Consider the following 121,896-nt stretch of genomic DNA (forward strand, 5'->3'; position numbering starts at 1 on the left):
CAATGCAGCTATAAAACCTTAGATTTTTCCTTCATATAATTAGTAATAGTGACAGAAAGGGTGTTTATATTCCTTTGGAAATTAGAATGCACACTAAAGATAAAGAGCAAAGTTATTGCTTTGTTGGATTTCTTTTCTTTCAAAAGCAAGATCCAAATGAACCAGCTAGAATAAACATGTTATTGAAAGTAGATACAACCTAGGCCCTTCGTTGGTGGCCGTCATTGTGTTTCAACACAACTGGAAAGCCCAAAGATGAGATACAGGTGCTTTCAGTCTAATGCGGACATAATCTTCAAAGTCTGGTCCCCTGACCAGCCTCAGCAACACCTGGGAGCTGGTTAAACTGCAGAATTTCAGGCTCCACCCTGGATCTGCCACATCCAAGTCTCCTGTTTAAGCAGATCCCCAGGTGATTCATATGCACATTAAAGCTTGAGAACTGGGAGGCGGACTTGGCCCAGTGGTTAGGGCATCCCCCTAACACATGGGAGGTCCACGGTTCAAACCCCGGGCCTCCTTGACCCGTGTGGAGCTGGCCCATGCACAGTGCTGATGCGCGCAAGGAGTGCCACCCCACTCAGGGGTGTCCCTGGTGTAGGGGAGCCCCACGCACAAGGAGTGCGCCCCATAAGGAGAGCTGCCCAGCGCGAAAGAAAGTGCAGCCTGCCCAGGAATGGTGCCGCACACACGGAGAGCTGACACAGCAAGATGACGCAACAACAAAGAGACACAGATTCCCGTGCCGCTGGCAACAACAGAGGCGGACAAAGAAAGAGCACCCAGCACAGAGAACAGACAACTGGGGGCGCGGGGGGGAGGGGGGGGGGCGGAAGAAGGGGAGAGAAATAAATAAATAAATCTTTAAAAAAATACACACAAAGAAGTGCAAGGACAGGTACCAATGTGTTAACAGTGGTTACAGATTTGTAGTGTTTTTTATTTTGTTTTATTTTCATTGTGCTTTTCGCATTTTCTTCATTAAGCATGCTCTTCTTTTGTACTTAGGAAAAAAAAACATAAAATGATCAAGACACGGCCTTGTATTTTTGGACATACAAAATAGAAATTTTTTTTTCAACTAGAAAACTTAGTTCTAGTCACTCTGATTCAATTATAGCCAATATTCAATAATAACACTAACTTACTTTTGCACTATAGCAACGCTTCTCAATCTTGGCTACACATTAAGATCTCCTGGGGGGAACTTAAATGAATTGGCCACCAACCAAATAACAACACAAAAAAGATGAATGGATTCTACCCCCCACATCCCTGGGCACTGGGATTTGTATAAAGTTCCCTAGGGTTGAGTACCACTGCTCAGGATTGATGGAAGACAAAACCCTGTGGTTAGGTATTTTTTGTTGTCTATAAAGCACAATTTAAAAAGTCCTCCCACCATTATTTACTCAATAACATTCAACATATATTAAGCACCGAGATTATTCCATCTGTCTCACAGTAACCTGAGGAGGTGAGAGGAGAGGTATCATGAAGTCCATTTTACTGAAGAGATAGCCCAGACCCACTGTTCCTTAGGAAAAGATCTCCAACCTGTGTTCCCAGAGCAAAGCGAATGCTGCTTCTGCCCGCCACTGCCGCTAGTGCTCCACGCCTATGTTCAGTTTAGAGAAGGCTTGTTTCTATCGTGGTTCTTTTGCTTTTTATATCTCAGGCATGTTTAGAAGGTTTGTAACTGAGGGATGGGCAAGAGCCTTCTTTTATGTAGAAAATTAGGTAGAATCAACTCAGAAATTTCTGAGGACCCCTATCTAGTGATCCTTTGGGGGAGTTTAGGTGCTCAAGGGCTCAGAGCTTCTGAATCTAGGCATTGTAAGACAGAGCAGGCAAACCAGAGCTTTGATGTGACAGTTCTCAGCTGGATCTGGATGCAGCAATCCTGCTGTAAGAGAAGAGACCCCTGGAACCAAATGCAGATTACTGACTGTCAAATGATTCTGCCCTGTATAAAATGCTTATTGTTTAGAAGACTAATCAGTTTCTCAAGTATTGTGAATACCTGACCTCCACTGTACCTTCACAAGAAAAATAAATGTCCTCTTACTTTAAAATAGTAACATGCCTAGTGCATTCTGGGAAATGGGCCTGTTTTAAAAATAATAAAGTGGGGAATGGATGTGGCTCAAGTGATAAGGCCTCCGGCTACCACATAGGAGGGCCCAGGTTGGATCCCTGGGAAGTCTTGGTGAAAAAGAAGAAGAGAAAGCATGCGTGCGTGGTGAGCCAGTGCCCACGCGGTGAGCCGAGTGCCCGCGCAAGTGCCAGTGTGGTGAGCTAAGTGCCCACGTGAGTGCCTGCACCGTGAGCCAGTGCCCGGCAAATGAGTCAGCAGCAAGATGAGGACACAACAAAAGAGAGAGGAAGGGGAGAGTCAGACTGAAGCACAGCAGAGACCAGGAACTGAGGAGGCGCAATTGACAGGGAACCTCTCTCCACATCAGAGGTCCCCAAGATCGAATCCCTCTGAATCCTAGAGGAGAAAGAGAAGACAAAGAGAAACATATAGAAGATGACACAGACAGAAAAACAGCCGAGGGGGGGAGGGGGAAAATAAATAAATCTTAAAAAAAGATAAAGTGCATCATTAGCTGTACCAAAAAATAACAATAAAATACCAAGAAAAAAAAATGAAGCTGCTTATACTAGATATCAAGTTATTGTTGTACCTTATTTGTGATTAAACGCGAATCATTTTGAACTGAAAGTGATCCCAATGTTTTTCCAAATCCCAGAAGTAAAACAAACCACCAAGTCTGATTTGGAAGCCGGGACCTGCCTGATCCCTGCTGAGGAAGGCCGGGGCGGCCTCCGGCTGCGGTCGTCGCCCTCGCACGGCACTCGCTGGCAGCCGGGCCGTTGCTGCCACCTCGTGGACATTGCAGATAGTGCAACCAGTGCGGCAACCCCAGCCACAACTCGACAACCCAGCTGCCTCCGCTCAGTCACACTTTGATATGGCTTCTGCAGAGCTTGCTTATTACCTGGGAAGACGAAGGGCCTGTGAAGTTTATTATGGGTTTGCGCTGTTTATTAATCCACAACAGTATTGTTTTTGATAGACAACCCAAGATTAAGGCTAATAAAGGACTGGGAATGTGGACTCAATAATTTTGTTGACTTGAGAACAAAGAAGAAAGTCAGTAAATAGTACCTGGATCCTCCAGTAATTACTCCATCTTATAAATTACTGTTTTCTCTTATTCCAGGCCACAGTCTGTCATTCTGGAAAGTATGATATATTCATTTTTACTGAAGCAATACTCACAGGGAGTAATCAGTGTCGGCACTGTACAGGTGTTTTTCCAGAGAGAAAGGTTACTATTGGAATTATTTATAAAGGACATCAGAACACTGAATATATTAACAAAGTGATTTTCATCTGTTTGTTAAGTATCAGGAGATACATATGCACCAAATCAAGTATATGCCATTCTGGTTGGCATTTGAAAGGTCATACATTATCCAAGAAAGATATTTCCCCACCTTCAAGGTGCTATAAACTCTTCCTTCTTGTCTGTTTCCTTTTAAATTTTATTTTAAATTAAACTATTATGAAAGATTTAAGTTCTGAATAAAAGTATAAAAATATGATATTGACCCAACTTGACCCTACCATTCAGCTTAAGAGATACAGTATTATCAACACAGGTGAAGCCCTCTGTGTACCACGGTTGTACCTCTTCTTCCCATCACAGGAGGTTTCCACTCCTCCGAATTGGGTATTTATCATTACCATTTGTTTCCTTATGCTTTGATCAATACATACGTGTTCAGACATAATAGACAGCCTCAGTTTCCATGTTTTGAAAACCTGTTTAAATCATTTCCCCCTGTAACTTGCATTTTTTCATTCAACACCATTATTGTGAGACTCATTGATTGTATTAGCTTCCTGGGGCTGCCGTAACAAATTAACACAAACTTGGTGCTTAACACAACAGAACTTGATCAGCTCACGGCTGGGGAGGCCGGGAGTCTGAAATCAAGGTGCCGGCAGGGCTGCGTTCCCTGCGGGGCTCCTGGGAGGATCCGTCTCCACCTCTCCAGCTTCTGCGGGCTCCAGGCATCCCTTGACTTGGGGAAACCTCACTGCAGTTTTGGCCTCAGTCCTTACCTGGCCTTCTCCTTTCTGTCTGTTTTCTCCTCACCTGTCTCTTAAAAGGATATCTGTCATTGGATTTGGGGCCCATCCTGGTAATTCTGCAAAGACTCTTTGTCCAAATAAGGTCATGTGCACGGGCTCCAGGAGATGGGATACGAGCATATCTTTTTGGGGGGCCACCGTTCAACCCTCTACATCATGTTGGTGCGTATAACCAGTTTATTCCTTTTCATCGCTGTGTAGAGAAAGTCATTGTATGCATCAGCCATCCTTTATTTATTCATTCTTCTCTTGGATATTTAGATTATTGGGCATTTCAGTTTTTTTGTGATTACATATTATGTTGCTATAAATATTCTTATGGATATGTATTCCTTACTGCATATATGTAAGAGTTTCTCTACAAAAACCCTTGGGAGTAGTATTGCTGGATTGTAGAGTATGCAGATTTTAATAATAAAAATTGGGAAGAAAAAAGAACCAACTTAGTAGATATCACTTTGTTAAAATTTGTATTGTTAAAATAATACAATAAAAACATTAAAGGAAATTTTTAAAGAAAATAAATAAAAACTAATGCCACACATCCTTGGCTTTACCTTTCGACCATACCTTCCCGATAAATCTGGATTTGATCTTTCCCGGAGTCCATTTCAATCGCCATATGGAGAGGCTTAGGATGAGAAACGTTTATTTTCAAACCCCCAAATTCCTGGCTCCTATATATTTAACAGTTCTTTCAATAACTTATCTCTCTCCTCTTATATTTTACTATCGTCAGTGAGGAAAAATAACCAGCAACTTCAACACTCTTCCTGAAAAATCTCCTTAGATAGGTTATCCAGTTAGCTTGGTGTTAACTTTTCTATTTTCAATGAAATAGAAAATATAGGTGACAGTGTTGCTAAACTTTCTACCGCTTTATAATGACTTCAAATAACATTTTCCTCACTTTCCTTTAAGCCCTAATAGCTTCTTCAAGAACCCAGGCTCCCACTAATAGTTTCCACAAGACTCTTCCAGATTCTGTCTGCCACCCAGTCCTGAAGCCACTGCCACATGTTTTAGGACTTTTTTTAGTAACAAAATCTGTTCCCACATAACAAATCACCTCCAAAAACTTAATCACTTAACAAAAGTAATGGCATGTATATGCTCACGAATCTGCAATTGGGAAGAACTTGAAGGGTCAGTTTACCTGCGCTCTACTCAGTCTCTCCTGGGGTGGATGGAAGGCAATTGGCTAGAATAACCTGAAAATTCCCTCACGCCTATGTCTGGTGGTAGATGCTGGCTGTCAGCTGGGACCTATACCTGGGACTGTCATTGGAATACCTAACGTCACGTTTCCAGGTGGCTGCTTGACTTCCTCACCAAATGGTGGTTGGATTCCCAGGGCAAAGACCCCAACAGACAGAGCCAGGGGGAAATTAGCCTCAGAAGTTACAGTACTTACTATTTATGCTGAATTACATTCTTTAGAAGTGAGTCACTAAGACGGGCCCATATTCAAGGAGAGAGGAATTAGACTCCACTTTTTTTTTTCTTCTGTTTTTCTTTTTTGAGGTACTGGGGCCAGGGATTGAACCCAAGACCTCGTACGTGGGAAGCTCAGGCTCTCCTGAACTGGACTTTTCATTTGTTTGCTTGTTGTTTGTTGTTTTATTTTTTGTTTATAGGAGGCACCAGGGACTGAACCTGGGACCTCCCACGTGGGAAGCAGGCACTCAACTGCCTGAGCCATGTCTGTCCCCCACTAAACACTTTTTTTTTTTTTTAGATTTATTTTTATTTATTTAATTCCCCCCCTCCCCCAGTTGCCTGTTTTCTGTGTCTATTTGCTGCGTCTTGTTTCTTTGTCCGCTTCTGTTGTCGTCAGCGGCACGGGAAGTGTGGGCGGCGCCATTCCTGGGCAGGCTGCACTTTCCTTCGCGCTGGGCGGCTTTTCCTCACGGGCGCACTCCTTGCGCGTGGGGCTCCCCCACGCGGGGGACACCCCTGCGTGGCAGGGCACTCCTAGCGCGCATCAGCACTGCGCATGGGCCAGCTCCACATGGGTCAAGGAGGCCCGGGGTTTGAACCGCGGACCTCCCATATGGTAGACGGACGCCCGAACCACTGGGCCAAAGTCCGTTTCCCCCTAAACACCTTTTGACGGGAGGAGTGTCAAGGAATTTAAGTATGTGTTTAAAACATCAATAATAGGATTCTTAGCTCCATTTTACAGATGCAGAACCTGTGGTTCAGAGAGTCTGACTTGCTGAAGATCTCACAATGAGTAAATTGAAACTATAAAGTGATTGCATTTTATAAATCTAATTACATAATATGTAATGTACAACCCACAAAGCATTGTAATGCTAAAACATTTTGCTTAGGAAAAGAAAAATGTACAAGTGTGAAGGAGAGAGGGGCAAGGGCAGCTTTTAAATATGTCTTTGCATACACAAAATACTCTCCAATAATGTGAGAATATTTCCAGATCATTTGTCCAGGAGTATAAAATCTGCAAATCCCCAAATGGCACATCTCTGGGTTCTAAAGAGTAATAATTAATATGATTTCAGTTAAACTTTCCTGGCTTCTTAAAGAAAAGAACGTGTCAGTCATATGGGTTATGGACCAAGAAACTTAATTTTTTTTTGGTATAGCAAAACATGAATTTATTTTGCTGTGTTTATTTAAAGAATCAACCTGTCATAATGGCCAGAAACACCTTCAGTCCTAACCTCAGAGCATTTACGTAGGTTCTATATTCCTATCAGCCCCCTCAAGTTTGGCATATAATGCACTTTTACCTCATTAGCCCCATATTTAACGAAGGCAACTGAACTTAGAGGGGCTTTTTGAAATAACATGGAATCTTACTCCCCGTCCTCTCAACAAAGAGGGAATATGTTCAGCAAATGTTGGGCAAGGGTATTTTGGTTTCATGGTTAAATTTCTGATTTTTTCTTATTAAATACCTCTTTTATTTTTAATATCCTTTATCTGTACCTGTGTGTGTATGTATTCTTTTATTTTACATATCTTCATGAAATACCATTTAAAAATTATGGTAATATACATATAAGATAAAATTAGCCATTTAAACCATTTTTAACTGTACAATTTAGTGGCAGTATGCGGTCACCCCTCGGGCTGAAGTGTGGTTTGCTGGCCTGGCGAGGGGAGCGGCCGCGGTAGGTCTAATTCCGCTGCCCCCATAATAGGGTGGTTGGTTGGGCCCACCGCCACCCCTGAAGGAAGCTCGGCATGGGCGCAGAGTGCCCTCGGGTCTCCCCTTCTCGGCAGCCATGCTTCCGCGGCCGCCCCTCCTCCCGGATGGCGCCACACGATGCCTTGTGGGGCGGCACCCTTCTTCTTTCTCCCTGCTCAGGCGCAGGGCGGAAAAATCCAGTCTGCCCTTTTCCCTCCCCCCCGACAGCAGCAACAGCCAGGCATGGGCAGAAAAATCCAGTCTGCCCTTTTCCCTCCCCCCGACAGCAGCAACAGCCAGGCGTGGGCGGGAAACTCAAGTCTACCCTCTACCCCAGCAACAGCAGCCACCAATCACTAAGCCCTGCCACTTCCCCCAGCAACAGCAACAGCCAATCCCTAATCACCACCCCTCCCCCGTCCAGTACCGCCCACTGACCTTTCTCCAGCAACCAATCAGAACAGGGCGTGGCTTCGACCAATCAGCCTTCCCCAGCCCCTATAAAACTGTTGCCTCTCCCTCAATAAAGTGGACTTGCGTGTTTACCTTGTCTCTGCGGTAGTTCTTCTGCCGTGCGCCCTCCAGTCCTGAGAGCCCCCGACAAGGGCCTGGCCTCCCTTGTACCCAGTTCATCGCCTGCTTCTCCGGGCGACCCCCTCGTCGCCGGCTTCGCCGGGCGACCCTGTCAGCCGAACTGCGCAACCCCTGTGAGACCGACCCCTCGTCTGCTGCCGGACCGACCCCTCGTCCCAAGTGGACCAACCCCTCATCCCAAGCAGGACCGACCCCTCGTCCGCAGCCAGACCCCACCTCTACCGACCGAGCAAGCCGTCACAGCAGTAGTTGAATTTATAATGGTGTATTATCATCAAGCAAATTTTTTTCAACACTCCAAACAGGACCTCTCCACCCTCTAAGCAATAACTCTCCCTTTCCCCTCCCCTCTGTCCATGGCAACCTGTAATCTACTTTCTGTCTCTATGAATTTGCTTATTCTAGATATTTCATATAAGTAAAATCATACAATATTTGCTCTTTAGAGTCTGGCATATTTCATTTTGCATACTTTTTTCAAGGTCCATCCATACTGTAGCATGTATCAGAATTTCATTCCTTTTTGTGGCTTAATAATATTCCATTATATGTATATACCACATTTTGTTTACCTATTTATTTATTGATGGTTATTTGGGTTTCTTCCAACTTTTAACTATTGTGAATAATGCTGTTTTGAACATTGGTGTACAAATATCTGTTTGAGTCCTTGCTTTCAATTCTTTTCGGTATATGATAGGAGTAGAATTGCTGAGTCAAATGGTAATTCTACATTTAACTTTTTTGAGAAACCACCAAACTGTTTCCACAGTGGCTGCATCATTTTACATTCCTACCAGCAATATATAAGGGTTCCAATTTCTTCACATCTTTATTATCACTTATTTTCCTTTTTTTAAAAATAATTTTCAACCTCCTGGGTATGACATGGTATCTCATTGTGGTTTTGATTTATACTTTCATAATGACTAATGATGCTGAGCATCTTTTCTTGTGCTTTTTGGCCATTTGGAAATCTTCTTTGGAAAAATATCTATTCCAAGTCTTCTGTCCACTTTTCAATTGGGTTCTTTATGTTTGTGTGTGTGTGAGTTGTAGGAACTCATTATATATCCTGGATATAAAATTTTGATCAGATACATAATTTGCAAATATTTTCTCCCATTCTTTAGGCTGTCTTTTTACTTTATTGATTGCATCCTTTGATTCACATAAGTTTTAAATTTTGATGGAGTCCAATGTATCTATTTTTGTTGTTGTTGCTTTTCACTTTTGATGTCATATCTAAGATGCCCTTGCCTAATACAAGGTCTGAAGTTTTCCCCTATGTGATCTATTAACAGTTTTAATGTTTTAGAGCTTATATTTAGGTCCTTGATCATTTTGAGTGAAAGTTTATATATGGTGTGAGGTAGGGGTTCAATTTCATTCTTTTTCATGTGGATATCTAATTTTCCCAGCACCCTTTGTTGAAGAGACAATCTTTCCCCATTGAATAGTTTTGACATCCTTGTCAAAAATCAATTGATTGTATGGGGGAGTGGATGTTGTTCAGTGGTTAAGCTCCTGCCTCCCATGTATAATAAGGTCCTGGGTTCAATTCCCAGTACCTCCTTAAAAAAAAATCAATTCATTGTAGGTAGGGCTTATCTCTGGACTCCCAATTTTATTCTTTGGTCTAAATGTCTCTCCTTACACCATTACAATACTATTTTGATTACTGTGCATTTGAGGTAAGTTTTGAAATTGGGAAATATAAGTCCTCCAACTTTGTTCTTTTTCAAAGTTGTCTTGATTATTCAGGACCCCCTGCAATTCCATATGAATATGAGGATTGACTTTTCAATTTCTGCAAAAAAAGTCTGCAGGAATTGTGATCAATATTACATTGAATCTGTACATTACTTTGAATAGCATTGATATCTTAATATTAAGTCTATTAGGTTTGTGTTCTTCTTTTAAAAAGTTTATTGAAGTATATGATTTGTACATGAACATATCTAAACCATAAGTGTATACTGGGAAGTGGATGTGACTCAAGTGTTAAGGTCTCCTACCATTTGGGAGGACGTGGGTTTGATCCCTGGGGTCTCCTGGTGAAAAAAAAGAAGAGAAAACATGCCTGTGTGGTGAGCCGAGTGCCCATGAGGCGAACCAAGTGCCTGCATGGTGAGTCAAGTACCCATGCAAGTGCCTTGTGGTGAGCTGAGTGCCCACGTGGTGAGCCAGTGCCCGTGCAGTGAGCCAAGTGCCTGCATGAGTGCCTGTGCAACAAGCTGAGTGCCCACACAACAAGCCTAGTGCTCATGCAGTGAGTCAGTGCCTGCACAAGTGAGTCCCACAGCAAGATGATGACGCAGTGAAAGAGAGAAGGGGAGAGCCAAGGTGAGGCACAACAGAGACCAGGAACTGAGGTGGCGCAATTGACAGGAACCTCTCTCCACATCAGAGGTCCCCTGGACCAAATCTCAGTGAATCCTAGAGGAGAACGACAAGAAAAGAAGACAAAAAAGAGAAATAGATACAGAAGATCACACGGCAAATGGATACAGACAGCAAAAACAGCAAGGTAGAGGAGGGGTGAGGGAAGTGGTGGGGGAGGGGGTGGGGAAGAAAAATAAGTAAAAAGGCATTTTTTAAAAAAGTGTATAGTAAAAGTTGTGAACTTACAGAACAAACATGCATATCATCATACAGGGCTCCCATACATCACTCTACCACCAACACCTTGCATTGCTGTGAAATATTTGTTACATACTATGAAAGAGTATTATCAAAATATTACTATTTACTATAGCCCGTATCTTATATTTGGTGTATTTTTCACCCAACCCACCCAATTATTATTAATACCCTTTATTAGTAATATATATTTGTTATTGTTTATGAGGGAATTTTCTCATACTTATTCTGTTAACTTGTTCTTTTAACCACAATCCATCTCCCTGTGTTGTACAGTCCCATGTTTTGTACAATCCATTCAAAGTGTATGCTCATTGGCTCTCAATTTCATTTTAGAGTTGTGTTGTCATCACCTCAGTCAATTTTAGAATATTTTCATTACTTCAAAAGAAGAAAAAATCCCATACTGCCTTTTATCCCCCTTAGAATTGATATATCTTCTTTGCCATTGCTGCAAAAATATTACCCTATTACTGTTAACTATTATCCATAAGTTATATTAGTTGTAATCTTCCCAAGTATCACAATATTCTTAACACTTTGTAAAAGGAGAACATTCTTACATTTATACTATTAACCACAATCTTCATGAACCACTGGAATCACTAAGTTATAATCCCCAGATTATCCTCTAGCTTCCTTTCAATTGGCATTTACATCCACAGACTACCCTTTTCAGCCACATTTATAAATCAAACTGTTATACTTACTATAATGTGTAACCACCAACTATATTCATTTCCACGCTTTTAAAATAAAATTTATTAAAAATTCTATGTATATTAAGCATCAGCTCCCATTCTCATATTTTCCTAGTAACCTCTACTCTAGAGTTTACTTCTGTGAGTTTATTCATCTTTTTTTTTTCCCGGAGGTACTGGGAACTGCTTGAGCCGTATCTGCTCCCTACTCACCATATTTAGTTCATAATGGTTAGACTATACAATATTTTTCCTTTTGTGCCTGGCTTATTTCACTGAACATAATGTCCTCAAGTTTCATCCATGTTGTCATATGCATCCCAATTTCATTTCTTGTTACAGCTGAATAGTATTCCATTGTATGTATATATGGCATTTTGTTTATCCAATTATTGGTTGATGGATACTTAGGCTAGTTCCAAATTTTAGCAATTGTGAATAATGCTGCTATGAACCTCAGTGTGCAAATAGTTCAAATCCTTGCTTTCAGTTCTTCTGAATTTATTCCTAGTTATGGGATTTCTGGATCATAGAGCAGTTCTATATACAACTTCTTAAAATACAGCTGAACTGCCCTCCACAGAGGCTGCACCATTCTACATTCCCACCAACAATGAAGGAGTGTTCCCATTTGTTCACATCCTCTCCAGCACTTGTAATTTTCTGTTTTTTTTTTTATTTTTAAATAATGGTTATTTTATAAGATGTGAATGGTATCTCATTTTAGTTTTGATCTCCATTTCCCTAATAGCTAGTAATGTTGAACATTTTTTTTTCATGTGTTTTTGGCCATTTGTATTTCTTCTTTGGAAAAATGTCTATTCAAGTCATTTGCCCATTTTTTAGTTGGGTTGCTTGTCATTTTTATCATTAAGCTGTATGATCTCTTTATTTAATATGGATATCAAACCCTTATCAGATATGTGATTTCCAAATATTTTCTCCCATTGAGTAGGCTGCCTTTTCACCTTCTTGACAAAATCCTTTGAATCATAAAAGTATTTAATTTTGAGGAGTCCCCTCTTTCATTGCACGTATTTTGAGTGTGAGGTTTAAGAAACTACCTCCTACCACAAGCTCTTGAAGATGTTTCCCTACATGTTTTTCTAGGAGTATATGGTTGTAGGTTTTATATTTATGTCCTTAATTCATTTTGAGTTAACTTTTGTATAGGGAGTGAGAATGGGGTCTTCTTTCTTAATTTTGGATATGGATATTCAGTTCTCCCAGCACTATTTATTGAACAGACTCTCTGATCCAGCTGGATGGACTTGACAGTCTTGTAAAAAATCACTTGACCAGGGAAGTGGATGCAGCTTAAGTGGCTGCGCAGTTACTTCCCATGTACAAGGTCCTGGGTTCAATCCCTGGTACCTCCTAAAAACAAAACAAACAAATGAAAAAACCAACCCTCATTGGGGAGTGGGTGTAGCTTAGTCGTTGTTCTCCAACTTTGTTAGTCTTTTTAGGACATATTTGACTATTCAGGGTTCCTTACCCTTCCAAATAAATTTGTTAATTGGCTTTTCTGTTACTGCAAAAAAGACTATTGTGATTTTTACTGTGATTACATTGAATCTGTAAATCAGTTTGGGTAAAACTGATGCCTTAACAATATTTAGGGGAAGCAGATGTGGCTCAGGCAATTGGGCTTCCACCTACCACATGGGATGTCCCAGGTTCGGTTTCTGGTGCCTCCTGGAGAAGGGGAGCTGGTGTGACTGGCAGGTGCAGCAAGCAGATGCAACAAGATGATGCGACAAAAGAGACACAAAGAAGAAAGACAATGAGAGACACAACAAACCAGGGAGCTGAGATGGCTTAGGTGACTGAGCGCCTTTCCTTCACATGGAAGTTTCCGGGTTCAGTTCCCAGTGCCTCCTGAAAAGAAGATGAGTACACAACGAATGGGCACAGAGAGGAGACAGCAAGCACAAACAACATGTGTGGGGGGATAAATAAGTAAAATAAATCTAAAAAAAATTCTACATACATTAAGCATCAGCTTCCATTCTCAACTCACGTTCTATCTTCTAGTAACCTCTACTCTAGAGTTTACTTCTGTGAGTTTACTTATCAAGTTTAGTTCACACGTGAGACCATAAAATATTTGTCCTTTTGTGTTTGGTTTATTTCACTAAACATAATATCCTCAAGGTTCATTTATGTTGTCACGTGGATCTCAATTTCATTTCTTTTTACAGCTTAATAGTATTAAGTATTATGCTTAATTGTATACTTAAATATAAGTATTATATGTAGATATGATATTTTGCTTATCCATTTATCCATTGATGGACACGAGCTGGTTCCATATTTTAGCAATTGTGAATAATGCTGCTGCTGCTGTGATCACAGGTGTACAAATATCAGTTTGTGTTCTTGCTTTCAGTTCTTCTGAATATATTCCTAGTAATGGGATTTCTGGATTATATGGCAGTTCTATATTCAGCTTCTTGAGGTTCTGCCAAACTGTCTTCCACAGTGGCTACATCATTCTACAATCCCACCAACATGGATAAAGAATCCTTGGCTTGGGAAGCAGACATGGCTCAACTGATAGAGTGTCCACTTACCATATGGAGGGTCCAGGGTTCGATACCCAGGGCCTTCTGACCCATGTGGTAAACTGGCCCACACGCAATGCTGCTGCATGCAAGAAGTGCTGTACCATGCAGGGGTGCCCCCGTGTAGGGGTGCACCATGCACAAGGAGTGCACCCTGAATGAAAAAAAAAGCACAGCCCACCCAGGAGTGGTGCTGCATGCAGGGAGAGCTGACTCAGCAAGATGATGCAGCAAAAAAAGAGGCGCAGTTTCCCAGTGCCACCTGGCAATGCAAGCAGACTCAGAAGAACACACAGCAAATGGATACAGAGAGCAGACAACAGGGGGGAAGGGGAGAGAAATAAATAAAATAAATCTTAAAAAAAGAAGAATTCTTGGCTGGCAGTTTTTCTTTTTAAGCATCTGACATACAACATACCACTTTCTTCTCACCTCCACGGTTTCTGATGAGAGGTTGGCACTTAATCTTATTGAGATTCCCCTTTATGTGATGCTTTGCTTTTCTCTTGTTGCTTTCAGACTTATCCATCTCTGGTATTTGTCATTCTATATAGCAGGTGTCTTGGAGTAGGTCTCTTTGGATTTATTCTGTTTGGAGTGCATTGTCCTTCTTGGATATTGATGTTTCTGTCTTTAATAAGGGTTGGGAAGTTTTTGGTCATTATTCCTTCAAATATTCTTTCTGCCCCTTTTCTGTTCTCTTCTCTTTCTGGGACACTGATAACACATATGTTTGTGCATTTTCCATTGTCATTCAATTCCCTGAAACCCTGTTCCATTTTTTCCCCTTCTTTTCTTTCTGTTCTCGTCTTTTCAAGTTCATATGGTTGCTCCTCCAATTCACCATTTCTGTCCTCCATCAATTCAAATCTGCTGTTATAAGCCTCTACTGTGTTTTAAAGCTCATTCATAATAGTGAATTCCCATAAGCCCTGTTACTTTTCTTTGCAGGTTTTCAACTTTTTTTTTTTTTATTTTCACCCAGTGTCTTCTTAATATCATTTATTAGTTTAGTCATATTTTCCTTCAACTCCTTGAATTGATTTAGGAGATTTGTGTGATTATCATTGATTCATTGTCTTAAATCCTGTGTCTTGTTGGGATTTTTGGTTTGTTACTTTGACTAGTTCACCTTCTCCAGTTTTTTAGTATTGCTTGTAATTTTTTTCCTGATTTCTAGGCATCTAAGTATATTGATGAATTTACTCTGCCAGTCAATCTCTCTCTCTTGCCTAGTGATTTTGTTTCATAGCTCTTCTTCAACTTTTGGTTCACTATATTCTAAGTATTTAAAATTTCCCAGTTTAAGTTATCAAAGTAGGGCCAAGAATTCACTAACAGGGAGTCTATCTGATCAGGGATCAGGGACAAGAGACCCCCAAAAACATTTTTCCTCCTTGCAGTTTCCCAGCCACCCAGCAGATGGTGCTCATCAGCAATCTTTGACAGAGGTGTCTCTTTGAACCTCTACATGCCCATGATTCTGGTCTGGCTAGAGGTGAGATTCAGAGCAGGCTCTGCTGGTCAAACTCACTGAGGAGAAACCACTCTCTGTCCTCCACCACACCCTCCCTTTTCCCAGGGAGGAAGACTCCTCTGTTCTCTCAGTTGGCTGAAGTGAGCCACAGTTTTTATCCAGGCTATTCGCCTTGAGGGTGGGGGATAGGTGCCATTCTTGGCCATGGGGACTAGAAACTCAAGTTTTTCATTTCAGTTTCTTCGTTTCTCTGTCCCTTGCCCTCCTGGAGGATGTGCAACACTCTCCTGGTCTTCAGATCCCTAAAGCAGCTCCTTCAGGCAGCTTTTTGCCCTTCTTCCATTGTTTCTATGAAAGGAGAGCTCTGCCTACCTACCCTTCCATCTTCCAGCTGTGTATGTGTTCTTTTGTAAGTTCAGGTCCTTATGTGTGTATGTTTCCAATTAGTTTGTTCTCAAATGGTTTATCACTAATAAGAGTCTTGAATTTTATTGGTAAATACTTTGAAAACTACTGTCGTAACTAGAAAAAATAATTAGATTATGATACACACAAAACAAAACCTTAACAACTGCTGAAGGGCAGTGCCTAACAATGTATCTGAGTATCTTCTGAGAAGCATAAAAATAATTTCCTGGCACTATTGTGCCCTTTAAGGTCATGTTTCATATGTGTCCTTTTCCCCATGGAAGAAAACACCAGCCTCTACTGATTTTGGCTCATTATTCCCCATATTTATCAAAACCTATGACCTTAACCATGTTTTATGGTATCAGATTTCCAATGACAAATGGGTTTTTAGCTTAGTTCCTCCCTCTCTTGCAGTAACAACAAATGCATAAACACTGCTGGATTCACATTGTTGTTGCCTGAAAGAATAATGGATTTTACATTGAGTAAAATAACATATTGAGTCTATCATACTTGCGGATTTATCACCATGATCTGTAATTTCCCCCCTTGCTTTTGCTCAGTGTTTCTCCCTCTGCCCCCTCCCAACAAGTTATTCTGGGCCAAATGGATTTTTTTTTTTTTTGGCCATCCTTAAGTTTTTGCTCAATTCATCATTTACCCCAGGATTTTATCTGTTGTCACCTTTACAAAACTCATGGTTTAAACTTCTCTCCTTTCTTGAGACCTTAATAATTAGATAACTAAAGGTTCACTTCACAGTTAAGCCATGAGAATTCTGGACAATTCTGGGCTAAAGATAAGAAAATGATGGTAAGAATTAAATTGGGTGCAATGTTCTATAAATGTTCTATAAAATAATATAATCATAGAGTTCTAGCATAAGCCTAGGACAGTGCCTGTGAACAGTGCCTGTGTACCCAATAGGGCCTCAATAAGTAATTCTAGAGTGAATAAGGAAGGATCTGTGTTTGTAGAGGATGCAGAGATGAAATTACTTGCCCAAGGTTACACTCCTGGACCATGATCAAATTCTTATAAGGACCCAGATCTTCCTGTTCTGTCTAGTGCTTACAATATTATACTGCCCAGCTTCCAGTAATTTGCATTACTTTTGGAAGATTTTTTAATATTTATGTTTCCAGGGATCAACAAGGCTGCAAATGATCCCTCACTTCAGTCTGGCATCTGACCAAATTGGGCTCTTGGCAAATACTTTGGTTCCTCTTTCCTGATATTAAGAAAGTATTTATGAAAGCATTTATTTTGGTTTAAAAAGTGTCTCTTTGATTTCTGACTAAACTAGACCAAACAAAGATTTTAACAATGTCAACCAGGCAAATGTGTTTCTGATAATATACATTTTAAAGTACTTGTAATGTTTTTCTTATTATAAAAGTAATACATGTTTGTTATAGAAAATACAGATAAGGCCAAAAGAGAGAAATTTAAAACACCCATTGTCCTAGCCTCCTCCAAAGATAACCATTATTAACTAATTAACTATTTGGTAATTATTCTTTTAGTTATATTTATAAAATTATAAACTCCCTGTTAAACATGTTTACAAAGACAAGAAGTCTTTAAGGACGATTAATTGGGAAATGGATGTGGCTCAAGCAGTTGGGCTCCCATCTACCAAATAGGAAGTCCAGGGTTTGATGCCCAGGACCTCCTGGTGAGGGCAAGCTGGCCCGCACGGCAAGCTAGGCTGCATGGAGTGCTGCCCCGCACTGGAATGCCACCCCATGCAGGAGTGCTGGCTGATGAGGAGAGCTGGCACAGCAAGATGACACAAGAGACACATTGGAGAGACAATAAGATAATGTAGCAGAACAGGGAGCTGAGGTGGCACAAGAGAATGATCGTCACTCTCCCACTCTGGAAGATCCCAGGATCGGTTCCCAGAGCTATCTAATGAGAATACAAGCAGACACAGAAGAACACACAGCGAATAGATACAGTGAGGAGACAACTGGGGGGTGGGGGGCATAAATAAATATTTTTTTTTAAGATGATTAATCATGCACATACAAATACAAAATCCCCAGGAAAATTAAAAAATGAAAAACCAAAAATAAAAAATTGTATATGTACAATTAACTACTGTAGTAGTGATTCTCAATCTCTACTTGGTGCACCCCAGTTATGAACCAGTGTCCTGGAAAATAAGAGAGAGAGAAGGGGAGAAAGGGAGGGAAGAGAGAGAAGGAAAGAGAGTATTTTAGTTTCCTAGACTGCTCAAGCAAATACCATGAAATGGGTCTTGTTAAACAATGGGAATTTATTTGCTCACAGTTTGAGGCTGAGAAAAGTTCAAATCAATGTCATCACGGCAATGCTCTCTTTCTGAAGACCGTGGTGCTCTGGACTGGCTGCCAGGGATCCTTGGTCCTTAGCGCATCACATGGCAAGGCACACGGTGGTGTCTCCTGGTCTCTCCCTTCTCTCCCAGCTTCCACTGATGTTCAGCTTCTTGCTTCCTATGGCTTTCTCTCTGTGTCTGAATTTCACTCTGCTTCAAAAGCACTCTAGAACGCTCAGAAGTCTGCTTGAAGACCCCTTATCCAGAGGTAAGAGGGAAATGTGAGCTCTGGTAGAAGAGAGGGAACTGGGCCATGCACTGGGGGAGGGACAAGGATGTTTCCTGCTCTCTGCTCTTCCACCCCGGGTGTGCCACAGTAGAGGAGGAAAGCACTGAGTGGCCCCAGGACCAGAAAGGCTCTAGGTGGCGCTGGCTGCATCGCTGGCCCTCTGGAGTTCATCCAGGTCAACTGTAGACTCCCTCCAGCCCTAAGTCACAGAAGAGGTAACAATTCAAGAAATCACATCACAGTCTTACTTTAAGAGAAATCTCAGACCTTATCTGGTTCAGCCTTCGAATGTTTACATTTTCCTCTCCACCTTCACTCTATAAGAGAGTATTTGTGACAAGTCTCAGTCTAGCTCAATGTGATAGATTCATATAAATAGATACATGTACATACATACATTTATTGGACTAAACTTCAAATTAGATTTCTACCTTAACATAAACCAAACTGAGGACTTTCTTATGTATGATTCTGACCCAGAGACTGAGAACCAGATATTCTTCTCTTAGAAACAAGAAAAGCTACATGACCCTATTCAGCCTGGGAGGCTCCCAGTTAAATACCAGAATATAGTGAACCAAAGACTGCCAAATGTACCTGAAGCCAATCAAAAAGTCTCCCCTCCCCCACTTCCAAAACTAATGGAACGCTCTCCAGCCAAATACTACCTTAAGTTTTCCTCCTTACTCTCTGAAACCCCTTTTACTGTTGAGTCTCACACCAGAACAAATAGGATGGTAACTGACTCCCTTCCTGTAGTAAGATCCAAGTAAACAGCCTTTGCGTAATTCTGTAGGTAGTCTTTGTCTTTTGACAAAACAAAAATAAACTGCAATCCAGATCCACAATATAAATTAACATTGTCTAATGGGCTACCTCCAATATAAACAGAGATTGGCTGATTGTGGTTTCTAGTACGTCTCACTTATCCAGCATTCTCTCCACCCAAATGTGTCTGTCCTTATAATGGGTGGCCTTTCAGGTTATGGTTCTTTTCAGCTTGCTCTCCTCTCCTCCTCTTCTCTAGCTCCCTAAAGCCAAACATTCTATAATTAAAGATTTATTCTCTTGGCTCAAAGACTTGGTTCTTCATATAGCTGTTTATCACAGAAATTGGAAGAAATCTCAAGGGAAATAAACAGTTGAGGAGTCATCTCAGATCTTGTCTAAGAGGACTGCCTAAAAGGCAAGCTGACTCTCTTCAGGAGAAAAGCTGGAGGTATTGCATATGTCTAAGTGTTGGCTAAAGACAGGGTAACGGACCAGCTGATTGGAAATGCATCTTCTACCCACTGGTCTCTGGAGCTGCAGGCCTACCCCAGTGAGGCAGCACCCTCTCCTTTGCTCCTGCTCTGTGAGCAGCTAGCTGGCCTGTCTCTACCTTTTACACTTTCCTAGTAGAGGCAGACACTAGTTCACTGTGTTCCCCATGTCCCAGGGAGCACATATCAAGCTCTCCAAATGGTCTCAAGAGGCTTCTCCGCGCTGGAGGTGCCCTCTGCACGCACCATCTTGCCACACACCTTTATATCAATGGCTGTGAAAAATAGGAAAATTAGGGCACTGAGAACCTACATAGAGAAGAGAGGAAGAGAAAAGGCTAGTGAGCATTTAATTCTGCCAAGAGCCAATCTCATAACCCCACTGCCCAGCCACACAAGGCAGCAGCCCCCACCCATTCTGCTGTCCCCATGCTAGTTTCTCTTTCCCACCCACGACCTGTCTCTCAGGTGATCCTATGTAGTCTGCTTATATTGCTGCTTAGCTTCATAATTATTCAACAAGTTTATGTCTCTACCATAAACCTGGGGATACAAATACTAACTCCCCAACACTTGTAAAGATCAATGCAGGACAGACAATAAGCAATAAGTACAGTCTGATAAGAACTAGAGGCAAGAATGGGGTTCTTTAAATACTCTGAAGAGAAACCCTTCACCCAGACCAGGAGTGATGGGAGAAAGAGCAAAGGGAAAAAGTAGGAGCCAGCGAGGGTTTTTCTTAGGTAATGCCTGATCTGAGTTTCAGAGGAGATGCTGTGTTCAGCAAGTAGGAGAAGGTGGGATGGGATATTCAGGCATATTTTATCAGATCCTGATTAACTTGTAAGCTATTTGAGGTCAGTGACTGTTCTCATGCCTAGAAGGGAACCACTGCTTGTAGTAATTAATTTGCTAGAGTAGTGTGCTATACAATAGTACTTTATGTGCTATGTGTACCCCATGGATTAGTAACCAACATTTTGCTTCACAAGATCATCTCCTTCTCCCTGCTTCTTTCTTCTATTTCACCATCTTTTTCTCTGAGCGGGATATGATTTCTATAATAAAGAGGAAAACTAGTATCCCAAAGACATCATCTGGTACATGGAACTCATGCTTCCCTCAACTGGCTATTAGATGATAGTATTCAATTAATTTATTTTAAGTAGATGCATACTGAAGTATCTATGGGTGAGTCATAACATGCCTGCAACTTATTTTAAAAACTAAGTGTGGTGAGGGCAGGGTATAGACAGAGAGAGAGCAATCAAATGTGGCAAGTGCAAAATGTAAACATTTATTGAATTATTGGAGGGTATATGTTTATTTTATTGTTCTTTCAATAGTTCTATAGTTTACATTTTAAAATTAAAAATTGGGGAAATATAAATGGTTGCTCACTTGGAACAAAGTACTGGGAACTGGCCAGTGGTAGTAAATGTAAAAACTGCCTTCATGTGATGCATATTGCATCATGTACCTATCTTAGTACAGATTTGTTCTGTCTTTATTCTCATTTCAGAGCACCAAGCTGTCAGAATACAACCTCATATTCAGAATTTTTCTCTTTTCCAGTGGAGGTCGAAATCATTTAATATTCCTTCACTGTCCTTGCTATATAATGAAGGTAAAATCTTCACCTTTAATTGCAAGGTATTTAAGGTAGGCATGTTTCCTACAGCATTTAATTAGGTGCGCATTAAATCTAAATGGATAATAAGCTAGATCTGTACTTGGCAAGAAGTTGTAAGGTCACCTTCAATAAGACAGTCCTTTGATTGGCTTTTCCCAAAGCAAAACAGTAATTCTGCAGTTGTTTCATTGAAAAAGCAACTCTGTGGTCAAATTAGTTAGTAAATGTTATATATTATATTCCATATCTTGGGGATTCACATTGCATATTAGCAATTAATAGTATTGCAAAGTTCTGACTTCCAGTAATGTAAGTATAGCTTCTATTGGACCAAATTTTCTGCAGATAACTAAAACTTTTGGTCAAAATATTTTTTAAAGACTACCTGAAGGCACTGGAGAGCAGTAAAAAGCAGGCAGGAATTGGAGAGGAGACTATATTTGGAAGAACAGGAAGAGCATAGGGTCAATTTTGTTTTTGTTTTGTTTTGTTTTGTTTTTGGCTAAGGGAAGAAGTCCTAGGTCTCTGTCAGGTAGGAGGAGCTAAAGCTACCAGAAAACTGCTAGTTTTAATGACCTGAACAACTAGAGGACAGAATTCACTGTAACCATAATAGCTGGAAAGTGGGGGACAGAGGCAGAAAAGTGCCACTAAAGGAGAGTGACTCTGCTCAACTCTCTGGCTGACCCTTGAACAGCACATGCGTGGGGCAAATTCCAAGCAACCAGTCAAGGCTAAAAGAACTGAACAGAGATTTCAGTTGCCGCTTGCTACAGGGTAAATAGTTTGCAGTTTGAGTATGGCCAAGTTAACTGCCTATTAAAACAAGAAAGCAATAATATTTAGAGAAACATAAGAGAACCCAGAGTCTTTTCCATATACTGTTCACAGTTCCAGGATATAATAAAAATTGGGAGACATAAGAAGAAATAGACCAATGGGGTCTATATTTAAGAGAAATGGAAGTCAATGGGAACCTATATTAGTCAGCCAAAGAGGTGCTGATGCAAAGTACCAGAAATCTCTTGACTTTTATATAGGGTATTTATTTAGGGGTAACAGCTTACAGCTACAAGGCCCTAAAGAGTCCAACTCAAGGTACCATAGGAGGTACTTCCTCACCCAAAGTCTGTTGCCGCATGTTGAAGCAAGACGGTGAGTAATGTCTGCAAGGGTTCAGCCTAACTCTTCCTTCTTTTTTTTTTCTTCAAAGATTTATTTATTTGTTTCTCTCCCCTCCACCCCCCCACCCCGGTTGTCTGTTTTCTGTGACTACTTGCTGCGTCTTCTTTGTCCGCTTCTGTTGTTGTCGGCGGCATGGGAATCTATGTCTCTTTTCATTGTGTCATCTTGTTGTGTCAGCTCTCCATGTGGGCGGCGCCATTCCTGGGCAGGCTGCACTTTCTTTCGCGCTGGGTGGCTCTCCTTACCGGGCGTACTCCTTGCATGTGGGGCTCCCCTACGCGGGGGACACCGCCTCATGGCACGGCACTCCTTGCGCGCGCATCAGTACTGTGCATGGGCCAGCTGCACACGGGTCAAGGGGGCCCGGGGTTTGAACCGCGGACCTCCCATGTGGTAGACGGACGCCCTAACCGCTGGGCCAAGTCCACCGCCCTAACTTTTCCTTCTTAAGGGTCCATGGGTCTAGCTTCTCATCTCAGCAATAGGCTGGCATAGAGCTTGTTTCTCTTCCCAGGGCTTCTGCCATGTCTATGGAGCTGTCTCTCTCTCTCTACTTCTGTGTGTCTCCTTGATTGTGCACCCCTTTATATAATCCCCAAAAGGGGTGGGGATTCAAACTCAGTTACACTAATGACTAGTCAAATCAAAGCCCTAATCTTAACATAATTTAATTAAAGCATCTCAGCTAAATCTAATACAATCAAAGGGTATCACACCCAGAGGAACAGACCATTTTACAAACATAATCTATATCTCTTTTTGGAATTCATAAATGATATCAAACTGCCACAGAATTAGGTAGACATGGATTATGGAGTAGCTATTATAATTATCCTCAGGAATATAAATGAAGACATGCTTGCAATGAATGAACAAGTAGGAAATTTCAGCAGAAAAATAAAAATGCAAAAAAATAACAAAATGAAAATTCTAGAATTGAAAAACTCCACATCTGAAATAAAAATGTCATTGGAAGGGACTAACAACAGATTGAACATGACAAAAAAAGAGCCAGTGAACTTGGAGATGGATGAATAGAAAGTTACCCAATTTGAAGATCACAGAGGAAAAAAATTGAAAACATGAACCCTCAGTAAACTGTGAGACAATTTCCACTTCTGCAAAGATAAATATACTTTTCGCTATTCATCCTGCTAAGTGCAAATAAAACCCTGGACATTATATGTATAACAAATACAATATTTTGGAAAGGTGGAACAAAAGAAGGCAGGCCAGTTAGGAACCTGGAGACACAAGGAACGACACAGAAGGAGTTCCCAAGAGTTTTCTTTTTGCCTCATGTATCCTGGTTTCTGACAATGCTGGCAACCCAGAAATACATGAGTGAAAAAGACAAAAAGAGCTCCAAGAAAAGCCCAGTCTCTCTAATCAAAGAGTCAGAAAGGGGCAGCCTCGTAAGACAGAAACCTTTTAAACAATAACTGTTTTACTCCACTCAAACCATACAAAAAACTGTAACCTTACTCCAACCCTTCAACCAGTTAACGCCAAGTGGGGAGCAGTGAGGCTACGGCAGTGGAAAAGAAGGCAAAATGGGGAGAAGCAGGGGCCAAATCTTTGCTGGACAGAACAGTTTCCCACACTGTGGTGTCAGTGGAGACCACTATGTAGGGAGACTGGACTCCCATCCCCCTGAGTGGTAAAGAGGTGGCCTTTCCCTCCCCACTGAGGTGGTTTCAGAGAAGGACTAGTGGAAAATCAAGACTTTCACTATTTGTCGGCAGTGTTAAGACCACTCACTCCGTGATGTCAGTGGAGGCCACATGGGATCAATAATGAGACACCCCTGCCCTCCCAGCCATGATGGTGTCTCTGGATGGTGGGCAATGTCTGCGAGGGTTCAGCCTTCCTTCTTCCTTTTAAGGCTCTGTGGGGCCAGCTTCTTCCAATCTCAGTTGTAGGCTGCCATAAGGTTCATCTCTTTCCCCAGGGCTCATTTCTTTCTGGGATCAGCTGCTGTGTTCTCTCACAAGGCCAGCTATAGACTGTCAGGCTCATCTCTCTTCCCGGGGCCACTGGATCCTCTGTGCATCTTCTCTGTGTGTCTACTTCCATATGAGAGTCTGTTTTATCAGGCAAAGAGGATGGAACTCAATGCTGAGTTGCAATCTAATGGCATGGTTGGATCAAAGCCCTAATCTTTTTTTTTTTTAAGATTTATTTATTTTAATTTATTTCTTTCCCCTTCCCCACCTCCCCGGTTGTCTGCTCTCTGTGTCCATTCGCTCTGTGTTCTTCTGTGACCACTCCTATCCTTATCAGCTTATCAGTGGCACCAGGAATCTGTGTTTCTTTTTGTTGCGTCATCTTGCTGTGTCAGCTCTCCGTGTGTGTGGTACCATTCTTGGACAGGCTGCACTTTCTTTTGCACTGGGCAGTTCTCCTTACGGGCGCACTCCTTGCACGTGGGGCTCCCCTACGTGGGGAACACCCCTGCGTGGCACGGCACTCCTTGCGTGCATCAGTACTGCGCATGGGCCAGCTCCACATGGGTCAAGGAGGCCCGGGGTTTGAACTGTGGACCTCCCATGTGACAGGCGGATGCCCTATTCACTGGGCCAAGTCTGCTTCCCAAAGCCCTAATCGTAACATAAGTTAATCAGATGTCTCAGCTGAATCTAATACAATCAAAGGGTATCAAGCCCAGAGAAACAGAGAAGTTTACAAACATAATCAAATATCTTTTTTGGAATTCATAAATATCAAACTGCCACAGGAGGTTTATGGGAATCCTCGATATTTTCTATGTAACTTTTCTGTAATCTAAAACTTCTTTAAAAATAAAGGAAAGAGAGAATTCTGAAAGCAGCAAAAGAAAGAAAGAAAAGTGATCCATCACATACGAGGGACTTTTAATAAGACTTAGTACAAATTTCTCATCAGAAACCATGAAAGTGAGAAGGTAGTGGTATGATATATTTAAGACACTGAAAGAGAAAACTGCCAGCCACAAATTATTTATCTGGAAAAACTGTCCTTCAAAAATGAGGGTGAGTTTAAAATATTCACAGATAAACAGGAACTAGGAGAGTTCATTAAGAAGAGGCCAGCCCTATAAGATGCTGTGACCTGTGCAGCTGAACAGTTTCCTAACGTGGGAGGAGTGTGAGGCTGAGAAATGAAAGACACAAAATAGCGGGGACCAGGTGGGCCATGAGGAGCCCGCAGCTACCTCAGGCACTTGGCTTAATCACACACTTTATTTTATATCAAAAGGGGAAACAGCACATTCAGGGAGGTTTGCGTTTCTAGGTTACTAAAATACAAAAGTTTCTTTTCTATTCATTAGCCCATAGATAACACAGTTTCTACTTATCCACACTCAGCATATTTAGTTCAGCACATGACCTTGCCCAGCGGGCACCTCCTATTTTATCTCCAGACTCTCCAGTTGCACTTTGTCTGCATTCTCACTGTGAACCTTGGAGCCTGCTTTGCAGGGCTCCCCATAACTCCCCCTTTTTTATTATAGAAAAAGGCTGCCAGCTATGACTGTGTCTATCTCAGGTTGGCCCTCTCTGGTACTCTTACCTGTCACTGACTACCAGCCAGCAAGGACAAGAAACTTGTCCTGGCAGCTCTTTTTCTAAGGGGTTGTTCCCATCTATTGTGCCTTAAGGCCTTTTGAGTGAGACATAACTGGGAGTTTTCTGTTTGTATACTATGTATCTGCTGTTGTAAATGTGCATGAATTATGGGTAGTAGGCACCAGAGAAAACAGCAAAAGACAGGCCGGAGTCAACAAATACCATAAATTGTAATGGAGGAAAATTTCACAAACTGGTTAGCAGACTGTTGGTGATAGCTTCAGGATTTAAGGTAGCAAGATGCGCTGATTGGAGGGCCAGGATTTCATCATGTAGGCTCCGTAAATCTAAACTAATATTTTCATGATTCCAAATTCCCTGCAAATGGAGATGGACGACAGTCCAATTCCATTTTGTATTATTGAACAATACGGGGGTAACACAAACAAAGGTATACCGAGGATGGTACTGTAGGCGCATCTGATATTGTAAAGCATCTAGTTGATTACCCAAAGGGATAAGTTTCCTCCAAAGCCTTTAAATTTTGTTCTAATTTGTGATCAATGTGTTCTTGGTCCTTTAGGGCTAGGGAAGTATTTTGTGCTAAAGAATTAACAAAATGTGCAGTTTGAATACTTTGAGAAAGTTCAAGTCAGGCAGTAATAGAGGACATAATGACTGTTATGAGTGTGATAATGTCAGCTACAATTAAACCTAAGGCTTGAGGGCACAGAGGTGGGGGGGGTGGGGGTGGGGGGTTGCTAAATTATTGTTGGATAATTTGCAACGCTCTTTCCCAGGTGTCACTATACCAGCGGGTATCTAAAGGCACTGGAAGCATAACAAAAGTAGGCTGTTGAACTATCAAGAGATCATCCTCCCAATTAGCAGCAGTAACACAGTTAGTTAAATTACAATGCAAACAATATACATAATAATACTCTTCTACCCTTGAAATGTTAATAGTTCCTGCTATGATAGCATAAGGAGAGGGCTCACGCCGGAAGCCCATAAGCAGACAGAAGCTGCAAGTTCACAGTTCGAGGATTTGTAAAGTTAATATGATGTGTGGCAGCTACCAATTGCCACAGGTCTCAGTGAAGTAGTTTAACCTCCAGCCATATCTCCACATTTCCCCCTTTTTGTTTTTGCAAAGTACTGAATGCAGCTTGGGCGGGTTCTTGTATTATTCTCCGGAGGGTTTGTGGCGGGCATCTGAGGGCTCATCCCTCCCAAGAGCAGGAGGGATCTGCTGTCACAGTCATTGGAGTAAGCATGAAGGAACTTAGGGGCATGTCTAATAGCTGCTGGTGAGTAACAGGCAGCCGGAACTGCTGCGCTAGGCACCACAAGGGGGTACTCACGATGTTCACCTTTTCAGTGGAGCCACTTTGCCTTTTCTCAGGTTTCAGTGGTAGGGCTCCGGATCTTCACAAAGGCATCTGCGGCAACAGTCCTAAAAGAGATGTTAGCGGAGTGGGCAGGGACATGACAGTCACCTGTTACGACTAGCAGATATCCCAGATGTTTTTCCATAGATCTGAGGGTGATTTCCATAGACCTGAGGGTCTATATTTCTGTCTTGCTTTTAGTATTTGCAATCCACTCCTGGATAGGGATGGCAGTCTTCAGAGTGACCAGACACTATTGGGTTAAAGCTTCCACTTTCAGCAGGGCCGCCTATGCTGCATACAACTGTTTTTTTATATTGTGCTTTTGGCCTCCTTCCAGAACTGTGATTAAAAGCCAAGGGGTACTTGTTTAGAATGTTTCCTCTGCCATAAACCCTACCCAAAGCCAATATTGGTGCTTGCCACATCCAAGTCACAGGCTCAGTTAATGTCCACAACTTCCCTCCCTTTTATTACTATTTAAAGCAGCTTGCTGAAGGTTCTCCTACTTCCATGAAGGGCCTTTCCTAATTAATACATTCAATGGTTTTAATATTTGAGCTAAATGAGGGATGAAAGATTTTTAGTATTTTAAAAATATTACAAACTCTATTAACATGAGAAAACATTGCACTTTATCAATTACAGCAGAGAGTATGGTTTTTGTCTTACCCAACCAAAAAACATTTAAGAATTTGTTAGAGCAGCAGGACCTTGCAGCCTGTCTCAATTGTTTGCCTATTTTAGGCACTTAAGATAAGATACTGTCGTCTCTGATGTTTTTTTTTAATTTTTGGAAAAAGGATTACTGGTTAAAGTAATGTCATCTGTAGAGTATCAGTCACAGATTTTTTCTATGCAGCCAGATTATTATCAACATGCCAGGACAGATGGCTGGGCTGTGCACATAGCCTCAGGGAAGCACTGCAAAAGTCCATTGTTGGGTTTTCCACAAATAGGGGGATGCAGGCTGGTTTGACAGTTTAAAAAGATACTAAAGAAAGTTTTAGCAAATTTTAAAATGAAGTGATAGTGACACAGTTGGATATTAATTTCTTGCAACAATCTAGCAGTATGTGGGATTGCTGCATACTACAGTGTTGTTACTTTAATTGATGATAAGAGGTTGTTTCTGTGACACACTTTTTTATAATAATTAAAACCATAATTAACCATATTGTACTTTTGTTTAATATTATGCTGAAATATTGGTAAATTTATACACTCTTAAGTTTCCATGTGAACCTTTTACTCATACAACTTTAATTAACAGAGGGTTAAAAAATCCTGTTAATTTTATAACACTTTTAAACACCTTCAACTTATATTAAATGAAATCAACTATTCTATTACTTTAATTTTTCTTTCAAGGTAAAAGAACAAATCTCTTATAACTAGTTTGAAATAAAAAGCTACTTTTCAGGATTTGATTTTGAGAAAGCAGGTTTGAACATTATTTTCCTTTAAAAGAGATAAGACCTTTTCTTCTTTGAACACCAAGGAAATGATAAGGTTAAAGCACAAGAAGCTATTTTGATAAAACAGACTTTCTTTGTATACTGATTATTCAGGATAAAAACCTTTTATAAACTTTTACTAAAACAGACTAATGACTTGAGAAACTTTGAGAAAAAACAAAATTTTAACTTTGCATTAGTATACTACTTGATAATAAATAATTTAAAACTTTATAAATAGACCCATCAAATCTTACTTAACTTTAAACATTAAATTTTCTTTTCCACGAACCTTTTGCACATTCTGTATTTATTCAGGTTTAGTCCCACTTTTTACCTTTCCTTAATAACCAATCATTTTATTTTAGGACAAAATTATTTTGCTTTTTTTTTTTTAATAATAAAAACACATTCTATACATCCCACATACATAAGTTACCAGACAAACGTCTTACAACAGTTAAGTACCATCAACACTAAACAAACCTGTTAAAATAATGAACTTTTCTTCACTTTAAATACTTAGTAGCATGCAATATCAGAAGCAGTCTTTTAGAAACAAGTTGGCAGGGGAGGCTGGCTGCCCACAAGTTTTCCTGTTATAAAATTGCCTTTTATTATTATTATTAATTGAGGTTTATTTAATAATGACTTTTTGGAATTAGCCATTTAAATACCTTAATTTAAACAATGCCTCCATAAACTTCTTATAATTACTTATAACCATATAAACTATAATCATTACTTTAAGACAAATTTCACCTTCACAGAACACATTCCCTTTCTTAAAGTTACCACAATACCTTCTACAACTTGTCATATGCATTTAAGTCTTGACCTGCATATTTCCATTTTGATTTTATGAAAACCAGCTATCTTATTTTAGGACAAAACTCACTTTCTTTTAAACAAACTTATCAAATTTTAGTCAGCACTTTTTAAATTTTTACCTTATTTAATATTTAAGTTTTCCACCCTTCATTTTATCCTTTAAAAAAAAATAAACTATTTGTTTCAATCTAGGCAAGAACTATTCTTTATGAAAAGACTTAGAGTAATATTGTTAATTAAAACCTACAATTTTTATCATTGTAGAGATCTTATTAACATTTAAACTTATATATTAATATGAAACACTTATTTAATTTTTGGCCATTTGAATAGTGCTCCTTTAAAAAAATTTTTATTAATTTATATTATCATCCAGAGGTATCGGCATTGAACAAACAGACAAGCACAAAACACATGCAACACACCAATAGAAACATACAGTTTACAATTGACTCATAATTCTTAATTTCTTACTTTTCTGGTATAGCTGTTTTTAAGTTCTCCATCATTTCACATCTTGGATTTTACTGTTTTTAAGATTTCTTCTGGAATCCATGTGGCCTGTAACATGCAAGCTTGTGCTTGGAAACACTTTTATTAGTTATCAGCAACCAGTTAAGATAACTTGAGCAGCATAAATGTAGTTAAGCTTTTTATTTAGCATTTTAGATGGACTGTTAACACATTTTTTTGATTACCACTCTTTAAGACTACACTGAGACTTGAAGTGCAGGAGTAAACTATTGATTTAAAACTGAAAATTCCTTTTAACACCTTGATAAAAGTTTTGTACTAATTTCATTATTTTGGTTAAATAGGCCCAATCAGAATTAGCATGAAAACTAAACAGAACACCAATTGTGCCATGTTTTTCTTCTTTCCTAGTGGCTTAATTCTGTTAACACTCACTAGCCCACAGCTACATTATCATATAGACAGCAGGGGGGTTACGAGTTGCTGCCAGAATAGTTTTCTTATCTTAGTTAACACTTTAACGGAGAATTTTCTTACAAGCCTGATTTCAGTAACAAGAGCTTTATTTAGCACTTTTGCCTGTACAGGATGTTGTGCTTCTTGCAAAGGCTCGTAGGCTCCAGTGCCCGTAAGCACATCCAAAGTAATAGCGATATTGGGAGCCCAATTACATTCAGCCTGAGCACTGCACTCTTTAAACCAATTACTTTTCCATAACAAATAGTGGCCTCCCATCAAGCAAGCTTTAGCTAAAACCATCCAATCTTTGGGACAAAGAGGATTTTAATTTACTGATTCTATTAAGGAGAAAGTGAATGGGGCAGTGGGCCCATATGTGCTACAAACAGATTTCAATTCTTTTAACAACTTAAAAGGAATGAGTTCAAGCAGACATACAGGCTGGCCAGGATTTCTGGGATCAGGGCGTTCTATGACAGGAAAAAAGGTAAATTCAGAAATATCCTTGCCCTCCCCCCAGGCAGACTGGAGATTGGCTTGCAAAGGAGATAGAACAAGGGAGCCACAGCTACAGGACACACTAAGGAAGGAGAACCACATTAGGTGGAAGGCACTGTTGACTGACAGAGGCGACTTTCTGCGACACTTGTTGATCCATTTAGACGACTGTCACAGCTTCTGTTGAATATCTGTAGGGGAAGACTTGCAGTTGTCTTCCTTACCTTTCTTTTCATTCTCTAGGTCTACTGGAGGAGCAGAAAGCTGTTGTAACAAAGTTTCCTTACCATGCATAGTGGGGGCCAAAGGAGTCAAAAAAGAAAAGTAGCACCTCTTTCACTTTCACAAACTGTATCTAAGCAATCATGAATCAAAGTCCACAAAGTAAAAGTAGTTACTGGAATATTACTCAAATCCTCAGCAGTATAGAGGTCTCTTAAGTCCTGACCCACCTTTTGCCAAATATCCCTATTAACAATACCCTCCTCCGGAAACCAAGGACAAGTCTGCTGGCCAAAATCTAAAAACTGCTTTAACTGTTGGGTGGTGACCTTGGAACCTTGGTCAGACAACAGTGCCTTTGACACTTGAATATACAAATTGTGTTGAGAAGAACTGCGATTCCCCATGCTTTACACCTGGTGCTTCTATCTCCCTTACTGGTTTGATTCCGTGTTGCTCCTTTGTTGCTCCTTGTGTGTATGACGTCGTAAAAAGAGTGCACTCCTTGTATAACCCAAACTCCACAAAATGGGTGCACTCCTTCAGCCATGCCTCAGGTCCCTGTTCGGGAGCCACTTGCTGCGACCCGCGCAGCTGAACAGGTTCCTAAGGTGGGAGGAGTGTGAGGCTGAGAAATGAAAGACACAAAATAGCGGGAGCCAGGTGGGCCATGAGGAGCTTGCAGTTACCTCAGGCACTTGGCTTAATCACACACTTTATTTTATACCATAAGGGGAAACAGCACATTTGGGGAGGTTTGCATTTCTAGGTTACTACAAATACAAAAGTTTCTTTTCTAGTCATTAGCCCATAGATAATACAGTTTCTATTTCTTATCCACACTCAGCATATTTAGTTCAGCACATGACATTGCCCAGCAGGCACCTCCAATTTTATCTCCAGACTTTCCAGGTATTTGTCTGCATTCTTACTGTGAACCTTGGAGCCTGCATTGCAGGGCTCCCCACAATAAGAAATACTAAAGGTAGTTCTGTATCCTGAAAGGAAAAGACAGGAAAGAGTATAGAAATGAAGACTATCAGAAAGGGTAACTACAAGGGTAAAAAGACAAACAAAAATAAGATATGACATATAAAAGCCAAAGAATAAAATGGTTGAAATCAGTAATGTCTTCAGAGTAATAACATTGAATGTTTTTTCAAAAGAGTTTATTATTTATTTCTCTCCCCTTCCCTGCCCCCCCACCCAGTTGTCTGCCCTCTGTGTCCATTTGCTGTGTGTTCTTCTGTGTCTGCCTGTATTTTTATCAGTGGCACCCAGAATCCGTGTCTCAAGATGTTGCTGCATCAGCTCTCTGTGTATGTGGTGCCATTCCTGGGCAGGCTGTACTTTTTTTGCACTGGGCAGCTCTCCTTATGGGGCGCACTCCTTCCACGTGGGGTTCCCCTATGCAGGGGATGCCCCTGCATGGCACGGCACTCCTTGAGCACCTCAGTAGTGTGTGGGCCAGCTCATCACATGGTTCAGGAGGACCTGGGTTTGAACCTTGGACCTTCCATGTGGTAGGCGGATGCCCTATCCGTTGGGCCAAATCTGCTTCCCAACATTGAATGTTAATGACTTAAACTCCCCAAACATAAGGTACAGACTGAGAGAATGGATTAAAAAATATGAGTCATCTATATGCTGTCTCCTTAGACCCAAGGATACAAAAAGACTGAAAGTGACAGGTTGGAAAAAGATATTCCATATAGATAGTAACCAAAGAAAGAGGAGGGGTAGCTATACTAATATTGGCCAAAGCAGACTTTAAATGCAAAAATGTTATGAGATAAAGATGGGCATTATATATTTATACAAGGGGCAATACACCAAGAAGAAATAACAATCATAAATATTTATCCACTTAACTAGGGGCCCCAAAATACATGAGGTAAATGTCAAATGTCAGCAAAACAGAAGGGAAAAAAAGATGTCTCCACAGTAATAGTTGAAGACTTCAATACACCACTCTTATCAATTGATAGAACATCTAGACTGAGAATCAATAAGGAAACAGAGAACTTGAACAATATTATAAACAAATTAGATTTAACAGACATATACCCCAAATCAGCTGGGTATACATTCTTCTCAAGTACTCATGGATCTTTCTCTAGGATAGACCACATCTTGGGTCACAAAACAGGTCTCAATAAATTAAAAAGATTTAAATTATACAAAGCACTTTATCTGATCACACTGGAATGAAGCTGGAAATCAATAACAGGCAGGGATCAGGAAAATTTTCAAACATATGGAGGTTAAACGACACACTTTTAAACTATCAATTGGTCAGTGAAGAAGGAGAAATCAGTAAATATCTCAAGACAAATGAATATGAAAATACAACATATATAAAAATTTATGGGATGAAGCAAAGGCAGTGCTGAAAAGGAAATTCATAGCTCTAAACACCTTTATTAAAAAGGAAGAAAGAACTAAAATCAAAGACTTAACTGAACAACTGAAGAAACTAGAAAAAGAACAGCAAACTAATCCCAAAGCAAGCAGAAGGAAAGAAATAACAAAGATTTGAGTGATGAAATTGAGAATAAAAATACAATAGAGAGAATCAAGAAAAACCAAAAGCTGGTTCTTTGAGAAGATCAATAAAATTGGCAAACCCTTAGCTAGATTAATGTTCTGAGTACTGCAAGGAGCTGTCTAGAATGACTAACTGAGAGATTCATCAGACCAAAGAATGACTCTGACAAGTCCAGCTTGGTAAGTAAATGAGCATTTATCAAGAGGTTTACATAGGGTTCTCATCCTTGATGGTAGGAGGAAGCGGACAGTTCTGAGCTCATTCATCTGTGCCTACCAAAAAGTTGATGGGTCCTTTATCATGGTTGATACATGCAAGTGAGGCATAAGTGTAACTCAAAAAGAATGAAGCACTTTGCTCGAGATTAAAGGTACATGCATTTAAGATGTTTATCAGGGCATACTGGGGTGTGTGTGACTTCTATAGAATGCTTCTACAGATTGTAATTTTTAAAAAGCAGACGCCCATATTGTTTACACAAGGAAGGAAAGGTCAGATAGTTACAATTTTACTGACTAAGATCTCCTTATTCTCAGGCAATTGTTTCCTGAGGCATGTCTTATGATTAGCTGAATCTAGCTTACAGTTTAATTTAAGGAAAGGGCAATAAGAGTTGCGGGATGCTGAGTTACCTAAGTCACACCTAATGAGAGAGAGAGGGAGGGAGGGAGAGAGGATGCAAATAAATAAAATCAGAAATACTGACTCCACAGAAATTAAAGTAATCATAAAAGGATATACTGAAAAATGGTATGCCAACAAATTAGACAACCTAGATGCAATAGATAAATTCCTAGAAACACACAAATATCTTCAAATTAATTTAACCAAGGATGTAAAGAACCTGTACTCAGAAAATGATTAAACATTGCTAAAAGAAGTCAAAGAAAACCTAAACAAATGGAAGGGCATTCCATGTTCATGGATTGGAAGATTAACTATGGTTAAGATGTCAAGTCTACCAAAACTGATGTACACATTCAATGCAATTTCAACCAAAACTCCAACAACCTACTTTACAGAAATGGAAAAACTAATTACCAAATTGGTTTGGAAATGAAAGGGGCTCTGAGTAGCAAAAAAACATCTTTAGAAAGAATGAAGTCTGAGGACTCATATTCCCTGACTTTAAAGCATATTACAAAACTACAGTGGTCAAAACAGCACGGTAATGGGAAGCAGACTTGGCCCAGTGGATAGAGCGTCTGTCTACCACATGGGAGGTCCGCGGTTCAAACCCCGGGCCTCCTTGACCTGTGTGGAGCTGGCCCATGTGCACTGCTGATGTGTGCAAGGAGTGCCCTGCCACACAGGGTGCCCCCCACGTAGGGGAGCCCCACGCGCAAGGAGTGTGCCCCATAAGGAGAGCCGCCCAGTGTGAGAGAAAGTGCAGCCTGCCCAGGAGTGGCACAACACACACGGAGAGTTGACACAGCAAGAAGACGCAACAAAAAGAAACACAGATTCCCGTGCCGCTGACAACAAAAGAAACGGATGGAAAGAAGAACACACAGCAAATAGACACAGAGAACAGACAACTGGGGCGAGGCAGGGGGAGGGGGAGAAAGGAGCGAGAAATAAATAAAAATAAATCTTTAAAAAAATCAAAACAGCATGGTACTGGTATATCAATTCATGGAGTCAAATCAAGAGTTCAAAAATAGACCCTCCCCTCTATGGTCAATTGATTTTTTTTTAGATTTGTTATTTATTTATTTATCCCCCCCACCGCTACCCATTGCTTTTGAACTCGCTGTCTGCTCTCTGTGTGTTCTTCTGTGTCTGCGTGTCCTTAGGCAGTACCAGGAAATGATCCTGGGACCTTCTCGAGTGGGAGAGAGGCACTCAATCTCTTGCACCCCTCAGCTCCCCATTCTGCTGAATCTTTTATTGTCTCCTCTGTGTCTCTTTTTGTTGCATCATCTTGCTGTGCCAGGTCTGCACATGGGCCAGCTCTCCTGTGTGGGCCAGCATGCCACCCAGGCTAGCACTCTGCTTAGGCCAGGTTTCCTTCACCAGGAGGCCCCAGGAATTGAATCTTGGATCTCCCATATGGTAGACAGGAGCCCAATTGCTTAAGTCACATCCACGTCCCTCAATTGATTTGGGGGGGGGGGTTCAACTGATTTTTGACAAGGCTACTAAGTCCACTCAGCTTGGGCAAAACAGTCTCCTCAACAAATGGTTCTGTGAAAGCTGGATATCCATATCTGAAAGAAAAAAAAAGGACCCCTATCACACACCCTATACAAAAGTTAACTAAAAATGGATTAAAGATGTAAATATAAAAGCCAGAACCATAAAACTCTGAGAAGAAAGTATAGGAAAGCATCTTCATGATCTGGTGGTAAGAGGTGGTTTCTTAGACCTTACATTCAAAGGATGAGCAATGAAAGAAAAAAAGAATAGATTAATGGGACCTCCTCAAAACTAAATACTTTTGTGCTTCATAGGACTTTTATCAAGAAGGCAAAAAGGCAGCCTTCTTAATGGGAGAAAATATTTGGGAACCACCTATCTGATAATGGTTTAATATTCATGATATATAAAGAGATCCTAAAATTCAATGATAAAAAGACAAATGAACCAATTAAAAAATGAGCAAATGACTTGAATAAACATCTTTCTGAAGAGAAATTACTAATGACAAAAAAGGCACATGAAAAGATGTTCAACTTCACTAGCTATTAGGGAAATGCAAGTCAAAGCTTCAGTGAGATATCATTTCACACCTATTAGAATGGCCACCATAGTTAGTGTAATATTTTTGACAATGTTCTTGCATAGTTTGTAGCAAATATATCACAACAATGCAAGGTGTTGGTGGAGGGGTGATGTATGGGACCACTATATGATGTATGCATGTTTATTTTGTAAGTTCACAACTGTTACTATACTCTTAATGTTTATGTATGTTCACATATGAATGATACACTTTGTAGCAGTTTGATATAGTTATGAATTCCAAAAATAGATATTGGATTATGTTTGTAAACTGGTCAGTACCTGGGCATGATTAAATTATGATTAGGGCTTTGATTGGGCCACATCAGTAGGGGCCTTGAGTCCCTGCCCCTTGGTAGGTGGGGACTCAGAGATAAAAGACATGGGAAAGGACAGAATTGGAATTTTGATGTTGGAGTTTTGATGCTGGAGTCTTGAACCGGAGCCCCAGGAAGTAAGCACAGAGAGGAGCAAGCCCCAGGAAGAGGGGAACCCTGAGCCCTGAGAGAAGGAAGCCCTGGAAAGAGAGGAACCCAGAGCCCAGAGAGAAGCAAGCTCTGGGAAGAGAGGAAACCAGGAAGCCTGAACCCTGATAGACACTGGCAGCCATCTTGCTCCAACATGTGGCAAAAGACTTCGATGAGGGAAGTAACTTACGATTTATGGCCTGGTAACTGTAAACTTCTACCCCAAATACATACCCTTTATAAAAACCAACTGATTCCTGGTATTTTGCATAGCACTCCTTTGGCCAACTAACATACTTCAATAAAAAATATTTTAGGGAAACGGACTTGGCCCAGTGGTTAGGGCATCCGTCTACCACATGGGAGGTCCACGGTTCAAACCCCGGGCCTCCTTGACCCGTGTGGAGCTGGCCCATGTGCAGTGCTGATGCGCGCAAGGAGTGCCGCACCACGCAGGGGTGCCCCCCCCCCGTAGGGGAGCCCCACGTGCAAGGAGTGCACCCTGTAAGGAGAGCCGCCCAGCGCGAAAGAAAGTGCAGCCTGCCCAGGAATGGAGCCGCCCACACTTCCCGTGCCGCTGACGACAACAGAAGCGGACAAAGAAACAAGACGCAGCAAATAGACACAGAGAACACACAACCGGGGGAGGGGGGGATTAAATAAATAAATAAATCTTTAAAAAAAAAGAAAAAAACATTTTAAAAATACAGAAAACTACAAGTGTTGAAAAGGTGTGGAGAAATAAGAACGCCTATTCACTGTTGGTGGGAAAGTAGAATGGTGCAGCCAATATGGAAGACTGGTGATTCCTCAGGAAGTTAAATACAGAGCTGCTGTATGATCCGGCAGTCCCACTCTTAGGTATATACTCAGAAGAACTGAAAGCAAGGATGAGAACTGACATATGCACACAAATGTTCATAGCAGCATTACTCACAATTGTCAAAATGTGGAACCAGTCGAAGTGTCCGTCTGATGAATGGATAAACAAAATGTGGCATATACATATGATGGAAGATTATTCAGCCGTAAGAAGAAATTTAGTAGTGATACATATGACAACATGGAAAGGAAACTTGAGGACATTATGTTGAGTCAGACACAGAAGGACAAATATTGTATGGCTTCACCAATATGAACTAAATATAGTGAGCAAACTCACAGAGTTAATAACTAGACAATAGATCACCAGATAATAGAATGAGGATAGAAAAGGGGAACTGAGGCTTAATTTGTACAGAATTTGTAATAAGATTGATTGCAATTATTTGGAAATGGATAGAGGTGATGATAGCACATTATAATGAATACAATATAGGGTATGGTATAACACTAATCATATTCAGCATTAATACACGGGTATGACAGTGGTTGAAAGGGAATGTTTCAGGTCATGTTTGTCACTAGAAGGAATGCTAACGGATGAAACATGACACTATAGCATAGTGAATCCTCTTGTGGACAGTGAGTGTGGTTAATAGTACAAATATAAGAATGTTTTTCCGTGAATCAGAACAAATGTCCATTAATATTAAAAGATGTTACTAATAGGATGGTATTTGGGCAAAAATACACCTAAAGCAAACTATGGACTACAGTGATTAGTAATATATTAATATTTTTCTGTCAATCATAAACAAAACAAAATAGAATTATGCTAAGTGAAAGAAACCAGACACAAAGCACTACTGTGACTCCATCTATACAATATGCAAATATAAATAAATTTATAGAGGGATTAAATTAGCAGTTATGTATGGCAGGGGAAGGATAGAGGATTGAGAGGTGATTGCTAAGGGGTAAGGGGCTTTTCTTTTTGGAAAAATGAAAATGCTCTAATATTGATTGCCATGATAAATGCACAATTCTGTGATCATACCAAAAGTCACTGAATATACACTTTAGATGAATTGTATAGTATGTCTCAATAAAATTCCTTTAAAAAAAAAAGGTCACCACTGGCTAAATCCCTTGGTTACATTTCTATCTTCCTATATGCATCTTATTCTCTCATTTATTTTCTAAACCCTTGACTGTCACTTCTCTTTCTTGGCTTGCATCATGCCAAATCATCTGGTTTTCTTCTGCTGCTTTGGGAGTTCCATGTCCTCATTTTCCAAAATTCATCTATTCAAGTTCAGAACTCGCTCCTAAATGTGCCCTAAACTGAACTCTACCATCACTCTCCACCCCGTTGCCCTACCTAATTCAGTCCCTCCTCCATTTTCCCCATCTCAACATATGGAACCACTGTCCACCCATTTATTTAGTCCATAAAACCTGATAAGTAATTGCCTTTGACAGCACCTCTGCTTCATGCACAATTTACTCAAATCCCAAAACCCCATCAATTTTTATCAATTAAGTGTCTTTCAAGTCAGGTCACCTTTTCTTTTTCCATCACCACAACCATTATATCCTATGTAGATGAATGGTCCTCATTCTTGCCACCCTGCTCCACCCCCAAATCTAACTTCCTCTTAGCAATTATTGATCTTACCCTGCACAGCTGTACCTGTCACTCTCCTTCAACAACTGCCCACTACCTTCAGGACCATAGGTCTAAACTTGGCTAACTTCGGGTCTCTGCCCACCTTGCTGTGGTCAAAACTGGTCATCTTTCATTCCTCGTCTGTTTCATAAGCCTTAGGGTTACATATATTAAAGGGAAATAGACTTGGCAAGAAGAATAGAAGCAAATGTAAAGAAGAAAGGAAACGTAAAGAAAGCAATTTTCTGAAGTTAGCTGCTCTAAGAATTTACATACGCAAAACCCAAAAGATGTTAATTTGCCAGATTAAAGAGAACTGGTTATAAAACATTGTGAAGCAAATACCCAATAAGTCGATAACAAAGGTCAGTTAACAGATGTTTTCAAAAAAAATCTTGCAAGAAAACTAATATTCAAGGTAACATATAAAATTTAAAATACTCACTCCTTAAGAACAAGTACAGCGCAAAAGAAATAACGACTCAGATTGCACTCTCTCGCTCTAACTCTCCCGGGAGGAGGAGAACGACCACCAATGGCAAATGGAACGCTGCGCCCCCTGGTGGGTCCCGGTTCCCAGACGTTTAGAAAACCTTCTCGACTAACTGACTGTGGAAACGATCCCGGAAGTACAGTCTTAACGCGCACTCGCAGCCTCTGCTTGGTCTAAGACAGCCGCACACCTTAAACCGATGGCGATACGTTACTAGCTTTTCTGAAATAGCATATAGACGTATTTTTAAAAATACAGTTTTATATAAAACTTTCAAAAAACATTCGGACCACTCTTAAAAGGTTTTTTTTTTCGTTGAGAAACTTAGAGTTCATGTTCTTAATAGAGTACCTGCAGACAGCCAATCAGAAGCTATGCTCTTTCTGTTTCTTAAAACAGTAACATGCCCGGCTAGTTTAAGACCACAGAGGATGTGCTCATGTGCGTCAAATTCAAGTTTCCTAATCTTAAATATGACACGCAGAGTAAAGAGTAAATGAGAATTTAAAAAATTTACCCCCTGGTCTCCTAAAAATTGAAAGTAAAACATGCGTTAATTTGACTCTTTTGAGACCCACCGCCGGTTGCCCATGTGAGTGTGGGGTGATGGGGCATGTGCCACTCTTCTGGGTTGTTTTTCTGAAATAACATTTGGATACCCAGGCCAATTTTAACTGGAGAACGAAAAGGTTTATTTTGAAAAATGCTTCTCTCCTTTTGTTTTTTTAATTCAGAAAAATGTAACAAAACTAAACTGTGGTTTCTTTGTGTTTTTTGGGCTGTGTGTGATCAGTGTGCTTTTATTGGTAATTTTTAATATTTTTGTGCCGTTTGAACGTTTTAACCTTAGACTTTGTCACCTTTATTTTTAAATAACAGCTCGTGTATCTAGACAAATCATTAAAAAAAAAACTTATTAAAAAAAAACTATAGCTAAGTCATATTTAATTATAAAATATTGAATGACTTCCTTATATTATAGTTGGCAAGACAAGAATGTCCACCCATACTAATTTACTGGTGTTTGCAATATTTTGAAATGTATCAAAAGTTTAATATGGACTGTTTGATGAATAAAAGTATAGATAGAAATGTGATAGAGAAAATATGGCAAATCGTTGACTGAAGACTGTAGGTAGTAGGTTTGTGCATATTCACTCTATAACTTTTTCAAATTTTCTGTGTGCTTGAAAGTATTCATAATTAAATAGCAGGGGAAAGGTGCTGCGAAGTCCTACATTAGAGAAACTGGTCTAATTTTGTTTAACACTGTTTCCCAAACTTCTTGATTCAACAAAAACAAAATAAACAAAAACCACTAAAGAAAATTGAATAAACTTTGCGTATCAGCATGGTGCTGGCACAACAACATACTTTGGAAAACACTTATTTAGATATATTCTATACCTATTTAGATTTTTATAATAAGAATGTTTTACTTATCCATTTGCTGTATAACAAACCACCCAAAACAGTGGGTTAAAATAATGACTTATTTTTCATTCTATTAGTTGTCTGAAGCTCCAGTATTTATTTATTTATTAAAGAAGTTGTGGGTTTGCAGAAATACAGGATTCTCATACAACCACCTGCCCCCATTATTAACACCTTTCACTGGTGTGGTACATTTGTTACAACTGATGGAAGCACATTTTTGTAATTATTAACTGTAATCCATGGTTGAACATAGGGTTCACTGTTTGGGTAGTACACAGTTTAATGGACTTTTCCCCCCTAACTTTTTATTCTATTACCATATGTACAACCTAACATTTCCTCTGTTAACCAAATTCAGATATTCAGTGCCATTAATTACTTTCACAATGTTGTACTATCATCACCATCACCCATTACCAAAACATTTCCATCATTCCAAGTCGGAACTCTGTAAAATTTTCGCCTTAACTCACTATTCCCTATCCCTACCCTGTCCCCTGGCAACCTATTCTAAGTTCTAACTCTATGAGGTTGATTATGCTCATTATTTCATACAGTGAGATTATACAATATTCGTCATTTTGTTTCTGGCTTGTGTCACTCAACATGATGTCTTCAAGGTTCACCCTTGTTGTCACATGTATCAGAACTTCATTCCTTTTATGGCTGAATAATATTGCATTGTATGTATACATAGAACATATACCACATTTTGTTTATCCATTCAACGGTATGGATAAACCAGTGGATATCGGTAGACAAACACTTGGGTTGCTACCACCTTTTAGCAATTATGAATAATGCTGCTATGAACGTAGGTATGCAAATGTCTGTTCAAGACCCTGCTTTCAGTTCTTTTAGGTGTATACCTAGGAGTGGGATTGCCAGGCCATATGGTAATTCTCTACTTAACTGTCCAAGGAATTGCAAAACTGTCTTCCACTGTGGCTGCACCATTTTCCAATGCCACCAGCAATAAATGAGTGCTTCTATTTCTCTGCATCCTCTCCAACACTTGTAAATTTCCATTTTTTAATAGCAGTCATTTTTTTTATTGGGTTTGAAATGGGATCTCATTATGGTTTTGATTGTTTTTTTTCCCTGGTGGTTAATGATGTTGAGCATTTTTTCATGTGCTTTCTGGTCATTTATATATCATCTTTGAAGAGATGCCTATACAATCCTTTTGCCCATTTTAAAAATTGGACCATTTGTCTTTTTATTGTTGAGTTGTAGGATTTCTCTCCAATACTTGTAATTTTCTGTTTTTTTAAATAGTAGCCATTCTTTTGGGTTTGAAATGGCATCTCATTGTAGTTTTGATTAGTATTTCCCTGATAGCTAATGATGTTGCACATCTTTTCATGTGCTTTCTGGCCATTTGTAAATTTTATTTGGAAAGATGTCTATTCAAGTCCTTTGCTCATATTTGAATTTAGTTCTTTGTCTTTTTGTTCTTAAGTTGTAGGATTTCTTTATGTATTTTGGATATTAAACCTTCATTGGATATGAGGTTTCCAAATATAGTCTTGCATTGTGTATGCTGTCTTTTTACTTTCTTGACAAAGTCCTCAGCCACAAAGGTTTTTCATTTTGATAAGGTCCTATTTATCTGTTTTTTCTTACATTGCTTGTGCCTTGGGTGTAAAGTCTAAGAAACCATTGCCTAGCACATGTCCTGAAGATGTTTGTTTCCTTTCACTTTCAACCTACTTGTGTCTTTGAATTTAAGGGGTGTCTCTTGCAGAGAAGTGAATAATTGGGTCATGTTTTTTTTTTCAATCCATTCTGCCAATCTCGGCCTTTTACCTGGAGAACTTAATCCATTTGCATTTAACTTCACTACTGATAATATGGATTTTCTTCTGCAATTTTGCTGTTTGGTTTTTGTAGTTCTTATATACTTTTTGCCCCTCAATTTTTCCATTAACGCCTAATTTTATATCTGTTTGATATTTTGTATTGTACCATATTGAATGCCTTCACATATGTATCTGTGTATTTTTCATTCATATTCCTTATGGTTATCATGGGGTTAAAATTTAACATATTAAATATATAACAATCACATTTTAGTTTGATACCAACTTGACTTCAGTAGCAAACACACATAATTTTCTTACCTGTCTGTATTAGTCAGCCAAAGGGGTGCTAATACAAAGTACCAGAAATCTGTTGGATTTTATAAAGGGTATTTATTTGTGGTAAAAGCTTATAGTTACAAGGCCCTAAAGAGTCCAACTCAAGGTTACTTCTTCACCAAACTCTGTTGCTACATGTTGAAGCAAGATGGTTGGCAACATCTGTGAGGGTTCAGCCTTCCTCTTTCCTCTGAAGGCTCTGTGGGCCTAGCTTCTTCTGAGTTCACCTGTAAACTGGCATAGAGCTCAACTGCTCAGTTCTCTTCAGCTGCATACCATCTGGGGCCCCAGGATTAAATTTCTTTCCCCTTCCATGTCTATGGAGCTCTCTCTATTCCCATGTATATCTTCTCCTGTGTGTGTGTCTGTTTATATAGCCCACCAAGGGGATCAAGGACTCCTGAGTTGCCCTAATGACATGGTCAAATCAATGCCCTAATCTTGATTTAATTAAGTAAATGTAAAACCTTTGAATTTAATACAATCAAAGGGTATCATGCCCAGAAGAACAGACCAGTTTACAAAGATAATCTCTCTTTTTGGGGTTCACAAATAATCAAACTGCTACACCATCCATCCTCCCACTTTTTTTTTACTTGTTACCATTTATATCTTTGTATATTATATGTCCAAAACTATAAATTTATGATTAATTTTTATACATTTGCATTTTCATACCTGTAGGAAGCAAGAAGATGATTTATATACCAAAAAATACACTACAATAGTACTGGCATTTGTAGTTACCCAAATGATTACCTTTACCATAAGTCTTTCTTTATGTTGATTTGAACAACTGTCTAGTGCCTTTCCTTTCAGTCTAAAGAACTCCCTTTAGCACTACTTTTAGGGCAGGTCTATTAGTGATGAACTCCCTCAGCTATTGTTTATCTGGGTGTATCTTAATCTCTCCCTCATTTCTGAAAGAAATCCTTGCTGGATATAAAATTCTTGGTTGGTAATTGTTTTCTTTTAGTACTTTAAGTATTTCAACCCACTGTCTCCTTGCTTCCATGGTTTCTGATGAGAATTCAACACTCAATCTAATGGAACTCCTTTCTACATAACATTATTTTTCTCTTGCAACTTCCAGAACTCTCTCCTTATCCTTTGAATTTGAATATTTGATCAATATACAACAGGGTGTTCTAGTTTGCTAAAAACTGCTGGAAGCAATATACCTGAAATGGGTTGGCTTTTACAATGGGGATTTATTAGGTTAAAATTTTACAGTTCTGAGGCCATGAAAGTGTCCAAATTAAGGCCTCATCAGGAGATCCTTTCTCCATGAGCTGCTGCTGTGGGCAATTAAGCACATGGCAGTGTCCACTTGTCTCTCCCCTCTCTTCCTGGTCTCATTGCTTTCAACTTTGGGTTGCTCCATCTGTGGCTTTTCTCTCTCCCAGTTTCCTTGATTTCAACTTCTGGAGGCTTCTTTCTGTCTCTGTGGCTTTTTTCTGTGTTTGTGGCTTTTTATTCTTCCATTTATAAAGGATTCTAGTAGATGATTAAGGCCCAGCCTGGGTCATGCTATCTAATCAAAGGCCCTTAACTGAAGTAATTTAATCAAAAGGTCCTCCCCACAACAGGCTTACATGCACAGGAATGGATTAGCTTTAAGAACATGATTTTCTAAACAGAGGAATAAACAGCCACAGACAAAGAAAAAAGCAGTAGAGACAGAAAGGAAAACTCCAGAAGGTTGGAGGAGCCATTGAAGCCAGAAGCTGAAAGCAAGAAGGCCTGGAGGAGAGAGATGAGATGAAGACATGCTTCCATTGTGCCCTCCCACGTGCCTGATTGTCCACAGTTGCAGCTCAAGGAGAACATATCTCTGATGATGTCTTGATTTGGATACTTTCACAGCTTCAGAACTATAAGCTCATAAATTATAAGTCATAAATAAGAATTATAAGCTCATAAATCATCATTGTAAAACCAATTCATTTCTGATATATTGCTCCCAGTAGGTTTTAGCAAACTAAAACACCCTCCCATAGTTGTTTGGTTCCTTTTTATTTTTTATTTTATTTATTTATTTTTTAAGATTTACTTATTTATTTCTCTCCCTCCCCCCCAATTGTCTGCTCTCTGTGTCCATTCGCCGTGTTCTTCTGTGACCACTTCTATCCTTATTGGCGGCACCAGGAATCTGTGTTTCTTTTTGTTGCATCATCTTGTTGTGTCAGCTCTCCATGTGTGTGGCGCCATTCTTGGGCAGGCTGCACTTTTTTGCTCTGAGTGGCTCTCTTTATGGGGCACACAACTTGCACGTGGGGCTCCCCTACGTGGGGGACACCCCTGCATGGCACAGCACTCCTTGTGTGCACCAGCACTGTGCATGGGCCAGCTCCACACAGGTCAAGGAGGCCTGGGGTTTGAACCACGGACCTCCCATGTGGTAGGCGGATGCCCTAACCATTAGGCCAAGTCCACTTCTGTATCTCCTTTTTAAAATTTCTATTTCTTTACTAAGATTCTCATATTGCTCAATATTGTTTTCCTGATATCCTTTAGTTCTTTCTCTGTATTTTCCTTCATTTCCCTGAGCATTTTTGAGATAATTTTTAGAGTGTTTCTTCAGTGTGTCCACAGTCTGGTTTTCTTCATTTCTGGATTTTTATCCTCTTCCTTTTGATTGACTATCATTTCCTGTTTCTTGATTGTCTTGTACTTTTTCGTTGCACACTGTACATTTTAATGTTTTAAAATGTTAACTCTAGGATTTATTCCCCATGATGTCTGTTTCTTGATTTTGCAACCAGCTAGTTATATGACAGAGTTTTCTTGGATTTCAGCCATCCTATTAAGAAACTTGCCCAAGGCAAATGCAAAGTGCTGTATCCTCCCTGTCTTTTCTGGGCCTGTGTCTTGTCCTTGGCTTGTGCTGGTTTTCTGCTTTCGAATCTCGATTTGCAGGAGTTTGAATGCCCTCTCTGTTTCCCAGGAGACAGATCTCCTTCTTCTGGATGTTTAAAGCAGGCAGTCTGCCTGCTTTGCCCTAGGCCGTCTGCCTCAATAATTTCTGATACTGCTTTCCTGATCATCTCAAGTGGCTTTTGCCTGAGGGAAAATTCTGGGAAGGGATGGTTGCACACAAGAGAGGAGTTTCCCAAAATTTTCTGAACAGGAAGGAGGCACAGACTCTCTCCAGAGTGCCCTGAGGTGGTGATCAGGAATGTACCAAGAGCTTCTTCCATGGCTTCTGAAAGCTATGCTTTTTTTTTTTTAAAGTTAACAAATCTTTAATGAGTATTTTTTAATGTACTTAAAAATTTTTTTAAATATACTTAGATTACATGAATGTTTACCTTTGCACATTTGCTCACATTATGCTTTCTTGACCTCCCCAGCAAATGCATCCCTTGAATGGCCCTCCATAGCTCTGCATACCTTTTTTTTTTTTTTTGGTTCAAATTTTTAAAGAACTCATACATACCATACAGAATTCCCATACATCACCCCATCACAACACCTTACATTATTGTGACACCTTTGTTACAATGAAAGAACATTGTCACAATATTACTGCTGTCTATAATCCATAGTTTATATTTCCCCACAAATCATCCTATTGTTAACACCATGTATTAGTATTATATATTTGTTATAGTTCATGAAAGAATGATCTCATTTTTGTTCTGTTAACCACAGTCCATCTTCCACCACAGGAGTCCCTGTGTTATACAGTCCCATGCCTTGTACAGTCCATCCAAAGTGTATATTCATTGGGTCTCAGTTTCATTACAGAGTCGTGCTGTCATCAGTTCAGCCAGTCCATTTCAGACCATTCTCATTACTTCAAATGGAAAATACCATATCCTTTCATAACCCCCCATTATTGATCCTTAGCATTGGTATAGTACCTTCTTTGCCACTGTAAAGATATTATAGTGTTACTTTTAACTGTTGTCTATACATTACATTAGTTGTATTTTTCCCATGTATTTACATATACTTAACATCTTGTAATAAAGGAACGTTCTTGTATTTGTTCTATTAACCACAATCATCATCCGCCACTGAAATCACTGTTTTACAGTCCTTAAGTCTCCTCAGCTGCCTTTATCAGCAGCTTGTAACAATTGCATCCCTCAGAGCTGCTCCTCCAACCCAGTTCTTGGGGAAGAGGATTTTAATGTCCCTTTCTGTCATCAGTGATCTAACCAGAGGCTGAAACCCACAGTCTTGTGCCCTGACAGTGGGGGATGGTGCTAGTAGCCACCACATGGAGAGAACAGTTTACTAGTTTTTGCCTTAATACATCAGCCTCTTCTTCTCGCTCTTCCCTGGATACTGTAGTGTTCTACTGGACTCTGGGGTTTTGAAATAGTTGTTTCAGACAGTTCCTGCCTGTTTAATAGTTGTTCTGGTGGAGAGGCTTGATCCTGGAGCGTCCTACTCCTTCATCTTCCCATGATCCTCCCTCAGCTGGTAGTTTTTGTGCTGATCACACTTGGAACACCCAAGATGACCTCTTATCCTCCAGAACCTTTCTTCATGTGACCTCTTGTCATTTAGCAGACTAGTCCAGACTTCCTAAACAATATAGTTGCCAGATACCAAGAGGAGGAAGCAGAAGCTACAAGTTCTTTTAAGGCCTGGGCTCAGAATTCCGATGTCTTCTGCACATACTCTTGGTTAAAGGACGTCAAAAGGCCAGCCCACATTCAAGGAAAGAAGTAGACTTCACCACCTGATGTGAGGAGCAGCATATATATACCCGAAAAAGAGGAACTGATGGTAATCATCTTTTGAAATTATCTACCTCAGAAATTTATCAGAATGTTCTTTAAAGCACAGATCTGTGTGCAGTATTTAAGATATTTATAATTTATCTTATAAAAGCAATCTTTGTTTACTAGATCATGGAGCTTTTTTTATTAAGTAGCAGCTTTTGAAGTGCCTGGGAGTGTTGGTTTGGGGGTGAATGGAGGCATTCTGAACTTAAAGTTAGAAGATCCAGGTTCCTATACTGACTGTTACCACATGGGTGACCTGTGCAAATATTTTGTCTCTCTAAACCTAAGGTCCCTCAGTTGTAAAACCAGATTAATGATACCTAATTCACTGAATTTTATTTAGTGTGCACAAGCAGACAGAGATGTCCCATGGTTCCCCAAATGTAGTCCCTTACCCTGGGGACTAAAGAAACTGTAGGATTTTGTATGAAGATCTAGTTCCTGCCATTAACTGAGCTGGCCACGGTGCCAGAGATTGCCCACTTTGGTTTCCTGTCATCAACTACCTATTCTTTCTCTCTACTGTCAGTATTTTTTCTGTACTACATAGCTTATGCTGTCTCATCATTTCAGCATGCCCTGATCTATCATAGCCTAGACCAGGGATGGCCAAATTTTGGCCTTGGGGGTCAGTGCGGTCCTCCACCTGCTTTTCTAAATAAAGTTTTATTGAAATGCAGTTATACTTATTCATTTACCTATTGTCTTGGTCACTTTTGGGTACAATGGCAGAGTTGAGGGGTTGTGGGCTACGAGGCCTATATGTCCCTTTCCAGGCAAAATTTTCTGATCCTTTTAGATTCTTCCACATGACTCCTGTCTCAATGATTCCCTTAGCTTCAGTTATCACTTGTTAATTCTTGAAGTATTTCCCAGTCTAAGATCTTAGAAGAGAGAGAACCAAAATGGCCACCTTCTTTTCATGCCAGGCCACTTCATAGTTTTTTGGCCAGCTATGAAGAAACTGCACATAGGTGACATGTTCTCTCCCACCCTTGTCCAATTAGCTATGGCTAAGATGTAAGTAATATTATAGTCAGTAAAATAAAGCTGCCTAAGAAGGGCTGGGGTACCATGATTGACAAGTCTAGTACAATTGAAAATTAAATTAAATGAATTAGTATGTGTAAAAGTGTATGTATGGGAGGGATCCAAGATGGTGGAATAGGGAATGACAGGCTGCACTCCTCCTCCAGAAACTGTGGGAAGGAAGGCAGACTTGCTTGACAGAAGGGAAGCTGTGAGACCATGGTGGCAATCAGACAGGACAGCTACAGAGAGGGGACCCATATTGGCCAGGAAAGAGGGAAGCCAAGGGATATATCTCCCAGCCTCTCAGAGAGAGAAGGAAGCCAAGGAAGTGATTTGGCTAGAAGACCAGCGCTCAGCAGGCTCCAAGAGTGAGGAAGGCCACTGGGTGACCAGGGGTGCAACCCTGTGTCCAGCAGGCTCTTGAGGTGGAAGGGGGTAGTTGCGGGGCAATCAGGTGTGGGACCAATATCCAGGCAGCTCAGGTTGAGGGAAGAGTAGTGGGGAGGGGAGATAGGCCAGGTGGACAGGATCTCAGCCAGTTCTCAGCAAAAGGAGAGACCCAAGCTGGGCTGAAGTCTCCAGAGAAAGGGGAGGGGGAAGCTGATCAGGTGAACTGTCACACCCATCTGCCCTGGAAGAGAAAGGAACTCAGTCAGCGAGGGAGTGTGCTGACAGATGCCCAACCGCCCAGGTGAGAGGGGAGCCAGTGAGCACTCAGATGCCCAACCAGCATGGAAGAGAAGGGAGCCAGAGAGTGATCCAGTGGGTTGTCAGGCACCCAGAGAGCTCCCTAGGGAGGGTGGAAGCTGTGGGACAAGCAGCCTGATGATGGGGAACTAACAGAGTTTTGTAAAGTTTCTATTTTTAAAAAATTTTTATTCTTTTTCTCTGCATCCAGGTACCTTACCTGCAGAGGGCAGGCCATGGAATGATTGATGGTGAACACTCACAGCCTAGCAGAGCTATAGTGGCCTGAGAGGGAGGCCTGTTTTTTTCCTGACCTTTTTTTTTTTTTCTTATTTTCTTCACTTCTTTTCTTTCTTTCATTTTTCCATCTTTCTTGTCTTTTCTTCCATTCCACCTTCTCCTTTTGGTCTTCATTTTCTTTCTTCTTTCCTCATCTCATCTTTCCAGTCTTTAATTTTTTCCTGTTTTTTTTCCATCTTTTAAAAATTCTTATCCTTTTTATTTTTAATGATTTTTCACTCTCATTACTTATTTTTTCCTGGCTTTTTTATAGTTCCTTTTCCATCTTTTAAAAAATTATTATTCTTTTTCTATTCTTCTTTCTTTCCTTTTTTTATGTACTTAATATTTTTTCAGGGGAACTATATCTACAAAGATATAGAACAAGTGTGACCAAGTGTCAAAGAGAACCCTTAACACAAAACAAAATGAAATAAAACCCTAGACTAGAAAGAGAAACTGGCCAACTGAATAAGTCCATCAAGATAAAGATATGCTTAGACAACAGAAAAAATTACAAGCCATACTAAGAAACAGAAAGACATGGCCTAGTCTAATGAACAAACTAAAAAATGAGAGGATATGCAAAACATGGAACAACTAAAAACAAATATCATGAATCAACTTAATGAAGTCAAGGAAGAGATAAAGTATATTAAGAAGACACTGGAGGAACATACAGAAGAAATTGTAAACATATGTAAAAAGATAACACACCTGATGGTGGTGGAAAGCACAATGAGAGAAATTAAAAATGCACTGCAAACACATAACAGCAGATTTGAACAGGAAGAGAAAAGAATTCATGACATTGAAGATAGAATATTTGAATTTGCACAGATAGTAGAACAGATAGATTTTTTAAAATAGAAAAAATTCAATAGGGACTCAGGGAATTGAATGACAACATGAAATGCACAAGCATATGCATGATAGGCATCCCAGAGGGAGAAGAGAAGGGAAAGGGGGCAGAAGGGTTGTTGGAGGAAATAATGGCCCCAAATTTCACAACTCTTATGAGGGACATGGATGTACATGTCCAGGAAGTGTAGTGCACTCCAAACAGAACAAATCCTAACAGGCTTATCCCAAGACACATACTTATCAGATTATCAAATGCTCAAGACAAAAAGAATTCTGAAAGTAGCAAGAGAAAAGAGATCCATCACATATAAGGGAAGCTTGATAAGATTACGTGCTGATTTCTCATCTGAAACCGTGGAGGTAAGAAGGCAGTGTTATTACACAGTTAAGGTATTAAAAGAAAAAAACCTGCCAGGTAAGAATTCTGTATCCTGCAAAACTGGCGTTTAAAAATGAGGGAGAGGGAAGCAGATGTGATTCAAGTGATAAGGCCTCCACTTACCAAATGGAAGGACCCAGATTTGATCCCTGGGGCCTCCTGGTGAAAAAGAAGAGAAAGCATGCTTGCTGGTGTTAGCCAGTGCCCACACGGTGAGCTGAGTGCCTGCATGAGTGCCCACATGGTGAGCCAAGTGCCCATGCAAGTGAGTCACGCAGCAAGATAATGATGCAACAAAAAGAGAGACTAAGGGGAGAGTCAAAGCGAAGTGCAGCAAAGACCAGGAACTGAGGTGGCACAATTGACAGGGAACCTCTTTCACATCAGAGGTCCCCAGGATTGAATCCCTCTGAGTCCTAGAGGAGAAAGATGAGAAGAGAAGACAGAGAGAGAGAGAGAGAGAGAGAGAGGAGAGAGAGTGAGTGAGAAATAGATACAGAAGATCACATAGTGAATGGATACAGACAGCAAAAAACCCCAGCAGGGTGGGGAAGGGGGAGGGGAGGGGGAGGAGAAGAAAAAATAAACTATTTTTTAAAAAATGAGGGAGAGTGCAAAATATTCACAGATAACCAGAAATCGAGAGAGTGTGTCAACAAGAGTCCTGTCCTTCAAGAGATACTAAAGGGAGTTCTTCAGGTTGAAAGGGAAAAAAAGGAGAGAGAGGGTTGGAGGGGAGTGTAGAAAGGAAGATTATTAGTAAGGATAAAAAGAGAAATAAAAACAAAATATGACATGCATAAACCTAAAGAAAAAATGGCTAATGTATACTGCCTTGACAATAATAACATTGAATACTAATGGATTAAATTCTCCAATCAAACAACACAGTTTGGCAGAATGGATAAAGAAATGTGATCCATCTATATTCTGTCTACAAGACACTCACCTTAGACCCAGACACGCAAGGATGTTGCAATTGAAAGATTGGTAAATGATTTTACATGCAAACAATGACCAAAAAATGGTGGGAATAGCTATACAAATATCAGAAAACATAGACTTTAAATGCAAATGTTATTGCAAGAAACAAAGAAGGATACTATATATAAATAAAATGGTTATCTATCAAGAAGAAAGAACAATCATAAACATTTATGCACCTAACCAGGGTGCCCCAAAACACATGAGGCAAAGGTAGAACTAGGGGGAGAAACAGATGCCTCTACAATCATAACGGGGGACTTTAATACACCATTACCACAATTGACAAAACATCTCAACAGAGAGTTAATGAAGAGACAGAGACCTTCAATAATACATTAGAGGAACTAGACCTAATAGACATGTACAGAGGGAAGCAGACTTGGCCCAATGGATAGGGCATCTGCCTACCACATGGGAGGTCCATGGTTCAAACCCCGGGCCTCCCTGACCTGTGTGGAGCTGGCCCATGCGCAGTGCTGATGCACGCAAGGAGTGCCTAGCCACGCAGGGGTGTCCCCCATGTAGGGAAGCCCCATGTGCAAGGAGTGCACCCCGTAAGGAGAGCCACCCAGTGTGAAAGAAGGTGCAGCCTGTCCAAGAATGGCACCACACACACGGAGAGGTGACACAACAAGATGACGCAACAAAACAAAACACAGATTCCCGGTGCCACTGATAAGGATAGAAGCGGTCACAGAAGAACACGCAGTGAATGGACATAGAGAGCAGACAATTGGGGCGGTGGGTAAGGGGAGAGAAATAAATAAAAAATAAACCTTAAAAAAAAAAAGAAGTGGAATCTTAAAAAAAAAAAATAGACATGTACAGAACATCACACCAAACGCAGCAGGATATATATTCTTCTCAAGTGCAGATGGATCATTCTCCAGGATAAACCAAATGCTAGGTCATGTATTAAGCCTCAACAAATTTAGAAAGATTGAAAATTATATGAAGTAATTTCTCTGACCACAATGGAATGAAGCTGAAAATTAATAAATGACAGAGAATCAGAATACACACAAAGATATGGACATTAAACAATACACTCTTAGGCAATCAGTGAGTCACATGCAGTGAAATGAATGCATATGAGAACACAACCTATCAAAATTTATGGGATGCGGGTAAAGCAGTGCTGAGAAGGAAATTTATATCCATAAATGCCTATATTAAAAAAAAGAAAAGAGCTAAAATCAAAGCCTTAAATGCACACCTGAGGAACTAGAAAAAGAACAATGAACTAATCCCAAAGCAAGCAGAAAGAAGGAGACAACAAAGATTAGAGCAGAACTAAATGAAATTGAGAATTTTTAAAAATAAGAAAAAAATTAACAAAACCAAAAGTTAGTTCTTTCAGAAGATTAATAAAATTGACAAACCATTAGCTATACTAACAAAGAAAAGAAGAGAGAAGATGCAAACACATAAAAAATGAGAGCAGGGATATTACCAATGATTCCACAGAAATAAAGAGTTTAATAAGAAGATACTTTGAAAAATTATATATACTGACAAGGTGGATAACTTAGATGAAATGGACAAATTTCTAGAAGCACACAAGCAACCTACATTGACTAAAGAAGAAATAGAAGAACTCAACAGATCAATCACAAGTAGTAAGATTGAATTAGTCCTCAAACTTCCTAACCAAGAAAAGCCCAGTACCAGATGGCTTCACAGGTGAATTGACCAGTCATTCCAGAAAGAACTAACATCAATCCTGCTTAAATTCTTCCAAAAAAATAGAAGTGTAGTCAACATTGCCTAACTCATTCTATGATGCCAAAATCACCACAATACCAAAGCTACATAAAGAAGCCATAATAAAAGAAAACTACAGACCAATCTCTCTCATGAACTTATATGCAAAAATCCTCAACAACATACTTGCTAATCATATTCAACAATACATCAAATGAATTATACATCATGATCAAGTGGGTTTTATCCCAAGTATGCAAGGATGATTCAACACAAGAAAATCAATCAATGTAATACACCACATTAACAGATCAAAAGAAAAAAAATCAGATGGTCATCTCTATTGAAGTAGAAAAACATTTGCCAAGATACAGCATCCTTTCTTGATAAAAACACTTTAAAAGCTAGAACTAGAAAGAAACTTCCTCAATATGATAAAGGGTATATATAAAAAACCCACAGCTAACATCATAGTCAATGGTGAAATACTAAAGGCTTTCTAAGATATGGAACCAGACAAGCATGCCCACTGTCACTGTTCTTATTTCACACTGTGTTAGAAGTACTTGCTTGAGCTCTTGGGAAAAAAAAAAAAAAAAAGAAATAAAAGGAATCCAAATTGGAAAGAAAGAAAGAAAACTTTCACTATTTGCAGATGACATGATCCTATATGCAGAAAGTCCCCAAAACTCTACAACAAAGCTTCTAGAGGTGATAAATGAGTTCATTAAAGTGTCAGGATATAAGATCAAAAGGTAAAAATCAAAAGCATTTCTGTACACTAAAAATGAGAAATCTGAAGAGGAAAAAAAGAAAAAAATTCCATTTACAATAGTAACTGAAAGAACAATAAACTCAACTAAGGGTGTAAAGGACTTGTATACAGAAAACTATACAACATTTTAAAAGGAAATCAAACAAAGCTTAAATAAATTAAAGAATATTCCATTTTCATGGATTGGAAGACTAAATAACATTAAGATATCTATCCTACCCAAATTGATTTACAGATTTAACACAATCCCAATAAAAACTAAAATAGTTTTTACTGAACTGAAAAAATCAATTATGAAATTTATTTGGAAGGGCAAGGGACCTCAAATAGCCAAAAACATATTTGAAAAAGGAAAACAAAATTGGAGGAATCATGCTACATGACTTTAAAGCATACTATGCCTATCCTTGGGTCAATACCTTGTCAAAACTGCATAGCATTGGCACAAGGATAGGCATACTGACCAATGAACAGAATTGAGAGTTCTGATATAGACCTGTGCATGTATGGCCAACTGATATTTGACAAGGCCACCAAGCCCACTCAACTAGGACAGAATAGCCTCTTCAACGAATGGTACTGGGAGAACTGAATATCCATTTCCATAAAAGAGGATAGCTCTCACATCCCATACAAAAATTAACTCAAGATGGATCAAAGACATAAATATAAGAGCCAAGACCATAGAGCTCCTAGAAGATAATGTAGGGAAGCCTCTATGAGAATTTGTAGTAGGAAATGGTTTTATAAAGTTTACACACAAAGCACAAGCAATAAAAGAAAAAAAAAATAGATAAATGGGACCTTCTCAAAATCAAAAACTTTTGTGTTTCACAGGAGTTTGCCAAGAAATTGAAAAGCAGCCTACTCAATGGGAGAAAATATTTGGGAACCACATATCGAATAAGGGTCTATTATCCAGCATATATAAAGAAATCTTACATCTTGAAAATAAAAAGACAAACAACCCATTTAAAAACTGGGCAAGATTCTATGGAATATGACTGTGTTCATCTTGTCATAGGGTGTTATCTCAGTGAATGGAGACCTACACAATAAATAAGAACATATTAAACCATCCTGGGGAGTCCTGCTACATTCTCAAATACAGGGGCAAGAATCTCTCAAGTACACAGGCAACGCCTAATAAAAGAAAGCCAACCATTATGTCAAGCCCTCAATATTAGTGCCTGTGACTATGAACCTTATTCTTGAACTATTGGAACTTAGTGGTTGCCACAGGTTCCTAGGGAAGAATAAGTAGAATATAGGGCATTTTTAGGGCATTGGAATTGTTCTGTATGATTTTACAATGACAGATACAAGCCATTATGTATTATGTCAAAACCTATAAAAGTATACAGTGCAAAGTGTAAATCATAATGTAAACTATTGACCATAGTTAGTACCAATGCTTCAATTTTTGTTCATCAATTGTAACAAATGTACCATGTACATGTAAGATGATATTAATAGGGGAAAATGTGAGAAGAGGATAAGTGGGGCATATGGAAATCCCTTGTATATATATATATATTTTTTTTCCCTATATTTTTGATGCAACATTTCTGTAACCTAAAGTTTCTTTGAAGATAAAGTAAAAAAAAAAGACACTGGGGGAACATACAGAAGAAATTGTTGGTATACATAAAACATAATCGATCTTATTATATTAATATTAATAATAATATTATTATTACTATATTAAGAAAATTTTTTTTGCCTTTGTTTTTGGGAAGGTTTTGGATTGCAAAAAAGTTACAACTATGGCAGGAGAGAAACCACTGGCACAGAGTACGAGTAGTGTGGGGATGTGTGGGAAAGGATGCACCTGGGGCATGCCTCTATGAGATATGAATGTGTTCATGTGGTCATGGGGTGTTATCTCAGTGGGTGGGTCTCCACCCACTGAGATAAATATTAAACTTCCATCCTAGAAGATATGAGGTGAGCTGTGAAGGAGTACTGATGCTTAATATATGTAGAAGTTTTATAAACTTGACTATAAATGTGTGGAAATGGATAGAGTTGATAGTAACACATTATAGTGTGTAGCAGTTGGTTCATAAATGGGATTGTGGCTAAGAAGGGTAGTCTAAGGATGTAAATGTCAATTGAAAGAAAGCTAGAGTATAATCTAGGGACTGAATAACACAGTGAACCAGAGGCGGATGAGAATTGTGGTTAATTAGTACAAATGCAAGAATGTCCTTCTGTGAACTAGAATGGATGTACGTCACTACTACAGGGTGGTGAGAATGTGGAGAAGCATGGGGAAAATACAATTAATAAAAACTATGAACTGTAGTTAACAGCAATACTGTAATATTCTTGCATCAATGCCAAAGATGTACTGTGTTAATAATGGAGGGAGATATATGGAAAAAATAGGCCAAATGTATGCTATGGGCCACAGGTAGTGTTAATAGTCTGATGATATTATATCATAATCTGTAACAAATGTTCCACAATGGTGTGGTTGTTGGTGAAGGGTTGTGATATGGGAATTCTACACATATGCATGTGGTTTTTTTTTTGTAAATTTACAATATCTGTAACAAAAATCATTTTTAAAAAGTGAACAAAAGCAAAAAACAAACAAAAACTCTCATCCTGAGGAGTCCTGCTACATTCTCTCACACAATGGCAAGAATCTCTAGAGTACATGGGCAGTGCCTAACAAAGGAGGACAGACCAATATGCCAGGTCCTTGATATTAATGCTTGTATTTACGAACCTTATTCTTGTAAAACTGAAACTTAACCTAATAATATATATTGCCTAAGAGTTATCTCCTGAAAACCTCCTTGTTATTCAAATGTGGCCTCTCTCTAAGCCAAACTCAACATGTAAGCTCACTGCTTCCTCCTGGTGTGGGACATGACTCCTGGGGATGAGCCTCCTGGCACCAAGGGATTATTACCAAGTGCCACTAGTGATGCATTTGGAAAAAGATCTTGACCAAAAGGGGAAAATATTAAATATAAATGAGTTTTCAAATGGCTAACAGATTTCAAATGAGTCAGGAGGTAATTCCAGAGGTTATACTTATTCATGTCTCAGGAGACTCTCAAAGACTGCCACACTAAACAGTGCCTCAAGCAAAAGTGCTCCTGGGGGCTCTAGAGACATCTGAACACTATAGGCAGGGAAGGTAACTGCAAGAAATCAGCACCTCATTGATAGGCCTTGCCTCGGAATATATGATAATCTATCTCCCCAATGTATCACGTTAGACTCATTTATAATTGTTTTTTCAAACTAAATAATTTATATGTTCATCTCATTTATAATTTTTCTACAGTTGGTTCTTCTGCCTCTTTTATTTGAACCTATAATTAACACTATATCCATTAAATATATGTCCCAGAAACTTAAATCTCCAGTCTGTCCATATGCTCATTGAGCCCTGAATCTTAGCAGAGTTGCAGGCAACACCTATTCTCCAGTTCATCAGACTTGTCCAGGACAACTAACAAAAAGATGATGAACAAGCCCCATTCCCAAAAACAGAGCTGCAAGCAAGACAGTTCCATCCATCAGCCCCATGGGAACTAAGCCCCATCTTAATCAGGAGGAGAGTGGGCATCACCATCCCCAAATCCTCAAGATAGAGGAGTGAACAAACATAAGGAGGGAATACAACTAGGGACCAAAGCAGACTTACTATTATTCTAGTAATGGAAGAACTTGTTACATTGATACAAAGACAGTGGTCACCAGAGGTTTTGAGGGGAGGGAGAGGGAAGACTAGGTGGAACACGGGGCATTTTTGGGACATTGGAATTGTTCTGCATGACTTTGCAATGAGGGATACAAGCCATTATACATTTTGTCAAAATGTATAAAATTGTGTGATGCGAAGTGTAAACCATAATGTAAACTATAGACCATGTTTAGTAGCAATGCCTCAATATGTGTTCATTAACTATAACAAATGTACCATACTAATGAAAGATCTTATTAATGGGGAAAGTGTGAGAGGGTAGGAGGTGGGGTTATGGGGAATCCCCTGTATTTTCTATGTAAATTTTATGTAATCTAAAACTTGTGTAAAAATAAAGAAAAAATGGGCAAGAATAGACGCTTTTCTAAAGAGGAAATACAAATGGCTAAAAAGCACATGAAAACATGCTCATCAGCACTAGCTATAAGGGAAATGAAAATCAAACAACAATGAGATATCATCTTACATCTATAAGACAGGCTGCTATTTTTTGAATAAAGAGGAGAGTGGGTGTAGCTCAGTGATTGAGTGGTTGAGTGCCTGCTTCCCACATAAGAGGTCCCTGGTTCAATCACTATGGCCTCCTAAAAAACGAAAAACAAAACAAAGAAACTCAGAAAATTACAAGTGTTGGAGAGGATGTGGAAGAATAGGAACAGTCATACACTGCTATTGGGAATGTAAAATAGTGCCGCAACTGTGAAGGACAGTTTGGCAGTTCTTCAGGAAGCTAATTATAGAATTGCCATATGATCCAGCAACCCACTACTAGGTATATGTCCAGAAAAAGTGAAAGCAAGGACACAAACAGATATATGCACACCAATGTTCATAGTAGCATTATTCACTATTGCCAAAAGTTGGAAGCAACCCAAGTTTCCATCAACTGATGAATAGATAAGTAAAATGTGGTATATACATACAATGGAATATTACTCAGCTGTAAGAAGGAATGAAGTTTTGACACATGCAACAACATGGATGAATTTCAAAGACTTTATGTTGAGTGAAGTAAGCCAGTCACTAAAGGACAAATACTGCATGACCTCACTGATATGACCTAAGTAGTTTGAACAGACTCACAGAGATAGAGTCTGGAAGATAAGTTACCAGGAGACAGAAAGGGAATAGAGAGTGGTGAAGCGATGCTCAATCTGGGAGAACCTATGATAAGTTAGAAGGGGAGTGGTTTGGCAGTGGATGGGGGGTGATGGTGGTGCAGGGATTAAGTGGAATTGACAGTGCTGGAATGTGAGGGTGAGAAGGATTGAGTGGGGATTTGGACTATCCATGGAACTGGGGGGTGGGCTGAAGGAAGGAACAGGTGAACTCTGGGGAGGTGGAGGTCTGTGGTTGAAAATACAATTGTGGGAATGTTCTTTTGGCAAATATGGAAGAGGAGGGACACAGGTGCAGGGTGTCAGTGAGGAGGGGATGTGTGGGAAAGGGTGAACCTGGGGCATGCTTCTATGGAATATGAATGTGTTCATCTTGTCATAGGGTGTTATCTCAGGGGGTGGAGACCCACACAATGACCAACAAAATATTAAACTTCCATCCTGGGGAGTCCTGCTATGTTCTGCTGTGTTCTCAAACAAAGGGGCAAGAATCTCTTGAGAACATAAGCAGTGCCTAATAAAATGAAATCGGACCAATATACCAAGTCCTCAATATTAATGCATATGACTATGAACCATATTCTTGTAAAATTGAAATAGCCTAATAATAACTATTCCTTAAGAGTTACCTCCTGAAAACCTCCTTGTTACTCAAATGTGGCCCCTCCCTAAGCCAAACTCAGCAAATAAACATGCTACCTCCCCCACACCCCCGTGTGGGACATGACTCCTGGGGATGAGCCTCCCTGGCACTGAGGGGGTTAATACCAAGCACCAACCAGTGACGCATTTGGAAAAAACGTTGACCAAAAGGGGAAACATCAAATAGAAAAGAATTTTTACAGCTAAGAGATTGCACAATGAGTCAGGTCGTCATTCCAGGGGTTTCACTTAATGCATGTCTTAGGCAGATCTCACTAACTGCCACTGTGAACAAAGCCTCAAATAACAGTGCTCCTGAGGGCTCTAGAGCCATCTAGACAATATACACAAGGCACACAATCCCTTGAAATCAGCATCTTGTCAGTTAGCCTTACCATGAAATATATGACAACCTATTTCCCCAATGTAACAGAGTTAGGTTATTTATAATTTCTCTACACAATTCTTCTATTCCTTTTATTTGAACCTATGTTTAGCATTATAGCCATTAAATGTATGTCTCAGAGACTTAAATCTTCAGTCTATTCATATGCTAGTTAAGCCCTGAATCTCAGAAGAGTTGCAGCCAACACCCACTCTCCAGATCATCAGACTCGCCCAGGACGGCTAACAAATGATAACGATGGACAGCCCCATCCCCAAAAAACAGTATCTTCAACTTCAAGTAAAACAGTACCTTCCATCTGCTCCATAAGACATAAGCCCCTCTCAATCTGAGGCAGAATGAGCATCACCATTCCCAAATCCTCAAGGTTGAGGAATGAACAAACCTAAGGGGGAATGCAACCTTATTAATAATGAATTGGGAAGCAGACTTGGGCCAATGGATAGGGCATCCGCCTACCACATGGGAGGTCCACGATTCAACCCCTGGGCCTCCTTGACCCATGTGGAGCTGATGCGTGCAAGGAGTGCCCTGCCACTCAGGGGTGTCCCCTGTGTAGGGGAGCCCCACGTGCAAGGAGCGTGCCCCGTAAGGAGAGCCACCCAGTGCAAAAAAAAGTGCAGCCTGCCCAAAAATGGAGCCGCACACAGAGAGCTGACACAGCAAGATGATGCAACAAAAAGAAACACAGATTCCTGGTGCCGCTGATAAGGATAGAAGTCGTCACAGAAGAACATGCAGCGAATGGACACAGAGAGCAGACAACTGGGGGAGGCTAAAGGGAGAGAAGTAAAAAATAAATCTTAAAAAAAATAATAATGTCGTAATGGAAAAACATTTAAAATAGTTACAAGATAGTGGTTACCAGAGATTCTGAGGGGAGGGGGAGGGAATAATAGGTGGAACATGGGGCATTTTAGGGCATTGGAATTAAGTGTAAACCACAATGTAAAGTATAGCCCTTGGTTAGTAGCTGTGCTTCAATATTTATTCATCAATTGAACAAATGAAACAATTGTAGGATGTTTTTAATTGGAGAAGATGTGGGAGGGGGGTTGGGGTATATAGGAATCCCTTATACTTTTTTCTTCCCTTCTTGTGTCTCTTATTGCATCACCTTGTTGCGTCAGCTCACTGTCTTGCTTGTCCTCTTTAGGAGGCACCAGGAACCTCTGCTCCCTGTTTTGTTGTATCTCTCATTATGTTTTTCTTCTTGTGTCTCTTGTTGCATCAGTTTGCTGCACCTGTCCATCGCGCCAGCCCACTGTCTTCTTTAGGAGGCATCAGGAACCATGTGGTAGGCAGGAGCTCAATTGCTTGAGCCACATCTGCTTCCCAGGGAATCCCTTTATTTTCAATGTAATTTTTCTGTAATCTAAAACCTCTTTAAAAATAAAATTATATTTAAAAAAAGTATGTATGGTTATGTGCTTGAGCTGTATATATATAAAGTATTAAGAGTACTTGCTAGTGAAGAGTCTTCTAAAATGAAATATGGTAATTCTGAAATTAATATAAATCAGTGACTATGATGTAACATAAAAATTCAACTATATACAATGTAACAGCTCTATTGTGTAGTGGGACATATAGTATTATGACATTGTTAAAAGCTTCATGACATAAAATATCATTAGCATTTCCCAGGAGGCAAAGAGTAGGTGGAAAAAGCCTGAACAAACTGCCATATTAAGATTGTATGAGTATTGGCACTACTTAGATGCTAATGATCTTTCTTATTGAAAAAAATCCCAATTCACCCTTTATGAATTATGTACTTTCTCAACAACAGTTGCTACAAACACCAGGTTCTATAGTAACCAGCACTTTATAATTAGCTCTTCTATGATTTTCCAACTTAAACTGCATCTGCTTTAGTTGCCTACATTAATGTCACACTTCTACACTACAGAGCATGGCTCCAATTCAGATCCTGTATGGAGGGGATACCATGACATTTCAAAACATTTCTCTGATAATCTAGTGATGTAAAAGCTGTGGTACTGGGAAGCGGATGTGGCTCAAGGGATAAGGCCTCTATCTACCATATGACAGGACCCAGGTTTGATCCTTGGGGCCTCCTGGTGAAAAAGAAGATGAGAAAGCATGCCTGTGTGGTGAGTCAAGTGCCCACGTGGTGAGCCAAGTGCCCGCACAGCGAGCCGAGTGCCCTTGGGTGCCTGTGCAGCGAGCCAAGTGCCCACGTGGTGAACTGAGTGCCCGCGTGACTGCCCACATGGCAAGCCAAGTGCCCACGTGAGTGCCCATGTGGTGAGCCAGTGCCCGTGTGGTGAGCCGAATGCCCATGCAGTGGCATGCAAATGAGTCACGCAACAAGAAGGTGACACAACAAGAGACGACGGGAAGAGTCAAGGTGAAGGGCAGTGGAGATCAGGAACTGAGGAGGCACAATTGACAGGGAACTTCTCTCCACATCAGAGGTCCCCAGGATCGAATCCTGGTGAATCCTAGAGGAGAAAGACGAGAAGACAAAAAGAGAAATAGATACAGATGATGACACAGCGAATGGACACAGACAGCAAAAACAGCAGGGTGGGGGAGGAAGAGGGGGAGGTGGAGGGAAAAAACAAATATTAACAAAAAAACTGTGGTGCTGTAAGGTCCTTCAACTGATGAACAGATGGACAAAACATGACATATCCATACAATGGAATATTATTGAACCATAAAAGGAAACGAAGTGCTGATACAAAATGTAAAAGAACCTTGAAGATATTATGCTAAATGAAATTAAATTGAAATCATTTCTTAAATTAAATGACTTAGGATATATGACTAAAGCTAGGTACAAAAGGGTAAATATTATATGATTCCACTTATATGAAATATCTAGAATAAGCACATTCTCAGACACAGGAAGTATTTTAGCAATTAGCAGGACCTGAGGGAGGGGGAATGGGGAATTATTGCTTAAGGGGTATCAAGTTTTGTTTGGGGTGATGAAAAATTTTGTTAATGGATGGGGTTGATGGTAGCACAACACTGAAGAGTAATTAATGCCATTGAATTGTACACTTACAAATGAGTAAAGTAGCAAATTTTATGTTATAAATATGTGTGGCACCAAATAAAACTTTAAAAAGATATGGTACTCAGAGTACACTTCACAGCGAAATCTGACAGCACTACCAACAAAGAAGTTCTTTTTAAAAAACTACCCTCACTAAAAGACAACAAAACCCAACAAAATAAACAAAGGAAAGAAAAACTCCTAATAGTGCCTATACCTTCCAGCCTGAACAAATTGATAACACATACAATGAGCTTCCAAAATAACTTTTAATACTGTATAATAAGTCAAGAAAAAAAGATGCATAAAATTTCCTACGAATTATTGAATATTCAAATTATTCAATATTTTTTTATAAATGTACTGAGAAAAAAACAAATTTAAAGATAGAAATCTTTTACACTTAAAGTTTTCAGGTATGATGTAGGAGATACTGAATAATAGTTGTTTTTCTTCTACACTTCCTAAGTGTAGCTATAAAGCATAGAGATTACAGTTTTCTGTTGGCATAACCTAAAAAAGGACACCTCAAGAAAAAAAAACTCATTATATTGCAAAATCTTCTTCCTTTTTTGCTTCTAGATTTCGCAGCCATTGCAGTCAACTAGGACTACACTGGAATTTACAACTAGAAAAGAGTCTAACTAAAAATGAGACGTATGCTTTTGAAAACAGAAACCACTTGTCAGTGTTTCCTAAAAAGTGCAATTGTCTTCTTTTGTCATTTGATTGTGAGGTGTGAGATTCTGTTTCTAAACAATAGAGCTCAAATGAAACCACACAAGTAAAGGGAAGAAAGTGCCTTGGAGGGAGGGTTCAGTTTGACATAAGGAATACAGGAAATTGTACACTTCTGATGACATTAACTCAAAAAGTATATTCATTTGAGTTTCTCAATAAACCCCTCAAGAGAAAAGGTTTTACTGTTGATTTAGATGAGTATTAAAATAAAGCTTTCTTTCCTGAAATTAGATTATGGGGTATGCCAAGCCAGACCATCTCTGCAGATGATATAAGCTATAATTATTTTGGGAGGTTTCAATCACTGTTTTGGAATTGATACCCAAGGCTTTCTTCTTCTCTTTTCTTTTTGTGGGCTTTTTATGAGGTACTCTGGGAGAGATGGTTTAGTAGGAAATATCAGCTTTTCAAAGATTAAGGTGCAATTATCGTTAAAATAAAAAGCCCATTAGAAGAGTCTCAGAAAGGTTTTCTAGATAAATTTTACTATGCATTGTTTTCACAGGGGCTAAGAAGAAAGAAAAGAAGTTCCTATAATACCTGTAAGATTACCCTCACATTAGCCCACATGAGAAATAAAAGGTTGATGTGAGGGGTTCTCAAATACTAGCTATTCTAGTGCCAAATCCATAAATGAACTTTTCACTAATAACCTCTTTCTTGGCCTATGTAGAATAGAATGGAAGCCTGTATTTTTGGGGCTCAATAACTGTTCTTCCCTGTAAAAGAAAAAAAATCTGGAATTTTGTGCACCTTCATGTAATAAAACATTGGCACATAAAAACATACTTGTCCTTCTACTGACGAACAAGATTTAGTTTGTAGCATGCTCTGTCCATATTGAATTGACTATATGCCAGGCATTGGGCTAGACATTGGGGATCTCTCTGACACTATTTCCAATTTTGGGAATAGAATTAATTAAATAAGAAGAAAACAATATTGCAGTGAGGGAACCTTGAACAGTTATGGTGAAGTTTAAGAGGGATGAAGGAGTGTAGCTCATTCCCAGTCTATGGAAGTAATTACCAGTTACCTAAAGGATAGTCACTAAACACCAAAAATGTTAGGTGCATCTGGTGTGAGCCATAAGGTTTTTATCCACATTAATATTCCCTGCTAGATTGCAGGGAAGCCAAAAATCAACCAAAAAATGAAAAGCACGGTCTCAGCATCAGCACTGCTCTAGGCTTTCGTTTAGGTCAGGCCAGAGCCCAACAGAGGCCTCTACGCACCAAAGTTGTTATCCTAAGCTTCCGTTCACTACAGAGACTTTTAAGCTCAAAATATCCCCTGAAAGCCCGCCCAAACCAGGAAGGACCTTAGTCTTTGCCTTGGAGTGGGAGTTGAGACTTTCTTGTCTCCACAACCAAAGCTATTTAGCAGCTAAAATCCTAAGGAACAGAAACTGCATCTGATGCCTCCTGAAAGCTATGGATGTTCTTGTCCAAACCTTTCTGTCACTGAGACACAATGTTAAGACCAAAGAGACATCAAGGCAAGCCACAGCCTGTTGGCAGTGGCTGGGTGCCTATGACCTATTTCCAGGAGTCCCCCTTTCCTCAGTTATTTGGGGAATCTGCCTTAGAAAAGAGCCAGAAGCGCCTCTTTAACAAGTCCATTCCACTATTAAAATTGACACTGATTTAGGAGTGGGTCTAAGTAGGTGTAAATTAGTACAAAACAGAATAGCATAGTGTCATAGAATCATGGACTCCAGCCAGCTGCCAGGTCACACTTACGAGCTGTATGACCTTGAGGCAAGTTATTAACCTCTCCAGGCTGCAGATCCTTCATTTGTAAAATGGAGATAATAATAGTACTTATCTTAAGGGAATTTTCTTAGGATTAAATCATCAATATTTATAAAGAACTTTGAACACTGTCTGGCACATAGTAAGTGCTATGTAAGTTTTTTTTAGGAGGTACTGGGGATTAAATCTGGGACTTCATACATGGGAAATAGGCACTCAACACTGAGCTACATCTACTCTCTGTATTTTTAAAAATAACAGCAACAGGAAAAAGTGCTCATTGGGGTTTGTAAAGCAATTTATGCTGCTTAGGCATTCAGACATATTCTCATTCTAAGTAGGTTTAGAACCTAGGCTTCCAGTCATAACATACACGAAACCCAGGGGAGCCTTGGGACCAAGTTGAGTTTTGGAAAATCTTCAGGGCCTGAGCAGAGAAGGTCTCTTCAGCTACAGAAGGCCCTGTCCCTTTTCCAAACGACCCTCCTCTAACTCCTGGTCTCCAGGGCTGATCTCAGCTGGGGCAGAGAGCAGGGTCAAGGGTAGGGTGAAGGGAGCCATATTTCCAGTTATTTCCCTAAACTTTTTTCTGTACTCTAGTCATGATACCTGTATAACGTCATTGTCTAAATCTTGTCCCAGAGATTCATGATCTGATGATAAAAGTTCAGGACTTGTTTCACCTTGTTTTGAGATCACTGGGCACCAAATCAATAGGAAATGATGGAAGGACCAGAGGCCAGGAATGCTGCCAAATTAACCAACCAATAGACATTTTGAGCATCTCTGCTGTGTGAGGAGGCACTGTGCTATTAACAAAGCTTTGGCCCTCAACAAGTAGGAGGTAACGTACCACCATTTGTAATTGCTATCATTTATATTGATCACTTCCTGTCCAATTCCGGTAAGTTTGTAGGCCTCAGTCAATATAGACTCTTTCAAGAAATCCTACTTTATGAATAAAAGGAATATTGATACCACATAGCTCAATCATCTTATGGCTAAATAGCAGAAACTAAACTGCAGAGCTGATTTTTACAAGCGAAGGTATACAGCCAAATCGCTACAACACTTTACATGGTGGATCTCTGACCAGCCTCATCAAGGGACACGTTTCTTTTTCTTGCTGCTACTTCACTGTTTAACTCTGAATCAGATTTGTCCTTGCTGTTGCCAATGTCTATTGCCATGGAACCTTCAACTCCCTCTGCAGTGCCACCGTTTGGCTGAAGAAGAATAGAATTTGGTTCTTTAGGACGTTTCCATTGTGGTCTGGTGACTATCCAAAAAATGAGGGCTCCAAACACTAGAATCAGAAGTCCGAGGGTATTTGTAAAAATACCTTCTGGTGGGAATGTACTATATGCAGGATTTTTCCTGTGAAAAAAGAAAGAATGGGTCCAATTACAAATAGGATGATATAGTAACATGCAAAACAGTCTGGTACAGCTGCAATGCAAATTCCCTTAAAGATTTCTATTAAGAAGAAATTTAAATTACGCTGTAATTCAGGCAGTGGAATATTATGAAATTGTTAAAAACTGTAAGTATAAAAATAATATACTACCTGGAATGCCTGCATCATTAAGAGGTGAAAAAGGGAAGAAACAAAAATGTATGTGCAGTTATTACAATTAATATAAAAATGAATCAAAAAGACTGAAAGAAACTGCATAACTTCAATACATATTTTGTAAGGGCGGTAGAATTTGCTGGACTTTTTGGCCCTTCTTCCAAGCTCTTAATTATATTACATTATATCTTAATATAACAAAAAAGTTTTAAACCAACATTTTTTATCTTTTAATTTTAATACAAGTTTTAAAATTACATTTATGTCACATTTTCCAAACCATATTCAAAGATTTAACACATTATAACTTAAGTATTACAATTAGGAACCCTATGTAACTTACAGGGCGAAAAACAGTTTCTCAGTCAATCCCATAAGTGCTGTTGCAATCACTGTTCCAAAGATGAGAAGACCAGAGTAAACGTGTATAGGCATTACAACTGCTCGGAGAGAAAGTGGAGCCCAAGGAAGCAGAAAAATGAAAAAACCTAGGAGAAGCTAAACACAAAAAAAGTATAAAAGTTTATCATTTTATTTTAAATTTTACCTAATCTTAAAATTATTATTATAAAACAATATATGCAAAATAAGAAAAACTTTCATAACCTTTCTTCTAGAACCAAAGGCAAAAAATGAAGTTTCCCCACCTCGGTTCTGCCACCCAAAGATAACACTTATGGTCTCCTTTCCATGTATAGTTAGAGAAAATGTCTATGCCTATACAAGTGTGTGTGCCTATATATGAATCTATGTGTCTATATATGGTTTACAGGTATATGTATATGCTTTAGATGTATATGATTCACATGAAGACTCTTCCTAGCTCTCCTTCATCTGCCTGCTATTTTATATACTCACTCATTCCTTCATTCAACACACATTTATGTTTGCAACCCGGTGTTGTTTTAGATGCTGGGGATGCTGCATAAGACAGACAAGCTCCCCATGCCTGAGGAATTCACATTTATTTATTTATTTATTTATTTATTTATTTATTTAAAACAAATTCTCTCTCTATATATATATATTTTAAGATTTTTAATTTATTTATTTAATTCCCCCACCCCCACCCCCAGTTGTCTGTTCTCTGTGTCTGTTTGCTGCGTCTTGTTTCTTTGTCCGCTTCTGTTATTGTCAGCGGCAAGGGAAGTGTGGGCGGCGCCATTCCTGGGCAGGCTGCACTCTCCTTCGGGCTGGGTGGCTCTCCTTAAGGGTGCACTCCTTGCGCATGGGGATCCCCCACACGGGGGACACCCCTGCATGGCAGGGCACTCCCTACATGCATCAGCACTGCGCGTGGGCCAGCTCCACACGGGTCAAGGAGGCCCGGGTTTGAACCGCAGACCTCCCATGTGGTAGACGGATGCCCTAACCACTGGGCCAAGTCCGTTTCCCCACATTTATTTTTATCAATGTTGCTGTTATATCCTACTTAGGTCAGTGGTTCTCAAATGTCAGCGTTCATCTGAATGTCCTGGAGGACTTGTTGAAGCACATGTTATTTGGCACTATCCCTAGAACGACTGAGTAGGTCCGGAGCCTGAGGACTGCATTTCTAATTTCCCAGATGTTGTGAATGCTGCTGGTCTAGGACCACACTTTGAGAAACACTGTCTTAGGTGATTGCCAAGTTGTGCTCTTCAATGCCACTTCTCTCCTAGGGGGGAAAATCTAGCCAGCACCAATGAGAATATGTCCACTGTTCTACCCAACCCCCCATGGCTCCCTCATCTGTTTGCTTGTTGTTTTTGCTCATCGTCAGCTCACCGGTTTTTTTTTCTTTGCTCATTGTGTGCTCCTTTCTTCTTTAGGAGGCACCAGGAACTGAACCCTGGACCTCCCATATGGAACACCCATCTGTTTGAGTTACATCCGCTCCCTGCTTGGTTTTGTTTTGCTTGCTAACTGCTCATTGTTTGTTCATTGTCTTGATCATTGTATTTTTTTTTTGCTTGTTGTCTGTTCATTGTTTTTTGCTTGAAGTCTGCTCATTGTTTTTGCTTTATGTCTGCTCGTTGTTTGTTTGTCTTTTTTAGGAGCACAGGGAATCAAACCTGGGACCTCCCATGTGGGAGGTGGGCACCCAACTGCCTGACCCACATCAGCTCCCCATAGTTTTTTAATAAAGGAAGATAACAGACACTTGAATTGGCCAGTAAGTCTCCTGCCAGTATCCTATACCTCCTTACTCCAGTGTCTCTTCATCATATCCATCTGGCAATAGCCCAACCCAACTCTAGCTCAGCCATCTTCATGACTATCCTCGGATTTACTGCTGGAGTACATCACACAATCAAGGACACTATCATCACTATAAATCCATGGTTATGATGCCTGTGGTTATGAACAGCCCAACACAGTTCACCAATCCTTCTATTACCAGATTTATTACTGGCTCTACCATTATCCCCATGCTCAAACTTCTGACTCACCTGTGCCTCTTCACAATTGGCAGATGATCTTACTAGCACCTCATGGGAAAAAACAAGGCAACTTCAGAGAAGATCATTGATTTCTTGCCACCAAACCAAACAATCTGTCCCAAGCAATGATTCCTTCCTCTCTTCAATTACAATGGAGTTGGTGTCCTCCAATTTTCCCACTGTGCTCTGCCACCTGCCTTCTGAAGGACCTACCAGTAGATTATTTCCTCTCCCATGCATTCACCTGTCCTTCTTCATGGTGTCTTCCCACCATCATTTCCACATACCCAAACTGCTTGCAGTAAAAATTAGAAGTAAAAACAAACAAACAAACAAAAACGAAACTAAAAAGCAAAAACCTGCCTTCTATCCCTGTCAGTTACCACCCTGGACACTCCTCCTTACCCAAACCTCTTGACTGAGTTGTCTCTCCATTTCTCACCTTCTACTCCCTTTTCAATTCACTGCATTCTGGCTACTGCCTCCAAGGAAACTGCTCTCAAAAGAGAGGGTTACTAAATCCAATGAATGATTTTCAGACCTCATTTTGCTTGACTTCTCAGTAGCATCTGACATTCCTCCAACACCCACTTCCCCCTCCATAGTTCCCCTTCTCATCCACCCACTTGCTCCAAATTGCAAGTCATTCTCATCCCATATGTCTCTTTCCAAATTTCATTAATTCTACCTCCTAAATCATTTGTTTTGTTTTGTTTGTTTGTTTTAAGATTTTTTATTATTTATTTATTTCTCTCCCCTACCCCCCTGCCCTGCCCCGGTTGTCTGTTCTCTGTGTCTATTTGCTGAGATGTCTTCTTTGTCCGCTTCTGTTGTTGTCAGCGGCATGGGAATCTGTGTTGCTTTTTGTTGGGTCATCTTGTGTCAGCTCTCCATGTGGGCGGTGCCACTCTTAGGTAGGCTGCACTTTATTTCACGCTGGGCAGCTCTCCTTATGGGGCACACTCCTTGCGCGTGGGGCTCCCCTACATGGGGGACACCCCTGTGTGGCACGGCACTCCTTGAGCACATCAGCACTGCGCTTGGGCCAGCTCCACACGGGTCAAGGAGGCCCGGGGTTTGAATCGCGGACCTCCCATGTGGTAGATGGACGTCCTAACCACTGGGCCAAGTCCGCTTCCCCTAAATCTTTTGAATCTGTCCACTTTACTGCATTGCTACTGCTACTCCTCCAGGCCACCATCACTTCTCTCCTGAATTTCCATAAATGCCCTCAAGCTAGTCTTCTGACATTTACTCCTGTCCAGACTTCAAGTCATCTTCTACTCAGGAGCCAGAATGATATCTTTAAAATGGCAAATCATCTCATATCATTCATCTACTTAAAATCTTCTAGTCACTTCCCACTGCTTCTAGACTACTAAAGCCTAGATTCCTAAATATGCCCCAGAAGCCTGCTGTTATTTGCACCCCCATCTCTCTAAACTCATCTTGTGCTACTCCCCATTTAATAATAATAACCTTGTGGGAAGTGGATGTGGCTCGAGCAATTGACTCCCACCTACCACATAGGAGGTCCGTGGTTCAATTCCCAGTGCCTTCTGGTGAGGATGAGCAAGACAGCAAGCTGGGGTGATGGGAAAGGCATGGTGAGCTGACGCAACAAGATGACACAACAAAGGAGACACAAGGAGGAATGCCAATGAGAGATACAATGAAAGCAGGGAGCTAAGGTGGCTCAAGTGATTGAGTGCCTCTCTCCCACACGGGAAGTCCCAGGTTGGGTTCCCAATGCCTCCTAAATAGAAGACAAGCAGACACAGAGAGCACACAGCAAATGGACACAGAGAGCAGGTAGCAAGTGTAAACGAGGGGGGGATAAGTAAATGAAATAAATCTTAAAAAAAATGACCTAGTGAAGGATGTATCAAAAACCTTAATTTACAGGCAAACTAAGACCAGAAGTTAATTAACTTGTCACAAGGTCACCAGCTAGCTACCAAATGGATGAACCTGATTCAAACTGAGATCCCTGACTGCTAATCCTGTACTTTGTCTTAAATATTTCTTACACTCTGGATCTGAGCAAGGAAGAAGCCAGGGGCCAAAATTTATCCTGCTAAACAAAAGCTGTGAAATGATATAAAACGATATTTCTGAGAATCTGGATATTTTGAGAGCAAAAGAGAATCCTGAGATAATTTAAAATGTTTTTTCATGCATCCAAGTTTAATATTAGAAGATCTATTGATTCAATAGTCCACAATAATAGATTAAAGGAGAAAAAAACATATTTATCTGAACAGAGTAAAAGCAATAAAATTCCATATCCATTCATGATTTTAAAAAGATAAAATCTTTTCACAAACTGGAATAGGAGGAAACTTGAAGCATCAAGTTTTGCTATACCCCACCAATAACAAAATATTAGAGACATTCTCTTTAAAATAAGAACAAGGCAAGACTTCCTATCTCCACTTCTATATTTCTATTCAATTCTATCCTGCCTTGGCTAAGATACAGAGGAAAAGAGATACGATAGAATTGGCACTGCAGAAAAGTGGCAGGGGCAGGGCCAATTCAATAAATGGTACAGGGACAACAGTTTATCCACATGGAAAAAGAATGAAATTGGGTCACTACCTGTATTAGTCAGTCAAAGGGGGTGCTGATGCAAAATACCAGAAATTGGTTGGTTTTTATAAGGGATATTTATTTGGGGTAGGAACTTACAGATACCAGGCTATAAAGCATAAGTTACTTCCCTCACCAAGGTCTATTTGTCACGTGTTGGAGCAAGATGGCTGTCAGTGTCTGTGAGGGCTCAGGCTTCCTGGGTTTCTACATTCCTGGGGCTTGCTTTTCTCTGGGTTCAAGGTTCCTTTCTTTCTAGGGCTGGCTTCTCTTTCCTCTGTGAGGTTACTTCCTGGGGCTTCCACTTAAGTCTTCAGCATCAAACTCCAACATCAAAACTCCAAAATCAGAAGCCCACAATTCTGTCCTCTGCCATGCCTTTTATCTGTGAGTCCCCACCCACCAATAGGTGGGGACTCAATGCCCTAATAACGTGGCCCAATTAAAGCCCTAATCATAACTCAATCAGGCCTAGGTACAGATCAGATTACAAACATAATCCAGTATCTACTTTTGGAATTCATAACCATATCAAACTGCTTCACTACCTCATATAATATGCTAAAGCTAATTTCAGGGGAACTATGCACTGAGGTTCCCAAGACAGAATTTTAATACTGTTAATAGAAAACATAAGAGAATGTTTTGACCTCAGGGTAGGAAAGGATTTCAGCCACCAAAAACAAAACAAAACAAAACAAGACAAGAACACAAAGCTATAGCCCTAAAAGAAAAGATACTTAATTTGATTACACTGAGTATTTCTCTTAGTCAGGAAACACTAATGAGAGAGAAAATACAGCTTCAAACTGTAAGATTCCTACAATACATAAAAATGAAAAAGAATTTGAAGCAGAACTCCTACAAATATTTAAGGAGAAGAAAACAAACTCATTTTATAAATGGATAAAAGGCAAAAACTGTTACTTCTCAGTAGAAAAAACAGAAGTAACCAGCAAAATGAACACTAAGACCACAAGAAGACATCATTTTATAACCATTACTTTGGCAAGAATTAGAAAATTTGGAGGGACATGTGTTGGCAAGGATGTGGCATATGGGAATTCATATACAATGCTGGTGGGAATATAATCAGGGTATACTATTTTGGAAAACCATTTGGCATTATCTTGCTAGGGTGAACATATAATTCCACTCCTAGGGAAGCAGACATGACTCAACAGAGCCTCCGCCTACCATATGGAGGGTCCGGGGTTGGATACCCAGGACCTCCTGATCCGTGTGGTGAGTTGGCCCACGCACAATGCAGTCGTGCTCAAGGAGTGTTGTGCCATTCAGGGGCGCCCGCGTGTAGGGGAGCCCTATGTGCAAGGACTATGCCCCGCAAGGAGCACTACCCTGCAGGGAAAAAGAGCAGCCCGCCCAGGAGTGACACTGCACACGCGGAGAGCTGACACAGCAAGATGACACAACAAAAAAGAGACATAGTTTCCCAGTGCTGCCAGTTAATGCAAGTGGATGCAGAAGAACACACAGCGAATGGACACAGAGAGCAGACAAAGGGGGAAGGGGAGAGAATTAAATAAAAGAAATCTTTAAAAAATAATAATAATAATAATTCCACTCCTAAACATCTGCCCAGAGAAACTCCTACATATGAGTAGGAGGAGAAATGTATATGAATGTTCATTGTAGCACTGCCTGTAACAGAAAACAAATGAAAGTAGCCCAAATGTTGGGTAGCAGAAGATGGATAAATAAAGTTACAGAATATTTATACAATGGAATAACAAGTAAAAATGGGGAGTGGAAGTGGCCTGCCTCTCCACATAAAAGGTCCCGGGTTCAGGTTCCAGTGCCTCCTAAAGAAGACAAACAAACAATAAGCAGATAAAAGCAGACATTGAGCAAAAACAACAAGCAGACAATAAGCAAAAACAAGCAAGACAACAAACAAACAACGAGCAAACAACAAGCAAAACCAAATGAACAGGGAGTGGATATGGCTCAAGCCGTTGAGTGCCTGCCTCCCACACGGGAGGTCCTGGGTTTGGTTTCAGGTGCCTCCTAAAGAAACAATGAGCAGACAATGAGCAAAAACAACAAGCAGGCAGCCAGCAAAAACAACAAGCAAACAGACAAGGGAGCCATCTCAGGGTGGGGGTGGGGGGAATGAATGACCTATAGCTAGAGGAATCGATATACTTGAATCAGTAGAATGAAAAGTTGCAATAGAACCCACATAGTGTGAGACCATTTATTTTTTTAAGTTCCTTTAAAAAAAAAAGTCAAACTAAACAATATGTTGTTTGGGGATTCATAATATGCAATAAAAGTATAAAGAAAAATAGGAAATCAGGAAAAAACTTCAGGAGAATGATTACCGCAGGGCAGGGGTTCTTAACCCTTTTTGTTCCATGGACTCCTCTGCCAGTCAGGTAAAATGAATACTTCTGTAATTTATTTATTGCAAACATTCATAAGTGAAGGAAATGCTAGATTTCACTTACAGGTCAGAGAAAATATAGAAAATAACTTGATTTTTTTCAATTCAAGCTCACAGAGCCCCTGAAATCTTTCCATGGACCCCTAGTTAAGAACCCCTGCTCTAGGGCTGGGATAGTAGAGAGATGCGGGATGAAGGAGGGTACAGGGGAGGCCTCTATGTGTTCTAAATTAGGTTGGATGGTGGAATATAGGAGTTCATTATGTTATAATTCATAGCTTCATACATTCAATAGTTCTTTAAAAAATGCCCCAAAGACAAAGTTTCATAAATAGTAAAGAAATCTAAGCTAGAAATGCTTTATAATCCACGGAACATGAGAAAAGGATACCTTCCAGTTCTTTTTGGTTGTGTTGATCTGTCGCTTGCTTCCTCTGTTATTTACCGAACTAATCCAGGTAGTGGCTTTATTTGGCAGCTAAAGCCTGATTTTGCACTCATTTTATGCTAAACCAAACTCCTACAGTGTTAAAGTGAGAGAATCTAATCTTGAAAATCTCTCCCACCCTCTTATTCCTCTGCAGTAGTTTTATTCCTTGAGTTGGACTGAGAAGGGAGTGCAAACTAACCGCAAAATTGGATAAATGGTCTTCATGCAACTATACTTTGTGACTGAAACACAAAGCCATTTGGTCGAGAACACCCCTGTGGCTGGTGTAGGGGTAAGCGAGCAACAAGCCAGGCTGCTGCAGCTGTGCCGAGTGGGTGTTTCCTGCTCGCCACCCGAAGCGGCAGCCTTAAGAACAGCCATTCAGAGTGTTTCTGACTCAGAAAGTGAAATTGCTTCCCCTATTTACTTTTAACTTAAAAAATGTGATAGAAAATAATCTCAATCAAGGCATATTTGTCGTGGCTCATGTGTTTTTGCAACTAAGAATATGGAGACAAGAATCTTTGTAAATCACGATGAAGGAGCTTAGCTCCTATCAAGAGTGAAGAAAGAAGAAATGGTTTCTTTCCATTGGGAAAGGAATTGTTCTTTCATTTAATTTCTTCCTTACCGTGCCTGGGAGATCTGTCACTTTTATGGAGAAGCCACACAAATTACTTAAAAACAGCTTTCATACAACAAAGGAAGAAAGCTGGAATACAGTCTTTTCAAGAAAAAGAATAGGAAACTATGGTTACCTGGTTCCTGACTGAACAACCAAAAGGCACAATCTGTGTGTTGGAGGGTGGGGGTGGGGGTTTGCTTAGTTTAAAAATTTTTGAGAGGCAGCAGACTTGGCCCAGTGGTTAGGGCATCCGCCTGCCACATGGGAGGTCCACGGTTCAAACCTCGGGCATCCTTGACCCGTGTGGAGCTGGCCCATGCGCAGTGCTGATGCACGCAAGGAGTGCCATGCAATGCAGGAGTGTCCCCCGCGTAGGGGAGCCCCACACGCAAGGAGTGTGCCCTGTAAGGAGAGCCACCCAGTGCGAAAGAAAGTGCAGCCTGCCCAGGAATGGTGCTGCCACACAGAGAGCTGACACAACAAGATGACGCAACAAAAAGAAGCAAGATGACGCAACAAAAAGAAGATGATGCAACAAAAAGAAACACAGATTCCTGTGCCACTGACAACAACAGAAGCAGACAAAGAAATAAGACGCAGCAAATAAACACAGAGAACAGACAACCGGGGTGGGGTGGGGAAGAGGAGAGAAATAAGTAAATCTTTTAAAAAAATTTTATATACATATATACATATACATATACGTATATATAGAATTTATATATAACATATAAGGTTTTCATATGTTATTTATTTATATTTTAGAACAAAAGAGCCACATTGTTAAGCAAGTCAAACAAGATATACTATAGAAATTAATAGTTCCTTTCTGCCAACACCACCCCACAGTGGTAGCAGTTTGGCATATTTTTCCACATCTTTCTTTACACAGCTACACATATATAGAATTTTTATATTTTATTTCCTTGTTTTTTTCCTTTTTCTTCCCCCAAAATGATATTTTACTATACATATTAGTCCCTGGTAGTAAACTGAAGAACATAGCAGCAGGGGTTTCACTCTGCTGGGATAGCTGCAGTCCTTTTAATGGCTGTATAATATGCAACAATATGGATTTACCACAATTTAACTGTTCCCCTACTGAAGGTTAAGTACTTCCCATTTCCTGCCTGTCCAAACAACACCTTACAGAGTTCCTTACCTGATGGTAATTTATATCTATTCTCCCTATATGTGGGATTGCTAAGTCAAAGGGTAAACATATTTTACAATACATATATATCAATAGATATAAACAAATTGATTCCTAAAAATTTGGTGGAAATTCACTCTCCAGCATTTTAGGAGAGCACCCTTTACCACACATCCATGTCAACAACGAACATAATTGTTTTGTCAATCTTCTGGAGAAAAATAGTATCTTATTACTGTTTTAACTTATATTTCCTGACTTCTTAGTGAGGTTGGATATCTTGTCATATGCTTAGTGGTGAATTAATTATTTTCATCTTTGAACTGCTGTTTAGATCTTTTGCTCATTTTCCTATTGTCTTTTTATTATCAATTTTTAGAAGTTTGTATATTAAGCACATTAACCCTTAACATACCTCATATGTCTTACAAATATTATTCCCTATATCTCTTTGTGAAATTTCTTTTAACTTTGGTATCTTTTGTCATGTATGTTTTTTTAAAAGATTTATTTATTTATTTCTCTCCCCTCCCACCCCACCCCAGTTGTCTGTTCTCTGTGTCCATCTGCTGAGCCCTCTTCCTTGATTGCTTCTGTTGTTGTCAGAGGCACAGGAATCTATGTTTCTTTCTGTTGTGTCATCTTGTTGTGTCAGCTCTCTGTGTGTGCAGCACCATTCCTGGGCAGGCTGCACTCTCCTTCGTGCTGGGCAGGTCTCCCCAGGGGGCGCACTCCCTGTGCGTGGGGCTCCCCTATGCGGTAGACACCCCTGCATGGCAGGGCACTCCTTGCGCGCATCAGCACTGCGCATGGGCCAGCTCCACACCGGTCAAGGAGGCCCGGGGTTTGAACTGCGGACCTCCCATGTGGTAGACGGACGCCCTAACCACTGGACCAAGTCCACTTCCCTGTTTTTTTAAATTACGTACTCAAATACGTCATTTACGGCTTCTGGCTTTCTTCCCATGCTTATGGTCGTCCCTAACTGAGATTATACAGATGCTATATTAATTATTCTTAATTTTCTTTTTTCATTGATATGAATGTTTTCTTACATGTAGACCTTTAATCTATCTGGAATTTTTTTTTTCTGTTGTGTGAGGTGTGGAGTTTGTTTGTTTTCTTCCAAATGGATAGTCAATTATAATGACATCATTTATTAAATAGACATTCTTTCCACAATAAACTGAAATGCAAGGTGTCATAGAAAAGAGTTCTCGTACATATTAGAATCTGTTTTTGCACTTTCTATTCTTTCCATGACTATTTATTTATTCCTGTTTTAATTACATGTTTTGATTAAAGTAGCTTCACATTGTTTGGCTTTTTTAAAAAGATTTATATTTTCTCTCCCCCTGCCACCCCCTCCCCCTCTCCATTGTCTCTGTGTCCATTCGCTGGGTGTTCTTCTGTGTCTGCTTGTATTCTCACTAGGCAGCTCTGGGAACCAATCCTGGGACCTTCCGGAGTGGGAGAGAGGCCATCATTCTCTTGTGCCACCTCAGCTCCCTGTTCTGTAACATCTCTTATTGTCTCTCCTCTGTGTCTCTTGTAGTGTCATCTTGCTGTGCCAGCTCTCCACATCGGCCAGCACTCCTGCATGGGGTGGCACTCCTGTCTGGGCTGGCACTCCGTATAGGCCGGCTCGCCATGCAGGCCAGCTTACCTTCACCAAGAGGCCCTGGGCTTTGAACCCTGGACCTCCTATATGGTAAATGGGAGCCCAACTGCTTAAGCCATTTCTGTTTTCCCCCACAATAAGTTTTAATATCAAAAAAAGCAAGTCTTCCCTCACTTATTTTTCAAAATTTCTTGGTTATTCTTAGATAGTTGCTCTTCTGCATAAAGTTTAAGAGCCCCACTGGGATTAAGATTAGAATTGTGGCAGGGAAGCAGACTTGGCCCAGTGGTTAGGGCATCCGTCTACCACATAGGAGGTCTGTGGTTCAAACCCCAGGCCTCCTTGACCCGTGTGGAGCTGGCCCATGCGCAGTGCTGATGCACGCAAGGAGTGCCTTGCCACGCAGGGGTGTTCCCCACGTAGGGGAGCCCCATGCGCAAGGAGTACACCCTGTAAGGAGAGCCGCCTAGCGCAAAAGAGAGTCCAGCCTGCCCGGGAATGGTGCCGCACACATGGAGAACTGACACAACAAGATGATGCAACAAAAAGTAACACAGATTCCCGTGCTGCTGACAACAACAGAAATGGACAAAGAAGAAGACGCAGCAAATAGACACAGAGAACAGGAGAACAGACAACCGGCGCGGGGGGGGGAGAAATAAATCAATAAATAAATATTTTAAAAAATTGTATTAAACATAAATATTAGTTGAAGAGGGAATGATATGTGTATGATATTAATTTTTCTTTCTTTATCTCTTTAATCATACCACTCATACTATATTTTCTGTATTTCAATAAGATTTTATAGTATTTTACTTAATTTATAGATCTTTATATAGAATTATACTTTCATATTTTATTTATTTTTAGGCATTTTAGAGTTTTTATCTGTATTGTAAATGGACTCCACTTCTTTTTCTAAGTGGTTAGTTCTAGAATAAGCAAAAGTTAATGAATTCTGCATGGCTATCTTATATCCAGTCACCTTTCCAAATTCTCCTATTACTTGTAGTAGTCTCTTGGGTTTCCAGACATACATTACATAATCTGCAAACACAAAAAAATTGTCAAGTATTCTCTATTATTTAGACAGATTTTTAAAATTATCTTGTCTTAGTACATTTGCTAAAACCTCTAGACAAAGTCCATAAAAGTGGGAGCATGTCTTATATCTGATTTTAATGGAAGTGTCCTCAGTGCTTCATGGTTTGATCTGATGTTTGCTCTTGAGTGTTAGTTAAGATCTTTACCATTTGAGTTGTCACCTGTGGAGTGTATGTACGTAGGGCAAGATGGGTTCACATCTAAGAAGGGCCCACCATTACATACACAGATTTAAAATGGCAACTTTCTGGCACACAGTAATAAAGTATCTTGAGCAAAGACTGCCTTTTTCTGTCACATAGGTTTGTAAGATAGACTTTAAAAGGAGTGGTCCCAGAATGATATTAAATGCTTTCTAGGGGGATATTTGTTTATATAATGATCTGTTTTTCTCCTTTAATTTGATTCATCCTCCTATTTTTAGAATAAATCTCATTTGGCCATGGTGTATTACTCCTATAATACTGCATTTGATTTACAAAAACATATTAGTAACTTTTATATTATATTCATATACATGAAAATGGTCTCTAGTTCCCTTTGTGGTATTATTGTTATCAAATTTTGGCATTGAGGCTACGGTAGAGGGGAAGAAGATACAGCTCAATGAATAGAGCATCTGCCTAACATACAGGAGGTCCAGGGTTTGATACCCAGGACCTCTTGGCCCATGTGGTGAGTTGGCCCACGTGGAGTGCTGCCACATGCAAGGAGTGTCGCCCTGCACAGGGGTGCCCCTTGTGCAAGGAGTGACCCCCATGCAATGGAGTGCAGCCCTGCATGGGAAAAAAGCAGCTCGCCCAGGAGTGGTACCGTACACATGGAGAGCCAACGCAGCAAGATGACATGACAAAAAAGAGACACAGAGAAAAGACAAGATGAAATGGAGCGAACTAGGGAGCTGAGGTGGAGCAAGAGAATGATCACCTCTCTCCCACTCCGGAAGGCCCCAGGATGGGTTCCTGGAGCCGCCTAATGAGAATACAACAGACACCGAAGAACACATAGAGAATGGACACAGAGAGCAGCCAAGGAGGGGTGGTAAATAAATAAATAAATAAGTCTTTTTTTTTTAAAAGGCTATGGTAGAGTCTCAAAAAAACACTTGAGACCTTTTAGTTTTTACAGCATTCTAGAACAGTTTGTGTAACATATGAATTATCTAACTTAGAACTGAATACAAAGGTTTTCAGATACTGGCATTAAGGTTTCATTGGCTTTAAAAAATAAACTGAGGAGTATGTATTCCACAGCAGACTGGAGTAGTTTAAATTACCTGTTCCACAAAAGTCAAGGTATAAAACAGTCTAGGCCTGATGCCTTTTTTTAGTGAAAGATTTTAAATTAACCTTTTCTTTAGTGACAGAGAACAGCCAAATGGTATGATACCCCACTAACTTGGGTTTAAATACAATGCTCTCCAGAGTATGTGCTTTTAAAAAGTGAAGGTAGAAGATTCTGCCCACACGGGCATCAGCTCACCACCCTCTACTCCCTTTCTGTAAGAGACAGAACTATTTTCCAGACTATAGCTCTGTGAGTCTGTTCAATTTGCTAAGTCATACCAGTGTGGTCATGTATTATCAATGATGTGAAAGCAGGGCCACCAGAGGTTCTGAGGGGAGGAAGAGGGAGGAATAGGTATATTTATGGGGCAATTTCAGGACACTGGAATTGTCCTGCATGGCACCATGAATGTTCAGAAAACATCTGTAGTATCCAACTTGCTTTACTGTTTATACTTGTTTATAAACACACTGAGACACTGACCTGTAAGATGTAAAGTATGACAGCAGTCAGTCCAACCCAGCTGTGCAGACTATACAGATTGGGGATACGGCTGGCATTGTGGAAATCAAAAACGGCCACCAGAGAAATAATCGCAAGAACAGCAGCAACGGCGTTTAACCCCGCATGGATGGATTTCATCAGGAGCTTGCTGCATTTCCAGGTCCATGGCAGGCGGTACACGATGATGGCTAGGGAGAGACAAAAGGGGACAGAATTCATCTTTTTTAAAATCAACACCAGATGAACAGTTTGACACGCTGGACTCTCCCTTTTGTGAAACCCTATCCTCTTGGATTCTGTTTCTCCCCCATTTCCCTGTGTTACTCCTATCTCTTGTGTCTCCTTCAAGAGCACACTGGCTGCCATTTTCTTCACTCACAACTTGCAAGAACGTTGGCAGTTCTCAGGCTGAGTCCCAAGGTTTTTTCTCCCTCTGCACGCTCTCTGTGGGTGACCTCAAACACTCTCTTGCTGAAATGCTTTCTACATGGCAGGGACTCCAAATTTTTTATTTCCAGCCCAGAACTTTCTTCTGAACTCCAGACCCACAGAGCCAATTGCTTTCTCGATGTCCAAAACTAAATTCTTGAACTTATGATCTGGCTTATGCTTGTCTCCTTTCTTCTTAAGTCTTGGTTTGATAAGAAAAAGACAAACTAATGAACAGAAAATTGAAGATGTGAAGCAATCAGAACTCTCATGTTCTGCTGATGGGAGTGTAAAGGAAAAGAACTGCTTTGGAAAACTGGCAGTATCCACTTAAGCAAAACTTATGCACATCTTATGACCCAGAGATTCCTCCCTAGGTATATGCCCATAAGAAATGCATACATATGTTCACCAAAAGACCTGTACTAGATAATTTTTAGCAGCACTGTTTACACAAGCCCCAAGCTGGAAACTCCCCAAATGTTCATCATCTATTTGGAATGGATAAACAAATCGTGATATATTTACACCATGGGATAATATACAGTAATGAGAATGAATGATCTATAACTATATGTGATAATAGGGATCTACCAATAAACCAGACATAAACAGGTATATACTGTTTGATTCAATTTATGAAAAGTACAAAAACAGGCAAAACTCATCTCTGCAATTAGGAGTTAGATGATAGCTGCTCTTTTGAGGAATAGCAACTGGAAGGGAATCCACAGGGGATTTCTAGTTTGCTACGAACATTCTGTTTTTCTACTTGGGAACTGGTCACACAGGTGAACACTGAGGAAAGCTGCATCAAGTTCTACATTTATATGGACAATTTCTTGTTTGCAGGTTAAACTTCAATAAAAAGGGTTTTTAAAGGTTTGGTTGTTTTTTTCAAGTGGGTTCAACCAGTACATTATATGGCCACCCTAACCAGCATGCAGTTAATTTTTGTTCTGATGATAATATCCTTTCTTTCCTACCTCTCCAGTCTATGTCAGGGAAAATTTAGATACCTGAAAATGTGTGGCAGATTAAAGAATACTTCCTTGGAAGGTGAATTCTTCTATGTCAGCAGTGTATCAGGTATGCTTCTTAATTCCCAGGAAGAAAAAGAAAAAGCAGACGCCTCTATCCACAAAAGACAATTTGAATACATACAACTTCATAGGATCATAAAAATGCAGGAGTTTATGTATTTGTTTTCAGGCACTGTGGCAGTTTGAGATTATTTTATGAACGCCAAAAAGAGAAAGATTATGTTTGTAAATTAATCTATTCCTCTGGGTGTGATCCCCTTTGATTGCATTACATTCAGCAGAGGTGTCTTTGATTAGATTACCTGCTAAGACTGGGACTTTGGATTTGACTATGTCAGTGGGTGTGACTTAGGTTGGGTCTCTGCCCCTTGCTGGGTCTGATATAAACAGACACTCACAGACACAAGAAGACACACAGGAAGAGAGAGCTCTGTCATTTTTTGATCCTGCCATGTGACAGAAAGGAGAGCACGAACAGATAAAGCCCTGGGGACAGATGAGCCATTATGCCTGATAGCTTATAGCCGATATTCAGAAGAAAGCAGAACAACTGAGACTGATAACAAGCCCCATGCCAGGAGAGAGAGGACTTCACTTAAGCACAAAGTCTCCAGAGAAGGGTGCTACACCTTTTTTGTTCCAGGGACCCCTTTGCCAGTCAGGTGAAAACCACAGACCCCTTACTAAGTCCACACTATACTGTGCATTATTTATTAAATATATCACACCCGCACCAACACATCCCCACAAGAATAAAGTTTTTTTGAATTTTCAACTCAAGCTCTCAGACCCTTGTTAAGAACCCTATTCAAGAGGCTGGGCCCACTGATCTCAAGAGGAAGAGGAAGCCCAGAGAGGAAGACAGAGACCAGCCAGAGGCCATGACCATCTTACTTCAACATGTGGCAACTAACTTTGGTACAAAAGTAACCTTGGTTAGGCTTTCTAGGCCTTGTAACTACAAGCTTTTACCCCAAATAAATACCCTTTATAAAGGCCAACAGATTTCTGTTACTTTGCATCGATATCCCTTTGGTGGACTAGTATAGGCACCTACAAAGATGGATATGAATTAAGCCTCTTTAAAGCTTTCAGCACAGGGTGTCAATCTTCCTACTCTTTGGAGTAGGACATACCATGGACACTTTTACCATTAGGACAGCATACTCTTTACCTACTCCAACCCATGAAGGACTGCTATTTGTTCATTTTAGTGTATATACGGGTCTCTGATAAATGTTGACTGATTATCCTGCCTTGAGGATATGAAAACTTTTCGGCTAATCATGTCTATACTCAATGAATCTTTTCCAGCCACTTAATGCAACACCTTTAAGTACACTTTCAAAAGCTAACTCAAGGCTCCTTCTTAAAAGGTAACCAAGAAATGCCAAAGAAGAGCCCAAAGTCAAGTAATCCAAAGCAGAGATCTTTACTTGTAGCTCAGGAAAAGTCTCTGCCCAGGCAGGGCTCAAAATGTCATCTGCCCTGAGTAGGAGGGGAAGTGGCTCTTTTAAGCAATGAGAGGCAGGAATTGGGAAGGGTAGGCAGGGATAGCTTTATCAAGCAGTTCCTTTTTCTTGCAGTGAGGCTTCTGGGAAGGTGAGCAGATGTCAGGGGAAGGGGCAGGGGGTGGGGAGCAGAAAGCAGGCCCTATTAGTCTTATCACTTCTCAATCCTACTTCATGACAGGGATCCTCACTGAGGGCAGGAAATGGATCTTGCTATTTCTCCCTGGTATCCCAAAAGCCTAAGACAGCCTTTAGTTCAGACTAAGTTTATTTTTTTTAACTTATTATTTTGACATAATTGTAGATTCATATGCAGTTGCAAAAAATAACACAGAGCAACCCCATATATTCTTCACCCAGGTTTCCCCTGGGCTCACATCTTTTATAACTATAGTACAATATCACAACCAGAAAATTGATATTGCTACACTCCACTGACCTCATTCAGATTTCACCAATTTTACATGCACTCATTTGTGTGTGACCCATAAATTCTTTTAAAATAAATGAATACAAAGCACTTTCTGCAGACTGATCAAAGTCGAGAAACCGAACTGAAGTCAACTCAGACACTGGTTTCTCCTCCTGCTTTTTCTCTGATGATTCAGCCACACATCCTTATGATTCCTGAGGAGTTTTCAGAGGTAGCAAATGCCTCTTCACCCAGTGACTTGATTTTTTTATCCAAAAAGTAGAGTCTTTTGCAAGCTGTATAATCAGGAAGTAGTAAAAGAAAAAATGCAATATATGAAGACCCAGTAACAACACATTTCCCACTTTCCTTGTTTAGCCTCTCTCTATATATAAATATACACTAACACACACACATACACACAATTGAACCCTTGCTAAGTAGCAGGCACCATGCTGTGTTTTACATGCTTACATTTTATTTATTTACTTATTTTTATATAACTTCTTTTTTTAAATTTAAATATTTGTTTTATTTCTTTCTCTCCCCTTCCCCCCCCCCCACCCCCGCCCCAGTTGTCTGTTCTCTGTGTCCATTTTGCTGCGTGTTCTTCTTTTTGTCCGCTTCTGTTGTTGTCAGCAGCATGGGAATCTGTGTTTCTTTTTGTTGCGTCATCTTGCTGCATCAGCTCTCCATGTGTGTGGCACCATTCCTGGGCAGGCTGCACTTTCTTTTGTGCTGGGTGGCTCTCCTTACGGGGCGCACTCCTTGCGCATGGGACTCTCGTATGTGGGGGGCACCCCTGTGTGGCAGGGCACTCCTTGTGCTCATCAGCACTGTGCATGGGCCAGCTCCACATGGGTCAAGGAGGCCCCGAGTCTGAACTGCGGACCTCCCATATGGTAGACGGACGCCCTATCCACGGGGCCAAGTCTGCTTCCCTATGCTTACATTTTAATTCTTATCTCAACTCTGTGAAGAAGGTACTATTATCAGCATTGTACAGAAGAGGAAGCTAAGGCACAGAGAGGCTACATAACTTGTTCAACCTCAATTAGTGTTTTAAAATGAATATTATTATTGTGTTGTTGTTGTCCTCTTCCTCTCCCTGCTCCTGCAAGCACTGCGGGGTGGGGTAATAAGAAATCTTAGATGAGAGACTTGAACATCTGCATATGAAAAGGAAATACTCCACATGTGTTTGTTTGAAAAGCAAATTAGGAATGATAAATCATAGCAGTTTTTTCTCCCCAATCTGGATCATATTATATCAAAAATTTCCAAAATTCAAAACTAACATCTAATGTTAAAAGTCAGGAGTGGTTATCACGACTGAAAGGGATTATAAGAGATTACAAGAGGGATTCTGTTTCTTGAACTGGGCACTGGCTACAAGGTATGTTCACTTTAAGAAAATGTGCACTTGTGATTCAGGTATTTCTGCATGAATGTTGTTCTTTCAAAGTTTACTTATTAAAAAATGTTGCCAAAATTTCAAAGACAGCTTTGTCCCCAAGGAAGAAATTTACTCTCCCAATACCATAAGCCTTACTGGGGACCACATCAAATTGAAATTGACTCCCATTGAGTGTCAAAACTTGATTTTTAAACCTTTTATGTTTATCCAATCTTTTTTTAAGCTGGTTGCACACTTGCTTTCCTCCTCCAGCAGCAACATGAATGCAACACAATTTAATCTTTTACTGATGATTGGGGTAATAAATAAAACAGTAATTACTGTCCTGTTACATAAGAGGGAAATCCTCAGGAGTTTCTGAATCATGAGAAGTGCTTTCCTCTGATCCAAATGGGCTCAGACAATTACTAGGTCTAATCTAGAATTCTTCTATCTCTTCTTTCAGTTCCTTGCTCATTTTAGGGTGCATACTCCTCTCCATGCAGTCGTTCTTCCCTATGCTTTATTCCCCTCGACCTCTAATTTCTAGCTTACAAATTTTTATGTTGACAAAAATTGTAACATCTGTTTGTTGTGGGTGTTGAGTATGTGGGGATCTAGTATATTATTTTCTGTATGGTTGAAGGAGTTCCTAAGAACATCTTCCCAGACTCCACAGAGGCTGTGCTGCTGAGTTGAATGTTTGCCAGAACACTCTCTGGATTTATCTAGAGAAGGAGGGCTGCAAAATGTTGGCATCTGCATAGGCTGTGCTTAAAAAAAAAAAAAGGATAAAGAACCTGAGGATGGTGGATTTCAGGAGAAAAGGGTAACTTTAACAAGTCAGACCACATTTCTTAAACAAGAAGTTATCCTCAACAGTTATAAAAACTGCCCGGAGAGCAGAATTTTAAATATTTCTCCCTTCTTTGGCTTGGCACTTACCTAGACACCATTCCTGAGGTTCAGTGAGAAGGAAGAAAGGGGCCTCATAAATCCACAAGGAGGGAAAATGATTTAAAACAGCAACTCGTGACTAACACAAGGGTTTTCTGTTAGAGATTCAAGTAGGCAAGACCATTTTTCCCCAGAAAATGAGGTGAAATATGAACACATATATGTGAGAGATACATTTGAAGTCTTTATAAAAGAAAAGTTGTTGGTAGTAGAGTGTGCAAGTATGATTAACAAAAAGAAAAAAAGAAAAAAAAATGCAATTATTCTTTGGACAATGAAAGTAAAACATAATAACTTGAAATTGAATTTAATTGTTAGAAAATTCTCAATTCCTAGCTGCATGACCAAGGGTCAGAAATATGTATAAACATTTATTCTCTAAAATATAACCGGTTTGGCGCCAGCTTTCAACCTATTACAGAAATATTTATATACACAAATTTATCTTATGGCAGACAATGCAACTTTAGAATTTGTCAAAGCGAGTGGCGGGAAGAGGGAACCAGAGGTTGGAAAGAAATGTCCCCAAACATAGAAAATATTTTGACTCTAGTACTTCTGTGTGTAAATCTCATGATTCATGAGTGAAGGAGCATTTATCTTGTTTGCCATCACATTCTCTCCATTTAGGAGAAAGTCTGGCACATAGTAGGAATTCAGTAAGTATGTGTTGAATAAATACATCCTACTAGAGCACAGTAATTTATTCAGTATTCCCCAGGAAAAGAGCAGATCCTCTTTTAAAATGCACAGACACTCAAAAGACAATTTGTACCACTGATCCAAATGTTTGTTAATACAAGACTAGAGAAAAATAGCTAGAGGACAGGCAGAAACAGCCTAGAAAAAGATCTTCTAGGGTTTAGGGCTGGACACCAGCCAGAGGAGAGAGGGAAATTCCGATAACAGAACTGTGAGTTGAAACCAGCAGCTGCTGCCGGCACCATCCCCCACACTAAATACACTTCTTGGGCCTCTGGGCCTGCTGCTACAGACAAAGGGGGATCCAGGGATCTACTACCCCAGGAAAGGGGAGAGAGAGACACACAGCCCAGGGCTGACTCAGCTTCCGACCCACAGATTTGGTCTGCTGTGTCCCACGAGCCCTTCCAGGCCAGGTGGGGTTGTGCGATTGTTTTCCTTGGAGCCCACAAGGGGCTAAAGATATACAACCTCCCAATCTCTTCCTCTACTAACAGGGACTGAATGCTGAGGACTCTGAGGGGAGTGGAAATATTTCCAACCCAGGTAAAGGGAGAGGGCAGACAGAGAAGGCTGGAGAGCTGTCTCAGAGAAAGTATGAATTACAAGGCTCATAGCCTCCAGCCTCTGTCATGTGATCCTCTCTGTATTGCAACAAATACCTCCAATCAGGCATTGAACTGAGAGCTCCCAAAGAGTACCATCTGTTGGCCGACTAAGGAAATGCATGGAAGAAAATTAAAAATAAGTAGGCGAGGCTTTTTCTGGCCTGTATATTCTCCCTCCCCAAGGCCCTAGGAAGTGACTCTACAACCAATTACTGGGTCCAGTGCCCAGTTCTGAGCAATGGTCAAGACAATCCTAACAATCCAGGTCAAGCCAAGAATCAAAGAGCAGTAGTAACACACAGCCTCCTGCCACTAAATCCCTATAATAGAGGAGAAATAGAGCATCTGAGTAAGCTACATCCTAATCAGATGCTTAGATATCAGCAAAAAAAATTACAAGTCATACTAAGAAAATAGAAGACATGGCCCAAGAAAAGGAATATAACAAAGTCCAAGAAGAGATGCAGAATTTGAGAGAACTAATCAGTGAGATGCGCACAAATTTCCAAATCAAATTAATGAATTGAAAGACAGTATGGTCAAAGAGATAAATGACATCAAGAAGACATTGAGTGCAAAGAAGAATTTAAAATCCTGAACAGAAAAGTAACAGAGCTCATGGGAATGAAAGACACAAGAGGTGAGACCAAAAACACATTTGAGGTATACAACAGCAGACTTGAAATAATAGAAGAAAGAATAAGTGATACTAAAGACACAACAGCTAAAACTGAAGAGAGAAAAGACTGGAAAAAATTGATCAGGGGCTCAAAGGGTTGAATGGCAACACAAAATGCAACAGCATATGTGTCATGGGAGTTCCAGAAGGAGAAGGGAAAAGGGGCATAAAGAATATCTGAGGAAATCATAGCTGAAAATTTCCCAACTCTCATGAGAGAAATGAACATATGTGTCCAAGAAGCACACCATACCCCAATCAGAATAAATCTGAAAATATCTGCTCCAAGACACACACTACTCAGAATGTCAAATGTCAAAGATAGAGAGAAAATCTAAGAGCAGCAAGTGAGAAACAAACCATCACATACAAGGGATTTCCAGTAAGACTTAGCAAAGATTTCTCTTCAGAAACCATGGAGGCAAGGAGACAATGGTATGATACACTCAGGATACCAAAAGAGAAAAACTGCCAGTCAAGAATTCTTTACCTGGAAAAATTGTCCTTCAAATATGAAGGTGAGTACAAAATATTCACCAACAAATAGAAACTAAGAGAGTTTGCAAAAAAAAAGACCCCACCTTTGCAGGAAATATTAAAGGAAGGCTTAGAACCATAAAGAAAAAGACAGGACAGATAGGCTTGTAGGAGAGTATAGAAGAAAGAATAACAGAAGGATAACCCAAAGAGTAAAAAGACAGACAAAAATAAGAAATGACATGAAAACCAAAGAATAAAATGGAGTAAGTAAATAGTGCATTTACAATAATATCATTGAATATGAATGGATTAAACTCCCCAATCAAAAGATACAGACTGACAGAATGGATTAAAAAATATGAGCTATCCAAATGCTGCTTACAAGAAACTTACCTTAGACCCAGGGATACAAACCAGCTAAAAGTGAAAGGCTGGAAAAAGATACTACATGTGAATAGTAACCAGAAAAGAGCAGGGGTAGCTATACTAATATCAGATAAAACAGATTTTAAGTGCAAAAAAAGTTATAAGAGCTACAGAAGGCCATTATATATTAATAAAAGGGACAATCCACCAGGAAGATACAACAGTCATAAATATTTTATGCACCTAACCAGGGTGTCCCAAAATACATGAGACAAACTCTGGCATAACCCAAGGGAGAAATAGATATCTCTACAATAATTGTTGAAGACTTCAACACCACACTCATATCATTAGATAGAACAACTGGACAGAAGATCAAGAAGGAAACAGAGAACTTGAACAATAAGATAAATGAGTTAGACCTGGCAGACATATACAGAACACCGCATCCAAACTCAGCAGATTTTACATTCTTATTAAGTCCCATGGATCTTTCTCCAGGATAGACCACATTTTATGGTACAATACAGCTCTCGGTAAATATTAAAAGATTGAAATTATATGAAGCACCTTCCCAGATCATAATGGAATGAAATTGGAAATCAATAATAGGAAAAAAGTAAATTCACAAATGTGTGAAGGCTGAACAACACATTCCTAAGTAATCACTGGGTCAAAGAAGAAATTGCAAGTAAAATCAATAAATATATTGAGAAAAATGAAAATGAAAATATAATGTATCAAAACTTATAGGATACAGTGAAGGCAGTCTTCAGAGGGAAATTTATAGACCTAAATGCATATACTAAAAAAGAAGAAAGAGCTAGACTCAAAGACTTAACTGAACAACTAGAGAAACTAGAAAAAGAACAGCAAACCAATCCCAAAACAAGCAGATGGAAAGAAATAATAAAGATTAGAGCAGAAATAAATGAAATTGAGAAAAACAACAACAAAAAACAAGAGAAAATCAACAAAACCAAAAGTTGGTTCTTTCAGAAGATTAATAAATTGGCAAACCCCTAGTTAGACTAACAAAGGAAAACAGAGAGAAGATGCAAATAAACAGAATCAGAAATGAAAGGAGGGAAGTTACAATTAACCCCACTGAAATAAAAAGAATCATAAGAGGATATTATGAGAAACTGTATGCCAACAAACTAGACAAAAGAAATGGACAATTTCCTAGAAAGGCACAACCAACCTACACTGATGATACAAGAAATACAAGAACATAATAAACCAATCACAGGACCAGAAGGCTTCAGAGGTGAATTCTATCAAGCATTTTAGAAAGAATTAACACCAATCCTGTTTAAACTCTTCCAAAAAATTGAACAGGAGGGAAAATTACCCAACATATTTCATGAAGCCAACATCACCCTAATACCAAAGCCAGATAAAGATACTACAAGAAAAGAAAATTACAGACCAATCTCTCTAATGAACATAGATGCAAAAATTCTCAACAAAATACTTGCAAATTGAATCCAATAGCATATCAAAATACTTATATATCATGACCAAGTGGGATTTACTCCTGGTATGCAAGGCTGGTTCAACACAAGAAAATCAATCAACGTAATACACCACATTAACAAATTGAAGGAAGAAAACACACGATTATCTCAATCAATGCAGAAAAGGCATTTGACAAAATCCAGCATCATTTTTTGATAAAACCCTTCAAAAGATAGGAATAGAAGGAAAATTCTTCAATATGGTAAAAAGGCATATATGAAAAACCCACAGCTGACATCATACTCAATGGGGAAAGGTTGAAAGCTTTCCCTCTAAGATTGGGAACAAGACAAGGATGCCCACTGTCACCACTGTAATTCAATATTGTACTAAAAATTCTAGCTAGGGCAATTAGACAAGAAAAAAAATTAAAGGCATCGAAATAGGAAAAGAGGACGTAAACTCTCACTGTTTGTGGATGACATGATCCTGTACATAGAAAATCCTGAGGTATCCATGACAAAGATACTTAAGCTAATAAATGAGTTCAGCAAAGTGGCAGGATACAAGATCAACCCGCAAAAATCAGTAATGTTTTTGTACAACCAGTACTGAACAATCTGAGGAGGAAATAAGGGGAAAATTCCATTTCCAATAGCAACAAAAAGACTCAAATACCTAGGAATTAATTTAACCAAAGAAGTACAGGACCTATATGCAGAAAACTACAAAACAGTGCTAAAAAGAAATTTTAAAAGACCTAAAAAAATTGAAAGACAGTCCATGTTCACAGATTAGAAGAATAAATATCATGAAGATTTCAATTTTACCCAAACTGATTTATAGATTCAATGTAATACTAATCAAAATCCCAACAGCTTACTTTACGGAATTATAAAAGGCAATTACCAAATTCATTTGGAAGGGAAGTGCACTTGAATAGTCAAAAGCATTCTTAAAAAAAAAGAGTGATAAAAGAAGAATTTCACTGCCTGACCTTGAAACATATTACAAAGCTACAGTGGTCAAAACAGCATGGTACTGGCATAAAGATAGACACACTCATCAGTGGAATTGAATCAAGAATCCAGAAATAAACCCTCACCTATACAGCCAACTGGTTTTTGACAAATCTACCAAGTTAATGTTAACAGGACAAAACAGTCTCTTCAACAAATGGTTCTAGGAGAACTGGATATCTATAATCAAAATAATGAAAGATGACCCTTATCTCACTACCTATAGAAGAATCAACTCAAAATGGATCAAAGACCTAAATATAAAAGCCAGGACCATAAAATTACTAGAAGAAAATGTAGAGACACATCTTCAAGACCTTGTAGTAGGTGGTGGTCTCTTGGACCTTATACCCAAAGCACGTGCAACAAAAGAAAAAGCAGATAGATGACCTCCTCAAAATTAAACACTTTTGCACCTTACAGGACTTTATCAAAAGGATGAAAAGGCAACCAACTCAATGGGAGAAAATATTTGGAAATCATGTCTCTGATAAGCATTTAATATCCAGAATATATAAAAAGATGTTACAACTCACAATAAAAAGACAAACGACCCAATCAAAAAGTGGGCAAAAGACTTGAATAGACATTTGTCCAAAGAAGAAATACAAATGGCAAAAAAACACATGAAGAAATAATCATTAATGATGAGGGAAATGCAAATCAAAACTACAATGAGATATCGTTTCACACCTGTTAGAATAGCCACTATTAAAAAGATAGAGAACTGCAAGTGTTGGCGAGGATGTGGAGAGATAGGAACACTTATTCACTCTTGGTGGGAATGTAGAATGGTATAGCCACTGTGTGGCAGTTCCTAAAGAAGTTGAATATAGAGTCGCCACATGACCCTGTAACACCACTACTGTGTATATACCCAGAAGAACTGAGAGCAGTGACATGAACAGTGTGCAGATGTTCATAGCAACTTATTCACAATTGCCAAAAGTTTGAAACAACTCAGGTATCCATCAATAGATGAATAGATAAACAAACTGTCGTCTATTCACACAATGGAATATTATGCATTTGTAAGAAGAAATGAAGTCATAAACCATAGGACAACATGGATGAACCTGGAGGACATTATGTTGAGCGAAGCAAGCCAAACACAAAAGGACAAATACTGTATGAGTGCATTACTATGAACTAAATATACTGTGTAACATATTGTATGATTTTTTAAAAATGTATAGGTATCCAGTATATTTGAGAAATGTATGTTTTTATTCAACTGTGTTTTCTTTTTAGTCTTTGTTTATATTTTCAATTATTAAATGTACAAAATAAAGTTAAAAAAAAGAAAAAAATAAGACTAAGTGGTCCTTTCAAATAAGCAAAAGCATACTGCACTTGTATCCACTTAACAGCTTTAGGTAATCTTTAAGTGAAACAAAAAATAAAATAAAAGTAAGTTTTTAAGCTTGAAATACATTGGAATTTTGTAAATTCTACTTAAAGGTGGGGATTATTTTGCTCTCTGTGATAGAATATTCAGAACAGAATTATCAATCTTTAAAACTCATTTCCCTGTGCACCTAAGAGTTCACCAGATTCTATCCAAAGGACCTCAAGTTGAAATGAAAAAGGAGAGCCCTCCTTAAATAAACCCCTTGAAAAGATTCCTGCAGTGGTTATCAAAGAAAATCTGAGCTTTGAAACATGCCTGTGCATTCAAACTCACAGTATGAATATCATGAAATGGAAAACCTTTGGGGAATCACAATGAAGGAAGTGATTTGTAAGATTTGTTTCAGCATCTTATCACTAGAACATCTCTCTTTGAAGTGACAACTCCTCACATGCAAAAATAAGACCGAATGGTACCAAATATATGTATGAAAGTGAAAAATTCAATTAATTGGCTAAACATTTGCCAATCCAGAAATTTTGTATTGTCAGAAAGGACAGCTATATTTTCTTGTGCCTTATATAGCTATGAAAGACTAGAAACAGTATTGGCTGTTTTCAACTGTTTATCTAACCCTGACTAAGCATTTGGTCTCTAAAATGAGTTGAACTTAAGGTCTCAATCAGCTCTTAATATTTATGGTACAGGGTAACCTACATTTCTAAAAGAAAATCATAATTCAGCTCTAACCAGCTCAAATGGGAACAGCTTGTAGATAGGGCCGAATTTTACTCATTTGTTTTATACAATGTCTGGCATACAGTAAGTGATTCACAAATGTATGTTAACTAAATGACTAGGATAATATATGTCACTGAAAGAATGAACCAACAAACTTAGAAAAGGGCAACCAAGGTCTGTAGAGTCATTTCAAAGCCTGTTTTGTTCTTTTAAGAGTCTCTATAAAGAGAAAAAAAGTTACAACAAAGATTTCAGGTCTATCTTTCTTAAAAAGGAAGATTGCTCTACTATTTAAGTGAAAATTTTTAAACCCCACAATGTCAAGCCAGAAAACTCTAGCAGTAGCCATTTGCGAACTGGAAGGTTCCCTGGACTGGATTTGCCCCACAGACATGTTTTGTATGATCAGCACAATATTTTGGAGTTTCTGGTGTTTTTCATTTATTTTATTTTTTGTGGCTTCTTTACTTTTAAGTTGAACCAGTTTTTAAAAATCTGGATTCTCTTGGAAAATGGGAAGACTTAGAAATCTTGAGTGGCATCCCCATATAGCTACATCTACTGGAGCTAAGTAGAGGTTTGCTGTTTTGCTAGGATTAAGCACCCCTCATTTCCCTTTTGTTGCATCTTTGAAATAGGGTAGACACCTATACCATATCCTGCTGCATGGGAATTTATCTTTGGTGAACTATCCAGCTCTGATCCCTTGGCAAACTGATAACATGGACTGTCAAGCAATGTTATTAGACACAATTGCTTATGATAAAATGATCTGATTGGTAAATGTGTCTGGACTGGGAAGAGCAATGAAAAATCTATAAATACCTGATATAAATGCCATATTGTGGACTTCCCAGAGTGCTGCGACACTAGTATTATAGTTCTTGCAGGGACCCTGGAAACGAAGTACAGAATATAATAAGATATTGTTTCCTGTGGGGGACGGGGATTTTCAGCCCAGTTCTCATCCTCTAGTGCCTGAGCTGTCACCTGAGGAGAGGGTAGCTTCTGGAGGGCTTTGTGACTGGTGACATGGACCACTACTTCAGGGATGCCCACTGCCTGATGTGTGTCTGACACAGTCCTGCCAGCAAGCTTGGTTCCTGCCCTACATCCTTTGGAGTAGACTGGTACCCAGTGAGGTCTTGATAGCTTTGTGAGTCTGAATGTTTAGTCGAACTCTGATTCAGTGGTGAAGAAAAGTGACAAAATCCCTCCCTCAGGGAGTTTACCTTCTAATAGGAGGAGACAAATAATAAATTAAAACATAATTAGGGAAACGGACTTTGGCCCAGTGGTTAGGGCGTCCGTCTACCATATGGGAGGTCCGCGGTTCAAACCCCGGGCCTCCTCGACCCGTGTGGAGCTGGCCAGGCGCAGTGCTGATGCGCGCAAGGAGTGCCGTGCCACGCAAGGGTGTCCCCCGCGTGGGGGAGCCCCCACGCGGAAGGAGTGCGCCCGTGAGGAAAGCCGCCCAGCGTGAAAAGAAAGTGCAGCCTGCCCAGGAATGGCGCCGCCCACACTTCCTGTGCCGCTGATGACAACAGAAGCGGACAAAGAAACAAAAGCAGACAAAGAAACAAGACGCAACAAATAGACACCAAGAACAGACAACTAGGGGAGGGGGGGAAATTAAATAAATAAATAAATCTTTAAAAAAAAAAAACATAATTAGAACAGTCAGTGATTGGAATTTGTAAGGTCCTGTATTTTAAACTTAGAGTCCATAGGAGTTTCTAATGGATTACATGAGAAGTATGGAAGAAGGAGAGATATCAGGGATGGCTGTATAGTTTCTCCTGAGCAACTAGAAGGATGACATCTCCATTTATGGAGAAGAGAAGTCTGTAAGAGTGGCTTTTCGGGTCAGAGCAAGATCGAGAGCTGTGATCTGGACATGTCTACTTGACATCCACATGGGGAATCTGGGTAGGCAGACAGATATTCCGGTCTGGAGTTCAAGGGAGATGTGTGAGCTGAAGATATAAATGTGGGATGGTTTATAAATGGTATTTAAAGTCAAGAGCCTGGCTGAGATCACCAAGGGAATGAGTGTAAAAAGAAAGGAGAAGTGGTCAGGAGACTGAGCCCTGGGACATTACGCAAGCAGGGAGATAACGAGGCACCAGCAACGGAGACTGAGGAGGAGCAGCCAGTGAAGACAGAACCGTGAGAAGGGTGACCTGAAAGCCGAGTGAAGAAAGTGTCCCAAGGAGGAACAAAGGATCAGTTATGGCAAATGCTTCCTTCTGGTCAAGCAAGATGAGGACTGAGAACTGACCATTGGCACTAGCAGTGTGGAGGCCATTGGTTACTATTGTTAAGTGCAATTATGGTGGTGCAGAGCGAAAGCCTGACTGGAGTGCATTTAAGAGAGAAAAGGAGAGGAATTGGAGGCAACAGGTGTAGACAAAACTTTCAAAAAGTTTTTCTGTTAAGGTGGGCAGTAGCTCAGGGGGGATGCTAGGTTAAGAGTGTATTTTTTTAAAATGAGAGAAATGATAACATGTTGGAAATAACCCAATGGGGAAAGAAACTTAATGATGCAAAAGAAAGAAGAGAGAATTGCTGAAGTGATGGTCTTATGTAGGCAAGAGGGAGCACAGGGAATGTGCCCCTAATGAAGGCCTTAGAATAAAGACGTCTTTCCAGTGGAATATGATATCCATCTTCCCTGAGCTTAACTAAGCCAGTAGTTAGGAATAGTGGCTGATCAGAGGGAGGGAAATGGGATGATGAAGGGTTGGAAGGCTTTCACTTTAGATGCTGTTATTATCTTTACAAATAAGTAGCTGGACAACTGCATTTTGTTACTAATGATTTAAGGATGGTATAGAAATTATACTTCATTCGTTCAACAAACATTTATTGAGACCTACCATCTGCCAGTTCTAGGTGCTATTGTAGGTGCTGGGGATATGGCGTGAGCAAAATAATCATGCCTAAAACATTTTATAAGTTATATTTTTACGAAGAGGTCTGCATTCATTTACTTATAACAAAAAAAAAAAAAAAAGAGTTTGGTTGCCTGAACTATCCCTTTATGATCATTAACAGGTTTATTATCAATGGTGTCCCTAAGGGCTAGTTTTGGAGTAGCATATTTGGGGCACATTCTGAAATGAGTATCTCCATATCTTTGCCAGGTTTTAACCCAAGAGCTTTTCAAATATATTGAAGTGGTCTTGGGAATCTGGTCATTTGGTCATTTTTAGATACATTAATAGGCTATTTCACAACTGCCTTTTAAGAACTGCTCTTAATCTCTTTCTGTTATCCTTTTATTTTGTTAAGATTTTTTATTTTTTTAATTTTATTTTTCTTAAATTTCTCTCCCCTTCCCTCCCACCCCCCGGGTCTGCTCTCTATGTCCATTTGCTGTGTGTTCTGTGTCTGCTTGCATTCTTGTCAGCAGCACCAGGAATCTGTGTCTCTTTTCGTTGCATCATCTTGCCGCATCAGCCCTCCATGTGTGCAGCGCCACTCCTGGGCAGTTTGCGCTTTTTTCGTGTGGGCGGCTCTCCTTACGGGGCGCATTCCTTGTGTGTGGGGCTCTCCTACATGAGGGACACCCCTGCGTGGCATCCTTGCATGCATCAGCACTGCGCGTGGGCCAGCTCACCACACGGGTCAGGAGGCACCAAGTTTGAACCCTGGGCCTCCCATGTGGTAGGCAGATGCTCTATCAGTTGAGCCAAATCCAATTCCTTTGTTATTCTTTTAAATGCTACTCAAATGTAGGCATGTTCTTTCATAAAATCAACTTGAGATCATTATAATATTCAATTTCTTTTCCTTAAGTTTACATAATAGAAGGAGGTATACATGTGGGAGAGTAAGGAGTATAGAATTGCCAAGACTTCTTTTTGCTAAATTTAGACACCTGAATTGTCTACCTTTTACTAAAGAGCACATTCCACCTTGCTGAAACTTTTAAAAGGTTAACTGCCACTTTGAGAGCATTTGTTTCAGTCTTTTCTGTGGCCTTCTTTTCAAAGTTCGTTTCTCTGATTTCCTAGCCATATACTCATTTCATTCCTCTTAGAGAAGCACAAAAAAGCCTCTTTAACACTCTCTTTGAAACTCTTCCTCATTCATGTCAGAGTCTGTTACCTAGATTTCCTACTAGATTTTACACTTTATTTTAGTTTTCTGTTTCCCATGGTCTGTTATACATATATTTCCAAAATATACTTGGTATGGGTATGCATGTGGGTGTAGGAGAGAGTTTTAATTCTGTAATTTTTACCTTAGCCTTGCTTTCCTCAGCTTGAATCTTATAGATGTTTCAAAGGACTTGTGTTTGTCCTTATATATTTTCAAATATTGTTCACTGTTGACATATTGCACTTATAAAGCATTTTAGGCCTAAATTAATAATACTTTATTTAGCCTTCCCTTCCTAATTTCCAAATAGTTTTGCATTTCATAGAAGAGATCAATTCTATATTACATCATGTTCATTATTAGAGAGCATTATTACAGACATAACTAGTCTGTAACACGTGTTTTTCCCTCCTAACCTATAAGGTCAATTATTTACTCCTAGTTCTTCCACTGGAGCCTTCCTGCTGCTTGGGGTGAGGAAGTGCAAGCAGGCCAAGAATTAGGGGGAACTGGGGGGAGCTATGCATGTGTCTGTATATATGAAAAAGTTATGTTCAGGTCAACTCAAGGGATTATGTGATTTAAGTTTTTCTTTTTGCAAATCCAGGATGCAAACAGTAAACGGAATCGGTACTGTTGACAGTACAAACATTCAAACTTTAATTGCAGACAGCGAGTACAAACAATGGGGTGGGGGTGGGGGAATAAATAAATTTTTTAAAATTAAAATTAAAAAACATTAATTACAGGAATCAAACTGAAAGAGAATATGGTTTGCATAAAAGCAGCATTAGAAAATCTCCAAAATAGCCATTTAGATATCCAAAAGTGAGTATAAACAGAGCAAGAAAAGTCCAAAGTTGAGAGAAATTAGAAAATCTCCTAGGAAAACTGTGTATGCACTCTAACGTGAATGAAGAGTTTCAAAGTGTATTTTAGATGAAGATTTTGCTTCCCTTAAAAATAATGCTTAGTAGAAAATAGGTATATTGTCATAAAAGCAGGGGAAATCCTTGAAAATAAGGCCACTGAAAACATGTAAACACTACTTCCTGCGGTAAATTACTAAACTGCTTTGTGCCTCAGTTTACTCTTATGCAGCTGTGAGTTAATACAAAGAGTGTGCAAACAAAAAGCATGACTGTCCCCTCTTTGGTAAGTCAGGCAACAAGTAATATCACCAGAGAAAATATTCCAAAACCTTTGGAAAGTTTCTTGGTGTTAGGAGCTGCTCTGAAAAGTTAATGGAACAGAAGAGAACATTCTTGCCACTTTGAGCAAAAAGAAAAGTGCTGACAGTTCTGGTCAAGTTGTTAATTGCTCCATCTAGAAGGAAAGTCTGCTTCTGGTGACTGCTACTTTGGAACGTGAACATGTTTTTCTCCTTTTCGTTTAGTAGTAAAATAACTGTGGATTACGCAAGGAAATGACTTGAACGGCCAGTGGTACTCATGCCTTCAGGCCAGCCCACACCAGGGAAGCCTTAGTAACACCTTCTACCACATCCCAGAGTTGGCGAGCTGGTCGCACTTGCTCAAGGTGGCTGCACAAGTTTCAAACAGAAACAAAGAAAATCGTTTCTTTAGGAACAGCCAAGCACTTATTTGTTTGTCTTGATGAATTCACTTTGGAGAAAAGGCAGCCTGCTCAGAGAAAAGGTGAGAGGTTCCAGCTGGTAGACACTGAACCCTTTCCACCCCCCTCGGCGCCAAGCAGCCGCCGGCCCTCTCGCGGCTCCCGGGGGCCTGTCCCGCGCGCCGGCCCCACCCCGCCCAGCTCGAGGCCAGCGCCCGAAAGGAAGCCCCGCGGGGGGACCTCGCCAGGCGACAGCCACAAAGAGCAGCAGGGCGCAAAACTGTGCAGTGCCCGAGCAGGGTGGTGAAACACCCTTTCGAGACCAGGCTGCTTCCCGGACTCGGCTTAGCTGAACGCTCTAGGAGTGAAAACCAAAGGCGAGACTTCTCCCGCCCCGGCCACGGCTGTTCAGCCCCTCCGCACAGGGCGTATCTGAGGTTATCACACCAAGCAGACGTCCCTCGCCCTCCATTTCCCCCGCTTCGCCTTCGTTTCCTGTCAGTCTTGAAAGGAATTTCGGCGAAAGGCCCCGCCTCAAGACTATTCCTGCCCTCTCGATCGCGCAGATCGCTCCACAAGGGGCGGTTTTAGGGGGCGAGTGAGCCCGAAGGGCTTAAGCGTCTGGTGTCTCCCCGGCTTCTCAAATGCGTCGCAGGCACTTGTTGCAAAGGGTTAACCGCTCGCGCCGGCCCTGGCCGCCTCCGCGCTCAGGCGACCCCGCAGCGGGTCCCCGCCCCGCGCCCCGCGCCCCGCGCTCCCCGCCCCGCGCCAGGTCGGCTGGAATCCCGACTCCCTCAGGCGCCCGCCCCGGCTCTGCCCGCTCCCCCTCCACCGCCCTCCGGCCCCGCGCCGCCCCCCGCGCCGCCCCCGCCGCTGGCCCGCGTCTACCCCACGCAGTCGCTGCTGTGTCGGGCCCCCGGCCCTTCTCTCCCCGCCGCCTCCCAGGAGGTCCCCGTACCGATGCCCTGGACGAAGACGAAGCCGGTAACCGCGAGCGCCGGGTGCCAGTTAAATTCGAGGGCGGTGCCGTCCCAGCCGAGCCCTTCCCGGTAGTGGAGCACCCAGATGAGGGTGAAGAGCACCGACAGGAAGCCGACGAGCAGCGCCGACACGAGCAGCGCCAAGAAGCCCCTGTAGCCGTCCATGGCCTCAGCGCCCCAGGCTCCGCGCCGCGGCGGCCGCGGGAACTCGGCGCGGCGGCGGGACGGGGCGTCGACTCCTTGGAGCTGTCTCCGCCTGAGGGGAGGGGCCCGGTTCTCACTGGCCCGTCCCGGGAGAAAGGGCCTCCTGGGGGTGGGCAGCTGGCCCTGGCTGAGAAAAGACCCGACGCCCTGGGCGGCAGGGGCCTCCCCCTGCTGAGACTGGTCCTCCGGAGTCCGAGCTCGCGGAGGGCCTGAGTGACCGATCCAGTGAGTTGTTCAGAGTGAGAGCTCTGAGGATTTCATACCCACCGCTTTCCTTTAACTTTTCCCTTGTCTCTTCCTTATTTGGGGGAAGAGTAGGACAGTGGTGCAGCTCTTGCTTAAAAGAAGACAGGAGTCCGTTGGATGGGATTATGTGTGTGATTTTGATTCGTGAAGCCTCCTGAGCCCCAGTCCTAAAGGACTGGCTCCCTTATGCCAAGGAGGAACCTGTAGGATGGTAGGGGTAGCAGTGGGCTTGGCCTTACCTAGCAACAAAACTACAGCCGGTTTGCTGTTTAGAGAGGACATACACGCACTGCCAGGCCTTGGACTTACCTACATACCATGGATCTTAAAAGTGCCCATCGGCCTCAAACAACTGTACCAAACCTACATTAGTGGAATGAAGCCCACGCCCTGCCCTCTTTACATCATCCTTTCTCTTCTAGATTAGACATAAAAAGTGTCGGGGTCATCTAATACCACTAAAAAGAGCTTTAGGTCTGCCATGGCTTCTAGATTCTATTTGGGGACATTCACTTTTAGCCCTTTTAAGGACTAGTTTACCAGATTGTCTTGTTGCCATTTTGAAAGACCTTAGAATGTGCAGAAAGCGTGTGAGGGTGATTGTCAAAGGAAAGGACACGTTTTAGGCCAAGGGAGTCGGAGTGTCAAGTTCTGGTGGTGGGCAAAGGTTAAGAGCTAAGAGAAGAGGCTGTAGACTTCACCTGTGTCACGATTTTATCCTTTGGCAAGAGAGAAAGAGGAGAATAAGCAAGTGGAAGAGAAGGGCCCTTGCCTAGCTCTGCCCTCTAATCCCTTGCTACAACCTGACCTGGCCCCGGATGTGCTTTGCTATAAGTTTCTCTCTAAGCTCCTGACCATTTCCTACCCACATTCTTGCTTCTAAATTTGCCCAGCTTTAAAACTCATCTTCACCAACAGACCTTCCCTGAGTTAGCCCACGCTCCTGATTATTTTACACCCCACCTGCCTCTACATCCAGTGCCTCTCTGTATCACTTACCAATATGTAATGTAATGACCTGCTCCTGAGGCCATCTCAACTCTCCAGACTGCTCATTGAGGGGCATTAACTGTCCCATTTATCATTTTATTCCTCATTGGCATATAGTAGTTAAGCATTTGTTGGGAAATTAATGAGATACTGCGTGTGTCAGAGTGCTGGCAAGAAACAGATGGCCCACTGCATTTGGGTAACTTAATAATGAACAGGACTCCTGACAAAGGTGTGGGCGGGGTGCAAGGAAGCCACAAGGGCTAGTGCAGTGCCCAGACCTGAAGGGGAAAGGGCTGTTGGAATTAGAGAGACTCACCGTGTGGAGAGGGCAGTCTGACAGGGTCGAGGGCCTTAAGGAGAAGGCTGCAACCAACCTTCAGGGAGGAAGAGAGAGAGGTCAGATAAATATTCAAACCTCACTCTCCTCCCGCCTATGATTTCCTGCTCAGGGTCGCTGGATGACTGAATCCAATTAGAAGCCAGAGGACAGCTGATATTGTCAGTACAGCTCAGCCTCCCAGGGCTCAGAGCAAAATGGAAAGGATGAAGGTAGATTTGGAGGAATAAACATAAAATATCTGAATTTCTTATTTTTCAAAAAAATATTTATTAGTTCCTGAGTGCAGCAAACATTCCTGTTTAATTTTATGCTATTTTTCTTCATCTGTGACCTTTGGCTAGTAATACTACGTCAACAATATCATTGTATTCTTATTCTTCCCCCAAAAGTATATAGTCCTTGTCCCCAGTTAACTGCCTCACACCCTTGACCTCCACTCCAGTCTTGAGCTGATTTTGCTCAGCAGCAGCAGCAAATGAGAATCTCCAGGATTTCAGACCCCATCTTAGGAGAATGAAAACGACCAAATGGTATGGATAGTGTTGAAATGGCTTGAAGTTATAAGCTAAACTGAGGGAATTTAAACTTTCATATTGTCCTTTGAGGACTTAATTTTGACAAAACCTGTCCTTTGGAGGAGGAAATTTTCCGATAAATATTTTTGTGACTTTTTAGGAGCAGAATAGCAAACCAGTATCCAACCTATTGAATAGAAAGGTGTTTAGCAGGGAGCTGTGTAAAATGACAGCTTCCCACCAAACTGAGAAGGATATGTCAGACCAAAGAAAGACCTGCACAAGTCCAGCTTGCTCAGCAAGTGAGCATTTATTTGGAGGCTTACATGAGCAAGCTCTTCCACGGTGGAAGATCCAAGCCCGATGGTAGCCTAGAATCCTCATCCTCAGTGGTGGGAGGAGAGCACGGCACTTCCAAGGCTCGACGCCCGCACTTGCCACAAGCCAGGGGGGTCTTTTATGCTGTCTGCAGTGTTTGGAAACAGGCCTTTGCAATGTTTCTCAGCAGGGCAGAAATTCTAGCTTACAGTATCTATGTAGCCAGGCAGCTCACAGAACAGTTAGTTCATCCTTAGAGTTTCTGGGAGAGAAGTCTAAGCAGACAGGATTTACTTATCAGTTATGAGCTTTTACAAACAGCTATTTCCCAAAGCTTGCTGTATAACTATTAAGAAATGAAATGCTGCTGTGACTAGAAGGGAAAAGAACTGGAAGGGTTTTGGGAAGATGTAAAGCCATATATGCTACAAGAGTATTATGTCACTTTTTTATAGTTCAAAAATAAGAAATTTGGTTAAAGATACCAGGAGTATAAATTTAGGAATCATTGCAGAATTTTAACTAATCTTAAAATTATTTGATGTAAAAATATCAAACACAATAATATTTGATCCTTATCAAATATCTTTAAAAAGTATATGGTAAAATTTAATGCTTTCATCTTAAAGATGGGGACAAAGAGACCTAAACGATTTGGTTTAAATTTAATATATCAATTGCAAATTTGAGAAGATGCTTTTCTCAGATCATCAAGCCATTGTCTCTAATTTGGATAAGTTATTTTAAATTAATCACTGCATTTATCACAGTTATAGGTGGCATTAACCGTGGAAGAATGGCAAAATTACTAATGACTATATCAAGACAAAATTATCTTGACAAAATGTAATCTTGAGTTGAAGTGAAGAAAAAAACTCTAATTCAATAATTCAATCAACAAAAATTTACCAAATACCTAATATGTGTCCAGGGCCATGCTAGGTGCTGGGGAAGCAAATATGGAACATTGTTGCCCTGAAAGAGCTCACAATTCAGGCAGGGAGGTAGAAAATCACAGGAGACATAATGCTTGCAAATAGATTTTTTTAAAAAAATCGCCAAAGTACTGCAGAGGGGATGCTTGACTAGATAGCAGTTCCTATGAAAAGTCCTTGGGAATTTGGTGCACCAAAACCAAGTGTGCACCAACAGTGCAATTCTTTCTAGATAAGTGAACACACTCCTGGATTGCATTCATAAAAGTGCAGATTTCAAATCAAGGAAAGTAACCAGAACTACTGTCCTCTGCTGGGCAGAAGAAAGGTGGAGCATGCTGCAGTTTAGAAGAGGTATTGGCAAGTTAGTGCAGAGTCTGGAAAACACGACAAAATCCTGGATTCAGTTCTCTTGCTAGGTGTGGGAGTTGTAGCAGGAGTTTCATAACCTCAAGAATCTTTTGCCTAGATGTCTAGCTATAGATCAGTCTTGGCTTTGCTGTTTGCTTTTTCCTCCTTATTGTGACGTGAGTGGGCGAGGTACCTTCCCATCATCGTTTCAGTCTCTCTTTCTCTTTTCTTAGTACACTGTCTCCCTCGAACAAGGAAAAGTGGGAGGAAGTAGAAATGTTCAATCTAAGGAAAACAGAAGAGTCTCTGTCTTCCATATTTAAAGGGATGTCAGGTAGAAGAAGTAGGCTTGCTCTACTCTAGAGGAGAGATCTAGAAATAGTAGCAGCAGATTAATAGGGAAGCAAATTTGGCTTAGTATTAAGAACTTATTAACAGTTGTTCAATAGTAGAAGTTTCCCTCAGGCAATGGCAAGCAATTTTCACCAAGTATTTAACTCAACTAGAGAAGCTGTTAGCAAAGCTATCTAAGGAATTCCTGATGTGTTTCTGTGAATAGGTGTTGGGGTGGGGAGGTATTGAATAAGATGGTCTTCTTAAAACCTGTAATTTTAGAAATATGGACAGTTGAACAGGTTTTTTACTGTCCATGACATACACACAGAATGCAGAGTAAGGAGATGGGGTGTGAAGGGGTGGGGAAAGAAAATTCAAACCTGAGCTATCATGAGACAAGGAACCAGATACCCTGTGTGTCTTCTATTTGTTGAAATTCCAGAAGGTAGTGCTGTAGTCTTTAGATGCATATAGAAGTCCAGTATTCTATTGTTCAGTAGTAATAAGTTGTTCATAGTTGTTTGCTTTGTAGTATAAGTGGACTGTTTTTAAAAAACTTTCAGATGTTGACTGTGTTGGCTACTCTTTCTTTGCCTCTTCATTCTCCACCCTTTGCCTTGCTTCTGCCCTGGGGGGGCTGATGTCTGCAGACTGCATCACCTGGGCTTCCTTGCTCTCTGGCTTCCAATTGGGTTTGACTGATGTGTGGCACAGGCAGGAGATTAGAGGGCAGAAGGAGAGAGAGTTAGAGCTATTTATTGCCAGGTCGTGGGTTTTTTAGTGGTTTCATTCTTCTTTGCCACAGTTATTTTCAAGTGGCCCTTTTCCATGGCTGCAGCTCTCCTGAGGGTCCAGTAACACCACCCTTGCTTCTACAGGCCTGGCTTAGTACCAGCTTCCTGCTCTTGTTTGTCCCCAGTCTTCACCATTCTTTGATGCGTTCCCCTAAGTTTGTTTGCACCTCTGTAAAGCTTCCCTTCATAAAACTCTCTTCAGTTAAATCCTATGTGAACTAGCTGTTTTCAGCAGGACCCTGAGAGATACAAGTGGGAAAATACTCTTGCCTTCTTTGGTTTCTGTAGCCCTGCCCAATTGCCTGTGCCTTCTTACAACATATAATGAATGGAAAAATATGTGAAGTGAGAGAAAATAAAAAACAGTAGGGTGTGACACCCTTCTTTCCTCCCCTCTACTAGATGAGAGATTTGGGAAGCAGAAAGCTGTCCCAGGTGATAAGATAAAGTGATTCACAACTGACACTGTTGACTAGATGTAAACCAAACCCAGGTAGTGGTGAAATGTTCCTTAGTGAAATAAAGCTAGGGATATGGTTTTGAAAAAAACATAGTCAAACTTACGTTAACCACAAGAATATGCTTCTGTCATCTGAGACTGATATGCTGTCATGGGGGAAAAAATAACACTGGCTTTGCTGAGGTGTTTTTCCTCTGAGGGAGCTAGTGAAGAGATTAGCCCTCATACTTACTTCTGTGGGGAGACTGGCTGAGGAACCATCCTCGACCTTGTACCTCACTCGAGAGGCTCTAAGAATCTACCCACTGCAGATTGGAAGGACTTGAACAGAGAAGAGATTTCACTGGCATCTGGCCACAGTCTAAGGAACCCCAGTAGGAAAGAGATGGGAGGTAACTCTCTTCTAAGGGAGTTACCTCCCGGACACCAGCATGGAAGCAGAAATGAGGATAAGAGAAAGGTGTCTGGGGAGACTAGGGAGTGAGTAGAGCACCTTGAGAGGTGCTCCAGCCAAAGACCCGAATAAACAGAGTCTCCTCTCTGTGCTACGTGGGAAAAAGTAGGTTAGAGGCTGAGGTAGTATTTCTGTTCCCTCCTCACTATTCCACTTTGTAAGCTCTACGTGACCCTTCATTTAAATTACTTAAATACATCCATCATTCCAGTGCAAGTTTGGTTTAGGGTTGACTAGTGAGGCAGGAGGGACTTGTGAGAAGGATTGGTAATTCTTCCTTATCATCTTTCATCTTCCTAATAATCATCTGGTAAGACAAAATTAAGTGAGCCCATACTGTCCCTATCTCCTCAGCCCAAGCATTCTGGTCTTTATCCAGGCAGAAGAGAAATAGGATTAAATTCCTTGATTCCTTCATTCTCATTTACCACCTGTACCTCATAGGTTAGCAGGAAATCACTAGGTAAGGAAGAAAAGAATGGAGCTTGGTTACACCTAGGTTTTATTTATATTAGAAGCCCCCTTCCCATGCAAACAAATAAATCCTAGGCTAAAATATATGCTCTTTGATGGCAAGGATTCTGTCTTATTTGCTGCTATTTTTTCCAGGGCCTAGAACAATTCTTGACAGAGAAATGATATTTTAAAGAACAGTTGTGGATGGCTGATTGACTTGACTAGAAGGTTAAATAAGAGACCCTAGGACAGACTTAGAAAATTAACAAGGGAAGGAATACTCTTGAATGTTTTCCTTATAACTAAGCTTTCTTCCAAATAAGTCAAATTTTATAAGTACTTTGGACTGTTTGGATGGAACATTATAGTGTGTGAAGAACAGGGTTATACTATTATTAACGAGCAGCCAAAACATTGTCTTACCTTTGGAGAACTTTTATTGGATGCTTCCCTGTGTGACTTTGTAATAACAGGAATGAGTGCTCTAATTATAATCCTGTCACTGATGCATTTTTATAGGTGTTCACAGGCAGTGCCTCAAAAATGTATTCTCAGGATTTTAGCTTACAGATCTCAAGGCCTTCTTGAAGTATGAAGGAATTGTTCATGTCCAAAAAAAGAACTCTGAATTTGGTACTAAAAGTAGTTCAGAAAGGCTCTCTTAATTGGTCAAATATTTGGATATATAATTTTTTTTAAAGATTTATTTTATTTATTTAATCCCCCCCCCCCCCCCGTTTGTCTGTTCTCTGTGTCTATTTGTTGAATCTTGTTTCTTTGTCCACTTCCGTTGTCGTCAGCGGCAAGGGAGGTGTGGGCGGCGCGATTCCTAGGCAGGCTGCACTTTTCTTTCGTGCTGGGCGGCTCTCCTTATGGGTGCACTCCTTGCGCGTGGGGCTCCCCTACGCGGGGGACACCCCTGCGTGGGGCGGCACTCCCGCGCATGGGGCGGCACTCCCGCACATGGGCCAGCTCCACACGGATCAAGGAGGCCCGGGGTTTGAACCGCAGACCTCCCATGTGGTAGACGGACGCCCTAACCACTGGGCCAAGTCCGTTTCCCTGGATATATAAATTTTACCTGCAAACAGCTTAGACAGACCTCACTGGATCATGAGAAGCCTTGATTATAATTTCTATAAGCAAGTAGGGCTCTTTTTAAATAGAAAATCAAGTACTATGAATCCAGATTTTACTTTTGCTTGAAAATAATTTAGTTTGGCTTCTGTCAACTATATGTTGCCTTTAAGCCCAGAACACTGAAAGTCCAGTCATCAGGAAACAATTTGGAATAAAGGAATTTAAATTTTTCTGGGACTTCAATCTACAATTAGCTCATTGTGTGACCAGACCCATCAGGGGGATTGAAAACTGGGCTACAGTTTCCTAATCTGTGACAGCCTGGCTTTGGACTACTGGATCAGGGGTTCTTAACCCAGTGTCTGTGGATTGAACCTGATGTGGGGAAGGGCAGGAATTGCATCTTTACTTTTACTAACTTCTAACAGAACTTTAACAATTCCTTTAATTATGAATGGAGACAAAAAAAAAAAACACACAAAAAACACAACACCTTGGTAGTATTCACAGTAGCTATGACTTTGTCACCAATAGAAATCACTAATTTTCATGCTGCATTACAATTGTTGCAGATGTCTCAATTTATTGTTTATGCTTGGCACTACTTCAAAGTCACAGTGTTCCTTGATCTTATTAATCTTTGCAGCTAGATTGTATTAATATATTCATAACAAAGCACATATATTATGATATCACTGTGGCAGTTTGAGGTTATTTCTGAATCCCCAAAAGAGACACTATGTTTGTAAACTAATCTATTCCTCTGGGTGTGATACCATTTGAGTGTATTAGATTCAGCTGAGATGTCTTTGATTAAATTATGTTAAGATTAGGGCTTTGATTTGACCACATTAGCAGGGCATGACTCTGGTTAAATCCCCACCTCCTTGGTGGGCTGACATAAATGAGCACTCACTCAAGAAAACACAAAAGATACACAGGAAGAAAGAGAGAGCTCCATAGACACGGAAGAGGAGGGAACTTCGATCCTACAGCCCCTGGAAGAGAGATGAGCAATTCGCCTGACAGTTGGTAGCTGAGCCTGCTAAGAAACAAGCCCCATGCCAGCCTGTGGCTGAGAGAGAGGAAGGCTGAACCCTTACAGAGATCACAGCCATCTTGCTTCAACAAGTGGCAGCTGACTTGGGTGAGCAAGTACCTCTTACGGTACCTTGAGTTGGACTTTCTAGGGCCTTGTAACTGTAAGCTTTTACCCTAAATATATACCCTTTATAAAAGCCAACAGATTTCTGGTACTTTGCATTAGCACCCCTTTGGCTGACTAATACAATCACAAATTTGGTTTTTAAAATTTTTTGATAGCTCCTTCTCATTGTAATTGTGTTCTTTTATAATTTGTAGGCCTTATTCACCTGCCAAAGGAGTCCTTGACACACAATAGGTTGAGAACCCCTCAGTTAAATGACCTCTAAAGTTTATTCCTGCCTTTGAATCTATTCCTTGAACAGTTGTACTCAGAAAGCCAGTGGAAGTCTATCAACTAATCCAAACCCAAGTCTTAAAGAATACAGTCACCATCCTAACATGATAGGAATGTAAAAAACAACACTTGAAGAACTTGGTATGTCTTCTGGAGAACCAACCTAGAAAAACCTTCTATCTTCTTAATTCAGAGTGGTTAAGTTCTGAGTTGTCTTGAATGTCTTACTTCCTCAGGAATAAAAATCTTGCCTCTTGATTGCTTAATCTTTACTTACTGATGATTTAGTAGACGTGTTCTGCTTCTATAACCACAGAAGGGGCTGGCAAGAATGTCAAACAGGCCCTGTGTGTCAAGAGTACCTTGTCGCTCTTCTTTCTACAGTTTTCTACCCAACCTTGGCTCTCACTCTTCCTCTGTCTGAGAATCACCACCAACACTACCATTCCCGACCCCCCGACACTCAGACCTGCATACTCCCATCAAGGTTCCAGATGGAGATTGTATTAGTCCGCCAAGGGGTGCTGATGCAAAGCACCAGAAATCTGTTGACTTTCATAAGGGGTGTTTATTTGGGGTAAAAGTTTACAGTTACATGGCCCTGGAGAGTGCAGCTCAAGGTATCATAAGAGGTATTTTCTCACCAAAGTCTGTTGCCATGTGTTGAAGCAAGATGGTTACCAATTTCTGGTTCAGTCTTCCTCTTCCTCTTATGGCTCCAATGTCCCAGCTTCTTCTTATCTCAGCTGTAGGCTGGAGGGCTTGTTTCTTCTCAACTGCTCAGCTCTTGTCTCTTCAACTGCAAACTATCAGGCAAATGACTCAGCTCTTCCAGGGGATTTAGCTGTTTGAAACTTCTCCTTTCTGTCACTTGGCTGGACCGAAATAACCAAGTTCTCTCCTCTTCCATGTCTTCTCTCTGTGTATCTTCTTCTGTGTGTCTTGTTGATTGAGTGTCCATTTATATAGACCACAAAGGGGGTAGGGGACTCAACCCTGAGCCATGCCCTACTTATGTGGTTGAATCAGAGGCCCTAAATTGATTTAATTAAACTTAAAACCTTTGAATTTAATACACTCAAAGGGTATCACACCCAGAGGAACAGACCAGTTTACAAATATAATCAATATCTTTTTTTAAAATTCATAAATAATATCAAACTGCTACAGAGACTTAACCTTTCCTTACCCTCTACCACTGCAGAGTTATTGCAGGTCTCTCTCCTGCTAAGTGTTTATAATCAATGGTAATACTAACAATAAAACACAATTGCTGGGAAGCGGATGTGGCTCAACCAATAGAGCATCTGCCTACCATATGGGAGATTTAGGGTTCAATACCCAGGGTCTCCTGCCCATGTGGTGAGCTGGCCCATGCACAGTGCTGCTGTGTGCAAGGAGTGCCATGCCACGCAGGGCTGCTCCCCATATAGGGGTGCCCCACACACAAGGAATGCGCCCCACAAAGAGACCTGCCCTGTACGAGAAACAGCCCGCCCAGGAACAGCACTGCACACATGGAGAGCTGATGCAGCAAGATGATGCAACAAAAAGAGACACAGGTTCCCAGTGTTGCCTGAGAAGAATGCAAGTGGACACAGAAGAACACAGAGTGAATGGACACAGAGCACAGACAATGGGGGAGATGGGGAGAGAAATAATCTTAAAAAAAAAAAAACACAATTGCTAATACTTATTGACCACTTGTTGCATCTAGGTACAATTTTATGGACTCTATGTATTCATTATTTCTTACAATAACTCCATTTTATTCATGAGGTAACTGAATCACACAAGAGTTAGGCAATTTGCCCACATTTCTACAGCAAGGAAGTAGTGGGATTCAGATTCAAACTCAAGTAGTCTGGCTTAACTTTACTTGTCTTGTCTCACTCATGACCAGTCTGTTAAACCATAATTTAGTTAGCAAATTCCCTGTTGTTGACATTGATTTTTTTAGGCTATTTTCAGTTTTTTATGGCTTTAAAATTGTCTTCACTAATGTCTTTATATGTAAATAATTTTGCACGTTTCTGGTTGTTTCTACAGGGTAAATTTGTAAAGATGAAACTACTAGGTTGAGACTTTTGAAACAAATTGCTAAATCATCCTACAAAAGATTGTTGTAATTTGACTAGAGGCGTGTGATCATGTCCCTTCACACCATTGCCAACAAAGGTATTATTGTTCTATACTTTAAAATATTTGCCAAGTTGATGGACACAACATGGTATGTCATAATTTGCCTAATTTGAAGATGGACATTTTTTTCATATATTAATTGCTCCTTTGTATTTCTTGTTTTGTGGTTACTTGTTCATCTCTCTTTTTTTGTATTATTTTTTTATTATCTTTTTTTTAAAGATACATAAATCACACAAAATGTTACAGTAAAAAATATAAGAGGTTCCCATATACCCCACTCCTGACACCTCCCAACTCCTCCCACATCAACGACTTCTTCCATTAGTGTGATACATTCATTGCATTTGATGAGTACATTTTGGAGCATAGCTACACAGCATGGATTATAGTTTATGTTGTAGTTTACACTCTCTACTGGTTGATTCAGTGGGTTTTGGCAGGATATATAATGTCCTGAATCTGTCCCTGCAATATCATTGAGGACAACTCCAAGTCCTGAAATGCCCCAATATCACACCTCTTTTTTCCTCTCCCTACCTTCAGCAACTCCTGTGGCCACTGTTTCCACATCAATGATATAATTTACTTCCATTGCTAGAGTCACAATAATTCTATAGTAGAATACCAGTAAATCCACTCTAATCCATGTTTTATTCCTCTATCCTGAGGACACTGGGATGGCAGTGTCCACTGCACCTCTAAATCAAGAGGCGGCTTAGATCCCACATGACTGATGGATGGAATTCTCCTGCTTGCAGTGGTAGACTCTCCTGGTGTGCTTGTTGACCATCATCACCTCCCTGTTAGCTAACCTGGGTATGTCCAACGAACTGGAGAGTATGTGTCATAAATCTGCTAGGCTCAGGGCCCAGCTGGCACATAGACAGTCCAGAGATTCAAGTCTCCTGAGCATACACCAACCCCAGTACCAACCACAGGTTCCATAAAAGTGACAGAAGAGGCATGCGTAGAGAGGTCACATCTGAGTCCAACTCCATCACACTCAGGAGCACAAATTCCAAAGTAGGACCCACTGTCAAGGCACTGAACTCCAGAGCCATCTGTCATGACTGTAGGACCTGAATGCTTCTGTGGCCCTCAAGAGCACCACTACCTGGGGTTGTATCTACTCTGGCTGTCTCTGGGATCCTGCTGAAATGTGTGTAAGCACAACCCCTCTGATGACCTCCTGACTCATTTTGAAGTCTCTTAGCCATATAAACTCATTTGTCTTTACCATTTCCCCCTTTTATTCAAGGTCTTTTTCTAATTGCATCACCAGTTGTTGCTTGGTAGTAATCCCTCAGCACCAGGAAGGCTCATCCCCATGAGTCATGTCCCATGCTGGGAGGAAGGTAATGCATTTACAAGCTGAGTTTGGCTTAGAGAGTGGTCATATTTGAGCAACATAGAGGTTCTCAGGAGGTAACTCTTAGGCACCCTGCAGCTCTAGGCCTAGCTGAAATTTCAAGCACACAGACTCATATGCATAATCATTAGTACCAAGGGCCCATCATTGGACCATCCTTCTTCTCTGGTCTTTGCCCTTGTACTTGGGGGATTGTTGCTGCTCCATTGGGAAGCATGACAGAGTATCCCAGAATGAGAACTCAGCACTCCCTCAGTTGTCGTGTGAAACTCTACCCTCTATGTCAATACCCAATGAACATCCAAACATATCTATATACCCTATATATGTATGCCCTGGAGAACTCCCTTCCACCCATGCATCCCCCATCAATGACACCCCACATCAGTCCTCTTCCCCTGCCATAGGTGAACCTTTCTGTGATCCAAAACTGGGTTGGAAGGATGGGTCAGATGGTCCAAGGAATTGGGGGACAGTTGAGGGGGAGCAAGTGAACATGGGAGATTGTCAGGTATGTGGTTGAAACTACAATATTGAGAGAACTCTTTAGAAAATATAATAAGGAAGGGTTACTGGTTTAAGGTGTTTGATGGGGGCATCTGTCACAGTATGCATCTGGGGCAGGCTTCCAGGGAGTGTATAAGTGCTCATCATGTCATAGTGTGTTATATCAGTGGGTGGAGAACCATAGAATGAGCAGGAAGGTATTATGCCCCCGTCCTGGGGAGGCCTGATATTCTCAAACAGAGGGGAGGGTGTCTCTTAAGAACATGGGTGGCTCCCCAAGGGGGGGAGTACAGACTAGTGTGTCAAGCCCTCAGCATTGTTGCAAGTATCTATGAATCTTGTCCTTCAAGCTGTGAAGCTTGGTTGTCACTGTGGGCCCTGAGGGTAGGGGGAGAGAGGAAGAGAATAGTTGGAAGATGGAGTTGCTGGGGGGAAATGGAAGTGTTCTGCATGATCCTGCAATGATGGATACAGGCCATGTTAAATATAACCAAAAATTTATAAAGGTTTATAGCCTAAATAAAAAGCATCATGTAAACCATAATGTAACCAAAAATTTTTGAATGTAACATTAAAAAAATAAAGACAAAAAAAATAATGTAACCAAAAATTTATAAAAGTATACAGTCTAAAATGTAAACCATAATGTAAACCATATAGAACCATAGTTAGTAGCTATGTTTCAATATCTGTACATCAGTTGCAGCAAATGTAACATCCACATTGTAAAAAGATCATTGCTGGGGAAGGGGGAAAAGGGTTTGATGTGTGTATGGGAATTCCCTATATTCTGTATGTGACTTTACTGTGACCTAAAACTTGTTTGAAGACATAACAACAACAACAACAAAAAGCAAAGCCATAGACACTGAGGAAGAAATGGAAGAGATTGTCTTGCCACTGTACATATAGGTCAACACCTATTACAGTGATGAAAGACAAAACATCAAAAAAATTTTGATGATATTTTTCATTTTTTTAATACCCCAATTTATTTTTTACTTTTAGTTTTTCTAAAGTATTATGTATTCTATTTCTAATCTTTAAACCTATCATTACTATTTCATTTTCCTATTAATTGAATTTGGCAATATATTAAGCATCATTTTTTAAGAAGTTTAGGATTACTTGTTCATCTCTTTTGACAATTTTTTCATTTTGTGCAGTACTTCTTTCCTAATATATTCTTAACATACTGCTTGGAAAAACTTAGAAGAAAACAATAAATGTTAGTTCTATACTGCTTATGAAAAGACTGAGATTCCACAATGTTTCACAATATCGCAGAGATTTATTTGGGTCATTTTAAGTCACCAAAAGCCTTCATATCTCTTTCTGAGCATCCCTTGGTTTGAGCAGGGGTACTCTTTCTGTTCTTGAATCTTGTCTTTGAGATTCCATAGTTGCTTTGGTAAGGACTTCACTGCAATCAGAAAGCAGAAAACAATCCCCTACTACGCACATTTCTCCTCTTAACCTTTGTTGTTGTTGCTTTTTAGCACATGTGCTGATTTATTTTGCCCAACCTACCTGAAATTACTCTTCTCCACAGCACATCAAATTTGTACATTGTGAGGTTTATTTTCCACGTGTTTTAGAAATCCCTGGGGATTTCTGTTAGTCCCTGTTTTCCCCAGCTCTTCTCATCTCCAGGATTTGATCTCTTTGACATGTTGGCAAAACTCCACTCGGTTTCTGAGCAGATCTTCATCATTCCACACATCAGCAGATCAAGTCTGGAATTAGTTTGGTTTCAATAAACGTAGTGTAAAGCTCTGGGCATCCTGAGCTCCTCAAGCTTTTCCCTAACTTCTGTGTTTGCCCTGACCCCTTTTTGAGATCTTGCTTCTGAAGCACTGGAGCTTATATTTTCTTTATTGTATAGAAGTTGTGTCTACTAGCCTGGAATTGATTTGGCTGAGGAATCAGAAAAGCAAGTTAGGGGTTTTGTTTTCCTCAACAAATGAGAAGTCCAAAAGTAGATAGTCCAAGAATGATGTCAGTGCCCCATCACGTCAGCAACCCCTGTTTCTTTTATCCTTCTACTCAAGCCTAGTCTTGACCTTGACCTTGCCACAGAACAGACCCAATACATAAATAGTCCCATTCTAGTCACTGAACCTCGGGAAAATGATGAGCAAGGTTCAAAAAAGTACAGAGATATTAAATCAAATCATTAAAGTCTTGTTATATCAGTATTCCCAGTCTCACCATGGGGAAAAAAGGGTTTCCATTTGGACCTTTCCTGGATGTAAGCCATGTGAGAATTAGAACTCGGTCTGTAATTCATGGGTCTACCTCCCTCAAGACCTTCCTCTTTCCAACATTTCCCCACAACTCATCCCTCTTTCCCACATTTCCCCACATCCAATTATTGATCCATTCTAGGCCCTTTGTATATCACAAATCCATACATTTCTCTTCCCACTTACTGCCACTCTTTTAGCTCCAGCAACCCTCATCTCTAGCCTCGATCAGCACAACCACCACTCATTCTTGCTTCTAGTCTTGCCCCACCTCCCGAAGCCAATCAATTTCCTACACTAGATTAAGGGATTAAAAACAACAACAAAACAAATTTAAGCACATTCCCTGAAAGTCTTTCAATGGCACCAGATTTAAAGAAAACACCTTTGGCCTGACATTTAGGGACTGAGACCTCCCTTATTGCCCCAGCCTCATATCTTACCACTCTCCCCAAGCACTGCTTGCTGCTACCATCCAGAATTATTTAAAGTTTCTTCCAAAATGCCATGCTCTTTCTCATGTTCTGGTCTTTCCTTTACCCCCACTGCTGCTTCAGACTAGAATTCAGCAGCTACATGACCCCTCTTCTGCCTGATGACTCATTCCAGCTTGGTGAAGTAATTACATATCAGAAAAATCAGCTAAAGTTGGCTGATAGGTCCTTTACAAATATAATCATGTGTATTGGCACTTTGAGTTAAACAATTCTCGGCTCTGTAGTAAAATAACTAAGGAATAATGGTGAAATAAATTATAAGATTTTTTGGGGCGATATAAATGTCAATTTGATATAGCAAAAAATGTAAGAATAATGAAATAATGTTGAGAAAAAAGAAATTCCTAAGCATGATAAAATAGTGCTGAGAAAAGGAGTCCCTTAATCTCAGTTCAGATTGCTTGCCTAACATGCACTGTGCTCACGCCAAACTATGATGGAAACAAAATAACACTCCAGTTTCTCACAGACTTGGATTCAGTTATGTTTACACTGGTTGAAATGTGGGACACTGTTAAATGGATTAAGATTTCAAAATCAAGCCTCTGCAGAAAGGGCAAACGATTTTTTTTTTCTTAAATCACTCTTCGTAGGTCATTGCTTAATATATATTTAGGGAGTAGAGCATTTCTGAACAAAATTTGTCATATTTTGGTCAGTCAGGCACATCCTATGCATTTTCAGATTCTTAGAGGGAACATACAAATGTAAAAGAAGTCACTTCACAATATAGTGATTTTTCTAAACTAAAAATCTTTTTGCAGACATGACTGTGGAACCTCCTAGTAGAGAACAAAGCCTTAAATGTTGGAAGAGATATTAGATGGCAAACTGTCTGTGTATAGATTTGTCTTCTAATTCAGACCCCATGGAATTCACACCTGCGCCCTATGAAGAGCATGGAGTATGCAAAAAGTGAGTGAGCTGCGTCTAACTCAAATAGTAGATTGGGGAGGCTAGAAATTATATGGATAACATAAGGAAGAATCTATAAATTATTTAGCATAGCAGTAATTCTTTAATTTTTAGTTTTTTTCCCCTATTATTATGACCATTAGAACTTGAACTCAGAATAAAGATAAAGAATCATGTGCAAAACTATGTGTGGTAGCTTGATAATTTTGTGGACCCCAGGAAAGATCATGTCCTTAGGGCTAATCCATTCCTGTGAGTATGAACCTATTGTGGGTGGGACTCTTTGATTAGATCACTACCAGTGTGGGTCTTAATCCTCTTACTGGAGTCCTTTACAAACAGGATGAATTTGGAAAGACAGAGAGAGAGAAGGCCTAGGAGCTCAGAGAGGAATCCACAGAAGAAGAGAGAGAAAACCGTGGGAACAAAAAGCTGAAATCAATGGAACCTGGGAGAGAGAAAGCCATGGAAGGAGTAGCCAGAAGCTGAAAGCAATGGAGACTGGAGAAGCCTGAGACAGGCAGATGCTGCCACTGTGCCCTGCCACGTGACAGGGGTCCAAGATTCCTGGCAGCCAGGTCTTGTTAAAATATGCTTATTAAAATTTCTTCACTTAAGCAGCTCTGAAAATTCTAAAACTAATTGAGCTGGTTTTCTATTAATCTAATTTTAGAAGTTTACTCCTTGTACTTAGATCCCTGGTGGATATTGACCAGACTATCTCTGTTTTGCTTACAGGAATAAGATAATGGCTCAAAGAAAAACCACACGGACTAGTGTCAGGAGCACCTTATGACCCAGTAAATCTTTAAATTTTTCAGAGACAAAAGGCTTGATATCCTTGAGTGGTCAGCTGGGAAAGGATCCATGAAAATCTTGCACCTACACAACAATATCTAAACTGTTTTATTACCCACTGAAACCAAGGACAAGTTGAACATGCTTGAGACAATGCAGGACTGACAAATTGCATGTACCCTCCTAACAAGACTTCTGGAAGCTCTACCGTCATCACATGTTTTGTTTTACTTGTTTTTCTTCTCACCTACCCTTTTCTTTGCCTATAAAAACCCTAGCTCCCATTCTCATTTTGAACTGGTTTTGGGAAATTCCCCAAGTTCCTTGCTTGTGCACTTGCAATAAATCACCTTCTCACTGACAGACGTGTTTTTGCTTTGTGCTGCAGGATTGGGTGGGCCCTTCTGTTGGAAACAACTGTGCTTACTGTAACAGTGCTTTCCTGGGTTCTTTGGGGGCTCCCCTGCTGGGCCTCTCTGACTGTAATTCTCACGTCATCATGATGCATTCTAATCCTCAGCTGCTGTTATCTACTCAGCTCTGGGTTTTCCATACAGACTCTTCCTATTGAAGCTCCATCTGCCTCCTCTTCCCTGATTTAGGAGTCAAAACACCTATTCCATAAGAATGACCCATTTACTCTTTTTCCTGACAAACTCTAGGAGGGTATGCTGGTCCTAATGCAGGAGCAGCTCTCCATCCTCCATCACCCAAACAGATCACCAGATCATCTCTCTTGCCCTTTAGATTTCCTGAGTAGGAGTTAGACATCAGTCCTTTGTGCCTCCAAACTCAAGGGGACACAAATCAAGCTCTTCAAGCCCCTCTAACTAGGTTTGACCTGAAGGGGCAGTTTCCCCTATAACCTTTTCCCCTGGGAAGGAAGAAAGCAAACTCACTGCACAGTTTTACCCAAAGAAAATCTCCTCACACAACAGTCTGTTTCCACTTTCATAATCTTTTTATTTCTCATTTGTGAGTTTTCAGAGCTACTTAATATCTAGGTCACCTACTTTGAAATCTCCACTTGGTGGTCTGGCACCACACTTCAAATTTTCACATCTATTCTATCATGGTTCCTGTATTAGTTTTCCATAGCTGCTGTAACAATTACCACACACTTAGCAGCTAACCAATGCTAATTTAGTATCTTAAAGTTCTGTAGAACGGAAGTCTGACATTTGTCTTATTGAGCTAAAATCAAGGAATTGGCAGGGCAGCACTCCTTTCTGAAGGTTTTAGGGGAGAATCCATTTCTCTGCTTTTTTTGGCTTCTATGGCTGCCCACATTCCTTGGCTTGTGGCCCTTTTCCTCCATTGTCAATGAAAACAATGCCTGTCTTCTTTCATCTCATCTCTTTCTCTGACTCTTCTTCTGCCTAAGCTTCTACTTTTAAGGACTCTCCAATGTCTCATCTGGATAATTCAGGATTATCTATTTTAAGGTCAGCTGATTATTAACATTAACTCCATCTGCAACTTGGATTCTCCTTTGCCATGTAACTTAACATATTCACAGATTCTAGGGATTAGAATGTGGGCACCTTTGGAGGTGCCATTAACTATCAACAGATTTCCTTAATCAAAATTTCCAATTTACACAACCTAAAGAACCCAGGTACAATAATATGTATTGTTATCATAGATCCATGCACATAAACATTCTTTTTATAATCTTTCTAAAGTTTTACTATATTCTACTGTTCGGATATACCATGAATGTATTATTGGACATTTAGGTTTTATACAATTCTTGATTATTATAAATAACAATGTCATGAAAATATCTGCAGTTAATTTTTGGCACTCATTCTATGGTGAGCTTGTATTGGGTCAATTTGAGTAAGCTGGCCTCACTTTTCCCAGAATCCTATTCCATGCATGGTTCTGAGTTAGTGATTGAGATAAGAAGATTTTGCCTGCGATTTGGATGGTGGAAGTCTAGCAGCTGGCATGCTTATGTTTGGAACACTGATGTTGGGTCAGGCACTATTGCATCCATTCGCTGTGTGTTCCTCTGTGACGGCTTCTATCCTTATCAGCAGCATGGGAATCTGTGTCTCTTTGTTGTTGTGTCATTTTGCTGCGTCAGCTCTCCGTGTGGGCGGTGCCATTCCTGGGCAGGCTGGACTTTCTTTCACGCTGCGTGGCTCTCCTTTCGGGGCAAACTTCCTGTGTGTGGAGCTCACCTACGCGGGGACACCCCTGCATGGCATGGCACTCCCTGCACAGCACGGCACTCCCTGTGCACATCAGCACTGTGCATGGGCCAGCTCCACACTGGTCAAGGAGGCCCGGGGTTTGAACTGCGGACCTCCCATGTGGTAGATGGACGCCCTATCCATTGGGCCAAGTCTGCTTCCCCGGATCACCATTTATTTCTTATTCCTGCATTCCTCATGTCTATGTTTGGTCTACTTGTTGGGAAATACTCTATGTAAACAGCATCATCTAGGTTTTTGCATGATATAAACAATATGTAGAAATGGGAAGTTGTATTATCCCAGGTTGGATCT

At 40.3% G+C, this 121,896-nt stretch overlaps 1 protein-coding gene and 1 long non-coding RNA gene across 2 annotated transcripts; one reads left to right on the top strand and one right to left on the bottom strand.

Annotated features, from left to right (window-relative positions):
• Nucleotides 1-64,196: 64,196 nt before the first annotated feature.
• On the bottom strand, nucleotides 64,197-102,418 carry CYBRD1 (cytochrome b reductase 1). The gene is made up of 4 exons (XM_058300652.2): nucleotides 101,959-102,418; nucleotides 82,143-82,351; nucleotides 68,358-68,512; nucleotides 64,197-67,818 (listed from the first exon to the last, which is right to left on the bottom strand). The coding sequence occupies exons 1-4, from the start codon at nucleotides 102,143-102,145 to the stop codon at nucleotides 67,515-67,517; spliced, it is 855 nt and encodes a 284-aa protein (XP_058156635.1). The 5' UTR covers nucleotides 102,146-102,418; the 3' UTR covers nucleotides 64,197-67,514.
• Nucleotides 102,419-118,437: 16,019 nt separating this feature from the next.
• On the top strand, nucleotides 118,438-119,735 carry LOC131279195 (uncharacterized). The gene is made up of 3 exons (XR_009186564.1): nucleotides 118,438-118,582; nucleotides 118,925-119,160; nucleotides 119,321-119,735. It is a non-coding gene; the product is annotated as an uncharacterized lncRNA (long non-coding RNA).
• The last annotated feature ends 2,161 nt before the right edge of the window (nucleotides 119,736-121,896 follow it).

The sequence above is a fragment of the Dasypus novemcinctus genome, chromosome 7, assembly GCF_030445035.2.
Source record: "Dasypus novemcinctus isolate mDasNov1 chromosome 7, mDasNov1.1.hap2, whole genome shotgun sequence".
NCBI lineage: Eukaryota > Metazoa > Chordata > Mammalia > Cingulata > Dasypodidae > Dasypus > Dasypus novemcinctus.

Bases quoted from the DNA above. Each gene is read 5' to 3' on its own strand.
- CYBRD1 (XM_058300652.2), bottom strand. From the start codon at position 102,145: ATGGACGGCTACAGGGGCTTCTTGGCGCTGCTCGTGTCGGCGCTGCTC. The intron at 82,352-101,958 runs GTACGGGGACCT...GTCTCTCCCTAG, and splicing joins CGTCTTCGTCCAGGGCATCG to CCATCATCGTGTACCGCCTG. The intron at 67,819-68,357 runs GTAAGTTACATA...CTTTTTTCACAG, and splicing joins GAGAAACTGTTTTTCGCCCT to GAAAAATCCTGCATATAGTA.